Here is a 144,179-nt window from a genome sequence, read left to right as displayed (position 1 = left end):
TGTTGGGGAGGACTAGAGGCAAAGCAATGAAGCACGTTCTGGGCTGACAAGAGTATGCCTGGGGGCTGGGGTGGGGATGGGGGCATCTGCCATACTCAGGAGGGCTATGCCTATGTTTTGGCTCTCTGGAGACTTTCAAAATTAACCCTTTAGACACAAGTGGGTCCTATGGTGAGCTCCAGGGAGAAAAAATGACATTTTCCCTCCAAGTGAGATGGAGGATGCAGGGCATTTAATTTAACTTGAGAGAGTGAATATATAAATGGACAATGGCCAGACCATACATAAAAATAGGACTCCTTCATAATCTGCAGCAACCTGCACAGGAAGCCAACTGATTATCTATAGTAACCAGCCCAGGAAGCCAACTGATTATCCATAGTAACCAGCCCAGAAAACCAGCCGATTATCTACACTAACCAGCCCAGAAAACCAACTGATTATCTGTAGTAACCAGCCCAAGAAACCAACTGTCTACAGTAACCAGCCCAGGAAGCCAACTGGTTATCTACAGTAACCAGTCCAGGAAACCAACTGATAGTAACCAGCCCAGGAAACCAACTGATAGTAACCAGCCCAGGAAACCAATGGATTATCTATAGTAACCAGCCCCAGGAAGCCAGCCTGCTACGTCAGACTTATAGGAAGTCAGACTACTATCTCTAGCAATAATCCAGGAAGCCAAACAGTAACCCCAAAGTAGACTTGATTAAAACTGACAGCTTCCCTAATTTTTGTCCTCACCCCAACTTAGGACCAACTACAGAAACCCAAATATACACACCTAACCAACCTCCTAGTGAGAGGTGACAGAGTGCTGGCAGTCCTCATAGCCCTTGCTCACTGTCGGCACCTCCTCTGCCTGGGCTCCCAATTTGGTGGCACTTGAGGAGCCCTTCAGCCCGCCGCTGCATTGTGGGAGCCCCTTTCTGGGCTGGCCAAGGCCAGAGCCGGCTCCCTCAGCTTGCAGGGAGGTGTGGAGGGAGAGGCGCCAGCGGGAACCAGGGCTGCACACCGCACTTGCAGGCTAGCTGGAGTTCCGGGTGGGCATAGGCTTGGCGGCCCCGCACTCGGAGCAGCCAGCCAGCCCTGCCAGCCCTGGGCAATGAGGGGCTTAGCATCCGGACCAGCAGCTGCAGAGGGTGTACTGGGTCCCCCAGCAGTGCCAGCCCACTGGCGCTGCGCTCGATTTCTCACTGGGCCTTAGCTGCCTTCCCGTGGGGCAGGGCTTGGGACCTGCAGACCACCATGCCTGAGCCTCCCACCCCCTCCATGGGCTCCTGTGTGGCCCGAGCCTCCCCGACGAGCACCACCCCCTGCTCCAGGGCGCCCAGTCCCATCGACCACCCAAGGGCTGAGGAGTGCGGGTGCACGGCACTGGGACTGGCAAGCAGCTCCACCTGCAGCCCTGGTGCGGGATCCACTGGGTGAAGCCAGCTGGGCTCCTGAGTCTTGTGGGGACGTTGAGAATCTTTATATCTAGCTCAGGGATTGTAAATACACCAATCGGCACTCTGTATCTAGCTCAAGGTTTGTAAACAAACCAATCAGCACCCTGTGTCTAGCTCAGGGTTTGTGAATGCACCAATGGACACTCTGTATCTAGCTACTCTGGTGGGGCCTTGGAGAACCTTTATGTCTAGCTCAGGGATTGTAAATACACCAATTGGCACTCTGTATCTAGCTCAAGGTTTGTAAACACACCAATCAGCACTCTGTGTCTAGCTCAGGGTTTGTGAATGCACCAATCCCACACTCTGTATCTAGCTGCTCTGGTGGGGCCTTGGAGAACCTTTGTGTCCATACTCTGTATCTAACTAATCTGATGGGGCCTTGGAGAACCCATATGTCTAGCTCAGGGATTGTAAACTCACCAATCAGCGCCCTGTCAAAACAGACCACTGGGCTTTACCAATCAGCAGGACATGGGTGGGCCCAGATAAGAGAATAAAAGCAGGCTGCCCGAGCTAGCAGTGGCAACCCGCTTGGGTCCCCTTCCACACTCTGGAAGCTTTGTTCTTTCGCTCTTTGCAATAAATCTTGCTACTGCTCACTCTTTGGGTCCACGCTGCTTTTATGAGCTGTAACACTCACCACGAAGGTCTGCAGCTTCACTCCTGAGTCAGCGAGACCACGAACCCACCAGAAGGAAGAAACTCTGAACACATCTGAACATCAGAAGGAACAAACTCCGGACACGCCGCCTTTAAGAACTCTAACATTCACGCGAGGGTCCGCGGCTTCATTCTTGAAGTAAGTGAGACCAAGAACCCACCAATTCCGGACACACTAGGATGCCCTGCTTCTAATTAGCTCAACTGCAGCTTCCCGATGCCAACAGCCTCTGATCAGGGGACACCTGAAGCCTTCTCTTTCTTCCATGATAAAGTTTTTCCATTCAGAGCTGCGCAGCGCAAGCGTCCTGGGCCCATAAAGTTTTCCCACTCCTCTGCCTGCCTTTGATTTTCTGCCAAATACGAGTCATGGTGGCTGACTGTCTTGCAATTGCAAATTTTGAATAAGTAGTTTTTGCTCATTTTCATTTGATTGGTCTCTTTTTATTCTCACAGAATGTTGAAAGTAATGTAACCTAATCTTGAACTCCAAGCAAGTAAAGCATGCTAGAGCAATACCCATGGAGGGGCATGCATGTAGCATGGTCCCACCCCGTCCATACATGTGCACCCAGTTTCTTCAGTCTGGAATGGCCTTGTCCCCTCTCTTCCCCCTGGAGGAATCCTACCCATCCTCCCAGGCTTGGCGTGAACATTTCTGCTTCTGAGGACCCTTCCCTGCCTGTCATCAGCAAAATCCCTGGAGTTCCCTTATTCCTCCATGTTAGAGTGATGACAGCAGCTCAGCATAAAATGTCAACAGGAAAGAAAGACACATTTCCTGAGTCATTATCTATTTCCTGAAGGCTTTTTACATGTGACATTTCACTAAATCCTCCCTTAACTTTGTGAAGTAGGAACTCCTTCCTCCATTTCCCAAATGGTGAAAGCAAGACTGTAACTCATTTTACAAAATTGAAGATGTATTTCTCTTTCCCAGTTCCCTTTTGAGCTTCTTATTAAGATTATTTCTGATGCATCTTACTTCTTTAATGCAGAGCAAATTCTGGACAAATGAAAGCTGTTTCATCCAGGCTTGGGGACTGAATGAATAAATAAATGAATGGGTTATCATGGGGCAGAAAAAATGAATTTGTTTACAAGCTTAGTCTGGCTTAAATGACTCATTACTCAAAAGCATAGACCATATGGTTCCCTTAGGTAAAGGGATCTAACTCAAACTTTTTCATCCACCCAGACCCCGTTTCTATGGACAGGAGATGAGTCATAAAATTCCAGGTGGAGGCGTCAAGTGTTTCCAACTCTGGCTGTGTTGGTTTGGAGGCTTTGATGCCTGTGGGTCACGTTCTGAAGACTTACCAGGGAGCAGCAAGTGAGAAGACAAATGTCAGCAGGTGATATATAATCTGTGCTTAAGCAACAGGGGAAGAAAACACTTGGTAAGCAGTGTATGAGAGAATGCATCATTTTGCCCAGCCTTAGGGAGTCCGCATCTTTGGTACTTTTAATTATTTTAAACATTTTTATGGAAAAGTTGTCATAGCAACAACATCAACAAATATTTTGAAGTGAAAAATTCTATTTCCAGCACCTTCAAGTAATAATTTTCATTTTTTGCTCATTTTCCACCCATGTCTAACCACACATAAGCATTTTATATACTTGTGACCACAAAGCAATGTCTATTTTGTGTCCTGCTTTTTTGCGTAACATCATGCCAAAAATATTTTCTATGTTTCTGAAGGCTTCATATTTAAAATGTTCCTCTGCCTAATATTTCATATGTTACTAAACTATTCCCACATTGTTAGGTAATTTGTTCACTTCTCAAATTTTTACCATTTTTTAGGACATGTTGCCAAAAGCATCTTCTTGCATATAACTATTTATTCTCATTATTGCCTTAGAATGAATGCAAAGGAATAGTGTTTCTGACATCTTTGTGGCTTCTGCTACATTAATACCATGTTGCTTTGCAGAAGCACTCTGCTAATTTAGAAAACCAGCAGTTTGAGGAGGATGCCTTGTTATGAAGCCTGTGCAGACTTATCCTTATGGTGGAGGGCTAGACAGTCAATGGATGCAGCAACTCCTTAAAAAGAATTAAAAGGCATTTGCTGAGGTAGCCATGTGGGCTGCACACGTGGGAAAAATTAACTCCAAGGCTGCCTTGATTAGAATTTTTCTGAAGCAAAACAATTTTGCTCTGGATATGTGAACTCTTATAATGGTAATAGAGGGTTTTCCTTTTCTCTCTTCTGAGTTTTGCATCTCTTAGGCCTAGGTGTGACTACAAAACCAGAGACTGGCTTTTACAAGCACACTGGAGTTCTTACCTGCAAACAGGAGCCCATCTTTCAAAGATCTTTCCATAGGAACCTCTCATATAATTGCTTAAACATGAAAACTTTCTTAGGGAATTGCATTCATGGCCAGTTTTTAAACTACAAAAGGAAACTTAGACTCATTTTATTATTTATTTATTATTTTTGTTTGTTTGTTTGTTTTTTTGAGACAGAGTTTCGCTCTTGTTGCCCAGGCTGGAGTGCAATGGTGTGATCTCGGCTCACTGCAACCTCCGCCTCCCAGGTTCAAGAGATTCTCCTGCCTTAGCCTCCCGAGTAGCTAGGATGACAGGCATGCACCACCACGCCTGGCTAATTTTGTATTTTTAGTAGAGATGGGGTTTCTCCATGCTGGTCAGGCTGGTCTCGAACTCCTGATCTCAGGTGATCCACCTGCCTCAGCCTCCCAAAGTGGTGGGATTACAGGCATGAGCCACCACACCCAGCCCAATTTATCTTTTTATTTCCACAAGAGATACTCACCAGTTTGGTGAGCAAGCAGTGAAAAGTAAGCCAGGCTGGTATGTCAAGTTCATAATGATAATTATAGTTGCCATCCTAGGAGCACTCACTGTGTGACAGGTTCAGTGCTGAGTCTCATCTGGATCATTCCACTGGCCTTCTCCCTGTGGCCCTGCTTTCACTCTGACCCCTACTATCTAATCCCCACACATCAACCAGAGTGATCATCTCAGAACACAAGTCAGATAGATCACTCCTCTACTCAAAATCCTTCAGTGGTTTCCATCTCACTTGGAGTGCAAACCCAAGTCCTCACAGGAGCCTGCCCCTCACCCTTCTTATCTCCCACTGCACCCCCTCACTGCCTGTATTAGTCAGTTCTCATGCTGCTAGTAAAGACATACCCAAGACAGGGTAATTTATAAAGGAAAGAGGCTTAAGGGACTCACAGTTCCACATGGCTAGGGAGGCCTTACAATCATGGCAGAAGACAAAGAAAGAGCAAAGGGATCTCTTACATGGCATGAGGCAAGAGAGAGCATGGGCAGGGGAACTCCCATTTATAAAACCATCAGATCTTGTGAGACTTATTCACTACTGTGAGAATAGTATGGGGAAACCACCCCAAGTTTCAATTATCTCCACCTGGCCCCACCCTTGACATGTGGGAATTGTTACATTTCAAGGTGAGATTTGGGTGGAGACACAGCCAAACCATATCACTCTCTTCCAGCCATGTTGAACCCCTGGCTGTTCCTTAAACATTCCAAACATGCTCTGACTTCAAGGTCAATGGAATGTGAGCTGTATATTGCATGTGCCTAGACATAAAGTATTCCCCACTACTAAGTGATGGAGCCCAAACAATTGTCCTGAATGCTGACTGCAGACCACCTTTGGTTGTCTCCATTCTGTGAGTTTAAATGCAGATAGAACACATTGCAATAAAACTATGGGCTTTGATTAGCAGTGAGTGATATGTGATCTGAAGATTTTGGGGGGTGGCAAATGCTTATATTTTGTCTATTAATTTAATATCCCCCAATAAAATTGACTGCAAGTGTTGGCTAAAGGATTGAGCCATGACCTTGTCTGTTTGACACTGCAGGTATTTCCAGGCAAGCAGAGGGTATATCCACATGATATTCTGCAATTTGTGATTTAGGGCAGGGATTGGTAAAATTTTCCTATACAGAGAGAGAGATTAAGTATTTTAAGCATTGCAGGTCATTGTAGCATGAACAAAACTTTATTTACAAAAGAAGGAAGTGGTCAGGTTTTCCAGTCCCTGATCTAGGGGCACATGTGGGAGCTCAAGCCAATATTTGGGAGCACAGGTCTGACATGAGAGTTCCTCATTGGAAAATAAATCACATTCTTTTTTTTCTTATACTTTCAGTGTCTGGCACCTCACCTGGCACATAGGAGACATTCAGTAAAAACCTTTCAAAATAAATGACTGAATGAATGAATGTATAGAGTTTGGAGTGCATAGATCTTTTTCTATATGTACAGAGAGATCTTGTTCATTCACAAATTTATTAGACAAAACATTTATTAAGTGTCCCCTATGTGCCAGACACTGGGGCTCAGTAAAAAAGATGGGATTTGCATCAGACCTCACAGAACACAGGGTCAATATGGGGAGACAGATGTTCAAGGGGGACTATCAGCAAAATGTGAAAATTGTTAACACAGAGGAAGTTCAGGGGGTTTTAGAAGCACTTTGGTTTGGAGGGCACTCTATGTTATGGTCCAGGAGAGTCCACTAGTCTCTGCGCTTGTCAATCAAGAAGCAGCAATGGCACAAACCCACAAATGCAGGGAACAGAGCTTATGTAAGTGAAGGACGTGGTCATCTTTGTAAACATGAATAAATTGTTTAGTTGTAAGCACTGTATTCAATAAGGGAGGTTCAAACTGCTTGCATAAGAGGGCTTTCTAGCTATTAATCAAGTGGAAAGCACTGTTGTGAAGGCTGTATTGGGAATTTTGAACACCATTTGATTTCTCTTCAAGCCTCTTTGAGGGAGTATTATGTTCAGAGCCAGCCTTTTAACAATGCACTATATTTAATCTTTTTACCACTTTTGACCTTTTTCTCTAAAAATTATTTCCATTATTCCAAATTTCATTTTGCCTTTGCTATACCTCTTTTGTAAATTTTTCTTTAGGAGATAAAGAACCCATTAAATGCTGTGAAGTCCCTGCCTGCCTTTAATATGGGAGGGATATGGGAGCTCTAATAGAAGGTCACTGGATTGTGAGAAAAATAGATTCACAGTGGGCACAGATTTCTTTTTGTATATATGCTGGCAGCAGTGCCTGGCTGTAACTATAAGAAAAATGGTAAACTCCATCCTTGCACTTTATTAGAATGACGTTTCTTACATTAAAACTGGTCAAACTATAACAAAAGGCCTAACATTCACGTCATCAGAGTTCTGAAGAGAGATGAAAAAGATGGGGCTGAAAAATTACTTGAAGAAATAGTGGCTGAACACTTCCTAAATTTGACAAAATATATAATTTAACAGTTGCAAGAAGCTCAGTGAACCCCAAACAGGGTAAGTTAAAAAAAAAAATCACACCAAGACACATCATATCAAACTTCTAAAAATTAAAGACAAAGAAGGATACCTTGAAAGTAGTGAGAGGGAAACAAAACCTTACCTGAGGGGAAAACAAATCAAATGACGATGTATTTCTCATCAGAAACCATGGAGGCTAGAAGAAAGTGGCACAACGTTTTCCAAATGCTGAAAGAAAAAAACTGTCGACCGAGACTCATAGTCCCAGCAAAAATATCCTCAGGAATGAAACAGAAATCAAAACATTCTCAAAGTAAAATGAAGATAATTTGTCATTAGCATACCTGCCCTAAAAGGATAGCAAACTGAACTTCTCTGAGCAGAAAGGGAACCATAAAAGAAGAAACCCTGAATCATCAAGAAGGAAGAAAAAAACACAGTAAGCATGATACTGTGATACAATAAAGCATACAGTAGTTCTCCCTTATCTTTGGGTGATATTCTCTGAGACCCCTGGTGGAGGCCTAAAACTGTGGACAGTACTGAACCCTATATATATATACTGTGTATATACTGTGTTTTTTTCATATACAAACATACAGGCTGGGTGCAGTGGCTCACACCTGTAATCCTAGCACTTAGGGAGGCCGAGGCAGGAGGATCACATGAGCCCAGGAGTTTGAGACCAGCCTGGGCAACATACAGAGATCTCTCTATAAAAAATGCTAAACAAATTTTTAAAAATTTAAAAAAGAAAACATTTAATAAATATGTATAATAAAGTTTAAGTTATAAATTAAGCATAGTAAGAGATCAACAATAACTTATGATAAAATGAAACAATTATAACATATACTGTGTAAAAGTCATGTGAATGTGGTCTCTCTCTCTCTAAATATCTTATCATATGTAGCATTTTCAGACTGCGGTCGACCACTGGTAACTGAAACCTTGGAAAGTGAAACTGCAGATAAGGGGGACTACTGTATATAATTTGGTTTTTATTTACAGTTCCTGGCTCAGAGCTCCTAAAACATTTGTAAAATCCTGAGTAACTGAAGCAATAGGAGTATTCTTGTTAAAGTATTTGGCCTTTTGTCACTTGTTCCTGAAACAACTCCCAAGCAGGTAAAAGATGTATTTTTTGTTATTCATAACAAACTCCTTTCAACCACACCTGAATTTATGTTAACAAGGTGATTTTTGGAAAGCCTGCAGAAAACAGAAAATGTGGGGCTCACTGCTGGGAAAACTAGTCATGAGATTGGAGGGTTGGAACTTTTAGCCCCACCCCCCAACCTCCAGGGAAGGGAGAGGAGGGGTTGAAGGTTGACTTGGTAACCAAAGGCCAATGATGTAATCAATCATATCTATGTAATAAAGTCTCCATGTACATACGAAAGGACAGGCCGGGTGCGGTGGCTCAGCCTGTAATCCCAGCACTTTGGGAGGCCGAGGCCTGCGGATCACGAGGTCAGGAGATCGAGACCATCCTGGCTAACAAGGTGAAACCCCGTCTCTACTAAAAATACAAAAAATTAGCCAGGCGTGGTGACATGCGCCTGTAGTCCTAGCCACTCGGGAGCCTGAGGCAGGAGAATCTCTTGAACCCAAGAGGCAGAGGTTGCAGTGAGCAGAGATTGTGCCAATGCACTACAGCCTGGGCGACAGAGCAAGACTCCATCTCAAAAAAAAAAAAAAAAAAAAAAAAGGAAGAAAATACAAAAGGACAGTTGGAGGCGGTGGCTCAGCCTGTAATCTCAGTCTCAGCACTTTGTGAGGCTGAGGCCTGCGGATCACGAGGTCAGGAGATTGAGACCATCCTGGCTAACACAGTGAAACCCCGTCTCTACTAAAAATACAAAAAATTAGCCGGGCGTGGTGGCTCACACCTGTAATCTCAGCACTTTGGAAGGCTAAGGCCTGCGGATCACGAGGTCAAGAGATCGAGACCAACCTGGCCAACATGGTGAAACCCCGTCTCTATTAAAAATGCAGAAATTAGCTGGGCATAGTGGCACATAATCCCAGCTACTCGGGAGGCTGAGGCAGGAGAATCACTTGAGATAGCGCCACTGCACTCCAGACTGGAGATAGAGCTTCTTCTCTTCTTCTTCTTCCCTTGAGCTTTCTAAAATATATTTGGTGGTGAAAGCAAAAGCATAATGTTGTCTACTGTGGTTTTAAATGTAGAGGAAATTGTTACAATAATTATACTATAAAGGAGGAAGGATAAAGGAATATAAAGAGAAGTAAGTTTCTATACCTCATTCGGACTGATAAAACGACAACACCTGTAGAATGTCTTCTGTATATATATTACCTATTATTCTACCTATTAATATAAGGTAATACATAGAGCAACCACTAAAAAAGCAATATTTAGATAAAAGTAAAAAATTCTATAGGCACATCAAATTTGAATTCTAAAATATGTTTAACTCACACGAAAGCAGGAAAGAGAAAGAGACATGAAAAATAGACATCACAGGCTGGGTGTGGCGGCTCATGCCTGTAATACCAGCACTTTGGGAGGCCGAGGTGGGCAGATCGTCTGAGGTCAAGACCAGCCTGGGCAACATGGTGAAACCCCGTCTCTACTAAAAATACAAAAATTAGCCAGGGATGGTGGCGGGTGCCTGTAATCCCAGTTACTTGGGAGGCTGAGGCAGGAGAATGGCTTGGGCCCAGGAGGCAGAGGCTGCAGTGAGCCAAGATTGCGCCACTGCACTCCAGCCTGGGCGACTGAGCAGGACTCTGCCTCAAAAAAAAAAAAAAAAAAAAGGAAAAGAAAAGTGACATCACAATTACCTAATACCTGTGGGACTTAAAACCTAGATGACAGGTTGATGGGTGCAGCAAACCACCATGGCGCATGTATACCTATGTAACAAACCTGCATGTTCAGCACATGTATCCCAGAACTTAAAGTAAAATAAAAAAGAAAGAAAAATAGACATCAAACAAAACAAAAGTTAAAATGGCACACTTATGCATAAACATTAATTACCTTAAACGTAAATGGTCCTAATAGACCAAATAAAAGAGAGATCGGTGGAGTGAATTAAATAAGGCTCAGCTACAGATGGTCCCAACTTATAATGGTTCGACTTATAATTTTTTCACTCTACAATGGTGTGAAGCAGTAGTAATTCAGTGGAAACCATACTTTGAGTACCTATACAATCATTCTGTTTTTCACTTTCAGTACAGATTACATGACCTATTGAGCACTTTATTATAAATAGACTTCGTGTTAGATGATTTTGCCCAACTGTGGGCAAATGTAAGTGTTCTGAGCATGTTTAAGGTAGGCTAGGATAAGCTATGATGTTCAGTAGGTTACATTTATTAAAGTATTTTTGACCTGGAATATTTTCAACTTATGATGGGTTTATCAGAACATAATAAGCTGAGGAGCATCAACATATGCCAAGAAGCTAAAAGAAACTCACTTTAAATATAAAGATATAGGCCAGTGGAAAGCAAAAAGATGGAAACAGTTATATCATGTACACACTAATTAAAGGAAAGCAGAAGTGGCTATTTTAACATCATATAAAGTGGACTTCAGAGCAAAGAAAATTATTGGAGACATAAAGGAACATTATATAATGACAAAAGGGCCAATCCACGCACAATTCATAGCCTAAATGTGTATGCAACAGAGTTATAAAACATGTGAAGAGAAAGGTGAAATAGATAAGTCCATAGTTATGGTTGGTGACTTCAACACTCTCAACAATTTATATAACAACTAGACATAAAATTAGCAAGGATATTGAAGAACTCAACACCAGCATCAACTAACAACATCTATTGAGTGTTTATAATACATTCCACCTATCTATAGCAGAATGCCTCTTGTTTTAAAGTGCTCATGGGATATATACCAAGATCAACAATATCCTGGGCCATAAAACAAACCTCAAAAAATTTAAGCAAATTGTAATTATACAGTGTGTTCTATGACCACAAAAGAATCACACTAGAAAAGATAAAAAAATCTCCAAACACTTGGAAACAACACACTTCTAAATAATTCGTGGATCAAAAAAGAAGTCTCAAGGGAAATAAAATACATTGAACTGAATGAAAATAGAAACAACACACCAGAATTTATAGGACACAGTTAAGCAGTGCTGGGGGGGAAACTTATAGCACTAAATGCATATATTAGAAAATAACAAACGTGTTAAATAAATAATATAAGCTATCATCTCAAGAACCTAGGTAAAGAAGAGAAAACTAAATCCAAAGCAAGGAGAGGGAAAGAAATAATAAAAAGAAGAGCAGAAATTGATGAAATTGAAAACAGAAAAAAATGTAGAAAACCAATGAAAGAAATTGCTGGGCCTTAGCAAAGGTCAAGCATGTTTACAAACTGCTAGCAAGACTGACAACGAAAAAAAGAAGATACAAATTACCAACATCAGGAATGAAACAAAATATCACTACAGACCTTACGGACCTGAAAAGAATAATAAGAGAATACTTGGAGCATCTCTACAAACATAAACTTGATGTTGGTTGGTGGCAGATTTGACATTATGTTGATATAACTTGGTAAATTTAGATAAAATGGACCAACTCCTCAAAAAACACCAACTACCATAAGTCATCCAATATGAAATAGATAATTTGAACAGCTCTATAACTATTAAGGAAATTGAATTTGTAATTTAAAATTTTCCCCAAAGAAATCTCTAGGCCTAGCAGGGCTCAGTGGCTTATGCCAATAATCCCAGCACTTTGGGAGGCCAAGGTGGGTGGATCACAAGGTCAAGAGATAGAGACCATTCTGGCCAACGTGATGAAACCCCATCTCTACTAAAAATACAAAAATTAGCTGGGTGTGGTGGCACGCACCTGCAGTCCCAGCTACTTGGGAGGCTGAGGCAGGAGAATCGCTTGAACCTGGGAGGTGGAGGTTGCAGTGAGCCAAGATCACGTCACTGCACTCCAGCCTCACAGCAGAGTGAGACTCTGACTCAAAAAAAAAAAAAAAAAAAAAAAAAAGAAATCTCTAGGCCCAGATTGTTTCACTGGAGAATTCTACCAAACTTTAAAGGAAAATCAATACCAATTCTGTAAAATCTCTCCACACAATAGAAGAGGAAGGATTACTTCCCAGTTCATTTTATGAAGCTGGTGTTATCTTGATATCCAAAGCAGAAAAATATCATACATGAAAAGAAAACTACAGACTAATATTCCTCATTGATATACAGTTGCAAAACTTATTTAATAAAGGAAGTCCACTCTCACTACTCTAATAAAACTTAATGTTGGAGGTTGTAGCCAGTGCAATAAAGCAAGGAAAGGAAACAGACATACAGACCATAGGGAAGGAATAAAACTGTTCTTATTTGCAAATGATATGTCTGTCTACATAGAAATGCCAAGATATTTACCAAAAAAAACTTCCAAAAATAACAGGTGAATTCATCAATGTCACAAAACTTAAGATAATATGCAAAACATATTAAAGAACATAAAAATGTTCAAAATGTAATATTCAAAAATGTAATACCATTTAAAATCAAAGAGAAAGGCAGAGGAACTTTTAGGTATAAATATAACAAAATGTATACAGGGCTTGTATGCTGAAAACTATAGAACTCTGAAAGAAATCTAAGAAGATCTAAATAAACAAGAGTTGTGACATGTTTATGGACTATAAGACTCAACATAGCAAAGATGTCAATTCTCCCCAAATTGATACACAGATTTAATGCAATTCCTATGAAAATATCAGCAAGATTTTTAATAGACATAGACAACATTATTCTAAAATTCATGTGGAAAGGCAAAAGAAATACAATAGCTAAAACCATTTCTAAAAAATAAGAGCACAATGGGAGGAGGTATAATAGCCATACTTGATTTCAAGACTTATTATATAGCTACAGTAATCAAGACTGTGTGGTATTGTGGAGGGATAGACACACAGATGGCGGGAACAGAATAGCGCAGTGGTTTCCCAGCCTTTTTGGTACCAGGGATGGGTTTTGTGGAAGACAGTTTTTCTATGGACCATGGGGGTGAGGTACAGGGATGGTTTTGGGGTGATTCAAGCACATTACATTTATTGTGCACTTTATTTCTATTATTATTACATTGTAATAGATAATGAAGTAATTATACAACTCACCATAATGTAGAATCAGCGGGAGACCTAAGCTTGTTTCCCTGCAGCTAGACGTTCCTATCTGAGTGTGATGGGAGACAATGACAGACCATCAGGCATTAGATTCTCATAAGGAGCATGCAACCTAGATCCCTCACATGCACAGTTCACAATAGGGTTCGTGCTCCTTTGAGAATCTAATGCCTTGGCTGATCTGATAGGAGGTGGAGCTCAGGTGGTAATGCAAGCAAGCGATGGGGAGTGGCTGTAAATACAGATGAAGCTTCACTTGTTGGCCTGCTGCTCACCTCCTGCTGTGTGGCTGGGTTCCTAATGGGCTGTGGGGCGGGGAACCTTGGAATAGAGAACCCAGAAGTAGACCCCCCCCAAAAAATATTCGGTTGATATTTACAAAGGTCTAAAAGAAATTCAATGCAGGAAAGAGCTTTCTCAGCAAATGGTGCTAGAGCAATTGGACATCCATAAGCAAAAAAAGTGAATCTTGACCTAAGTCTCACACCTTATAAAAAAATTATGTCAAAATGGATCATGGGCTTAAATGTAAAACTATAAAAATTATAGAAAAAAAGAATATAGGAGAAAACCTCCAGGATCTAGAGCTACAAAGAGTTCTTAGATGGAAGACCAAAAGCATAATTCATAAAAGGAGAATTGATAAATTGGACTTTATCAATAAAAACTTTTGCTCTGTGGAAGACCCTATCAAGTAGAGGAGATGAGCTAAAAACGTTTGCAAACCACATATTCAAGAAAAGGCTAGTATTTCAAATATACAAGGAACTCTGATAATTCAACAGTAAAAAAAAAAAACAAAAAAAAACCCAAACAGTTTAATTAGAAAATAAGAAAAAGACATAAATATTTCATCCAAGTGGATATACAGACAGAAAATAAACACATGGAAAGATGCTGAACAACATTAGCTTTTAGAGAAATGCAAGTTAAAACCGCAATGAGCTATCACCACACACTTATCAGAATAACTAAAATTAAAAATAGTGAAAATATAACATGCTGGACAGGATGCAGAGAAAATGAAGCATTTATACATTGCTGGTAGGAATGTAAAGTGGTATGCCACTCTGGAAAACAATTTGAGTTTCCAAAAAGAATTAAACACAGAATTACTATTCAACGAAGTAATTGTAGTTTTGGGCGTTTTATCCAAGATAAATGAAGACTTACATTTATACAGACACATGTACACAAATATTTATAGCACCTTTATTTGAAATAGCCCAAACTGGAACACAGCTTACACATGAAATCGGTAAGTCCAAGAGATATCTGCACTCCCATGTTCCCTGCAGCGCTATTTACAGTAGTCACAAATGGAATTAACCTAATGTTCATGGATGGATGGATGAATATATTTTTTACAAAATGTTATTCAGTCTTAAAAAAGAAAACCCTGCCATTTGTGACTACGTGGATAAACCTAGAGGACCTGTCCTTCAGTGGCTGAATGGTTAAACAGACAGATGTTATCATTGGGAGAAACTGTAATGGGCACATTGGGTTCCTCTGTGTTATTATTTTTTTTTACAACTGCAAGTGAATCTAAAATTATCTCAAAATAATAAATCTATTCATTATTCTCCAGCTTTAATAAGGTATAATTGACAAAAAACTATATATTTATGGTGTCCAATGTGATGTTTTGATATATGTATACATTGTGAAATGGTTGGCGAATTAACATATCTATCACCTCACATATTTGTCATACTTCGTGGTGAGTACATTTAAGATTTACTCTTTCAGCAATTTTCAAGTACATTATTAACTTTAGTTACTATGCTGTGTATTAGATTTCCAGAACTACCTATTGATCTTAACTGAACTTTGTACCCTTTGACCACTATCTCTCCATCTTCTCCCCTCCTGCCATTCCACAGCCCCTGGCATCCACTATTCTACTCTCTGCTTCTATGAGTTTGACTTTTTTTTTTTTTGAGACGGAGTCTCACTCTGTCTCCCCCAAGCTGGAGTGCAGTAGCGCGATCTTGGCTCACTGCAAGCTCCGCCTCCCGGGTTCAAGCTATTCTCCTGCCTCAGCCTGCCGAGTAGCTGGGACTACAGGCACCTGCCACCATGCCTGGCTAATTTTTTGTATTTTTAGTAGAGACGTGGTTTCCCCGTGTTAGCTCCTGACCTCGTGATCCGCCCGACTCCGCCTCCCAAAGTGCTGGGATTGCAGGCGTGAGACACCGCTCCCGGCCATGAGTTTGACTTTTTAAAATTTAATTTGATTTGATTTTATTATTATTATACTTTAACTTTTAGGGTACATGTGCACAATATGCAGGTTAGTAACATATGTACACATGTGCCATGCTGGTGTGCTGCACCCATTAACTCGTCGTTTAGCATTAGGTATATCTCCTAATGCTATCCCTCTCCCCTCCCCCTACCCCACAACAGTCCCCAAAGTGTGATGTTCCCCTTCCTGTGTCCATGTGTTCTCATTGTTCAATTCCCACCTATGAGTGAGAATATGTGGTGTTTGGTTTTTTGTTCTTGTGATAGTTTACTGAGAATGATGATTTCCAATTTCATCCATGTCCCTACAAAGGACATGAACTCATCATTTTTTATGGCTGCATAGTATTCCATGGTGTATATGTGCCACATTTTATTAATCCAGTCTATCATTGTTGGACATTCAGGTTGGTTCCAAGTCTTTGCTATTGTGAATAGTGCCACAATAAACATACGTGTGCATGTATCTTTATAGCAGCATGATTTATAGTCCTTTGGGTATATACCCAGTAATGGGATGGCTGGGTCAAATGGTATTTCTAGTTCTAGATCCCTGAGGAATCACCACACTGACTTCCACAATGGTTGAACTAGTTTACGGTCCCACCAACAGTGTAAAAGTGTTCCTATTTCTCTACATCCTCTCCAGCACCTGTTGTCTCCTGACTTTTTAATGATTTCCATTCTAACTGGTGTGAGATGGTATCTCATTGTGGTTTTGATTTTCATTTCTCTGATAGCCAGTAATGGTGAGCATTTTTTCATGTGTTCTTTGGCTGCATAAATGTCTTCTTTTGAGAAGTGTCTGTTCATGTCCTTCACCCACTTTTTGATGGGGTTGTTTGTTTTTTTCTTGTAAACTTGTTTGAGTTCATTGTAGATTCTGGATATTAGCCCTTTGTCAGATGAGTAGGTTGTGAAAATTTTCTCCCATTTTGTAGGTTGCCTGATTCACTCTGATGGTAGTTTCTTTTGCTGTGCAGAAGCTCTTTAGTTTAATGAGATCCCATTTGTCAATTTTGGCTTTTGTTGCCATTGCTTTTGGTGTTTTAGACATGAAGTCCTTGCCCATGCCTATGTCCTGGAAGAGTTTGACTTTTTAAGATTCCACATATAAGTGAGATCATGCAATATTTGTCTTTCTGTGCCTGGGTTATTTCACTTAGATAGTGTCCTCCAGGTTTATCCACGTTGTTAAAAATGGCAAGGAAATCTGAATGCCAATGGAAGACTGAATAGTACTTTAAAAAATTATTCATCCATCCATCCATAAACATTAGGTTAATTCCATTTGTGACTGTTGTATATAGTGCTGCAATGAACATGGGAGTGTGAGTGTCTCTTAGACATACTGATTTCACTTCCTTTGGTTATATATCCAGAAGTGGGATTGCTGAATCATATGGTAGTTGTATTTTTAATATTTTGAGGACCCTCCATACTATTTTCCATAATGGCTATACTAGTTTATATTCCTGCCAATATTACACAAGAGTTCCTTTTCTCCATATCTTTGCCAATACTTATTTTATGTCTTTTTGATAATAGCCATTGCAACAAGCATGAGTTGATATTTCATTGTGGTTTTAATTTACATTTCCCCAATTAGTGATGTTGAGCACTTTTTCATCTGTTGGCCATTTGTATGTCATCTTTTGAGAAATGTCTTTTCATCTCCTTTGCCCATTCTTACAATTTTAATTGGGTTATTTGTCTTCTTGCTGTTGAGTTGTTTGAGTTCTCTAAATATTTTGGATATTAACCTCTTATCAGGTGTGTAATTTGCAGATATTTTCTCTCATTCCATAATTTGTCTCTACTCTGTTGGTTGTTTTCTTTACTATGCAGAAGCTTTTCAGTTTGATGCAATCCCATCTATTTTTGGTTTTATTACCTGGGCTCCAAAATTGTAAGTTTAATTTTTAAAATCTAGTAATGAGAAGCTTAAAAAAATCAGAATCAGGAAGTATTTATTGAGCCCTTACTTTGGCCAGAGACCATTTTAGGAGCTGAGGATACATCAAGGAATGCAAGAATCTAAATCCCTGTCCTCACAGGGCATCTATTTTAGAGCAATAGAGAGAATTAACAAAGACGAAAATTCATAATATAATGTTGAGTATTAGGAAATACTGTTACCAAAAATAAAACAACCTAAGGAGATAGAGAATGTTTGGGGGAAAGGGTAGAAGGCTTTTATAGATAAATTGTTCAAGGGAAGCGTTTTAGGAGAAGATCACATCAAAATTGCTCAAGGGAAGTCTCAGGAGAAGATGGCATCTCTGTGGAGATTTAAGATGATTAGTTTGATTTGGGACATGTTTCACTGAGACACTACCTGGGTATAGATAGCCAGGTAAAGCTGTCCCGAAGGTAGGAATAGAGACAGAGTTTGGAGTAATTTTCATGAGGATGAATGTTTAATGGACATAGGGCTAAATGAGATAAGTAAGAGTGGGAGCATGCAGAGAGGATAGGAAAAACCAAGGACACAATCTTTAGGAGTCAGTAGGAATGTTCTACTCCTCCCAGTGAAGGCTGCTTTGAATGAGACTGAGCCAGACTTCCTTAGTTTTCTTTGTGAGTTGCTCCTTTTCTTCTCACCATCCTAATACTGGAGCTTATCAGTCTATAGCCTTGAGGCTCTTTTCTTCTTTATCTCTACCACTCCCTTGGAGCTCTCATCCAGCCTGAACCCTTCTCCTGAGCTCTAGACTCTTATATCCAACTGCCTATCTTCACTTCATTTGGGTATCTACCTAATTTTCTTGAATTAAATTTGGGAATATAGGTATTGATAGAGTAAAAATGCAGTTTTTAAATATATATTATATATATATTATATATATATTTATATACATGCATACAGAGAGAGAGAGAGAGATTGAGAGAGAGAAAGAGATGGGATCTTGCCATGTTGCCCAGGCTTGTCTTAAGCTCTTGAGCTCAAGCAATCCATCTGCTTTGGCCTCCTAAAGTGCTGGGAATTACAGGCATGAACCACTGTGCCCAGCCTTAGAAATGCAGGGAGTTTCTAACAGATCCTAAAATTTATGAATGTATTTTGATTTCATAGGATTTGGTGCATCCTGGCCCCAAATTTTAACAAGGCCCTTTCTTTTAAGTTTCCTTCAAATACTTTCTATTTTATTGACATACATCTTTTTGTATACTTTATTTATAGTCCATGTTTTGCAGCTACTAAAGAGGAAAAAATATAATACTGGGTGAAAATGAAGAAAGCAGAAATGGAATGGATGAAATGACCTTATTACCTCTTTTTCTGATTTTTTAAAATGGTGGTTCCATCAATATAAATGAGTTTTGCAGAGGGAGATATCATATTGTGAAATAATTCCTATTTCAAGCTCCAAACATATTTTATTCTGAGATGTATGCATATTCTCTAGTCCATAGCGAACCATTTCCAAGCAGTCAGAAATATCTCATGTAATTAAAAGTCATTCCAAATCACCTTAAAGTTTGGTCAGTTTTGTTAATCCTATGTATTTAAGATAAAAAGGGAAGACACATCCTTACTTATGTTATCACCACATTTAGAACAGAGGTGCAATGAGGCCATTTGCCAATTCCTGTGGAAATTGTTTTCATGTCTTGAGACAACAGCACATTCTGCCTCTGCTCTCAATATATAATATTATATATAATATATTAATATCATATTACATATATAATATATAATATAACTTCAGTGCCAGTAAAGATGTATTAGTTATCTATCTCTGTGTTACAAATTAGCCCACAACTTGGTGGCATAAAACAACAACATGGATTATCTCTGTTTCCATGGGTCAGAAATCTTAACTGGTCTTCTGACTCAAGAGCTATCACAAGCAGGATGAAGATATCAGCCTTAAGCATTCCATTTGAAAACTGGCACAAGACAAGGATGCCCTTTCTCACCACTCCTATTCAACATAGTATTGGAAATTCTGGCCAGGGCAATCAGGCAAGAGAAAGAAATAAAGCGTATTCAAATAGAAAGAGAAGAAGTCAAATTGTCTCTGTTTGCAGGTGACATGATTGTATATTTAGAAAACCCCATTGTCTCAGCCTAGAATCTCCTTAAGCTGATAAGCAGCTTCAGCAATGTCTCAGTATCGGGGGAAATTCAGCCAGATATCAGGTGAAATTCACCCCTGATATTTCATGTAGGTTTTTTTCTATTTTCTCTAAGTGTTGGCTGGTCTGAGAAATAAAGGGACAGAGTACAAAAGAGAGAAATTTTAAAGCTGGGTGTCCAGGGGAGACATCACATGTTGGCAGGTTCTGTGATGCCCCCTGAGCTGTAAAACCAGCAAGTTTTTATTAGTGATTTTCAAAAGGGGAGGGAGTGTACGAATAGGGTGTGAGTCACAGAGATCACATGCTTCACAAGGTAATAAGATATCACAAGGTAAATGGAGGCAGGGTGAGATCACAGGACCACAGGACCACGGTGAAATTAAAATTGCTAATGAAGTTTAGGGCATGCATTGCCATTGATAACATCTCATCAGGAGACAGAGTTTGAGAGCAGACAAGCGGTCTGACCAAAATTTATTAGGTGGGAATTTCCTCATCCTAATAAGTCTGGGAGCACTATGGGAGACTGGAATTTATTTCATCCCTACAGCTGCAACCATAGAAGATAGACTTTCCCAAAGCAGCCATTTCATTTCCCAAAGAGGCCTACCATCAGGGATGCATTCTCTTTCTCAGGGACGTTCCTTGCTGAGAAAAAGAATTCAGTGATATTTCTCCCATTTGCTTTTGAAAGAAGAGAAATATGGCTCTGTTCTGCCCAGCTCACCGGCAGTCAGAGTTTAAGGTTATCTCTCTTGTTCCCTGAATATTGCTGTTATCCTGTTCTTTTTTCAAGGTGCCCAAATTTCATATTGTTCAAACACACATGCTCTACAAACAATTTGTGCAGTTAACACAATCATCACAGGGTCCTGAGGCGACATACATCCTCCTCAGCTTACGAAGATGATGGTACTAAGAGATTAAAATAAAGACAGGCATAGGATATCACAAGGGTATTGATTGGGGAAGTGATAAGTGTCCATGAAATCTTCACAATTTATGTTCAGAGATTGCGGTAAAGACAGGCATAAGAAATTATAAAAGTATTAATTTGGGGAACTAATAAGTGTCCATGAAATCTTCACAATTTATGTTTTTCTGCCATGGCTTCAGCCAGTCCCTCTGTTCGGGGTCCCTGATTTCCCCCAACATCTCAGGATACAAAATCAACGTGCAAAAATCAAAAGCATCCCTGTACACCAACAACAGACAAACAGAGAGCCAAATCATGAGTGAACTCCCATTCACAATTGCTACAAAGAGACTAAAATACCTAGGAATACCACTTACAAGGGGTGTGACGTACCTCTTCAAGGAGAACTCCAAACCACTGCTCAAGGAAATAAGAGAGGACACAAACAAATGGAAAAACATTCCATGCTTGTGGACAGGAAGAATCAATATTGTGAAAATGGCCATACTGCCCAAAGTAATTTATAGATTCACTGCTGTTTCCATTAAATTACCATTGACATTCTTCACAGAATTAGAAAAACCTACTTTAAAATTAATATGAAACTAAAAAAGAGCCTGCATAGCCAAGACAACCCTAAGCAAAGAGAATAAAGCTGGAGGCATCAGGCTACCTGACTTGAAACTATACTACAAAGCTACAGTAACCAAAACAGCATGGTACTGGTATCAAAACAGGTATACAGACTAATGGAACAGAACAGAGGCCTCAGAAGTAATGTCACACATCTACAACCATCTGATTTTTGACAAACCTGACAAAAAAAAGCAATGGGGAAAGGATTCCCTATTTAATAAATGGTCTTGGGAAAACTGGCTAGCCATATGCAGGAAACTGAAACTGGACTCCTTCCTTACACCTTATACAAAAATTAACTCAAGATGGATTAAAGACTTAAACATAACACCTGAAACCATAAAAACCCTAGAAGAAAACCTAGGCAATACCATTCAGGTCATAGGCGTGGGCAAAGACTTCATGAAAAAAACACCAAAAGCAATGGCAACAAAAGCCAAAATTGACTAATGGGATCTAACTAAATTAAAGAGCTTCTGCACAGCAAAAGAAACGATCATTAGAGTGAACAGGCAACCTACAGAATGGGAGAAAATTTTTGCAATCTATCCATCTGACAAAGGGCTAATATCCAGAATCTATAAATAACTTATACAAATTTACAAGAAAAAAAAACCCCATCAAAAAGTGGGCAAAAGATATGAACAGACACTTTTCATAAGAAGACATTTATGTGGCCAACAAACATATGAAAAAAAGCTCATCATTACTGGTCATTAGAGAAATGCAAATCAAAACCACAATGAGATACCATCTCATGCCAGTTAGAATGGTGATCATTAAAAAGTCAGGAGACAACAGATGCTGGAGAGGATGTGGAGAAATAGGAATGCTTTTATGCTATTGGTGGGAGTGTAAATTGGTTCAACCATTGTGGAAGACAGTATGGCGATTCCTAAAGGATCTAGAACCAAAAATACCACTTGACCCAGCAATCCCTTTACTGGGTATATACCGAAAGGATTATAAATCATTCTACTATAAAGACACATGCATACCATATGTTTATTGCAGCACTGTTCACAATAGCAAAGATTTGGAACCAAGCCAAATGCCCATCAATGATAGACTGGATAAAGAAAATGTGGCACATATACACCATATGCAGCCATAAAAAGGGATGAGTTCATGTCTTTTGCAGGGACGTGGATGAAGCTGGAAAGCATCATTCTCAGCAAACTAACACAAGAACAGAAAACCAAACACTGCATGTTCTCACTCATAAGTGGGAGGTGAACAATGAGAACACATGGACGCAGGGGGAGGGGTACATCACACACTGGAGACTGTCGAGGGGTGGGGTGGGGGGCTAGGGGAGGGATAGCATTAGGAGAAATACCTAATATAGGTGACGGGTTCATGGGACCAGCAAATCACCATGGCACGTGTATACTTATGTAACAAACCTGCACATTCTGCACATGTATCCCAGAACTTAAAGTATGGGAAAAAAAAAAAAAAACAAAACCAGGAAAACCGTTTTTTTTTAAAAAAGATACCAGCTTGGGCTGCAGTGAACTCAAGGCTAGACTGGGGTAGGAGAGTCTTCCAAGCTCACTGACTGGATCGGCAGGATTCTGTCTCTTTTCTCATGAGCCTTTCCATAGGGCAGCCCACAACGTGACTACTTACTGCATCAGAGAAAGCAAGCAAGAAGATACAGAGAAAGACAGACAGAGAGAGAGAGAGAGAGAGAGAGAGAATGCGAACAGTAGAGAAGTTAGTCTTTTATAAGCTACCAATCTTGTAAGTGACATGCCATCACTTTAGCTGCACTCTTGTTGCCAAAAGCAAGTCACTAGGCCCAGCCTACACTCAAGTGTAGGAGAATATATAAGTACCAGGAGGCAGAGATGGTTGGGGGACATTTTAGAGGCAGTCCTGCCACTTGATGCATGGATATTTGTTGAATGAATGAATAATTGCATAAATGAGGTTATATAGTTTGATGCTAATCATAATGAAGGATCAAACTATGGCATCCCAGACAAAGTCAATATGTATCATTGTATACTTACAGGTGAAAGTACATTTCAGTGGAGGTCCACTTTCAAAAGGATCTGGCTGCTACAGTCAGATATTTTTGTAGCTTTGTTGAGTCAGTGGGACAAGAAGGGCACTTCCTTAAAATGTTTATTTGTGTCTGGTTGGGTTCTGCCAACCTGGATGTGGAAGGCAAATATTACCAGTGAACTGTCACTGGCTCACTCAAGAAGATTCAGGCTTACAAAATTCTTAGGCATATACAAAATCTTTCCTTGATTAAACAAAAAAAGGTTATTAGCACCCTCCCAATGTGCTTTTTGAAGTAATACATTTATCCAATAGACATAAAATAAAGACTTCTGGCTGCTAAATGAATGAATGCCAATGGCAAATATGAAATAACTTTTGCAGTTATCTACCTCAATGTAGACACTGCATTCAGAAAGTATGCTGTGAAACCATGCTAAGTATCATGCCTGAGCCAGCCTCAAAGTGAGAGTCACTGAAACAAATGTTCCTATAAAAAGCCTGCATCAGGAAGTCCTAGCCAGGGCAACTAGGCAAGAGAACAAAAAAAGGCATCCAAATTGGAAAAGAAGATGAACTATCTTTCTTTACTGATGATATGATTCTATATATAGAAAAACCTAAGGACTCTGCCAAAAGTCTCCTGGAACTGATACGAATTCAATAAAGTTTCAGGATACAAAATCAATGTACAAAAATAAGTCGCATTTCTATACACTAATAATGTTCTAGCTGAAAACCAAATCAAGAACACAACAACATTTACAATAGCCACACAAAAAAGAAATATCTAGGAATTCATCTAACAGGAAGATGAAAGATCTGTACAAGGACAGCCACAAAACACTGCTGAAAGAAATAGACAACACAAATAAATGGAAAGCTATTCCATGCTCATGGATTGGAAGAATCAATACTGTTAAAATGGCCATATTGCCCAAAGCAATTGCAGATTCAATGCTATCCCTATGAAAATACCAATATCATTTTTCACAGAATTAGAAAAAAATCTGTTCTAAAATTCATTTGAAACCAAAAAAGAGCCCTAGCCTGAATAGTAAAAGCAATCCTAAGCAAAAAGAACAAAGTTGGAGACATCACATTACCTGACTTCAAAATCTACTACAGGGATACAGTAACCAAAACAGCATGGTACTGGCACAAAAACAAACACATAGACTCATGGAACAAAATAGAGAACCCAGAAATAAAACTGCACACCTACAACCATCTGTTCTTTGACAAAATTGACAAAAATAAGCAATGGGAAAAGGACTTCTTATTCAATGAATGGTGCTGGGATAACCGGGTAGCTATATGCAGAATGATACTAGATCCCTATCTCTTATCTTACAAAAATTAACTCAAGATGGATTAAAGGTTTAAATGTAAGACTTCAAATGATAAAAATATTAGAAAAAAACCTAGGAAATGCACTTCTTGATATTAACTTTGGAAAATAATTTATGGCTAAGTCCCCAAAAGCAATTGCAACAAAAACAAATATTAACAAATAGGACCTAATTAAACTAAAGAGCTTCTGCACAGCAAATTACTAATGGAGTAAACAGACAGCCTACAGAATGGGAGAAAATATTTGCAAACTATGTGTCTGACAAAGATCTAATATCCAGAAGCTACAAGGAACTTAAATCAACAAGCAAAAACCAAATAATCCAATTTAAAAATGGGCAAAGGACATGAAGAGACACTTCTCAAAAGAAGCCATACAAGTGATGAACAAAAATTGAGAAAGTGCTCACCAGATAAATGCAAATCAAAACCACAATGAGAAGCCATCTCACACCAGTCAGAATGATGATTATTTAGAAGTAAAACATAACAGATGCTGGCAAGGTTGAGAAGAAAAGGGAATGGTTGTACACTGTTGAGGGGAATGCAAACTAACTCAGCCTATGTGGAAAACGGTTTGGAGATCTTTCAAAGAAATTAAAATAGAACTGCCATCTGACCTAGAAATCTCATTATTGGGTGTATATCCAAAAGAAAACAAATCATTCTACCAAAAAAACCACATGCACTCATGTGTTCACTATGTCATTATTTACAATAGCAAAGACATGGAATCAACCTAAGTGCCCATCAGCGGTGGATTGGAGAAAGAAGATGTGGTACATATACACCACGGAATACTATGCAGCCATAAAAAAGAATGAAATCATGTCCTTTGCAGCAACATGGATGCAGCTGGAGGCCATTATCCTAAGCAAATTAACTCAAGAATAGAAAATCAAATACTGAATGTTGTCACTTATAAGTAGGGGCTAAACATTGAATACAGATAGACATAAAGATGGGAACAGAAGACACTGGGGACTACTGGATGGGGGAGAGAGGGGAGTGTGAGCTGAAAAAACACCTATTGGGTACTATGCCCACTATCTTGGTGATGGGATCATTTGGAACCCAAACCTCAGTGTCACACAATATACCCATGTAGCAAACCTGCACATGTACCCTTTAATCTATAATAAAAGCTGAAATTATATATATATAAATCAAGTTGGAAAAAAACTTTAAAAGAAGTTTTTTAATTAAAAAATTCTGCAGCACAGCTCTCTCAATGTCCCATCTTCTTCCCAGGATTTGTGGTTGTTGATTATGCCAGATTTCCAAAACAATCCTTGCTACAGCCAGCACTGGCCCTACCAGTAGTGAGGTTAGGTGTGTGAAAGGAAAACAAATCTCGAGACCCCAAACTCACTAAGCCAAAGGGAAAAGTCAAGCTGAGAACTGCATCAGGGAAACCTACCTCCCATTTTAGTCCTAAATAAGATAGCTACAAAGATAAAAATGCTACATTCCTCCCTCACGGTGGTCACCACTGGATGTCATCTGAGGGCTGAGGAATCACTGTCTTGCTCAAAAGCATCCCCTTTCTGTCATTGGTCTTGAGTTGGGGAAATGTGTGGAATGCCCCGTGAGGGCTGGGTAGGTCCCTTGGGGCTGTGAACAGGCAAAGAGCCTCCTCCACCACAGCTCAGCTGGCTTTTCCACTGGACCACTGTTGTACATCAACTGCATTAAGCATATAATCTCAGATTCATCTCCCAATCCCATTAGGGGTGATGCTGCCTACCATTTCACAGACGAGAAAGCCAAGGCTTAGGGAGACCAAGTAACAGGATTTGAGTGCAGCATCATCTAGCTTGATTGCCACAACATGATTCCTGTTCAGGGTCTGTTCTGTCCTGGGTTGAATAGTGACCCCTCACCCCCAAATTCACATCTATCTGGAACCTCAGAATGTTTCTTGAATTGGAAACAGGGTATTTGCAGATGTAAATAGTTAAAATGAGGGCATACTGGATTATGGTGGGCCCTCAATCCAGGGACTGATATCTTTATCAGAGAAAGGAGATGGAGATTTAGACACAGATGCATACACAGGGAAAAAGCCATGCCAAGAGGGAGGCAGTGACTGGAGTGATGAGTCTGCTACCCAAGAAGGCCATGGACTGCTGGGATCCACCAGGTGCTGGGAAGAGAAAAGGAAGGTGATATGTTTTTGTTCTGTGTCCCACCCAAATCTCATGTTGAATTGTAACCCCCACGTGTCAGGGGAGGAACCTGGTGGGAGGTGATTGGGTCATGGGGAGGACTTCCCTCATGCTATTCTTGTGATAGTGAGTGAGTTCTCATGAGATCTGATGGTATAAAAGTGTGTGGCACTTCCCCCTTTGCTCTCTCTCTCTTGCTCCACATGGTAAGACATGCTTTCTTCCCCTTCACCTTCGCCGTGATTGTAAGTTTCCTGAGACCTCCTAGACATGCTTCCTTTACAGCCTGGGGAACTATGAGTCAATTAAACCTCTTTTCTTCTCAAATTACCCAGTCTCAGATAGTTCTTTTTTTTTTTTTTAAGAAGTTCCAGGATACATGTGCAGAACATGTGCAGGTTTGTTACATAGGTATATGTGTGCCATGGTGGCTTGCTGCACCTACTGACCTGTCCTCTAAGTTCCCTCCCCTCACTCCCCATCCTCCAACAGGCCCTGGTCTGTTTTATCCTCTTCCCTGTGTCCATGTGTTCTCATTGTTCAACTCCAACTTATGAGTGAGAACATGTGGTGTTTGGTTGTCTGTTCCTGTGTTAGTTTGCTGAGGATGATGGCTTCCAGCTTCATCCATGTCCCTGAAAAGGACATGATCTCATTCCTTTATATGGCTTTGTAGTATTTCATGGTGTATATGTGCCACATTTTTTTTATCCAATCTATCACTGATGGACATTTGAGCTGGTTCCATGACTTTGCTATTGTAAGCAATGCTTCAATAAAAATACGTGTGCATGTGTCTTTATAGTAGAATAATTTATAATCCACTGGGTACATACCCTGTGATGGGATTGCTGGGTCAAATGATATTTCTGGTTCTAGATCCTTGAGGAATTGCCATACTGTCTTCCACAATGGTTGAACTAATTTACACTCCCACCAACAGTGTAAAAGCGTTCCTGTTTCTCCACAGCCTTGACAGCATCTATTGTTTCTTGAATTTTAATAACTGTCATTCTGACTGGCATGAGATGGTATCTCATTGTGGTTTTGATTTGCATTTCTCTAATGATTAGTGAGGTTGAGCTTCTTTAATAGGTTTGTTGGCCACACAAATGTCTTCTTTTGAGAAGTGTCTGTTCATATCTTTTGCCCACTTTTTGATGGGGTTGTTTGCTTTTTTCTTGTAAATTTGTTTAAATTCCCTGTAAATTCTGGATACTATACCTTTGTCAGATGGGTGTAGATTGCAAAAATTTTCTCCCATTCTGTAGGTTGCCTGTTCACTGTGATGATAGTTTCTTTTGCTGTGCAGAAAGTCTTTAGTTTAATTAGATCCCATTCATCAATTTTGGCTTTTGTTGCAATTGCTTTTGGTGTTTTTGTCATGAAGTCTTTGCCCATACCTATGTTTTGAATGGTGTTGCCTAGGTTTTCTTCTAGGGTTTTTATGGTTTCAGGTGTTACGTTTAAGTCTTTAATCCATCTTGAGTTAATTTTTGTATAAGGTGGAAGGGAGGGTTCCAGTTTCTGTTTTCTGTTTGAAAGTAATATCTGCTCTGTTTGCTCAGAAGTGCCTCTTTTTTGTATAAGGTGTAAGGAAGGGGTCCAGTTTTAGTTTTAGGCATATTGCTAGCCAGTTTTCACAGCACAATTTATTGAATAGGAGATCCTTTCCCCATTTCTAGTTTTTGGTTGTACATGTGTGATGTTATTTCTGAGGTCCCTGTTCAGTTCCATTGGTCTATATGTCTGTTTTCGTACAAGTACCATGCTGTCGTGGTTACTGTAGCCTTGTAGAATAGTTTCAAGTCAGGTAGCATGATGCCTCCAGTTTTGTTTTTTTTTGCTTAGGATTGTCTTTGGTTATATGGGGTCTTCTTTGATTCCATATGAAATTTAAAGTAGTTTTTTTCTAATTATTTGAAGAATATCAGTTGTAGTTTGATGGGAATAGCATTGAATCTATAAATTACTTTGGACAGTATGACCATTTTCATGATATTGATTCTTCCTATCCATGATGATGGGATTTTTTCCATTAGTTTGTGTCCTTCTTATTTCTTGGAGCAGTGGTTTGTAGTTCTCCTTGAAGAGGTCCTTCACATCTCTTGTTAGCTGTATTCCTAGTATTTTATTCTCTTTGTAGTCATTGTGAATGGGAATTCATTCATGATTTGGCTCTCTGCTTGTCTATTGTTGGTGTAAAGTAATGCTTGTGATTTTTGCACACTGATTTTGTATCCTGAAACTTTGCTGAAGTTGCTTATCAGTTTAAGGAGTTTTTGAGCTGAGATTATGTTTTTTTTTTTTAAATATACAATCATGTCATCTGCAAACAGAGACAATTTGATTTCCTCTCTTCCTATTTGAATATCCTTTATTTCTTTCTCTTGCCTGATTTCCCTGGCCAGATCTTCCAATACTATGTTGAATAGGAGAGGTGAGAGTGGGCTTCCTTGTCTTGCACCAGTTTTCAAAGGGAATGCTTCCAGCTTTTGCCCATTCAATATATTGGCTATGGGTTTGTCATAAATGGCTCTTATTATTTTGAGATAAGTTCCATCAATATCTAGTTTACTGAGCGTTTTTAACATGAAACAATGTTGAATTTTATCAAAGACCTTTTATGCATCTATTGAGATAATCATGTGGTTTTTGTCTTTGGTTCTGTTTATGTGATGGATTATGTTTATTGATTTGTGTACATTGAACCAGCTTTGCATCAAGGAAAGAAGCCCACTTGTTCATGGTGGATAAGTTTTTTGAGGTGCTGCTGGATTCAGTTTGCCAGTGTTTTATTGAAGATTTTTGCATCAATGTTCATCAGGGATATTGGTCCGAAGTTTTCTTTTTTAGTTGTGTCACTTCCAGGCTTTGGTATCAGGATGATACTGGCTTCATAGAATTTGTTAGGGAGGAGTCTCTCCTTTTCAATTGTTTGGAATACTTTCAGAAGGAATGGTACCAGCTCCTCTTTTTACTTCTGGTAGAATTCAGCTGTGAATCCATTTAATCCTGGGCTTTTTTTTTTTTTGGTTGGTAGAGTATTAATTACTGCCTCAATTTCAGAACTTGTTATTGGTCTAGTCAGGGATTTGACTTCTTCCTGGTTTAGTCTTGGGAGGGTGTATGTGTCCAGGAATTTATCAGTTTCTTCTAGATTTCCTAGTTTATTTGCGTGGAGGTGTTTGTAGTCTTCTCTGATGGTAGTTTGTATTTCTGCGGTGTTGGTGGTGATATCCCCTTTATCATTTTTATTGTGTCTATTTGATTATTCTCTCTTTTCTTCTTTATTCATCTATCTAGCATTCTATCTATTTTGTTAATTTTAAAAAAAACAACTCCTGAATTCATTGATTTTTTTGGAGCGGGGTTTATGTCTCTATCTCCTTCAGTTCTTCTCTGATCTTAGTTATTTTCTGTCTTCTGCTGGCTTTTGGATTAGTTTGCTCTTGCTCCTCTAGCTCTTTTACTTGTAATATTAGGGTGTTGATTTGAGATCTTTCTAGCTTTCTGATGTAGGTATTTAGTGATATAAATTTCCCTCTTAACACTGCTTTAGCTGTGTCCCAGAGATTCTGGTATGTTGTCTCTTCATTGTCACTGGTTTCAAAGAACTTATTGATTTCTGTCTTATTTTCATCATTTACCCAGGAGTCATTGAGGAATAGGTTGTTCAATTTCCATGTAATTGTGTGGTTGAGTGAGTTTCTTAATCCTGAGTTCTAATTTGATTGCACTGTAGTCTGAGAGACTGTTATGATTTCAGTTCTTTTGCATTTGCTGAGGAGTGTTTTACTTACAACTATGTGGTCGGTTTTATAATAAGTGCCATGTGGCACTTAGAAGAATGTATATTCTTTTGATTTGGGGTGTAGTGTTCTGTAGATGTCTATTAGGTCTACTTGAGCCAGAGCTGAGTTCAAGTCCTGAATATCCCTCTTAATATTCTGTCTTGTTGATATGTCTAATATTGACAGTGGGGTGTTAAAGTCTCCCAATATTATTGTGTGGGAGTCTAAGAACTTGTTTTATGAATCTAGGTGGTCCTGTATTGGGTGCATATATATTTAGAATAGTTAGTTCTTCTTGTTGAATTGTTCCCTTTACCATTATGTAATGCCCTTCTTTGTCTTTTTTGATCTTTGTCATTTTAAAGTCTGTTTTGTCAGAGACTAGGATTGCAACCCCTGTTTTTTTTTTTTTTTTTTGCTTTCCATTTGCTTGGTAAATTTTCCTCCATCCCTTTATTTTGAGCCTATGTGTGTCTTTGCACATGAGTTGGGTCTCCTGAATACAGCACACCAATGGGTCCTGAATCTTTATCCAATTTGCCACTCTGTGTCTTTTTATTGGGGCATTTAGCCCATTTACATTTAAGGTCAGTATTTTTATGTGTGAATTTGATTCTGTTATCATGATGCTATCTGGTTATTTTGCACACTAGTTGATGCAGTTTCTTCATAGTGTCATTGGTCTTCATATTTTTGTGTGTTTTTGCAGTGGTTGGTACCAGTTTTTCCTTTCCAGATTAAGTGCTTCTTTGAGGAGCTCTTACAAGGCAGGCCTGGTGGTAACAAAATTCCACAGTATTTGCTTGTCTGGAGAGGATTTTATTTATCCTTCACTTATGAAGCTTAGTTTGTCTAGATATGAAATTCTGAGTTGAAAATTCTTTTATCTAAGAATGCTGAATATTGGCCCCCATTGTCCTCTGGCTGTAAAGTTTCTGCTGAAAGGTCTTCTGTTAGTCTGATGGGCTTCCCTTTGTAGGTAAAGCATAGTGACCTGGCCTTTCTCTCTGGCTGCCCTTAATATTTTTTCCTTCATTTCAACCTTGGAGAATCTGATGATTATGTGTCTTGAAGTTGACCTTCTCATGAAGTATCTTAGTCGTGTTCTCTGTATTTCCCGAATTTGAATTTTGGCCTCTCTTGCTAGGTTTAGGAAGTTCTCTTGGATAATATCCAGAAGTGTGTTTTCCAGCTTGTTTCTGTTCTCCCCATCTCTTTCAGGTACTCCAGTCAATTGTAGATTTGGTTTTTTTTATAAAGTCCCATATTTCTTGGAGGCTTTTTTCATTCCTTTTCATTCTCTTTTCTCTGGTCTTGTCTGCATGCCTTATTTCAGCAAGATGGTGTTCAAACTCTGATATCCTTTCTTCTGCTCGGTTGATACTTGCGTATGCTTCACGAAGTTCTTGTGCCATGTTTTTCAGCTCCATCAGGTCGTTTATGTTCCTCTCTTAACTGATTATTCTGGTTAGCAATTCCTCTTTTTATCAAGGTTCTTAGCTGCTTTGCATTGGGTTAGAACGTGCTCCTTTATCTCAGCGTAGTTTTTTATTACCCATCTTCTGAAGCCTACTTCTGTCAATTTGTCCATCTCATCCTCTGTCCAGTTCTGTGCCCTTGCTGGAGAGACATTGCAATCATTTGGAGGAGAAGAGGCACTCTTGCCTTTTGGGTTTTCAGCGTTTTTTTTGTTGATTCTTTTGCATCTTCATGAGTTTGTCTAGTTTTGATCTTTGAGGCTGCTGATCCTTGGATGGGGTTTTTATGGGTTTTTTTTTTTTGTTATTGTTGTTGATGCTGCTGTTGTTGCTTTCTGTTTGTTTCTTTTTCTTTCAATGGTCAGGTCCCTCTTCTGTACGGCTGCTGTTGTTTGCTGGGGGTTCACTTCAGGCCCTATTGGTCTGGTTCACTTCCACACCTAGAGATGTCACTCAAGAGGCTGGAGAACAGCAAAGATGCATGTCTGCTCCTTCTGCTGGCATCTCTGACCTTGAAGGGCACTGACCTGATGCCAATAGGATCGCTCCTGTATAGGGTGTCTGACATCCCTTTTTTAGAATGTCACCAGTTGGGTTGCATGGGGAACAAGACCCATTTAATGAAGCACTTTGACTATCCCTTGGTGGAAGGGGTGTGCTTCGCTGGGGGGAAACCCATTCATCTGGGCTGCCTGGATCCTTCAGAACTACCAGGAGGAAAGGCTAAGTCTGCTGGTCCACAGAGACTGCAGCCACCCCTTCCGCTAGGGGCTCAGGCCCAGGGAGATCTAGGTTCTGTCCCTGAGTCTTTGGCTGGAGTTATTGGAGTTCCTGCAGGGAACCCCCACCCAGTGAGGAAGGATGAGTCAGGGTCAGGCCTGAAGAAACCTCTGGCCACAGTCTGCCACAGCTGATGTGTTGGGCTGTGGGGGATACATCTTGGGACCAAGCTGTCCAGCCTCCCTGGCTCCAGCAGGAGAAAAGCACAGCCTGGAGCTATAGAGATGGAGGCTGTCCTTCCCCAGCGCAGGAAGGTTAGCGTGTTAGGCTGTTGTGAGTCCCAGTGCTGGCTGCTGCCCCTCCCCCGAGGAGCTCAAAGGGCTTAGACAGCAGGTAGCCACAGCTGTGGTGCTGGTCACTCCTCCGCACCACCACCCCCCGACCGCCGAGCTCCAAACTCCGTAGGCTTAAGCAGATTCCAGCTGAGAGGCTGATGAGAATCTGCGAGGGTCTGAGGTGGGGATGCTAGGCCCTAGTGGTGTGGGTTCCCAAGTGGGATCTTCCGATCCATGAGTTGGGCAGTTCCATGGAAAAATCACTGTTTCCCCAGCCGGGTAGCAGCTCACTCACTGCCTCCCTTGGCTGGCGGGGGTGGGCACTCCCCGGCCCTGGGAGGCTCTTAAGTGGGCCACCACACAACACTGCTCTTCCTTCCTCTCCGTGGATCACTCCAGCCGCCTAGTCAGTTCTGATGAGAGAACCTGGATACCCTGGTTGCCAGTGAAGCACTCACACACTTATTATATTTCTTTTTGATGGAACCTCCGATCAGGGCTGTTTCTAGTCACCCACCCATCCTGGCCCCGCGCCCTCAGGTAGTACTTTATATCAGTTTGAAAACAGACTAATACAGAATAATTTTTCTTTAGGGGCTTTGGAGGAACGTGGTCTGCCAACACACTGGTTTTGGACTTCTCTCCTCCAGAACGTGAGAGAATAATTTTTTGTTGTCACATGCCACCCTGTTGGTAGTACTTTTGTTATGGCAGCCCTAGGAAACTAATACAGAGTCCCTGTAATAGGCACAAGCTCACGTGTCCTGAAGGCTACAGGACTTTTAATTCCACCATTTCAGCCAAGGACCCCAAATAAACATTTCCCATGAGGAAGCCTCCCACGACCACAATTTCCTTCTCTGTGTCCTCTTACTCTCTTCCTTAGGGTCCACGTTTCTTTGTATCAGGGTTGACATTTTAATACACATTAAGGATTCATCAGGAAGTAAGAGATTCCATCCAGGACCACAAGGCCCACCCATCTTTCTTCCCAGAGTCTTCCACTTCTCCTCACCTGGTCAGGTGGGTCCTGAGATGCCCAGGGCTGGATGCCAGACACCCCAGCTGCCCAGGTACTCCTGCCCCGTAGTGAGACCCACATTTTCAATTCACGGTGGGGTGAATTTTCAAAGGGAACCACTTTCTTTCATCTTTATCTATAGGATATTTCCCAAATAACATGTATGTTACTGAGTTCGTGGACATCGTCAAAGACAGCCAGATTCTCTTTAAATATCTGCTGGGCGGCCTTCTTCCATAGAATTCAAGAAAAAAAAAAATGACTGTCTGGCTATCGTCCTCTGTAAATCTTGTTCTAGCAAGTTCTGCATCCACTTAACTTTATGAATTTGGATTCTGTGGTTTGGATTCCATCCCCACTCCTCCACCATCCTTTTCCCAATTTAAACCATTCTAATCTAGAATTTCAGGCAAAGTTGGGGGCTGGGGAAGCTAAATCGATTGTTTTATTTTTGTCTCTTGCTGCCCCCTGCTGGTCAAATTATTGCTTTCTTTTTCTTTTTCTTTTTCTTTTTTCTTTTTCCTGTTTAACTCAGGAGATCAATGGACAAGTTTCTAGGGATGGGTGGGTGAGGGAGAAGCAAGTGTCCTAGATGACAAGACAATGTCAGACAAGTTTCACTACTTGAGGTTCTCGGTTTTTTTTTTAATGAAGAAATGGCAATTGTGATATTTAAAACATGTTTAGCTTATTGGTCTTTTTTTTTATTTTTTAATTTTTAACACTTTTTAAGGGACAGGGTCTTGCCCTGTTGCCCAGGCTGGAATGCAGTTGTGTGATCATAGCTCACTGCAGCCTCCACCTACTGGGCTCAAGCCATCCTCCCACTCAGCCTCCTGAGTACCTGGGACCACAGGCATGCAACACCACGTCCAGCTTAATTGGTCTTTTTAACACACACAAATACAATATACTATAATGGTGCTTCCCCAGATCATTTGATTTCTGAAATTATCAACATGCACTGCTGGTGGTATGGACTAGTGATGGGTCACAATCTTCCTTCAATCTCCTTAGCATGTCAGGGTCTGCGACTGCATCCAGCACTGCACTTAGCACTGAATTTGGGGTGACAGCGAGGCACTTTGCAACCCTCTGATGGGTTTCCTACCATAGAGCTAGGGTGTGGCCTGGACTGGTCCTCAGAGAGCCTCCAGGGATGAGGTGGTGGAGGGAAGATAGAAGGGGGTGGGAGGTGGGGAGGGCCAAGTCTCTGGGGATCAGTCTTCACAATCGCACCCGATTCAAGGTGAAAGCCTGTGTGCCCTTTTCCCCTGGAAGCCATCTGTGTTAAAAAAACATCTTTTGGGGGTAGACAGGCCTGTGAAGTGCCTCTGTTCAGAGCTTCTCCGGGGTGGTGCGTTTTCCAGGGCGGAAGGCCATTAAAAGCCAACCCCTGAACCCAAGAACTTGGCTGCAAGAGCAGAAGGAAGACCACTGAGACCAACTCCACGGAGCAGGCTGCCCAACACGAGAAAGTCAGGGCCTGCTGCTGCTTCCTGGGCTACTGCAGCTACTGGAACAAGGATTTCTGCTCAGGGTTTCAGACCAAGGACCTCACCCTGGAGAGTCAGGGCCTTTTGGGAAAATGCAGTTTCCTACCAGCAAGAGCGAGTCCATCACGCTGTGTATCCCAGGAACCATGCAGCTTCGAGATCTGTTCCTCCCTCCTCCCTTCCCTGTCACATTCTCAGTAGGCACTCCAACGTAATTCAGTTAGCAACAGTATTTGCTTTTCACTGTGAGTCAATTCCAATGAACTTTACCATCTACACAAGTTGATCTAAGATGTAGGACAGTGAATCAGAATCATATTTAAGTTGAAGGAACTGAAATGACAATGTGTGTTGCACTTCCCACCTGTTCATGGATTAAAATTCAAGCCCACATACTCACCTGCTCAGATATCTCTTGTATTCCACCAGCTGCCCATCTTGTCAATATCTCCAATGCTGTGCCTTCCTCCAGATCCGCTTCTATCTCAGGGAGAAGCATCACAGTCCACCCTGATTAAGAGTAACTGAGGCCAGGCATGTTGGCTCACTCCTGCAAGCCTAGCATTTTGGGAGGCTGAGGCGGGCGGATCACTTGAGCTCGGGAGTTTGAGACCAGCCTGGTCAACATAGCGAAACTCCATCTCTACTAAAAATACAAAAAAATTAGTCGGGCATGGTTGTGCATGCCTGTAGTCCCAGCTACTCGGGAGGCTGAGGCAGGAGAATCGCTTGAACCCGGGATGTGGAGGTTGCAGTGAGCCAGGATTGCGCCACTGCACTCCAGCCTTGGTGACAGACCAAGACTGTGTCTCAAAACAAACAAACAAAACAACAAAACAAACAAACATACAGAAAGTAATTGAGAGTAGAGCTCTAGAAACTTTTATTGCAAACATCTACACACAGAATCAATGAACGTGTCTCCCAGAATAAAGAAAGTCCAGTTCATGTGTTGTCAGACTTGAGTGGTGGGTCCCATGTTGTGTGAGGGTGCACTAATCACACCCATTAGGATCACATATGGGTCTGGGATGAGCTAGGGAAATCTAATCCTTCCCTATACTGTAGATAGCCTGAGAAGCACAGGAGGGAGGACCTCCACCTCTTACCTGAACAATTTCCATAGCCTCTGTGTTTGTGGCAACTTGCTTGTTTTCCTTCCACCCTTAGAATGTGAGTTCCAGGAGAGCATGCTTCAAGCTGCCTAGTTTACCACAGAGTGCAACGCTAGAACAATGATGGGCATATAGTAATTCTCAACACTTATTTGTTCATGGTCTCTCTGCCTCTGATCAGCAACTACCAAACCCAGCACATTTTCCAGGCTGCAGCCAGAACAATCTTTCTAAAACTCAAATCTGATCAAGACCCTTCCTTATTTAAAATTATTTAATGACTCCTCAGTTGCCATGGTAACGTCAAAACCCTTGGTCTGCATTTTAGCCACACTGAACACTTAAGTCTTACTAAAGGGCCATACTTGCAGGCCTCCAGGCATCCATGCTGGCTGTTCCCTCTGCCTGGAATTCCCTTCTGCCCCCTCTTGATCAGTGGTAACTCCTTCAGGTCTCAGCTCAGCTGTCGCTCCCATTGAGACATCCCCAGGATGACACTAATTGCAATATGCTGCAATTATTTTTCTGTATTTCCATTTGAAGTTGAGCCTGCACCTACACCATCATATCCACCCCCAAACATGGCAATGGACATGATGGTGTCTTTATAGCAGAGGCAAGAAGGACTCCAGCGGTTCTAATTATAGGGGTCACCCCTCACTGCTCGGCACGTTAAGAGTGGTAACTCCACAGCCAGGAAAACTCAGGTTCAAATTTCCACATTCACTTTGTTTATTTAGCCATCCGGTGCTCGGTTTCCATCTGAAACATGGGGCTCATGATTATATATGGATAAAACTAGGTGGAGTCCTTTGGGTGGCTGGCAAATTGTAAGTGCCTAGTTAATGAATGTTAGTTGTGATTATTAACCATCACTTCTGAGACCCCTGCATTTTGCTTTCTCTACTTATAAGCTCTTGCAACCTCCTCTCTCCCTTTAGGCTTCCACTAGTGTGTTGGCTGTTACTCATCATGTTACTTTAAAAAATGAGCATATCACAAAGAAAAGAGACATAACATTCTTAAAGCAATTACTCTCTTCTACGATTTCCTGAAGCCCAGGTGCTCTACTTTATTTTGGAGCCTGGAGAGGAGACAGTTGTGCTTAAAATTTATCAGACCTCTCCTCTCTTTCGGGCTTTCTTGAAGCCTCCCTTTATCAGGACTGGATAGAAAAATCAGTTTGATGAGGTCATCCTTCTCTGTGCTTACAAGTCTCAAGAGGGCGACTGTATTTAGAAGAACTCCAGGTGGCCACTGCCATGATGATGAGAATAGCAATAATAAAGTTAGCAACCATAAAACCATTTATTGATAGCACTTGTTACTACAGGATCAAAATGATTATTCTTATTTTGCTGCTGGTAGGTGTCAGAAGCTGGCTTTGAAGACAGGTCTGTCTAATCTTCTCTTACACAAAAAAGGTCACAGGATAATCCTTCCTCACCTGGGACTGTATGATTTTTGTGCCAAGCAATACAGTATTGCATATTAGGTCTCTCCTGGTCAACCACCAATTTCTTCCTGTCCCTGAGATCCACAAGTGCTGCTAGGGACAGCCAATACTCACTTCATGGAATTGTGTGTGAGAGAGAGAGAGTATGTGCATGTGTGTGGGAATGTGCATGCAGGCACAAGTGTGTGTTTTTGTATTTCATTGCTATAATTCAAGTCAAGTGTGTGTTTATGTGTTTCATTGCTATAATTCAAGTCAAGTGTGTGTTTATGTGTTTCATTGCTGTAATTCAAGTCTCTGGTTAAGGCTAATCATCCCATCTTTTTTTTCAGTTCAACTTTTCAAAATGAAGCCACACAGTCTGGTTGAATAAACATCATGAAATAGATATTTTAGACTTTTCTAAAAAATGGATTCACTCTGATCTTGAGTTGGGGAGTGGGGGCACGGATAAAGTTGGTTTGCAGTCTGTATCCACCCTGGAACACATGAAAAATTCTCTCTACGTAGAAATTTGCATCATGACATATTAATTGCAAGAATAAAAGTGTTCTTAAGCAAATGGCCAGAAAGAGTACATTCTATAACTGCCTAAATTTCAGCCTGGGAGTGATTTAGTCCAGTGGTTCTCAGACTTGAGCATGCAGCAGAGTCACGTGGAGGGCGATTATGAAAACCCAGATTGCTGCTTGTGGGGTAGTGAACTCTCCCTGGAGTTTCTGATTCAGTAGGTCTGGGGTGGGGCCTGAGATTTGAATTTCTGTTTTTTCGTTTTGTTTGTTTGTTTGAGATGGAGTTTCCTCTTGTTGCCCAAGCTGGAGTGCAATGGCTTGATATCAGCTCGCTGAAACCTCTGCCTCCCAGGTTCAAGCGATTCTTTCACCTCAGCCTCCTGAGTAGCTGGAATTACAGGCACACGCCACCACACCTGCCTAATTTTTGTATTTTTAGTAGAGATGGGGTTTCACCATGCTGGCCAGGCTGGTCTTGAACTCAAGTGATCCACCCACCTCAGCCTCCCAAAGTGCTAGGATTATAACCTTGAGCCACCATGCCGGGCCTAAGATTTGCATTTCTGACAAGCTCCCTGGAAGTGCTGGTCTGGGGAGCACAGTTTGAATACCACTGGTTAGACCACTGGTTCTGAGACTTGGCAGCATATCGGGATCTCCTGGGGAGCTTAAAAGTTAATGATGCCTGGAGTCCACCCCAGTGACTCTGGTTTTATTTGTATGGAGTACGACCTGGGCATTAGTGTTTTTTAAAAGCTCCCCAGTTGATTGTCATATAGCAGACTTTGAAAGCCACTGATACGGGGGAGGGGGTAAACCTATCATGTTAAGAACAATGAGGGCTTTGGAGACCCAGAGCGCAGGGAGTGGTAGAAGGGCCACTTCACGTGATGGGTTTCCTGGATGGGGATAAGCAGATGGGCAGAGCAGTCCTGTGCTCAGTCTCCACGTGCGAGACTAGCTAGCAACAACGTTGCCCAGCCATGGTTCTCAGGCTCCTGGAAGGCTAAAAATATTCCTTTACAGTAGGTATTTGTAATTTTTAGGGTTCTTAGTTATACATAAGAAACTTGCCACTAACTAAGCAGGAAATGATTTTGGTAAAGAATATTGGGAGACTTGAGGCTAGGCTTTCAGGAGGGATGAACAAACCAACTCTAGAATGCTTTGAGAAGGACAATGCCACTGCTTCCCTGCCTAACACTGGAAAAACCACTGCGGCCACTGTCCTACCAATACCGCGGCCCCGCCAGGAACTTGACATTGTGACTCTCTGGCACTTCTGGAAGCCAGATACCTCTAGTGCTGCCCTCACTAGTAAAATAGGAGCTCCAGGGAGCCTCCTTCTAACTGGAAGTGAAACTGTCCCCACAGGGTTAACAAGAATTACATACTGAGCTCTGGGCAGATGTACAGTTATAATTAAGCATTCATCAGGCCACACTCTGGCCCACCTTCTTATAATAGAAAGTCACGTAACTGTAGACACTGATCATTTGCATCCCTTGTTCCTATAGATAGGATCACACATTGGAATCACAAGGCTTTTTCTTTAAACATTGCTTAAGATATTTTTCAGATGCTGAATTCCAGTGGAACAGCTGTTGTCACACAATTTGAAGACCCCCATAGAGGAACTAAATCAGCATGAGAATGCAGTTTCTTCATCTCCCCATCCCATGACTTCACCCTGCATTCTCAGACCAATCAACGATCCCTACACCTTGACCTACTCCAAACCCCTTAAAGTCCCTATCCCCAAACTCCCCAGGGAGGCGGATTTGAGGTTTCTTCCCATCCCCTCATTTGGCAGCCTTACGATTAAAACGTTCTCTGCTGCAGCCCCAGGTGTCGGTGTATTGACTTACTGCGCATTGGGCTATGGACCTGTTAGAGTCACATAAGTCTCAGCTGAGTGGCTCTGAGTAGAGAAGTCCCTGTCACATGCTTTTCCCTGGCTGGGAAACCCAGGGATACTGGTTCTTACTGAATCTGGCCATGTATGGCTGGGAATTTCTCCAAATATATTAAAGCAAAGGTCTTCTGCAGCCAGGGAAGGTGACAAGGTGTAATCATCATTATTATTGTTCCACAGACCATTGGCTCCTGTTTTCTTCTCTTCTGAGCTGCCATGGCCTCTGTCAGTGTTCTCTATCCCACAAGCAGCAGGGAAACCAGTCTTCCCAGCTATTTCCATTCTCTGTTTCATGGATGGGTTTCATTGTCAATCACTGTTCTTTCGAAAAGTCAATATGCATAGAGACAGCATGAAAGAACTACTGTACCTGTCTTATGTGAAAAATGCTTCCTCTTTGGCCAGATCAAAGGAGATGAATAGACTCAACATTCCAGTATGTTGTTTAGACACTGATTCTCATGCTAGGAATGCCAAGGGTGAAGCCATTTGTAGTGCTGCTGCCTGGGGCTGTTCTGAACTTCTGATATAAAACAGAAAAGAGGATTTGACAACCCAAATGGAGTTGGAGCACATCTCACTGTTTGAGCTGTGGCCACATGGTGGCCTGGCCTTTCTTGTTAGAAATGAGAGCCGATGGCAGGTCTTCAAGGTGGAAATTTCATTTTCATCTCCAGAAGCCACATGTATGTGGCTCTGGACCTGCCACACTCTATGAAGGCATGGTGTGTCTTTCATTGTCATCTTCTCCAGGTCTAGTGATAGCAGTATTTTTATTAACCTCAATTTGCAGATAAGGAAGCCCAAAGTAGGGAGGATAAGAAACATGCCCAAGCTCAGATCAAAGTGTTTTAAACCCAAGCTGACTCCAGAGCCATCACTATTTCACAATAAAAATGATTTAATATATTTATTCTGATTGTATCAATTGTTTATTGCTCTTGTAAACATTCAAACAACATAGGAAAATGCAAGGGGAAATAGTCAATTCATCAGAAATCTCATCAGTCTGAGATAACAAACATTCATATTTTGGTAACTATTCTTTTTTGCATTGGTTTATGTATGCATGCACGTGCACACACAATGTAGCATAAATAGAATTCTTACATGAATGATGGCTCCTGAAGCTCTTGTTTGCTGGTCAGTGTAGCTCAAACAATCCTCTGTTTCCTTGTTTAAGTGGGTGAAGACGAAAATTTGCTCTAAGCAAATAGAGAGTCCTTTGTGGCCTGCCAGCCTCTTTACTGTAAATGGACTGGGCTGTGGCACTGTGGAGACGGGAGCGAGTGTGTCGAGTTTAAGAGCAGAGGTACTAGAGTCAGACTGTGGATACCAAGAGCTCGGCACTCTTACTGAATAGCTGTGCAGACTTACAGGAGTTACTCAACCTCTCTGTATCTCAGTTTCCTCAGATATGAAGTAGGGGTGATACCTACATCATAGGGTTGTTGTGAGGATTAAATAAGAAGACACAGTAGTCCCCCTTATCTGTAGTTTTGCTCTCCAAGATTTCAGTTACCCACTGGTACAGTTCAACAAAATATTTTGAGAGAGAGACCCCATTCACATAACTTTTATTACAGTATATTATTATAATTGTTCTATTTTTAGTTTTTGTTGTTAATCTCCTACTGTGCCTAATTTATAACTTAAACTTTATCATAGGTATGTATGTATAGGAAAAAGCATAGTATATATAGGGTTGGCTAGCATTCACAGTTTCAGGTGTCCACTGTGGGTCTGGAATGTATCACCTGTGGATAAGGAGGGACTACTGTATATTAAAACTTAGAATATTTTTCCAGCCAAAGTAAAGGCTTCATGTTAACTGATATTATCAAAATACCCATAGTGTATGTAAATCCAGTAGGTACTCAGGTGAATTATTCATTACCATGGAGGTACATATACTTTATATTAAAAACATGGTTTTTTCCATAATACTAGCAACGGTACTGCTTGTTCACTCCAAAGTATAAGATCTGTGGGCTGCAAGGAGTTTTTGTAAATTGCTGTATTTTTTTCAGGGCATGAAAAACAAGAGGATGTAATGTTGGAGAGATATGACAAGGCCATGAAGTGGATGGTTTATTAATTCATTTGTTCATTTATTTCTTCATTCATTTATCCACTGATTGATAGTGCCAGGCACATAGTAAATATTTGTTGATTAAAAGGATAAATAAAAATAACTGAATTAAACATTTTGTTTAAACAAGATTATGCCTCAACGAGCTTACAATCCAATGACTCACTATGTTTATTTATTGGAAACACACATGCACACGCATGCGTGAACACACACACACACACCCCCCCTTTAAGAGAGCAATTTTCTGACAGCAAAATAGAGTCTTCTGGTTTAATTGCTTTTTAATTTAAGCCGCAAGGTACATATGGATGAAAATTGCCCAGAGACATCTAAATTAACTACACTTGTTTATTTTGTTAGGTTTACAAAGAGTAACAGAAAATGAATTTCAAAATTGAGTCCAAATGTTGACCACCCAATTAGATGGAGTGTAAGCTTTTCTTCAGAGTTATAAATCACACAGGTCCCATGGGGGAAAGACGCTGCCCTTATGAAAGTGCACTGAGGCAGGGCTGTCCCCACAGGAAGGAGGAAGAGCCATCACAACTAGGCAGAGCTAATTCTATTTTGCACGTGTGCCTTTGGAAAACCAGTTGAGTGCTCCCTTATGACAAAGAAGAAAATGCTTGATGGTGTAGTGAATGCTTCATTCTTGGCCAAACCCAATCCCTTTCTGGCATGTTTATCTTGGTGGAGCAAGGATGAGGTTCACCAAGGTATGTGCACAGGTTCCTAGTGGATAATAAAACAGATGCTGAGGGTAAATGTCCTCCAGCATTCAAGTAATTCACTTGGATATGCAAACTGCTTTAAGTACACAAAGAGCATTTTAATGAATTTTTCCTGCTCCTAATCCCACAGTGTCATTATTTGCCTTATATTAATTACTTACTACAGCAGATTCAGCAATAATTTTTCTCCTGTTGTTAGAAACATCATTGAATTTTATTGCTAGCCTTGTGTGTTTGTTAATAACTACCTTGGGGAAAAACAGCAACACTGGACTAAGGTGTTTTCTTCCAGATTTTATGACTTACAGTCAGAAAGCTTTATGTCAATTGTAAGAAATATTTCTCCATTTTATTAAACTTGGGATTCCTTCAAGAAAATGTCACTGACCAGAATAAAATCCATTGTTGGTGCTAGGGCTGCTACTATTGTATGGGAAAAGATCAACATAGCAATGTCAGCTATTAAAGAAGGTAAAACCCATTCCATTTACTTTTCCATTATTTGCTAAGTGAATTCAGTTGTAACCGAAAGAGGTGATGGAAAAACAGTATGTTATTTCTCTCACTTGTGCAATGCTTGGCACTGGGGATTCATGGAGGCTTTAATGAGACCTTGAGGAAGGCGCTCAATGACTGTCTGAGCTGCAAGCCCTGTCACACTGGCTGCTGCACATTCTACGTCTTGCCTTGTTCCATCTGGCTGTGGACCCAATCTAACGCCTTGTAAAATAGATCTTTCCAGGAACACATGTTTCTTCTTTATGTTAAATATACAAGAAAGAGAATCAATTAAAGGAAGAAATGTTACTAAAACTGATTGTCTTTGAAGATGCTACATTTCAGAGAGGTTGTGTTCACCGATTAAGTAAAATAAAACAGTTGTCTTTGGGAGAGTCTATAAGGTTCTAAGGACACCATTAAGAGACTCTTTCTTGATATATGAAATACTTAATGGGTATGATTCTCATTTCACAAACTCCAGCATAAAAGAAAGAAAACGTTGCGCATTTTCTGTGATTCAACTTCATTTCGGATTCTGAACTATCATTCTGTTGGACTTACGTCAGGAAGGGTGGGATCTGGTTACTGAGGAAGGTTTTTGTGGGGAATGTTTTCCTACTCTTTTTTTCCAGCTTCATTGAAGTAGACTTGACACACAAAAATTGTGTATATTTAAAGTGTACAAGGTGATGATATAAATTGTGAAATGATTACCACAACTAAGCTAATTAACATATCCATCACTTTCCAAAGTTATGACTTTGTGTGTGTGGGGGTCGGGGGAAGAAGACTCAAGATCAACTTTTTAAAGGAATTTTCAAGTATATAATACATTGTTATTAACTATAATCACCATGCTGTACATTACAGCTCCAAAACCCATTCTTCCCACATAACTGAACCTTTGCACTCTCTGGCCACCATCTCTCATTTTTCACCCCTCTCCCTATTCCTTGGCAACTGCCATTCTACTCTCTGCTTATATGAGTTCAACTTCTTTAGATTCCAGATATAAGTGAGGTCATATAGTATTTGTCTTTCTGTGCCTGGCTTATTTCACTTAGCATATAACGTCCTCTAGATTCAACCATGTTGTCGCAAATGGCAAGATTTCCTTCTTTTTTAAGGCTGAATGATAGTCCATTGTGTGTGTGTGTGTGTGTGTGTGTGTGTGTATCACATTTTCTTTACCCATTCACCCATCAATGGACACTTAGATTGTTTCCATATTTTGGTTATTGTAGTAATGTTGCAATTGAACATGGGGTACAGATATCTTTTCAAGATACTGATTGTATATTCTAGTTTTAATAGCCCATATCTGAAGCATGGATTTTGATATTAAGTGTTGCAATTTAAGGACAACCATTGAAAAATCTCAAGGTAATTTTGGTACAAATATGATGCTATTTCAATTGATGAAAGTTTTGAAATTATAGACCTTTCTTCATTTCAGACAAAAATCTAAAAATAGGTATCTTGAGCTCAATAAAATTGCTTTAAAATCCTTTCTTCTATTCCTATCAACATGCCTCTGTGAGATTGGTTTTTTATTTATTTGTTTTTTTTTTGAGACGGAGTCTTGCTCTGTTGCACATGCTGGAGCACAGTGGCACGATCTCAGGTCACTGCAACCTCTGCCTCTCGGATTCAAGCGACTCTCCTGCCTCAGCCTCCCAAGTAGCTGGGATTACAGGTGCCCATCATCCTGCCTGGCTACTTTTTGTATTTTTAGCAGAGACAGCGTTTTGCCATGTTGGCCAAGCTAGTCTTGAACTCCTGACCTCAGGTGATCTGCCCACCTCAGCCTCGCAAAGTGTTGGGATTATAGGAATGAGCCACCATGCCTACGCTCGGCCTTGGTGTTTCTGAGTGCTGTGAAGTCAAATTTATATATATATATATATATATATATATCTTTTTTTTTTTTTTTTTTTTTTTTTTTTTTTTGTGAGACAGAGTCTCGCTCTGTCACCCAGACTGGAGTGTACTGGTGCAATCTTGGCTCACTGCAAGCTCCACCTCCCAGGTTCACGCCATTCTCCTGCCTCAGCCTCCTGAGTAGCTGGGACTACAGGCACCTGCCACCACGCCCGGCTAATTTTTTGTATCTTTAGTAGAGACGGGGTTTCACCATGTAAGCCAGGATGGTATCGATTTCCTGACCTCGTGATTCACCCGCCTCGGCCTCCCAAAGTGCCGGGATTACAGGCGTGAGCCACTGTGCCCAGCCTATTTTCTTTTATTCCTATCAACATACCTCTGTGAGATTAGTTTCTCTAATACGAGCGCCATGAAGTCAAAATATATAAACTATTTAGCTATATATTACCCTCTGTGAGGATTTTTTAATCAATCTTACATAGATGACATAAATTATTCTGCAAGAAGCAAATCCATTTGGTCATAAAAACTGGTGTACATGGGGTGTAAGTGCACATATAGGATGCTTAATGTGGGTTATTTCAATCATGAATTCTTTTATTATGATTGTTGAAACAGAAAGTTACAAGAGTAATTGCAGTTCTGTTTTAATCACCTATACTCACTTTCGATGAACAGCATTCACAGTTTTTGTGAGTTTCTTTCTGTTTCCCTGGGTGATAACCCAAGTCTCTTGGCTGCTGCTTCCTCGTCACCTCTCTTATATCTTCTCTACTGCCTTTCAATGTCTGTGCCTTAAGAAAGTATATAGTTTTAGTTGGGAATTAGATGATCTGGGCCCCAGTTCATGAAGCAGTTGTGTACCTTGGCTAAATCACCTTTCTGGCTTTCAATTTCTCAAATCCAAAATAGGACAGTAGGAGAAAATATTTTCTGGCACTTTTTGATGGAAATAAACTTTTTGCAAGATTAATATAATAGTGCGCAAAATGGTTTGAGAGGAGAAAGAGCCTACAGAGACACTGAAAACTCATCTGGTTACAAGGTTTATGCCAAATATCTATAATTTAATATACAACTCCAATAGCTTTCTCATTATTACTATTTTTAGAAGCAATTATGCTTTGATTTAATTTAATCTTCAGGTATTGGGTCTTCCTTCCTATGCAGTGGTTTCATATATAAAGTGCTTTCTTCTTTAGTGAGCTTATATGCCTGCTATCAAGATTAATAGTTCATCTTTTCAACTTTTTGTCTGTTCTAACTTTTACCTACTTTCTGGGCTCCACCTTGATGCCAAATTTCCAAACGTCTACTTCTGTTTGTCTACAACACAAAGCAAGTCTTTGCTATGCTACTGGAGCAAAGCATAGATCAAGAGAGGCAGCCAACTAAATGCTGGACTACACAGACTTACTTTTGCCCCAAAGTCAGGCAAACCAAAGTCCTTGAGGATCTCAAAGAATTTGAAACCATATATAAAATAAATAAATGCAAATGGCACATTTCCCAGTTATATAGGGTCTCCATGGACTTCTTTAGATCCAAATTTTTCCCTTTTTCTTTTCTCCATTGATGTCAGGGGAAATAGGGCCAGAGTTTGATCTTTTGCTGAAAGGTTATATACAAGGAGGGAAGAATAAAAGAATAATAGGGAGTTGGGGCCTATGGGGAAATAAAAGTAAAAGTAAACATCCCCCTGGAAAATAAACCTTGGGTATTACAAACCCCATGATGCTACCTTTTCACGAATGAGCTGTTCCAAGTTGTGGTGTCATACTTGAGCAAACCTCTTTGAAGATAATTGGCCAAAATTAAATGAGCCATCTTGGGTTGTAAAAATTATTTTCATGTTTTAATCAGTGATGCATCTATTTATCTACTCTTCCTCATAGTTTTAAGATCCTAAAATGTAAATTTTAATATAGACCCCCAAAGGCTTATAATACAATGCTATCTCTCTCTCTCTCTCTCTCAAGTTTATGATTGTTTCAGTTTATCTATTGCATAACAAACCACTCCAACTTAGTGGCATAAGAGGTAACCATTTTGTTAGATTTATAGGTTCGATGATAGGGAATTTAGGCAAGACACAATAGGGGATGTTTTGCTCTATGACATCTGAGGTCTCAGCTCTGAAGACTCAGACAGCCTGAAGTGACATGAAAGTTTGGGTGTTGGTACCTATGGAAGCTTCCGCACACAAATGCCTTGTATCTCTAAGTTGAAGGCTAGCTCAGCTGACTGTTGACCAGAGCATCTACATGTTGTCTTTCCATGTGGCTGGGTTTCCTCCCTTCAGGGCCTCTCAGGGTCAATGGATTTCTCACATGGCGTGGCATGGCTATAAGAGTAGGTATTCTAGTAAACAATCTTAGAGATTAAAAAGCTGCATGACCTTCTGTAACTTACCCTTGAAAATTATATAGCATTACTTCCACCACACTTTATAGGTCAAAGCAGACATAACCTTACACAGATTAAAGAGTAAATATAGACCCTCACCCACTTCTTGACGAGAAGAGCATTGAAGAATTTGTGCCTGTATTTTAAAACCAATCAATCTTGACTTTTATTTTGCATGCATGTCTCAAGATTTTGAAACTCCTGAGAGGCATGAATCAATGTATTCTCAGGAAATAGGAGGTAGGTTGGTAATTTAACATACAGGGTAGGCCCCTGCCTTTCAGGCCCAGGGTGTGTGTCTCTGACTGTCCTCTGAAGAGAGGAACATGAAGGGAATAAACCTTTAAAGTACCACCTCACCTGAATACAAGAATAGAATATCTACTGAACTCTGGCATGAATATCTGCATGTGGATGGATTTAGGTAATTGCTTCAAAGTTATACAGAGCTAGAAGTGGAAGACAAGGTTTCAGGCATGGGATCCTGATCTCCTCATTCTCCTGAATGCACAGAGGACAAAATTCATCCCTCTGAGGGCAAGGCCTGGGCGACAGGAGGTGTTTCCCTCTTCCAGCCCAGACAGGTTGCATATTAGCTGTCATTACCCCTGACAACAAATTGGTCTGACTCTGAATTGCATCTTTCCAATCTCCAAGACTTTTTCCAGGTCACAGGAGGGAGAAGAGAAGTCTCAGTTCACCTGGGAAGAGCACTGCTGGTTTTATTATACTTCACAGAAGCTGAAAGGAAGCAGTTAATATGGTTTCAGGCAATGTCAGCTGTAAAGATGTACATCAAGTCTGCTGATGGGGGAAACTGAGGCTGGTGAGGTGACCAGTGGACAGGAAGTCACGAGATGACTTTCTCCTTTTTCCCTCCTTTTAAAATATATATTTATAGCATAAAACATCACGTTTTGAAACAGAGATGCTATATTAGGCCATTCTTGCATTGCTATAAAGAAATATGTGAGACTGAGTAATTAATAAAGAAAAGAGGTTTAATTGGCTCTCCGTTCCACAGGCTGTATAGGAAGCACGGTGCTTGGCATCTGCTTGGCTTCTGGGTAGGCCTCAGGAAGCTTTTACTCATGGCAGAAGGCAAAGGGGGAGCCAGCATCTCACATGGCAGAGGAGAAGCAAGAGAGAGTTGGGGGATGGGGAGGTGCCACACTTTACAAAAACGAGATCTCAGGAAAACTCACTCACTATCATGAGGATAGCACCAAGCCATGAGGGATCTGGCCCCATGACCTAAACGTCTCTCATCAGGCCCCACCTCCAACATTGGGGATTACAATTCAACATGAGATTTGGCAGGCTCATATAGCCAAACCATATCAGATACATTGTGGAATGGTTAAATCAAACTAATTGACATATGTGTTACATTATACACTTATTTATTTGTGGCGAGAACAATTAAAATCTACTTTCTTAGCAATTTTCAAGTATATGATATATTGTTATTAACTGTAGTCACCACATTGTGCAATGGATCTCTAGAACTCATTCTGCTTGTCTAACTCAAATTTTGTATCCCTTGACCAACATCTACATCTTCCTAGCCACTGCCACCCCCAGTCTCTGGTAACCACCATTCTGCTCTCTGTTTCAGTGAGTTCAACTTTTTTACGCTGCATATATAAGTGAGATCATGTGGTTTTGTCTGTCTGTGCCTAACAGAGATGACTTTCTGTGTCATGATTTTTCCTAGGCTCAGCCATGCTTCTGGTCCAGGTCTTTTCCACAAATACCATACTTCCCCACCACCACCACACCTTAAAAACTTTAACAAGGCCACCTGTTTTACAAAGAGACAGCTCCAGGCCAGCTCTGTCATGAACTCCTGAGTGGATGGTGGGCAAGTTATTGACCATCTTAAGTCCCTTGCAGTTCTAGCTCACCGTGATTCAGAAGAGAGAAAGGGAACTTGGTTTCTGAAAAATGTTGGCCATGTATTCAAAGGTAGATCAGAGAGGCAGGTTACCTTAATGTAGAGTTGCCAAACATTACATGGGATACGCTTATACTGAAAAAAACTCTTCATTGTTTATCTGCAGTTTAAATCTAGCTGATCATCTCATATTTTAATTTACTAAATCTGGCAACCCTACCTTAATAGTTATAAGTGTAGTTAGACTGTAGATCGGGAGTCAGCAAAGGTTTAGTGTAAAAAGACCAGATAACAAATATTTTCAAATTTGCCATTTTAATGCAAAAGCAGCCAGATGATACATAAATGATTGGGAATAACCTTGGTTCAATAAAGCTTTATTTACAAAGCCAGGTGGCAGGCCCTCATTTGCTGACCCCTTCTCTAGAGCTAAACTACCTAGGTTTAAGTCAACTCTGTCATTTATGAGATACAGGAAATTAAGCATGTCACTTAATCTCTTTGTGCCTCAGTCTCCTCATCTATAATATGGGTCATATTCATAATGTACCTGCCTTCTAGGGCATAAAATGGTGTCTTATATATGAAGTGTTCAAAGCATGCAGTAAGTGCTATGAAAAAACAATGCATGCCATTTTGTGTTGTAGGATTCAAGTATCTCAACAGAGTGGCCAGAATAATCATAGTTAACATTCATATAGCACTTACCCTCTGCCTAGGCACTTTACGTATGTTAACTCATTTAATCCTCAGGATACCCTAGGCTATAGGTAAGATATCACCATCAACATCATCATCATCCCCATTTACAAATGAGCCAACTGTGGCCCAGAGAGTTAAGTGGTTTGCCCAAGGTCACCTGACTGGTGAGTAGCCCTGTTGGGGTCTGAACCCTTGTAGTCTAGCACCAGAGACTATTCATTCACCCCTACCCTAGAGGGAAGAGATATGAGGGCAACAGGAAGATTAGAAAATGTCATGTTAAGTGTTTGCAGTGATACTTGTCAATAAGTTGAATATAATCTATTTTCGAGGAACACATAGTCTTCATTTTGAGGGTTTGTTTCCTGTTGTTCTTCTTCAGTTCTGAGGACAACGATCCCCATCTGTGGTGCCCCACTGAATTCATACTGATCCACGTGCAGACCCTCCAATCCTGGAAACATGTTGGTATCTTAAATTTCTGGGGTATGAACTCTTTTCCTTTCTTTCCTCTTCCCCTGGGTTTTTCTCCTGTTTCTTCCACCTTCCTGCTCCTCCCCACCTTCTTCTTCCCAAACTTCTTTCCTCTCGTCCTTCTCTACAACTTATTCAGGCCTGAAAAGAAGCCAGGGAAAAGATATTTGCTTTGGGCGAAGAAAAGAAAAATAAAAGATGAACTAGCCAAGTCAAAGAATAACTCCGATTTTCTACAAAGGGCTACTTAATGGAAAGGCTGTGACTTAACAGTGCTTTATACTCTCTGTGCTCTTTAGGAAAAACAAAGTTGATATAAACAGCTGGAGACTGTAACTTGAAAAACCAAGAAAGTAAGATGAATAAAACTTCCTGTTTTCCTCTCCTACCCTGGCCTACAGGGGGTTGGCCTATAAGGCTTCCTTCCAAACCAGATGTTCCATTCCCAAAGCTCCCTTCAGAATCTCTGCCTATCAGTTATTCTTTACACAACACCACCAGACCTTAGATTTAATTACCATGAGCATGCTTCAGCCAAGCGCCTGCTGGGACACAGGCCCTCTTAGGAGAAGGAAGTGAAATATGGTCAGCATATGACATGAGCTCAAGGAGGTAAACACTCTACTATCATTGTCTAAATTAAGGCAACATTAACAGAGCTCCTCTTACAGGCCATGTACTGTGGTAAGACTCTCATCTGATCTGCACCATTAGGTAGATACTATTACTGTCCCTATTTTATAGCTGGAAATCTGGCCTTGGAGAGCTGAATTAATAAATTCGTGACCCTGAAAAGGCCCCCTCAGCTCACCCAGTAAGACACCTCCACCTCTTCTCTCAATCCTGCCTTGTTTAGAAAACATGAATGTATGGAAAAGAAACACAATGATAGAGAAGCCGTGTTCTCTAGGAAGGAGATATTGCCTGCATCACCTCGACTCCTGCCTGGGTTGCTGGGCGGGCTGCTTTTCTCCTTGGCCGCTCATCCTCTTTGGAGACATGCTGTCATCGATTTTAAAGGTCTGTCTGCATCCTCCGTGGTCACGCCCAGCTGATGGACCCCAGGACACACTGCCAGTAATAATGCAGACTTTCTCCAGCCCCTGCTCAGCCTCTTCCCAGCGTCTCTGGCTAAGCTCTTCTTGAATATGTAGCCTAGTGCAGGGGGTACATATCATCCTCATTGTAAAATGCTTAAGTGCTCGAACAGATCTTAAACATTAGTTTCAAGCATGAAACTCGTCTATATTTCGCCTTTTCATGCTGAGGGAAAATCTGCCAATAGGATTCGTGATGGGGCTGTTATTAACAGTCTCTTCCCTGCACAACAGGGCACGCTGTACTTTAGGGTGAAGCAGATTTTTGCCCGTTGGGTAATTATTAACAGCTAACAATACCTATTAATTGAAAATGTGTTTGCTTGTTTGTTTTGTGAGATCATCAAAATTTTACATAATTTTCTTTTTTTTTTCTTTTTCTTTTTTCTTTTTTTTTTCTTTGAGACAGAGTCTTGCTTTGTCGCCCAGGCTGGAGTGCAGTGGCATGATCTCGGCCCACTACAACCTCTGCCTCCCAGGTTCAAGCAGTTCTCCCACCTCAGCCTCCTGAATAGCTGGGATTACAGGCGCGCACCACTACGCCTGGCTAATTTTCGTATTTTTAGTAGATATGGGGTTTCGCTATGTTGGCCAGGCTGGTCTTGAACTCCTGACCTCCGGTGATCTGCCCTCCTCAGCCTCCCAAAGTGCTGGGATTAGAGACGTGAGCCACCTGGCCTGGCCCATAATTTTCTAATTGTAAAGAATAACAGGGTTAGCTTTCCAACCAGTTAATGAGTACCCAGCAGTGGACTTCAGGGCTTTATTGGTTGGCCCCATGTCAGGTGCAGCTTTGAGCCCTCCCTCTCTACAGGTTACCACATGTCCCAGTAGTGAGAAGAATATGGTCACTTTGTAGCTGCCCCTCCAACTTCTGCATCATGTTTTTCGAGGAAAAGAAATTAAAAGCCTTTCTCACAAAGTTTAGGAACCCCAAGTGTAGCTTCATTTCTTCTTTTTAGGCAAAAGTACTGTAGGCCCGTGTCTCATGTTCAAAACCTGGGAAATAGTGATGTAAATGAAAAGACAAAGATAAACAAAACAGATTTCTTAACTGTCGAAATTCTCTGTGTTATTAATATCCTGTTGTCACTCTGAATCTTCAAGAAGGAAATGAAATGTATAGAGTTTCCTAAACTTTCTTGACCTCAGAATACCTGGGAACCTCTTGTGGTATTATTGTTCCATAGACACTGCTTTAGTCTGTTCATGCTGCTATAATAAAATACCACAGACTGGGTAATTTATAAACAAAAGAAACTTATTTCTCATAGTCCTGGAATCTGAGCAGTCCAAGATCAAGGTGGTGGCTGGTGAGGGCCCTGTCTCTCTGCTTCCAAGATGGCATCTTGTGGCTGGATCCTCAGGAGGGAAGGGATGCCGTGTCCTCACATGGCAGAGGGGTGGAAGGAAAAGAGAGGGAAGACGGTCTCTGAAGCCTCTTTTATAAGTGCTTTAATTCATTCCACAAAGGCCCTGTCTCTTAATACCACCTGATAAGGTTTGACTGTGTCTCCACGCAAATCTCTTCTTTAACTGTAGTTCCCATAATTCCCACGTGTCATGGGAGGGACCCAGTGGGAGGTAAGTGAATCATTGGACGGGCCTTTCCTGTGCTGTCCTCATGATATTGAATAAGTCTCATGAGATCTGATGGTTTTATAAAGGAGAGTTTCCCTACACAAGCTCTCTTTCCTGTCACCACATAAGATGTTCCTTTACTCTTCCTTCGTCTTCTGCCATGATTGTGAGGCCTCCCCAGCCATCTGGAAGAGTGAGTCCATTAAACCTCTTTCTTTTATAAATTACCCAATCTTGGGTATGTCTTTATTAGCAGTATAAGGACAGACTAATACACCACCACAGTGGGGATTAAGTTACAACAGGAATTTCGGAGAGAATATACATTTAAAACTGTAGCAGACACATTTTGGGAAATCAGAAAGTAGCCATAGTGGCCACCATGAATTAAGAACATATGAATCTAGGTCCAATGCTGGGTGTTCTGCATACATATTCTGATTTAATATTAACCACATCCTAAAAGACAGGTCTTATGATCACAAGGCTTAGAGAACTTCAATAACTTGCTCAGGGACACATAGACTGACATGGTAATGCAAGGGCTGGTACCAAATGTTCTGATCAAATGTTTTGAATCTTCTGTTCTTCTTTTTCCTTTAGAACCTTTTTTTAAAGATACATTTTAAACATAGAAGGGAATAAAGACCCACATGACAAACATTCATCTTTCTACCATGCAAAATTAGTAAGTTTTAAGTTTAGTCAGATTTGGTTCTAGTCTTTCTTTCTTTTTTAAAATAAATAAAATATTACAGATAAGTCATATTTGCTTCTTGTCAAGCTGCTTCCCTGTTATAAATGAACCCCAATTCGAGGGGTGGAGGAAGGGAGCAAAGTTGTAAAGTGCAACAGCCCAGGCTCTTTTTCGGCTTCTCTTTTGCCAAATGCAAACAAATATTTTCTCCTATTTCTTGTTTCCTCACTGCTGTCTTGAGTTCCCTTCTAAATTTGAGGCACAAAGAGAAATATTTTAAAACAATGCAATACACAAACCTGAGGTGAGTCATCAACACATTGGTCTACAATTAAGAAAGAAGACAGCACTGGGGTTCTCAAAGCAGCAAGTAGAACACAGTGGGATATTCTCAGGTGTGACTGATACCATATGTGCTAAAGATACTGAAAATGGTCAGCACTCAGGATTTTTGCTAGCGACATCCTGTGGTTTAGCCAAAGACATAGTCTACGGTGTGTGGACATAGTGGTACCATGCTAAAGTGTGTTAACACATGCAGTTGCTCCAGCCCACCCAGGCTAATGTAAAACTCTGTCATTCTTATTCCCCTTATTTGATTTATTTTTCTTACATAGCACTCCTCACCATCTGACGTTGCGTTTTTGTTTATCATTTCTTGTCTGTCTTTCCTACTAGAATCTAAGCTCTATGAGGGCAGGGTCTTGCCTGTTTGTCACTATTGTACCCTTTTACCTGCCTTTCTTTGCTCTAGTTCATGAAGTATTTCTGGAGAGCATGAGATAAGTTATCCAAGCAGGAAACAGAAAAAAATTAGTATGCCAAGAAATCAGAGGAGAATCAAATTTGATATCAAGGATTGAATATGAGTGTATGATACTGGAGGGGAAGAGAAGAAGACACTACTGCTGGTGTTATTCACAAGAGCCTATTTCCACAGGAGGCAAAACTGGCCACTCAGAAGAACTAAGCTCCCATGCTCTGTGGAACATTTTCCCTGTGAAGAATCTTGATGCCCATTAAGGGAGGGAGGGACAAGAAATAGAGCTCTGCACCTCCCAACTTCAAAGGATTGAGGTGGGTGTGTGATGACAGATGGTGCTAAATCAAAAGGCACATTGATTCTCTCTGCCGTGGTAACAAATGATGCCCAATGCTCTGTGGTTTGCAGCAACAAAGCTTCGCTTCTGTTGGATGTGACTTTGCTTGGGATACAGGGTGAAGGAACCCCTGTTTACAACGTGCTACTCTTATGGCAAAGGGCTTCTGTTTAAATGTGGCATAAGTTATATCTATTTCCACTTTATTGGCCAAAGCAAGTTACATGGCCAAGCCCTATGTCAATAGGACTGGGCTGTATATTCTTTTTCTCATAAGAGACACTGAATATTCATGGAAACAGGCAGGACATACACTTCTTTTGTACAAAGGGAGAATAAAGAGTTGAGAGCAATAACACAATCTACCCCCAAAGTTTTTCTATGGCCTTGCAGCCTAAAAACCATCAAACCCATTTCTCCTGCCTCCCTAGTTGTAGGAGAAGGAAGGATTAAGAAAGGAAAAATATAAAATGCTGTTGTGATCACTTAAATCAGGGGTAGAAAAATCAGGGACGTGGAAAATCAGGGGCACAGATGGATCAAACATCTCCCTCTCCATTTGTCACTTTGGGAGTTAAGAAGGTGTGTTGTTGAGCCAGCAAAATCGCAGCTGTCAAAGAATGTGGTTTTACGCACCACAGCTTTGGCACTAGATTGATAATGTGGTAGACTGCATTATTATTTCCCACTTTTCACTGCCCCTCTATGTGAGTGGGTTATGCTTCTCTACCCTAGGGATATCAAGATTGGCCATGTGACTTGCTTTGTCCAATGAAATGTGAGCAGAAGTTCTGTAGGTATCTTGGAAGCTATTGCGTTGTTCTGCTATATCTATATATTTTTTACCTCTTCCACAAGAACACCAGTGTCTCAAACAGCCTGATCATGGGAAGAAGGAGCTATTTGAAACAGAGCTGTAGCTCTCATGCAAGGTGAGCAAGGAGATAAGCTTTTTTGTTGTAAGTCACTGAGATTTGGGAACTGTTTGTTACTGTAGCACAATCTAATAAAAAATGAAAGCCAGTTGAAACAAATAATAATAAAAAATTTGAAATTTATTGATAGCCTACTTTTGCCAGATATTGTTCTTGGTCTTGTGCATGTATAGACAGAATGTTTGTTTCCCCCAAAATTCATGCTAATTCTTAATGTCTAATGTGATAGCATTTGGAGGTGGGATTCTTGGAGGTGATTATGTCATGGTGGTAAAGCCCTCATGAATGGGATTAGTGCCCTTAGGAAAGAGACCTCAGAGAGCTTACTCAGCTCTTCCAGCATGTGAAAATGCAGTGAGATGATTGTCGTTTGTGATCCAGAAAGCCAGTCTTTACCAGATACTGAATCTGCTGGTGTCTTAATCTTGGACTTACAGCCTACAGATCTATGAGAAATAAATTTCTACTGTTTATAAGCCACCCAGTTGATATTATTTTGTTATACCTGAACAGACTAAGATTCTCATCTAATCTCCCAACAACCTGAGAAGGAAGAAACTATTTTAATCTCCATTTTACAAATGAGAAACATGAGACACAGAGAGGTTGACTAACATTGTCAAGGTCACATATAGAAAGTAAAAGGACACCTGAGACACAAACTCAAGCAGTCTGGCTGCAGAGCACCCAGTATGAGACAAAGTGAATCTTATATTTAGTAGAAAGAGTGTGCTTCACTAGGAATCTATTCATCTTATTAAGAAGGTCTTCAAATAGAACCAGTGGTGTGCAGAGTGGGAAGAAGAGACTGAAACTCATTGTGTTGGTTAGAATACAGATCATACTGATTAAAAAGAAAATCCAAAATGCAGTGTTTCAAACAAGAGAGAAGTTGGCATTTCTCCAGGGAACAGTTAGGTATGAGCATTCCAGAGCTGGGGTGGCTCTAGAATGCAGGCTCATTCAGGAAGTCAGTTCCTTTGACTGGGTTGCTCTGCCATCCCTTTAGATACTGTATTTGTTCATACAAGGTCAGAGCTTGCTGGTCAGCAACACATCTGTATTCCAGCCTAAGGAAAAAAGGAAGAAAGGTGTAAGCAGGCCTTTTTCTGAACTCAGGAGACCAGGACAGAGATACAATTATAGGCCCACATGCTATTTGTCTAAATATTTCCAAATTATTAAACAAGCAAAAACACTGCCAACGAACCTACTGTTTTGACAGGTATACCTTCTTAACTGCCTGGAAATCCAGGGGCAAATTTAGGATTCTCAGACCTCTTGGAATTCTGAGCTGGACAGGACAGTATAGGGAGAATTCACACCTGACCCTGAGCCTATGGCTGACCACTTGTTCTCCCCCACTGCAGCTCCATCCTGCACAGCCAGCATCCTTGTGTACAAGGTATAGACACTCTTGTCTGTATACCTCCCCACTATACAGCTGTTCCTCAGTGAGCCTTCATCCTAGGAGTGAACGAACTGGTGGCATGGTTTACACTCAGGAGGATAGATCCACAGAAGAGCTCATGCAGGCTCTGGAAGCAGGTTCAGAGACATTTGGGCAAGGAATTCTAAGGTTCCATGGACTTAAAGCTTGGTCTAGAAGAACCATATGGAGGTGAGCAGGTCCCTTTGGTCCTGCAGAATTCTCACCCTATAGGGAGGGACACATCCAGAATAGGGCCTTGAAAAGTACAGGCCTCATGGAAGGCAATCCTGTTGCCTGGGTCTAAAAGTGGTACCAAATGCAAATAATTACTTTTTTTGGAATTTGGCATGGAAGTTGGTAACATAACTTCTGCTCACATGTAATTGGCCAGTACCCAGTCACATGACCACACCTAGCTGCATGGGAGGCTGGGAAATGTCCAGCTGAGCAGCCATGTGCCCAGCTGAAATCTTGGAGGACATTATATTACTAACATTGAAAAGAGGGTAATGGATAATGAAGGTAGGGGTAATCAGTGGCATACAAGAAGAACAAGTGAAAAAGGAGGAAATTCTCATAATTTTCAGGTGAAACTAATAAGGAAGTAGGTCAAAAATAATATTCATGGTTTTGCATACCAAGGCACAGAGCAGTTCTTCAGTGATACATCAATATATCTTAATTTATCATGAGGTAAGTTATATTTTGTTACTAATAATACTGTAATGCCCAATAGGTTCACCTTGCCCACTGCCTAGACAAAGCTGATTTATCAAAACAGGGGAATTGCAATAGAGAAAGAGTAATTCACACAGAGCCAGTTGTGTGGGAGATCGGAGTTCTATTATTACTCAAATCAGTCTCCACGAGTATTCAGGGAGCACAGTTTTTAAGGACAACTTGGTGGATAGGGGGAAGCCTGTAAGCCAGGAGTGCTGATTGGTCAGGGATGAAATCATAGGGAGTTTAAGCTGTCTTCTGGCACTGAGTCAGTTCCTGGGTGGGGTCACAAGATCAAATGAGCCAATCTGGGTGGTGCCAGCTGATCCGTCAAGTGCAGGGTCTGCAAAATATCTTAAGCACTGATCTTAGGAGCAGTTTAGGGAGGGTCAGAATCTTGTAGCCTCCAACTGCCTGCCTCCTAAACCATAAATTCTAATCTTGTGGCTAGTGTTAGTCCTACAAAGGCAATCTAGTCCCCAGGCAAGAAGGAGGTCTGCTTTGAGAAAGGTCTGTTACCGTCTTTGTTTAAACTGTAAACTAAGTTTCTCCCAAAGTTAGTTCAGCATACACCCAGGAATGAACAAGGACAACTTGGAGATTAGAAGAAAAATGGAGTTGATTAACTTAGATCTTTTTCACTGTCTCAGTCATAATTTTGCAAATGTGGTTTCAATACAATACAAATTTTGTGAGTTTTTTTTAAGTTACGTTAGTTTCAAGTTATCCATATCAAGTCAATTAAGTCATTTCTGTGAGGCATATAGAGATAGAGTTCAAGCTATTTTATAAAGCCTAGGGCTGATATTATCTATACTAGGGCCAGTTATGAGCTTCTATGTCTGAAATGTATTGCTAATAGTTATGTCAGAGATGTTCAAACCAGAGCAACTCCATTTTGAGTGAGGGCAAGGAAAGTGAGGCTGAGACTTGCTGGGCTGCATTCTCAGAAAGAAAGGTATTCCCAGCCTCTAGATGTTTACTGTTAAGGGAACAGATTAATAATGTTTACTAAACAGACCCAGACTTGGGAGTGTCCTAATATCCCAATATCTGGAGAACAAAGGCATTCCTAATTTTGCTTTGAAGATAATAACATCAATTCTTGCAAAATATAGTAATTACGAAAATTAATTTTTTATCACAAACCCTTGTAGCAGAGCACATCTCCTCATATATACAAGTATCGTACCCAGGGTGGATGCGTTCCTTCTCCTACTTTCAGGAATGTCCTACTCTGTCTATGGAGTAGCTGTCGTTTCACCACTGTACTTTCTTAATAAACTTGCTTTTGCTTTGCACACTGGACTCTCCCTGAATTATTTCTTGCATGACATCTAAGAACTCTCTCTTGGGGTCTGGACTGGGACCCCTTTTCTGTAACATATTTCTGGAGACCACAGAAGAGACGATACTGAAGAAACCCCTCCAACCCAAAGGAAATAGACTGCAGCAATGATTGGACGACTTTGGATAAGTGCGGGGGTACCTGGGTAAAGAATAGGATGGGGTTAGGGGAGGTAGAGTCTCTCCAAAGACAGAATGGGTTAGACGCCTCTCTTAATAAAAAAAGGCAAGGACGCTTGACTGACCTTGGATTAGAGGCCCAACTTAGGAGGGTTAGAGTCCCTTCTAAGATTTAGGGGGTTACAGGCTCCTCTCAGTAAAGTCCTTCTTGGCTGAAAATGGGTTTGGCACCACAGGCTATGCTCTTCATATTAATCTGCCTTGTCCTCCTTGCTGCATACATCAATTTCTTGGTTGTTGTCTGTGTTTCACTGTCATTTTCAGGAGACTTTATTTAACTAGTCTTAGGAATTTTACCTTACTCATTTCCTATGCGCCTCCCGATTTCTGTCCACTCGCTTGTGAAACATTGGGAACAAAAATCATTGAAGGCTCCATCTCTAAAATTGCTGATTGAGATCGATATTTAACAGCTATGAGCAATAAGATTAGATAGATGTAGCTATGTTTTGTTGCTGCTATGCAGACTACATGTGATCGAGAAGCACTAGGATGGAAATCAGGGAACTTTTCTCTTTGCTGTTTTGTCTCATTTTGCACATGAAAAAACTTCTTTCCTTTCCTGGATTCGGGCAAACTGGCTTTACTTGTCCAATCCACACTGCCACTATTGGCCAGAAGCTGCTTGCTCTGGTCATTCCCATCTAAATCCTCTTCATTTCCTTTGCCTTATTCAACCTTTTTTTCAAAGACCTTGTGATTTATTTAAGATTCATGTCTCAGCTCACTAATATTATATGGGCAATGTGAATCATGTTTGATGAGAGGAAAAGAAGAAAAAGATCTAGACATACTAGATGATCCTTTAATGCAACGCCATCCCCTGCCCACCTCCCACCCCCTGCCCCGGAATTGGCAGGCAGTTTCGGGTGGAGCAACACTTCCTTCTGTCAACTCTGAAGGTTCAGATGTGTTGGTCCTTTCTCCCTCTAGTCCACCTGAAAGTTGTATTGAGAACAATTCGCCCCCTCCTTCTTACCCACGTAGTCCCACTCTACACCCACCACTCCCTAAGGAGCTTAGCCCAGTGAGTACTACTCATAGTGGAGCCTCCTATCAACCTCCAAAGCGAAACCTTTGTCCACTTAGAGGTGGCAAATGGGGAAGAAGGCACTGTGAGGGTACATGTTCTCTTTTCCATGTCTGATTTGGCTCTATGCAAAGAGAAGTTTGGTCATTTATTTGAAGATCCAAGAAAATTCATATATAAGTTTGAAAAATTAACTCTGACCTATAGTTTAATTTGGCAGGATCTGAATGTTTTGTTGTCTCTGTGTTGTACAGTGGAAGGGAAACAATGCATTTTGGGGACAGCTAGGACCCACATAGTTGAGGTATTGGCTTGCAACCCAAACTATACAATATATTAAGCAGGAGGTACAGGAGTTCTAGATCAAGATCCAGAGTGGAACTCTTAACGGAGCAGTGAGGACTTGGAGAGGAGAAATCATAGGGTCACTTGTTTGTTGGAAGAGATGAAGAAATGTATGAAAAAGCCTGTTATCTATTAAAAGGTTAAGGAAGTTTCTCAGGGCAAAGATGAGAATCCAGCTTTGTTTCAAGGGTGTTTAGTTGAGGCCATCAGGAAATATACTAACACTGATCTTGCCTCAAGGGAAGGACAGACCCTTTTGGGAGCACATTTTAGAACCTAGTCTGCCCCTGATATTCATAGGAAACTACAAAAAGCAGCTATGGGTCCCCAAACTCCTATAGGACAGCTTTTGGACATGGAATTTTTAGTTTTTAATGACAGGGACAAAGCAGAGGAAGCCGAAAGAGAAAGAAGGACTTCCCACAAGGTGCAGCTCTTGGCTGCAGCCTTAAGCTCACTTCCTACATGGGGTTACCCTCCTGGCTCTTGGCTTGAACAAGGGGAGCTGAAAGGTGGGAAGCCCAAAGCTGGGCATCTAAGTCACTGCACCTTGAGCATAAATCAGTGTACACACTGTAAAAAAACTGGCCACTGGAAGAGGGGTTGCCCAGATTCTGAAGGGAGCCATCGGCACCCAAACCAATCATGGCCAAAATAGCCAGGCAAGCCCAAGAGTAACAAGAGTAACAAGGTCTTGTGAAGCAAGACCTTCCATCACAGCTCCTGTTGGACAACATATATCCAGAGGAGCCTTGGTAACGCTTGACATGGCAGGTAAGAACATTAACTTCCTTCTGGACTGCTTACTTTGTTTTGACCCATTATAATGGGCTTCTGTCACCCCAAAACTGTGTGGTCAAGGGGATAGATGGACAAGCCCATAGACTTCACTTTACCTATCCTCTAAGCTGATCTTCAGGGAGTTTGGTTTTCTCCTGAATGCCCCATTCCCTTGTTGTTGACTCAAATGCAAACAGTGGTATCTTTTGGAAATCAGGAGGCAGACAAGAAATTCCTCCTTCTCCTTTCCTGTGAATAAATATCAGGCTTTATTGCTAGACACTCCTGATATAAGACTTAAAGTATGTCAAACTTTGAATCCAGCTACCTATTTGCCTGAACCCACAGGCACCCTAGATCATTCTTGTTTACAAGTTATGGAGAAAGTTTACTCCAGCCATCCAGATTTAAAGGATGAGACTCTAGATAATCCTGAGGTAGAATGGTTTACAGATGGAAGTAGCTTTGTGCACCAGGGAAACAGGAAAGCTAGGTATGCTGTTGTCAGTCAATAACAGGTAACTGAATCTCAGGCCTTACCAGCTTCTACCTCAGCTCAAAAGGCAGAATTAATAGCTGTTATTAGAGCCCTGCAATTGGGAAAGGACTTAAGAATTAACATTTACACTGATTCTGAGTATGCCTTTCTGGTACTTCATGCTCATGCTGCTATCTGGAAGGAACAGGGACTCCTAACTGCTAAGGGTTCTCCTATAAAACATCACTTAGAAATTCTAAATCTATTGGGTGCTGTTTTGCTGCCCAAGGAAGAAGTTGTAATCGGTTGCAGAGGACATCAAAAAGGAGACTCTAGTGTGGCTAAGGGAAATTCTTTTGCAGATGCAGCTGCTAAGGCAGCAGCGTTAAAGGAGCTAGTTGGACTTGTCCGCATGCTAATGTCCTAAGCCAGGATAATGACAGAACCTAGGTATACTAAAGAGGAACAAGAATGGGCTAAAGGCCAGGGTTTAATGCAAGATCCTTCTGGCTGGCTTATCCATGACAACAAACAGTTAATACCAGGTGCTCGTCAGTGAAAAATAGTTAACATTTTCATGACTGTACTCATTTGGGAAGAGATTCCCTGTTTCAATTAATGTCCCAGCTTTTTATAAGAAAAGGCTTACTTAAAACAGTAAAGTGGGTAACTCGGGCCTGTGAACTGTGTGCCCAGAATAACCTAAATAATCAGTCTTTACCTCCTCCTCTAGTAAGGCCTGTTCTGCATAGGGGAACATACCCTGATGAAGATTGGTAAACAGACTATACTCAGATGTCCCCATGTAAAGGGTTTAAATATTTATTAATATTCATTGACACCTTTATGGGTTGGATCAAAGCTTTTCCCACCCGGTCTGAAAAGGCAAATGAGGTTTCTAAACTCCTACTAAAGGAAATAATTCCTAGATTTGGGCTGCCTAGGAGCTTACTGAGTGATAATGACCTATCTTTCACAGTGACAATTATCCAAAACATATCTTCAGCCCTAGGAATTCAGTACCGCTTTCACTCACCATGGAGGCCACAGTCTTTGGGAAAAGGAAAAAGAGCTAATCAAACTCTAAAAAGGACTTTTGCTAAACTACGCCAAGAGACATCAGAAACCAGGCTGTCTTTATTACCTGTAGCCTTATTATAGGTTCAAGTGGCCCGTAAGGGAAATCTGCAGCTCAGCCCTTTCGAAATAATGTATGGAAGGCCTTTCTTAACTACAGACCTCTTAATAGACATAGATAATTTCAAGCTACAGAATTATGTGATCAACTCAAGACAAGTGAAAAACGCACTCCTTGAATATGGAAATCAAAGACTCCCTTCCCCACTAAGGAAGAACTAAGGTGGTGGTTACAATCCAGCTGGGAGACTGTGTCCTATTAAAAACTTGGAAGGAAGGATGCCAGCAGATCAGCTTTCCCCAAAATGTGAGTGACCCCAGCAAGTTCTCCTTAGCATCCCAACTGCAGTTAAACTTCTGGGAATAAACAGCTGGGTCCACTTATCTCAAATTAAACCTGTCTCTTATGAAGTCCCACAGGCCAACGGAACACAAGAGACTGATTCTGTTTATTCCTATGAGCCAATCAGTGATCTCCGACTCCCGTTCAGAAAAAATGAAAGGGATGGGTAACATAAAGATATGGATTGGCATTCCACCTTTGGATATAACTTGGAATCATGCAGACAGTAACTTATTTACTGATGGGCATAGACTTTAGCCTCTCTACATAATCAGACAAACTGTTGGGTATGTGGATATTTTAACAGTGGCCCAAGGGGGAACTTGTTCCTTGATCAAAACTGAATGTTGTGTGTATGCTCCAAACTATTCACATAATATTACCCAGGCTATGAAAGCTGTAGACACTCATATCTCTGCCACTGATGCACTATCAGTTGACCCTGTATATGCTTGGTTCCAACAACTGCCCAGTTCTTGGAAAGCCTTTCTGTTTAGTTTACTTGGAATGATTTTATTTATTTTGCTTTGCTGTTGTGGAATATATTGCAGTTGTATTCTTTGTGTAGGAATGCAAGACACACTCACTCAATGCTTTCTTAAATTGGACACTTATTAATCTTTCAGATATCACCTTTTGTCAGAACTTGGCGTTATGAATGACCTTCACCATACCAACACTCTCTGACTGAGCTTCTCTCTACCCTGAATGCAAGAGAACCTAATAGTTAGGCAGGAATATCATCGCCCCCATTCAGCCTGAAGAAGTTACAGAAGATGGATCTTCATCCCTCTGCAACCCTTAGGATTAAGGATCCTCTTGTAAAGGGAGGGGGAGATATGTCAGAGGCATTCAAACCAGAGTGACTCCATTTTGAGTGAGGGCTAGGAAAATGAGGCTGAGGCTTCCTGGGCTGCATTCTCAGAAAAAAAGGTATTCCTAGCCTCTAGATATTTAAGGTTAAGGGAGCAGATTAATAATGTTTACTAAACAGACCCGGACTTGGGAGTGTCCTAATATCCCAATATCTTCAGAATGAAGGCATACCTAATTTTGCTTTAAAGATAATAATATCAATTCTTGCAAAATATAGTAATTAAGAAAACTAATTTTTTTTTATCACAAACCCTTGTAGCAGAGCACATCTCCCCATATATACAAGCATTGTACCTAGGGTGGATTTGTTCTTCCTTTTATTTTCAGGTACGTCCTACTCTGTCTATGAAGTAGCTGTCCTTTCACCACTGTACTTTCTTCATAAACTTGCTTTTGCTTTGCACTGCGGACTTGCCCTGAATTCTTTCTCACGCAAGATCCAAGAACTCTTTCTTGGGGTCTGGATTGGGACCCCTTTCTTTTAAGAGTTACAACAATTATAAATTGTTACAAGCCTCTACTTCTCCCACAAAAGTGAGGTGTTGGGTCAGAATCTCAATATGCTCCTGTTTGTGTGTATTATAAATGAGTATCATGTGCTATGTGTATCATTATATAAAACAAATTGGAAATAAGTGGCATAACATGACAAAATGACATTAAAATCTTAACACAAGGAAATAATTATGATCTGTATTAAGGACCAAAACAGTAACTATAATATGACTGTCACTTGAAGAATGAGGTTTATACATTTGGAAAAAAGAACTTTATTTCTCAATAAGGGTTTGAGCCTACAGGGTGGCCATTCTGACAGGCTGGGTGGTGTAGCCTCTGGCCAGAAGCCAGAAAGAGACACCTCAAGGGTAAGAAGAATAAGACAGAGATTTATGCCGAATCAGGTGAGCAAATATACCTATTCAATTAGTTACATGATGAATCATGAATATTTATGAAAGGAGAAAAGCGTGCATTTACAACTGAGCTGAAGCCTCTCCTTGGGACCCGTGTTAAAAAAAGAAAATGGCAATTGTAGCATGATCCAAGGGAGGCATTTTCAGCCCTCTGACATCAAAGCTTGAAGCAGAGGACACAAAAACCCTCATTGCACATCCTCCATTAACCAGCCAGAAGCACTCCTGGTCATTGGCCTCCTATCAGGAAGGAATGCTGGTCAGTTGTTTTGTTGAAACTGCAAAAGGGAGAGGTAGCATTAGACAGTTGGTTGATATCAGAGATGCAGCAAGTCTTTCCAAAGGGCTGGTTTCTTTCATTTTAACTCTTAGGGAAGACCCAAGGAGAAAATATAATGAGGTATGTCTGACCTCCCATCCCATCATGGCTGGGAACTCAGTTTTCAAGGTTTCTCTGGGGTCCCTTTGGCCAACATGGTGTTCATTCAATTTGTTGGGGGCCTTAGGATTTCATTTTCCTACCATGGGTAGGACATTTCATTGTCCATTTTGAAAAATGACTGGGTATTCTTCAAAAGAAATATGTATAGTAGGAGAACAGAGGTCAGCATTGCATGCCAATAAGATGTACATCTGGATGTAAATCCATGAATATGAAATTGTAAGTTCAGTGGTCATTATTTGAAAGAGGCTATGAGGGGAGAGCAAGCCCAATGGCTCAATTGTGGAAGTTTACTGCTGATATCCAACTAAATAGCAGAATGAATGAGATATTATAATGCAAATTAAGCACATACACATGAACAAACACAATTAGCAAGAAGGAGTGGTGATGGGGGCCCTCAGCTATGCAGATCCCTGCAGGAAGTCTTGGTCTGCTCGAAGATTATTAGGCAAATTCTTGATTACCATGTTGAAAATGTGAACTCTCTCAGAAGTCAGGAATAATCAGGGAAATGGTAACTGTTTACTTGGTGCCAATCAAAAATTTAAAATTGACCACGGAAGTAAAAGTGAGTCTGGAAAGAAAATTCTCCTTCCACCATGATTATAAGTTTCCCGAGGCCTCTTAACAGGCTTCCTGTTAAGCCTGCAGAATTTTGAGTCAATTAAACCTCTATTCTTCATAAATTATCCAGTCTCATGTAGTTCTTTATAGCAGTGTGAAAATAGACTAATACAAAAAATGGGTACCAGGAAAGTGGGACATTGTTATAAAGATAACTGAAAATGAGGAAACGGCTTTAGAACTGGGTAATGGGCAGAGGTTGGAACAGTTTGGAGCACTCAGAAGCCGGAAGATGTGGGAAAGTTTGGAACTTTCTAGAGACTTGCTGAATGGTTGTGACCAAAATGATAACACTCATGTGGACAGTGAAATCCAGGGTGAAGTGGTCTCATATGGAGATAAGGAACTTATTGAGAACTGTAGTAAAGGTCACTCTTGCTTTGCTTTAGCAAAGAGACTGGTGGCATTTTGCCCCTACCCTAGAGATCTGTGGAACTTTGTACTTGAGAGAGATGATTTAGGATATCTGGCAAGAGAAATTTCTAGGCAGCAAGGCATTGAAGATGTGGCCTGACTGCCCCTATCAGTGTAAGTTGTGAAAGGAAGGTAAATCTTGGGGCCCCAAAATTACTAAGTTAAAAAGTGAAAAGTCAAGCTGGGAACTACTTAGGGCAAACCTGACTCCCATTCTATTTAAAGTTATCTCTCTGCTCACTGAGGTAAATGCATACCTGATTGCCACCTTTGGAAAGGCTAATCAGAAACAAAAAAATACAACGGTTTGTCTCTCATCTACCTGTGACCTGGAAGCACCCTCCCTACTTGAGTTGTTCTGCCTTTCTGGACTGAACCAATGTACATTTTACATATATTGATTGATGTCTCATGTCTCCATAAAATGTATATAACCAAGCTGTGTCCCGACCACCTTGGGCACATGTCATCAGGACCTCCTGAGGCTGTGTCATGGGTGAGTGTTCTCAATCTTGGCAAAATAAACTTTCTAAATTAACTGAGACCTATCTCAGTTACTCAGGGTTCACATAGTCATACGTATTTACAAAGAGATGGTCTGAAATTAGAACTTATGTTTAAAAGGAAAGCAGAGCATAACAGTTTGGAAAATTTGCAGCCTGACGGCTGCAGAAATTTGCATAACTAAAGAGAAGCTGAATGTTAATAGCCAAGACAATAGGGAAAATGTCTCCAGGATATTTCAGAGATCTCTGCTGAGCTCCTCCCATCACAAGCCCTGAGGCTTGGGGAAAAAATTACCTTCATGGTCCAGTCCCAGAGCCCAGTCGCTCTGTGAAGCCTCAGGATATGATACCCTGTATCCCAGCTGCTCCAGCTCCCACTGTAGACTAAAAGGGGCCAAGGTACAACTTAGTTCATTGATTCAGGGGATGCAAGCCCCAAGACTTGGTGGCTTCCACGTGCTGTTGGGTCTCTCTCTCTCTCTCTCTCTCTGTGTGTGTGTATGTGTGTGTGTGCAGAAAGCTAGTGTTGAGGTTGGGGAATCTCCACCTAGATTTCACAGGATGTATGGAAATACCTGGATGTCCATGCAGAAGTCTGTTGCAGGGGCAGAGCCCTCATGAAAAACCTCCAGTAGGGCAGTGTGGAGGGGAAATGTGGGGTTGGATCCCTCAAACAGAGTCCCCACTGGAGCACTGCCTAGTGGAGCTGTGGGAAGAGGGCCACTGCCCTCCAGGTCCCAGAATGGTAGATCAACTGACAGCTTGCACCATGTGCCTGCAGGCAATCAATGTCAGCCCATACAAACAGCTGCAGGGACTGTACCCTGAAGAGCCATAGGGGCAGAGCAGCCTAAGGCCTTGGAGCCCACCCCTTACATGAGTGGAGCCTGGATGTGAAACATGGAGTCAAAGGAGATTATTTCAGAGCTTTAAGATTTAATGACTGCCCTGCTGGCTTTCACACCTGCATGGGGCCTGTAGCCCCTTTGTTTTGGCTAATTTCTCCCATTTGGAATGGGAGCATTTATTCAATGCCTGTGCCCCCATTGTATCTTGGAAGTCACTAACTTGTTTTTATTTTATTTTATTTTATTTTATTTTATTTTATTTTATTTTATTTTACAGGCTCATAGAAGAAGAGACTTGCCTTGTCTCAGATGAAACTTTGGACTTGAGATTTTGGGTTAACTCTGGAATGAGTTAAGACTTTGGGGGACTGTTGGGAAGGCATGATTGTGTTTTGAAATGTGAGAAGGACATGAGATTTGGGAGGGGCTGGGGCAGAATGATATGGTTTGTCTTTGTGTCCCCACTCAAGTCTCATCTCTAATTATAATCCCCACATGTCAGGGCAGGGACCTGGTGAGAGGGATTGAATCACTGGGGCAGACTTCCCCCTTGCTTTTCTCATGATAGTGAGTCCTCATGAGATCTGGTTGTTGGAAAGTGTGTGGAACTTCCCCACTTTGTGCTATCTTTGTATCTTTCCTGCTCTTCCATGGTAAGATGTGCTTGTGCCATGGTTAGATGTGCTTGCTTTCCCTTCTTCTTCCACCATGATTGTAAGTTTCCTGATGCCTCCCAGTCATATTTCCTGTTAAACCTGCAGAACTGTGAGTCAATTAAACCTCTTTTCTTCATAAATTACCCAGTCTCAGGTAGTTCTTTATAGCACTGTGAAAATGGACTAATTCAGACACCTTCCCTATCAAAAGATGGCCACGAAGAATCTTGATGAAGAGGACATCAAGACTGAGGATGTAGCAGGAGCAAAGTAAAGAAAGCCTTTCTGGCTCTATGAGGAAGTCTCCAAATTTAACTTTTAAATAAATGTGTAACAGAAGATATGTGGGTCATGAAAGCTTGGACAAATACAAAAAGTGGGGCATGTTTCTATCAAAATATTGTTGAGAGGGCTAACTTCTGAAATGTGGCAAGTTTTGTTTAAAATAATTTAATTAGCAGAAGGACAAGTGACAGCAAAGATAAGGAGTGAAGGAGAGAATAGCTGGGATCAGGTACAAGGAGGGATTTTTAAATAATGGTGGAAATTAACATGATTCTAGGCAAAAGAAACATCAGTGAGAAGGTGAAAAACATATTAGTTCAGAGTATGTCTTTGTCTGTTCAGCCTTCTATAAAAAAATACCATAGACTGGGTGGCTTAAACAACAAACACTTATTTTGCACAGTTTTGGAGGCTTAAGAAGTCCAAGATCAAGTTGCCATCAGATCAGATGTCCAGTGAGGGCTCCCCTTCCTGGTTTGCAGATGGTCACTCTCTTATTGTGACCACACATGGTGAAGAGGAGAGGGGGAAAAAGCAATCTCTCTCTGACTTTTCTTATGTGGTCACTAATCCCATCAAGAGGGCTCCATACTTCTAATTTTTCCTGTCTTAACATGTTTTGTGCTGCTATAACAGAATACCATAGAATGGGTGATTTATAAATAATACAAATTTATTTTTCATAGTTTTTGAGGCTGAGAAGTCCAAGATCAAGATGCAGCATTCTCACATGGCAGAAGACAAAAGAGCAAGAGAGAACCAACTCCCTCCATCAAGCTCCTTTATAAGGGAACCTAATCCCATTCACAACAGAGGAGCCCTCATGGCCTAATCACCTCTTAAAGTACCACTTCTTAATACTATCACACTGGCAAAACCTGAATTTTGGAGAAGATTCATTTAAGTCATAGCATTCTATCCCTGACACCCCAAAATTCATGTTCTTCTCATATACAAAATACATTCATTTAATCCCAATAGCTCCCAAAATTCTTAATTCATTCCAGCATCAACTTTAAAGCCTAGTTCAAAGTTTCATCTAAACATCATATGGGTGAGACTGAAGGTGTAATTCATCCTTATATGGTGATGGAAAATTTGGAAATTTGGAGGCAAATTTCCCTCCAACTGTAAGCCTGTGCAATCAAACAAGTTATGTGTTTCCAAAATACTGTGATGGGACAGTCATAGGAAAGACGTTTCCATTCCAAAATTGAGAATAGAAAAGAAGAAAGGAGTAACACATCCCAAGTAAGTCCAAAACACAACAGAGCAGGCAACATTAAATCTTAAAGCTTAGAATAATCTTCTTAGGCTTCATATCCTACCTTCTAGACACTCTGGGGCAGGGGTTGGGCCCCAAGTCCCCAGGATAGCCCCACCCCATCCTCATAGCTTTGCTGAGTACAGCTAATGCTTCAGATCTCATGCATTGAAATTTCATGCCTACAGCTTTTCCAGGTTGTTGCTGCATGCTGGTATCTCTACAGGTCTGGGGTACAGGGACAACCCTGCTTGCAACTCTACTAGGCATTACCCTAATGGGGACTTTCTGTGGCAGCTCTGCCACGGTGCTATGTCTCAGCCTGGGCCCCGAAACTGTCCAAGGTATCTTTTGAAATCTAAGTGGAGGAAGCCATGACTCCACAGCTGTTTTGCTCTTTGGGGCTGCAGAATTTGCACCACGTAGATGCTTCCAAGGTACACCACTTGCACATTCCAGAGAAGTGACCCGAGCAGCATCTAGGTCTGCTTGAGCCACAGGTGGTGCAGCTGAGGAGCACTGCACAAGAATTCAGGGAACAGACAGTGAGGTGGCCCTGGGCAGTGAGCCCTGAGGCCCCAGTTGTTCCTGGGCCCCTCCCTTTAAGCCATTCTTCCCTCAAGGACCTAGCACTCTGGCCTGTGATGGGAGCAGCAGTCTTGAAGCTCTCTAAAATGCCTTAAGGGTCATTCTCCCATTGACTTGATGAATAGCATGTGGCTTCCATATATCTATACTGCTTTCTTTACAAAATGGTCACTTGGGCCACATCCTTGGCCCAAACACGTTTTTTATTCTTTACATGGCCAGGATAATTTTCCAAAGGTTTACATTCTGCTTCCCTTTTGGTTATACATTTTGTCTTTAAATTGTTTCTTTCTTCTCGCATTTCACTATAAGTGGTTAAGAGAAGACACACAGCATCCTGAACACTTGATTGCTTAATGTTTTCTTTTGCAAATATCCTAGTTTATTGCTAAGTTTTGCCTTCCATAAAGTCCTAGGACATAGACAAATTCAGCCATTTTCTTAGCCACTTTATGACAAGAATGAGCTTTCTTGCAGCTTCCAATACCTTGTTCCTCATTTCTGAGACCTCATCAGAATGGCCTTTACTGTCCATATTTCTACCAACATTGTGTTTATAATAATTTAACTCATCTCTAAAAAGAATGAGGCTTTCCTTAGAGCTTTCTTCTTCTGAGCCCTCACCAGAATCACCCTTAATGCTGTGTTCACAGCAAGACAGCTTTTCCTCATGTTCACTTCAAAATTGTTCCTGCTTCTAGTTATTACCCAATTCCAAAGCTGCTAACACAGTTTTAGGTATGTGTTACAGCAACACCCTATGTACCAATTTCTGCCTTAATCTGTTTTGTGCTACTATAACAGGATACCACAGATTGGGTGATTTACAATTAACAGAAATTTATTTCTTATAGTTCTTGAGGCTAAGTCCAAGACCAAGATGCCAACATCTTCACATGGCCGCTGACTAAAGAGCAAGAGAGGGCCAACTCCCTCCGTCAAGCTCCTTTGTAAGGGAACCTAATCCCACTCACAAGGGAGAAACCCTCATGGCCTAATGACTTTTCACTTAATACTGCCACATTGGCACTACCTAAATTTTGGAGGGGACACATTCAAACCATTGCACCTCCCAAAGTCCACATCTCTAAATACCATCACATTGGGGATTAGGGTTTCACATATGAATTTTGGAGGAACACATTCAGTCTGTAGCAAAGTGGTAATGGAGCTTTTATACCTTTTCTTGAAATTATAAGATTCTTATATGCATACATACATATATAGTTACAAACACACATACAGTTATATGTGTAAAGAAAACTAGACTATATCACTAAATGCTAAGTCTCTGTGCAGTGGTTTATGGACATTTTAATTTTTTTAATAATTTTCTACACTTTAAATAATAAATATATGTATTTACTTAAAAATTATACAATATAGAATACATAAAAATTTGTAAAATATCAAACAATAAATGAATAGACAGGCTCCCTTCACCAAAACCTGAGATCTTAGTTTTTTCCTCAGAGCTAATATTCCTTATCAGTTTGGCATGAATCTTTCCAGTTCCTTGTTTAAGCCATTTATCTACACATGGGTTAATTGTGGTCATTTGTATATATAGTACCACACTGAACACTATTCTGCACTTCATTTTTTTCAGTAATGATATTTCTTAGCAGCCTTTCCATTTCACTATATATAGAATTACTTTTTAATGTAATCATTCATTCATTCAACAAATGTTAAGCACTTTGATGACAGGTTTCAATGTTTGCTGTATATTTTGTAACTTTAGGCCTTTGATTGCTACATTAAAAAAAGTTTTAACTGCTGTAAAGAATTGCAAAGTATGAAATTGCATCAGATTATGTTTACCCTTTCTCTACTGATGAACATTTTGATAAAAAATTTTTCTTTATTACAAACAAAAATTCTTAAACATATATTTTCAAGCAACTGTGTGACTATAACTCTAGACAAGTAGAATCGCTGCTTGGAAGGGAATACAGTAAGTCCTCAGTGTCATTGATAGGTTCTTGGAAACTTCAATTTTAAGGGAAACAACATATAACAAAACCAATTTTTTTTCTCATCAGTGTTATAATGTAACATCACCGAAGGAAATCTTATTCAACGACTTGCTATACGTTGTTTCACTTAAAGTCACCATTTCCAGAAATTTGTCCATGATGTTAAGTGAGGGTTTACTATATACTATTAACTAGTATAATAAAAGAGTCTCTCAAATCATAGCCAAAAATACTTCACAAATTCATATTCTTAACCAGCAATGTATGTGATTTTTCTATGCCTTGGATAACAATGATATTTTAAAAGTATTTATTGAGCACTTACTATGTCTCAGGCACTAAGTGCTCTGCATATATCAACTTACTTATTCATCAAAACACTGCTGTGTGGTAGGTACTATTTTTATCTTCTGTTTACAGGTGAGGAAATAGATGCCAGGGAAATTAAGCAAATGCTCAAAGTAACACAGTTGGGAAATGGTGAAGCTGGAATACTAACTCAGGCAACATGACCCTAGAGCTTACATTCTGCCAGTTAAACGGAAGAAAAATGAAATGTTGTTTTTATTTGAATTCTCTGGACAATCTGAGCTCCTCTACTGTGTTTTAAGTTTGCTGGGCTTTCATTTCCCTCTTCTAAGAATCTCCCATTTGTAACCATTGCTTATTGTGGCAGGCTACCTCCTAAAATAGAACTTAGTGATCCTTTCCTCCCAGTATCCACACCCTAGTCTAATCACCTGCCCTTGAATCTGGGATGAACCTAAGGATTTACCTCTAACAAACAGAATATTTACAAAATGATGGGATTTCATTTCTGAGATTAGATTACAAAAAATGTGACATCTTGCTGGACCTCTCTCTGGCTGTCTCTCATTTGCTCACTATGATGAGGCCTGCTGCCATGCTGTGAGCTGCCTTTTGGAAAGGCCCAAGTAGCAAAGACAGCTAATAAGGAAATGAGGACCTCATCCCAGCAGTCCACAGGAAGCCACATCCTGCTACAAACGATGTGTGTGATCTTGAATGTGGGTTTTTCTCCAATTGATCCCTGAGGTGACTGAGGCTACACTTTGATACCTTGATTGTTTAATTATCTGTAATTTACTTCCGTAAGTGGGATAGACTAAGGACCTACTTTCCCTTTTCTCCAAGAGGATAGCCAATTGTTGCAACACCATATGATGAAGAGTCTAATTTTTGGTCATTGATTAGGTATATCACTTTCATGTATATGCAAATCTGTTTTTCTTACTTTTTGTCTGGCCAATAATCTATTTGTGTATTTGTGTCTTAATTTTGTCTTGAATTTGATGTGCTGATAGTGTATTTTGATATCTGGTAGTCCAGGTTTTCTCATTACTGTTTTCCAAAACTCTATTATGAAATTGAGAATTAGCTTATAACTTCTGTTAAAAAAATCCTGTTAATATTTTCAATGGAAGTGCATTCAATTTGTAAATTAATTCAGAGTATTGACATATTTATAATATTGTATGTTCCATTCTAGAAACATGATATATTACTTCACTTATCAAATTTTCATTGAAGTTAAGTGAAGTTAATGGTTTCCTTCATGTACATCTTGCACTTGTATTGTTGTTGCTGTTATTATTGGGATCATTTTCCTTCTAACTGGTTACTGCTGCTACATAGGAAAATCATTGATTTGTATATTTCATATTTCGTCATGGGACTTTCTGCCGTTTTTCAGTGGTTGCTGCTGCTCTTAGTTTGTGCTTTGTTGTGTGTGTGTGTTAGTTTAAAACGAGGAATGAGTGCTGAATTTTAGTAAATACTTTTTAGCAGCGATTAAGATAATCATATGGCCTTTATTCTTTATTATCACAATTGGTAGTTTTTTTAACATTTTGAACCATATTTTTGCAGTTTTAGACTAAATTCTATGTAGTTATGATGTAATATTCGGTCAGAACACTACTGAATTTGATTTGCTAACACTTTATTTATGATAGGGATTTGCTGACATTTTATTTAGAACTTCCGCATCTGTATTTAAAGTAAGATTAACTTGCTATTTTCTTTTTTTTGAGACTGAGTCTTGCCCTGTCGCCCAGGCTGGAGTGCAGTGGCGCGATCTGGGCTCACTGCAAGCTCCGCCTCCCAAGTTCACGTCATCCTCCTGCCTCAGCCTCCTGAGTAGCTGCGACTACAGGCACCCACCACCACGCCCGGCTAATTTTTTGTATTTTTAGTAGAGACAGGGTTTCACCGTGTTAGCCAGGATGGTCTTGATCTCCTGACCTCGCGATCCACCTGCCTTGGCCTCCCAAGCTATTTTCTTTCTTTGTACCAACTGAGTCTGGTTTTTAAATAAGTGTTAAGCTAGTTTTAACACTGTGCTAATATGTTTTATTTCTTTTTAATATTCTGATAAGTTTTTGTAACAGAGGACTTACACATTCTTTGAACTTTTTAAAAAATGTCACCTGTAGAGCCATCTGGTTCTGGTGACTTTTAAGGATGTATTGTCTTACTTTTACAATTAAAAATGTTTTCCAAACATGAGACTAAAACAGTTTGGTTTATTTTGATTCCATTTACTACATTTCTAAACTTATTTTTCTCTCAAAAACTTTCTAATAGGCTTATTGTTTTTATTTGGATTAATTTAGTTGCTTAGAAACTTTATTTATTATTTATTTTTATTTTTTTAGACGGAGTTTCACTCTTGTTGCCCAGGCTGGAGTGCAATGGCACGATCTTGGCTCATTGCAACCTCCACCTACCAGATTCAAGCGATTCTCCTGCCTCAGCCTCCCGCGTAGCTGGGATTATAGGCATGTGCCACCACGTCTGGCTAATTTTGTATTTTTGGTAGGGATGGGGTTTCTCCGTGTTGGTTAGGCTGGTCTTGAACCCCCAACCTCAGGTGATCTGCCTGCCTCAGACTCCCAACGTGCTGGGATTACAGGCGTGAGCCACCATGTTTGGCCTATTTTTTTTTATTATAAACTCTTTTGCAAAGTTATTGGCTTTGTATGACACTGTAATATTTCATATTTGGGCTGAATCCATTCACTATTGAAGAAAGACTACTTAAGGTTGATATTTTTGGCTTTAGTTTTCTAAATTAACATAATAATTAATCCTGGAAAATCTGCATACATATTTTAGTATTAAAATTCTATATAAAGTAGAGAAGTGGCCAGGCGCTGTGGCTCATGCCTGTAATCCTAGCACTTTGGAAGGCCAAGGCGGGCAGATCACCTGAGGTCAGGAGTTCAGGAGCAGCCCGGCCAACATGGCAAAACCCTGTCTCTACTAAAAATACAAAATTAGCCAGGTGTGGTGGCAGGCACCTGTAATCCCAGCTACTTGGGAGGCTGAGGCAGGAGAATCACTCGAACCCAGGAGGCAGAGGTTGCAATGAGCCGAGGTCGTGCCACTGTACTCCATCCTGGGTGACAGAGCAAGACTCTGTTTCTCAAACAGATGTGTTCTTGATTCATATGATAATATAGTTGGGGAAAAACATCAGATTAAAACAAAGTGTGTATACACACACACACACACACGAAATATTCATTAAGATTTAAAACCATTGGAAACAGAAAGTATGTGTTACTTTCAATTACAAAACACAAGACTCATAGCAAGGCTTCCCTTCCCTGGGAGACTGAGGAAAGTTGATTTGGGGCCTGCTGATCTGTAATATGGATCATAGATTATTTTCTTCAATGCTTAGGTTCTTTCAGAGGGTGCAATGATTTTGCACTTTACCTGATGAAATTTCACACACTCTGAGCCAGTAACAGGACTTGAGCCTCACACAAAGAAAAACAGATGAGGCAGCAAACCTAAGATGAGGGAAAAGGCAATGGTAGTGTTCCATCAGATATTAACTTAACACATGAAAATCACTTCCATTTACTTTTCTTTTTTTAAATTTATTTTTGTTTTTATTTTGAGACAAAGTCTCACTCTGTTACTCAGGCTGGAGTGCAGTAGAATGAGCTCGGCTCACTGCAACCTCTGCATCCCAGGTTCAAGTGATTCTCCTGCCTCAGCCTTCCAAGTAGCTGGGATTACAAGCATGCACCACCATGCCTGGCTAATTTTTGTATTTTTAGTATAGACGGGGTTTTGCCCCATTGGCCAGGCTGGTCTTGAACTCCTGACCTCAAGTGATCCACCTGCTTCAGCCTCCTAAAGTGCTTGGATTACAAGTGTGAGCCACTGCACCTGGCCCACATCTACTTTTTAAAAAGAATAAATACTAGTTTAAACCATTTTTATTTATTTATTTATTTATTTTTTTACAATAGTGGCATTTATGGTGATAAAACCTTATAGAATGCATTAGAAGTGGTTTGAAGGCTTTGGTGACTTTTTCCCTTTGTGTTTTAGTCTCACCTGTGCTTCCAATCCCTAACTCCCCAGCGTTGCTCACGCAATTCTCCTGAGCATCTTTGAACTACAATTTCATCCTCTTTCAGAGTCTGACAGTCCCTATGAAAGCCAGCATCAAGAACTACTACTACATAGTGTTGAAATTAATCTTACTGTCTTTAGCTTTGTTTGCCTTCTAAATTCAATTATTCTGAACTGTTTTAGTCTGATTATATTGGTCTTACTATTCCAGAACTTGCCTATGATCTGGCTTCTGCCTTGATTTGCTAATAGTACACAAGTTTCCCACACTGGAGCTAAAATTTTTCCCTGGGGACTAACCTTAGTGCAGTCCATTTGGCTGTATCTCTGACCTCTTGCCTGCTTCTCTCAGATCTCTTTCTTACCTCACATCCTCATTACTAGAGATGTGGGTCCTATGTGCAGAAGTTGTATACTTGTTTTCATACACCTGATTTACCAGAACACAGTCATATGGCCTAGCTTCGAAAGGCCTGTGAATTGTAGTCTTTAGATGGGTAGACATATGCTCTCTTAAAACTTGGGTTGGGCTATAGTGACATTGGCAAGATGACAGAATAGAATATAACGTGCTCATATCCCCCAACAACAACAAGAATTCTACACCCATCTACAGAAAAAAGTCTCTCTGTGAGAGCCTTAGAATTTAAGTAGGAGGTTTTGAGATCCTGGTGGAGCCTAAAACCGAGGAAGGCTGATTTGAGAGTGCAGACCAATAACCAGGTAGCAGGGCTGCCAATTGTGCTCCTAGGTTCAAACCCATTCCCCACTGGGCTTGGCTATGGCCCCGTTTGGCCTTGATCTTGTCACCAAAACCATCTGCCAAAGGTTTAGAAGGAATCATGCACACTACTGCCTCAGCAGAAAAGCTTTTCTGCCTGCCATCACTCTCAAGACTGGATCTGACAGTTACCCTATAACTTGGCTCAGCTTCCTCAGCATGGTTCCTACTTATTACTGCACATACAAGGACCCAGAGCAAGACTCACTCATATTTCACATCCATCTAAGCCTCCATAATGTACCTTCTGGTCTCCATCCAAAAGTAGAGACTGAGGGGGCCAGTCTCAGCTTGCTGCACTCAGGGAGCTCGCCCAACTTTGTGGGGAACTGCTGGGGAATGCACACTTGGCTGGGCTACTGGAGAAGCCTCACAGTTGTCTGTCCCACAGCAGATCCTAAGGGGCCAGTTTCCACTCTCTTTCCACAATCAAGGAGACCTTGCCTGAGCAGAAGAATGCTCACAAGCATACACGTCAGGGCCACTAGGCTAAGCCCACTGATTCCCATCCCACAGTTTATCATGAGGGTACAGTCAAAGAACTGTCCCACCTGTTCAGAGACCTGCCATGAAATGCATGCCTGTCTGGGCCAATAGTACAGGCTTTCACACTTGGACCCCTGGGCGTTTTCCTACACAGCCTGGGTACACCCTTTGCATCTTCCCCAGGTCCATCTAGGCCAAGGTGCTGCATCAATCTTAGAGCCCTTGCAAGACTCACAGCAAACATGGGTTCAGGATACCCACTAGTGCTGAAATGGCTTCAGCGATTATGGGCTCTCATAACAGTCAGTCTGCTTAGATTTCTGGACAGGCCCACTGAAGAAAGAGCAACACAAAGGCAAACTTCAAAACTGGAATAAATACCCAACTCTTCAGTGCAAAGACATTGACATATGTCACATAAAATAAGCCCACAAAAATAAGAACATATGTCCGCAAAGATGAGAACAATCAGGGAATTAGGATTTCACTAAATGAACAAAACAAGGTGCCAGCGACAGACCCTAAAGAGATGGAGACAAAAAATTCAAAATAGCTACATTAAGAAAATTCACTGAATCTCAAGAAAACAGAGAAAAGATTCAGAACTTTATTTTAAAAATTTAACAGAGAGATTAAAATGTTAAAAAATGAAACAAAAATTTGGGAGCTGAAAAATACAATGAATGAAATTCAAAAATGCAATAGAGAGCATCAAAAGCAGACTTAATCAAGCAGAAGAATCAGTGAGCTTGAAGATAGACTATTTGAAAATACACAGTGAGATGAAAAAAAAGAAAAAATAATGAAAAGGAACAAAGAAAGCTTACAGGATCTATGGTATTGCATTAACAGAGCAAATATTTGGGTCACTGGATTTCAAGTGGGAGCAGGAAAAGACAAAAGGGTAGAAGTCTTACTCAAAGAAATAACAGAAAACTTTACAAACCTAAAAAAATGTATAAATATCCAGGTAGAGAAGGTTAAAGTTCACTAATCAGTGTCATTCCAAATAAAACTACCCCAATACATATTATAATCAAAATTGTAAAGGTCAAAGACCAAGAAAGGATGCTCAAATCAGTGAAAGAAAAGAAGCAAATAACATATAAGGAAATTCCAATGTGTCTGGCAACAGACTTCCCAGCAGAAACCTTGCAGGCCAGGAGGAAATTGGAATAATAGAATTAGAGTACTAAAAAAACACAAACTGGCAACCAAGAATACTGTACTCAGCAAAGCTGTCATTCAGAAATGAAGGTGAGGCAAAGACTTTCCCAAACAAAAGCTATGCTGAAGCTAGCTTATAAGATATGCTGAAGCTAGTTCTTCATACTGAATGAAAAAGATACTAATGTGTAACAAGAAAACATTTGAAAGCATAAAACTCATTGGTAAAAGTGTATATACAGAAAAATTCAGAATACTCTAACACCATAATTTTTGGTGTGTAAATCACTTATATCTTTAGTATGAAGATTACAATACAAAATTGTTAAAAATAATAATAGCTAAGACAATTTGTTAAGAGATAGGCAAAACTAAGATGCAAGCTGTGATGCCAAACACTCAAAATGTGGAAGGAGAATGAAGGCAAACTGTACAGGGTTTTATGTTTCTTTTTTCTGTTACCAAAGTTAAGTTCTAGTCAGTTTAAAATAACTTGTTATAACTATAAGATGTTCTTGGTAAGCCGGTGGTAACCACAAAACAAAAATCTATAATTAAAATAATCATAAATAATTATATGTAAAATAATTTAATTAAAAATAAAAAGAATCAAAACACACTATTAGAGAAAATCACTTAACTAACAAAGAAAAAGAGTTAGAAAAGAAGAAAGGAAGAAAGAATCTATAAGACAACTGGAAAACAAGTAACAAAATGGCAGTAGGAAGCCCTTGCCTAACAATACTTACCTTCAATGTAAATGGATTAAATTCTCCAATTAAAAGACATAGGTGACTAAATGGATTTTTTTCCAAAGGCCCCAATTATATGCTGCCTATAAGAGACTCACTTCATCTGTAAGGATACTCACAGACTGAAAGTGAAGGGATGGAAAAAGATATTCCATACAAATGGAAACCAAAAAAAGAGCAGGTGCCACTGTATTTACATAAGATAAAATATACTTTAAGCCAAAACTGTAAAAAGAGACAAAGAAGAATGCCATATAATGATACAGGGGTGAATACGGCAAGAGCATTCAACAATTATAAATATATATGCACCCAACATTGGAGTGACTAAATGTAAAAGCAAATTTTAGTAGACCTAAAGGGAGAGAGATACTGCAATACAATTATAGTAGGGGACTTCACCATCCCACTTTCAGCAATGAACAGGTTATCCAGACAGAAAATTAACAAAGAAACATCAGAAATAAACCAGACTCTAGACCAAACGGACCAAAGACATTTACAGAACATTCCATCCAACAGCGTAGAATACACGTTCTTCTCAACAGCACATGAGACATTCTCCAGGATAGAGCACATGTTAGGTGACAAAACAATACTCAACAATTTTTTTAAAATCAAAATAATATCAAATGTCTTTCATGATCACAGTACAATAAACCTAGAAGTCAATAACAGGAGAAACTTTCAAAACTGTACAAATAAATGAAATGAAACAATATTCTCCTGAATAACCAATGGGTCAATAAAGAAATTAAGAAGGAAATTTTTAAAATTCTTGAAACAATTGAAAATGGAAACATGACAAACCTAGAGAATACAGCAAAAGCAGTTGTAAGAGGGAAGTTTAAAGCAGTAAATGCCAACATCAAAAAAGTAGAAAGATCTCAACTAAATAACCTAAAGTAGTACCTCAAAGAGCTAGAAAAACAAGGAAAAACAGTCAAAAAGTAGTAGTCAGAAAGAAATGCTAAAGATCAGAGCAGACATAAACAATATAGAGACTAAAAAAAATACAAAAAATAAACAAATAAAAAGTTGGATTTTTGAAAAGGTAAACAAAATTAACAAATCTTTAGCTAGACTAAAAATAAGAGAGATAATTAAAATGAGATAAAAAAGGAGACATTACAATGGATACCACAGAAATACAAAAGATCATAAAAGACTATTATGAAAAACTATATACTGACAAATTAGAAAATCTAGAGGAAATGGATAATAAATTTCTGGACAAATACAACCTACCAAGATTGAAGTATGAAGAAATAGAAAATCTGAATAGATCAATAATGTGTAACAAGATTGAATCAGTAATAAAAAGTCTCCCATCAAAGAAGAGTCCAGGACCTGACAGCTTTACTGCTGAATTCTACCTAACATTTAAAGAAGAACTAACACAAATTCGTCTCAAACTATTCAACAAAATTGAAGGGGAAAAAATTCTTCAAAACTCATTGTTTGAGGCCAGCATTGCCCTGATGACAAAACCAGATAAAGACACAACAAAAAAAGTAAACCAGAAGCCAATACCCTTGATGACTATAAATGCAAAAATCTTCAACAAAATACTAGCAAACCAAATTCAATGGCACATTAAAAAGAGCATTCACCACATCCAAATGGGATTCATCCCAGGGAGGCAAGGATAGCTCAACATGCATGCATCAATAAACATGATACATTACATTAACAGAATGAAGGAAAACACCATAAGATCATTTTATTAGAGGCAGAAAAGGCATTTGATAATTCAACACCCTTTAATAATTAAGAAACCCTCAATAAACTAGGTATAGAAGAAACGTACTTCTTAACAATAGTCTATATATGACAAACCCACAGCTAACATCATACTGAATAGATAAAAGCTGAAAGGTTTCTGTAAGATATAAATCTAGAAAAGGATGCCAACTTTTACTACCTAGTCAACATTGTACTGACACTCTTAGCCAGAGCCATTAGGCAAGAAAAAAACAATAAGGAACAACCAAATTGGATAGCAGGAAGTCAAATTAGCCCTGTTTTTGGACAACATGATCTTATATATAAAAAACCCTAGAGACTTTACCAAAAAAACTAATGGAACTAATAAATTCAGTAAACTTGCAGGATACAAAATCTACATGCAAAAATCAGTAGCATTTCTGTATGCTAACAGTGAACTATCTAAAAAGGCAATCAAGAAAATAAACCCATTCACATTCACAATAGCTACCAAAACAAGTAGGAATAAATTTAATTAAGGAGGTGAAAAATTTCTACAATGAAAACTATAAAATATTGATGAAAGAAATTGACAAGGACACAAATGGAAAGGTATTTTACGTTCATGAATTGGAAGAATATTGCTAAAACGTATATATTAATACTAACCAAAGTGATCTACCAAATCAGTGCAATCCCTATCGAAATACTAATGGCATTCTTCACAGAAATAGATAAAGGTATTCTAAAATTTGTATGAAACAACGAAATTACCCAAATAGCCAAAACAATCTTGAGCAAAAATGACAAAGCTATAGGCATCACACTAGCTGACTTCAAAATATACTACAAAGCTATAGTAACCAAAAGAGATAGTCCTGGCACAAAAACAGACACACAGATGAATGGAAGAGATAGAGAACCCAGAAATAAATCCAGGTATTTACAGCCAACTTATTTTTGAGAAAGGCAGCAAAACATTGGGGAAAGGACAGTCTCTTCAATAAAGGGTGCTAGAAAAACTGGGTATCAACATGCAGAAGAATAAGACTAGACCCCTGTTTCTCACCATGTACAAAATCAACTCAAAATAGATTAAAGACAAATTTAAAACCCCCAAACTATGAAACTACTGAAAAAAAAAAAAAAAAAAAACAGAGGAAACATCACTTTATGACACTGGTCTGAGTGAGGAATTTTTCGATAGCACCTCAAAAGCACAGGCAAGAAAAGGAAATATTGACAAATGGGATTACATCATATGAAAAATCTTCTGCACAGCAAAGGAAACAGTCAATGGAATAGATAACCTGTAGAACAGGAGAAAATATTTGCAAACTGTGCATCCGATGAGAGGTTAATATCCAGAATGTATAAGAAACTCAAGTCAATAGCAACAAAGAAATAATCCAGTTTAAAAAACAGGCAGAAAACCTAAATAGACAGCTCTCAAAAGAGGACATACAAATGGCCAACAGATATAATGGAAAAATGCTGAACATCACTAATCATCAGGGAATTGCAAACCAAAACCAAAATGAGATATCATCTCACCCCAGTTAGAATGGGTATTATCAGAAAGGCAAAAACATTAAAAATGCTGGGAAGGATGTAGAGAAAGGGGAACTCTTATACACCATCAGTAAGAATGTAAATTAGTACAGCCATTATGTCAACAGTATGCACGTTCCTCAAAAAATTAAAAATAGAACTACTATATGAGCCAACAATTCCATTACTTAGTGTATATCCAAGGGAAAGGAAATCAATATGTTGAAGAGATATCTGGCCTCCCATGTTTATTGAAGCACTATTCACAATAGCCAAGATATGGAATCAACCTAAGTGCCCATTGGTGGATAAATAATAAACAAAATGGGAGGAGCCAAGATGGCCGAATAGGAACAGCTCTGGTCTACAGCTCCCAGCGTGAGCAACACAGAAGATGGGTGATTTCTGCATTTCCATCTGAGGTACTGGGTTCATCTCACTAGGGAGTGCCAGACAGTGGGCGCAGGTCAGTGGGTGCGCGCACCATGTGCGAGCAGAAGCAGGGCGAGGCATTGCCTCGCTCAGGAAGTGCAAGGGGTCAGGGAGTTCCTTTTCCTAGTCAAAGAAAGGGGTGACAGACGGCACCTGGAAAATTGGGTCACTCCCACCCGAATACTGCGCTTTTCCGATGGACTTAAAAAACGCCGCACCAGGAGATTATATCCCACACCTGGCTTGGAAGGTCCTACGCCCACAGAGTCTCGCTGATTGCTAGCACAGCAGTCTGAGATCAAACTGCAAGGCAGCATCGAGGCTGGGGAAGGGGCGCCCGCCATTGCCCAGGCTTGCTTAGGTAAACAAAGCAGCCCAGAAGCTCGAACTGGGTGGAGCCCACCGCAACTGAAGGAGGCCTGCCTGCCTTTGTAGGCTCCACCTCTGGAGGCAGGGCACAGACAAAGAAAAAGACAGCAGTAACCTCTGCAGACTTAAATGTCCCTGTCTGACAGCTTTGAAGAGAGCAGCGGTTCTCCCAGCACGCAGCTGGAGATCTGAGAATGGGCAGACTGCCTCCTTAAGTGGGTCCCTGACCCCTGACCCCTGAGCAGCCTAACTGGGAGGCACCCCCCAAGCAGGGGCAGACTGACACCTCATAGGGCCGGGTACTCCAACAGACCTGCAGCTGAGGGTCCTGTCTGATAGAAGGAAAACTAACAAACAGAAAGGACATCCACACCAAAAACTCATCTGTACATCACCATCATCAAAGACCAAAATTAGATAAAACCACAAAGATGGGGAAAAAACAGAGCAGAAAAACTGGAAACTCTAAAAAGCAGAGTGCCTCTCCTCCTCCAAAGGAACGCAGTTCCTCACCAACAACGGAACAAAGCTGGACGGAGAATGACTTTGACGAGGTTAGAGAAGAAGGCTTCAGACGATCAAATTACTCTGAGCTACAGGAGGAAATTCAAACCAAAGGGAAAGAAGTTGAAAACTTTGAAAAAAGTTTAGAATAATGTATAACTAGAATAACCAATACAGAGAAGTGCTTAAAGGAGCTGATGGAGCTGAAAACCAAGGCTCGAGAACTACGTGAAGAATGCAGAAGCCTCAGGAGCCAATGCAATCAACTTGAAGAAAAGGTATCAGCGATAGAAGATGAAGTGAATGAAATGAAGAGAGAAGTGAAGTTTAGAGAAAAAAGAATAAAAAGAACTGAGCAAAGCATCCAAGAAATATGGGACTATGTGAAAAGACCAAATCTACGTCTGATTGGTGTACCTGAAAGTGACGGGGAGAATGGAACCAAGTTGGAAAACACTCTGCAGGATATCATCCAGGAGAACTTCCCCAATCTAGCAAGGCAGGCCAACATTCAGATTCAGGAAATACAGAGAATGCCACAAAGATACTCCTCGAGAAGAGCAACTCCAAGACACATAATTGTCAGATTCACCAAAGTTGAAATGAAGGAAAAAATGTTAAGGGCAGCCAGAGAGAAAGGTTGGGTTACCCACAAAGGGAAGCCCATCAGAATAACAGCGGATCTCTCAGCAGAAACTCTACAAGCCAGAAGAGAGTGGGGGCCAGTATTCAACATTCTTAAAGAAAAGAATTTTCAACCCAGAATTTCATATCCAGCCAAACTAAGCTTCATAAGCAAAGGAGAAATAAAATCCTTTACAGACAAGCAAATGCTGAGAGATTTTGTCACCACCAGGCCTGCCCTAAAAGAGCTCCTGAAGGAAGCACTAAACATGGAAAGGAACAACCGATACCAGCCACTGCAAAATCATGCCAAAATGTGAAGACCATTGAGACTAGGAAGAAACTGCATTAACTAATGAGCAAAATAACCAGCTAACATCATAATGACAGGATCAAATTCACACATAACAATATTAACTTTAAATGTAAATGGAATAAATGCTCCAATTAAAAGACACAGGCTGGCAAATTGGATAAAGAGTCAAGACCCATCAGTGTGCTGTATTCAGGAAACCATCTCACATGCAGAGACACACATAGGCTCAAAATAAAAGGATGGAGGAAGAGCTACCAAGAAAATGGAAAACAAAAAAAGGCAGGGGTTGCAATCCTAGTCTCTGATAAAACAGACTTTAAACCAACGAAGATCAAAAGAGACAAAGAAGGCCATTACTTAATGGTAAAGGGATCAATTCAACAAGAAGAGCTAACTATCCTAAATATATATGCACCCAATACAGGAGCACCCAGCTTCATAAAGCAAGTCCTTAGAGACCTACTAAGAGACTTAGACTCCCGCACATTAATAATGGGAGATATTAACACCCCATTGTCAACATTACACAGATCAATGAGTCAGAAAGTCAACAAGGATACCAGGAATTGAACTCGGCTCTGCACCAAGTGGACCTAATAGACATCTACAGAACTCTTCATCCCAAATCAACAAAATATACATTTTTTTCAGCACCACACCACACCTATTCCAAAACTGACCACATACTTGGAAGTAAAGCTCTCCTCAGCAAATGTAAAAGAACAGAAATTATAACAAACTATCTCTCAGACCACAGTGCAATCAAACTAGAACTCAGTATTAAGAATCTCAATCAAAACTGCTCAACTACATGGAAACTGAATAACCTGCTCCTGAATGACTACTGGGTACATAACGAAATGAAGGCAGAAATAAAGATGTTCTTTGAAACCAATGAGAACAAAGACAAAACATACCAGAATCTCTGGGACACATTCAAAGCAGTGTGTAGAGGGAAATTTATAGCACTAAATGCACACATGAGAAAGCAGGAAAGATCCAAAATTGACACCCTAACATCACAATTAAAAGAACTAGAAAAGCAAGAGCAAACACATTCAAAAGCTAGCAGAAGGCAAGAAATAACTAAAATCAGAGCAGAACTGAAGGAAATAGAGGCACAATAAACCCTTCAAAAAAATAATGAATCCAGGAGCTGGTTTTTTGAAAGGATCAACAACATTGATAGACTGCTAGCAAGACTAATAAAGAAAAAAAGAGAGAAGAATCAAATAGATGCAATAAAAAATGATAAAGGGGATATCACCACCGATCCCACAGAAGTACAAACTACCATCAGAGAATACTACAAACACCTCTATGCAAATAGACTAGAAAATCTAGAAGAAATGGATAAATTCCTCGACACATACACTCTCCCAAGACTAAACCAGGAAGAAGTTGAATCTCTGAATAGACCAATAACAGGATCTGAAATTGTGGCAATAATCAATAACTTACCAACCAAAAAGAGTCCAGGACCAGATGGATTCACAGCCGAATTCTACCAGAGGTACAAGGAGGAATTGGTACCATTCCTTCTGAAACTATTCCAATCAATAGAAAAAGAGGCAATCCTCCCTAACTCATTTTATGAGGCCAGCATCATACTGATACCAAAGCCAGGCAGAGACACAACCAAAAAAGAGAATTTTAGACCAATATCCTTGATGAACATTGATGCAAAAATCCTCAATAAAATACTGGCAAACCGAATCCAGCAGCACATCAAAAAGCTTATCCACCATGATCAAGTGGGCTTCATCCCTGGGATGCAAGGCTTGTTCAATATACAGAAATCAATAAATGTAATCCAGCATATAAACAGAACCAATGACAAAAACCACATTATTATCTCAATAGATGCAGAAAAGTCCTCTGACAAAATTCAACAATGCTTCATGCTTAAAACTCTCAATAAATTAGGTATCGATGGGACATATCTCAAAATAATAAGAGCTATTTATGACAAACCCACAGCCAATATCATACTGAATGGGCAAAAACTGGAAGCATTCCCTTTGAAAAGGGGCACAAGACAGGGATGCCCTCTCTCACCACTCCTATTCAACATAGTGTTGGAAGTTCTAGCAAGGGCAATTAGGCAGGAGAAGGAAATAAAGGGTATTCAATTAGGAAAAGAGGAAGTCAAATTGTCCCTGTTTGCACACGACATGATTGTATATCTAGAAAACCCCATTGTCTCAGCCCAAAATCTCCTTAAGCTGATAAGCAATTTCAGCAAAGTCTCAGGATACAAAATCAATGTACAAAAATCACAGGCATTCTTACACACCAACAACAGACAAACAGAGAGCCAAATCATGAGTGAACTCCCATTCACAATTGCTTCAAAGAGAATAAAGTACCTAGGAATCCAACTTACAAGGGATGTGAAGCTCCTCTTCAAGGAGAACTACAAACCACTGCTCAGGGAAATAAAAGAGGATACAAACAAATGGAAGAACATTCCATGCTCATGGGTAGGAAGAATCAATATCGTGAAAATGGCCATACTGCCCAAGATAATTTACAGATTCAATGCCATCCCCATCAAGCTATCAATGACTTTCTTCACAGAATTGGAAAAAACTACTTTAAAATTCATATGGAACCAAAAAAGAGCCCGCATCGCCAAGTCAACCCTAAGCCAAAAGAACAAAGCTGGAGGCATCACACTACCTGACTTCAAACTATACTACAAGGCTACAGTAACCAAAACAGCATGGTACTGGTACCAAAACAGAGATATAGATCAACGGAATAGAACAGAGCCCTCAGAAATAACACTGCATATCTACAACTATCTGATCTTTGACAAACCTGAGAAAAACAAGCAATGGGGAAAGGATTCCCTATTTAATAAATGGTGCTGGGAAAACTGGCTAGCCATATGTAGAAAGCTGAAACTGGATCCCTTCCTTACACCTTATACAAAAATCAATTCAAGATGGATTAAAGACTTAAACATTAGACCTAAAACCATAAAAACCCTAGAAGAAAACCGAGGCATTACCATTCAGGACATAGCCATGGGCAAGGACTTCATGTCTAAAACACCAAAAGCAATGGCAACCGAAGCCAAAATTGACAAATGGATCTAATTAAACTAAAGAGCTTCTGCACAGCAAAAGAAACTATCATCAGAGTGAACAGGCAACCTCCAAAATGGGAGAAAATTTTCACAACCTACTCATCTGACAAAGGGTTAATATCCAGAATCTACAATGAACTCAAACAAATTTACAAGAAAAAAACAAACAACCCCATCGAAAATTGGGTGAAGGACATGAACAGACACTTCTCAAAAGAAGACATTTATGCAGCCAAAAAACACATGAAAAAAGGCTCACCATCACTGGCCATCAGAGAAATGCGAATCAAAACCACAATGAGATACCATCTCACACCAGTTAGAATGGCGATCATTAAAAAGTCAGGAAACAACAGGTGCTGGAGAGGATTTGGAGAAATAGGAACACTTTTACACTGTTGGTGAGACTGTAATCTAGTTCAAACATTGTGGAAGTCAGTGTGGCGATTCCTCAGGGATCTAGAACTAGAAATACCATTTGACCCAGCCATCCCATTACTGGGTGTTTACCCAAAGGACTATAAATCATGCTGCTATAAAGACACATGCACATGTATGTTTATTGTGGCACTATTCACAAAAGCAAAGACTTGGAACCAACCCAAATGTCCAACAATGATAGACTGGATTAAGAAAATGTGGCACATATACACCATGGAATACTATGGAGCCATAAAAAATGATGAGTTCACGTCCTTTGCAGGGACAAGGATGAAAGTGGAAATCATCATTCTCAGTAAACTATCGCAAGACGAAAAAACCAAACACTGCATATTCTCACTCATAGGTGGGAATTGAACAATGAGAACACATGGACACAGGAAGGGGAACATCACACTCTGGAGACTGTTGTGGGGTGGTGGGAGGCGAGAGGCTTAGCATTGGGAGATATACCTAATGCTAGATGACGAGTTAGTGGGTGCAGCGCACCAGCATGGCACATGTATACATATGTAGCTAACCTGCACATTGTGCACATGTACCCTAAAACTTAAAGTATAATAATAATAAATTTTAAAAAAAAGAAAAAAAAAGAAAATGTGGTATATATACACAATGAAATACTATTCAGCCATAAAAAGGAACAAAATCCAGCCATTTGCAAAAACATGGATGAACCTATAGGACATTATGTTAAGTGAAATAAGCAAGCACAGAATGACAAATATCACATGATTTCACTTATAAGTGGAATCTGGAAAAATTGATCTCATAGAAGTAGAGAGTAGAATGGTGGTTACCACAGACTGGAGAAGGGAGGAAGGAGTAGGGATAGGAAGAGCTGGTCAATAAGTACAAAATTACAGCTTGGAGGAATGAGTTCTGGTGTTCTACTGCATAATGGGATGTCTATAGTTAAAAATAATGTATTGTATTTTTCAACATAGTGAAAAGAGGATTTTGAATGCTCTCACCACAAATAAATGATAAATGTTTGAGGTGATGAATATTCTAATTACTCTGCTTTGATCATTACACAATGTATTCTTGTATTGAAACATCACACTTTACCCCATAAAAATGTACATTTATTATTTGGCAATTTAAAACAAAATAAAACAATAAAAATATGAAAAATACTTGAGTTGAAGATTCTATTACTAAAAGAAAGAAGGAAAGAATAGATACTGAGGGCTAATTACTCATCTCAGCCACAAAAAGAATGCAAAAAATTAGGTAAAATTAGAGAATACTTAATTTCAACCATCCGAGCCAGTTCTAGTAGCTTAATGGGGGCATCAACAGCTTTTGGCAGCAGTTTTCTAGGGTGCATCAGCTGCTTCCAATTCCAAGGCAGGATTACAATGACAGCAAATTTGATCTTTAGCACTCTCTCCTGATCCTTTCTGAATCCCACACCCACCTCTTGCCTCTTTCTCATATGCTAGTATAATATGTTATGTTGTGGCACCCCAAAAAATATGCCCACCTGGAATCTATGAAGTAGTCCCTATTTTCCAAAGAATTGTTGTGTTCTCTATCTTAAAGTAGGGGAGTGGGGGAGTTGAGCTTTTCTACCCATCTTATTTGCTAAGTTTATTCATCAGCTAAGCTGCATTCGCATTTTTCATGAAAAGGTCTGGTAAGTAAAATGTTGGTAATGTGTGAGAGATGTCAATAAAAGCCAACTTGAGGTAGGACAAGCAAGGTTAGGAGGCTACACTGACTTGTCCCTTTGTGTGAAGCCTTGCAGTCTCCTCTCCCATCCTCACACCCTTCTGCCTCAACACCTAACTCTTTTGCAAGATAAGCAATCCTACAGGATGTCAACTGACTGACTGCCAGATAGTTTCAAGCTCCTGACACCCAAAATGACCGGGGAAATAAAGCAAGAGCCCCTTATTCATGATGTGGCTCCCCTAATTTCCAGCCAATCAGCACCAAAATCCCAAGAAGCTATTAGCTACAAATTCCAGCCTTGGGGAGGCTAGGGACATTTCTGGGTCTCATCTGTGCAGCTAAGCTCAAGATTTAGCTTATAGTGACCTTTTCTTCATTTTAATAGAAAAAACACACCCCTAGGTAGAGATTTTAGATGCTAATGATGCATGTGATGCATGTTAGAGCTTGTAGATTCTGAGTGCATGAATCAGCTTCAGGTCCACCTTTGCATGCTTGACCTCACCAGTATTTTATGAATATGTATGTACAGTTCACATAAAGGGAATTTCCCTTAAGGCACTAGGGGCTGTTTCACCCTTTGAGCAGCCTGGTCTGCCTTTCCAGGTGTACTTTTGCTTTGCAATAAACTTCTTGTCCTACTCTTACTTTGGACTCACTCTCAAATTGTTTTGCACAACAAACTCAAGAACCTGAACTGCCTCACCAACAACAAATGTAAAAGTGGCCACAATAATATGGTCCAGGATCTTTAATGGTCTGGCTTCCTCCAAATAAAATAATTCAAAGCAACTAAAAGAAAGATTTCTGAGACAGTGTTTTATGAATATAATCCGTAGTAACTGAGTGTTATGGGTTGAATTGTGTCCTTACAAAAAATATATGTTGGAATCCTAACATCCACCATGTCAGAATGTGACCTTATTTAGAGCTAGAATCTTTCCAAAGGTAATCATGTTAAAATGAAGTCATTAAGGTGAGCTCTAACTCAATATGACTCATATCCTTATAAAAGGGAAAAATGTGGACACTTTCACAGACGTGTTCAAAGGGAAGACAACGTGAAGACACCAGGAGAAGATGACCATCTATAAGCCAAGAAGAGAGGTAATCAACAGATCACTCCTTCTTAGCCCTCAGAAGGAAACAACCCTACCAACATCTTGGTCTCAGACTTCTAGCCTCCATAACTATGAGGCAATACATTTCTGTGGTTTAAGCCACCCAGTTGTGGTACTTTCTTATAGCAGCCCTAGCAAATGAATACTTCCAGCATTTAGGAGCTGCCTTGGGAGCAACTCTTTCTGAATTGAAGAGGAAGAATTGTGGAGTACACACACACACGCACACACACACACACACACGATGTTTATGGTTGGCTAAAAGCCTAAATGGTTCTGGTATGGCCTTTTAAGTGGGGGTTGAACACCTTAAGTTAGACAACTTTCTTAGAATTTGGCATAGCACTCCACTTAGAATGAGAAAGTTTCATGTAATGGGTGAAGAAAGAATGAACGTAGACTACAAGTAAATGTACTGCTTTTAACATTATTTAAGCAGTAATTTAGATCAATCCAGTAGAGGGTGAGTTACATTTCACATTCTAGGCCATCTAGTCAGAGAAAACTATCTGAAAGCTCACATATCAAATTCATAGCTGCAATTATTTCTGGGGAAGAGAGTGAAATTGCAGGATTAGTGAAAAACAGCTTTCACTGTTGCTTTACATACTTTTTAATTGTTTGACTTTTAGAGAAGAATCAATTTGTATACCATTGACATAAGTAAAAATTTTGAACTATGTTTATATACATATATGAACATATGTATATGTATGTGTATGTATGTGTCTATCTATATAATTGTTTTCTTTCATGTATTGCATTATTGCATTGTATAATTGTATCATATACCAGACACTAGGAAAATAACAATGAACAAAACAGATAACTTGGGTCTTCATAAAACTTAGTCTCCCCTTCTCCAAAACTTGATGAATTCCCACTACTGACTTTCTAAGTATTCATTCTTTAGAATTTTCCTCCCTTATCTACTCTTTTTCACCATTTGAGTGAAAAATAATCCTTTTATTCTAACACCCCCCATCTCCCAAAGCCATCATCCCTTTCCACTTCTTGTTTAAAGTCTAGCTAAATTCTGTAGTCATCAAAGTTTAGTTCCACTCTTAGTATTGTGAACTGGAGATGGTCCCATTCTGATGTGAAGGTGGATGTGAAGTTTCTCTCTGGGAACCAATCTCCCCATGAACCAAGCTTAGTCAACACTGTCAAGCACATAGACATGGAAACTGAGGCTCTGTGAAAGCTAAACTGTGTTTCAGGGCAGCATAAGCTAAGTACAATGAAGCCATCTTTACTTTCCTTCAGTCCCACATTGGATCCTTCCTGATGTCTGCTTTGACTGTGCTTTGAGAGGAAAGCTTGATTGAACTGAGCTCTGGCATGTTTGTAGGAGATGTGATACTTTATATGCACACACTGGTGATTTCTAAAGTTCTTATTTTTTATCTGTAGAAATAATTTGAGACCAGAGCTACAGGTGATTTTATAGATAACAACAACAACAAAAAAGGACCTGCTTTCCAAACAGAAGAGTGAGATTTTCACCTTCTCTCTGAAACCTCCCTTCAGCCTGGAATATCCAAATCCTACCCATTCCCCACAATTCAAGACAAATCCCAACTTTTCCAAAAAGTCTTCTTGGGTGTCCTCTCCCTGCTAAAATTAATGTCTTTCCATTTCACTTTATGTGTATCTCACAGTCTGCCTGGCAGAGGAGCTGCTTCTGAAGAAGTCCTAAGAAAGTCACCCCAAAATATAGCAACCAGGTATGCTGACAATTTAAAATTAAAGGCACATGGGGATCAGTAGATGCTGCATGAGGCTGTTCTCTGGAGTTCTCTTATCAACCTAAAGATCAAATCTGCTAAAAAGGAACAGAATTACCTTCAACCTTCTAACTGCAATTTCATTAACCAGGGAAGATTAAATACAAATCGTGGAAGAAGAGACTAAAAACCAAACACTATACCCAGAGCCCAGATAAACTTTGTCTGAGGCCACTCTCTGTTTTGTGGGCCCATTATCTACCCTAAAAATCATTTATTACACCTCTAACATTGATTATTGCCTACATCTCCCACTTCCCTCTCTCCTATGAAGAAGGTTCTCTAAGCTTCTGAACTTCATTGGGTTACTGGGTGCTCACCTCCTTGTGATGTCCTCATGCTTGGTAATAAATTTGTATGCTTTTCCTCCTGCTTTTTCAGCAGACTTAAAGACTCAGGTCTGCTAGGGGTGAAGGGAAATCCCCTTTGCCCCTATGCTTGCTATGCACATTTAATTTTTATTTGTGGGATATATGGTTGCAAAGAGAAACTAACAGTGTTTACAACTCAAGCAGAAAAGGAACTTATGGGAAAGTAGCTCATTTTATGAATAAGAAGGCTAGAGACCAAACTCTGAAATGTGAAATGAAATAAATTCCAGTGATGGACTGAATCCACCCTCCTTTGTGTCTATACAGCTTGCCATGAGATTTTACAGTTCCAATCACTAAAGATGTAGAACTTATCTCCCCATCACTTGATTTTGGTCTTTGTCAGGTGACTTCCTTTAGTCATAGCCAGTGTGAGGTAAGCAAAGTCTCTTTTTTTTTTTTTTTTTTGAGACGGAGTCTTGCTCTGTTGCCCAGGCTGGAGTGCAGTGGCATGATCCTGGCTCACTGCAACCTCCGCCTTCCGGGTCCAAGCGATTCTCCTGCCTCAGCCTCCTGAGTAGCTGGGATTACAGGTGCCCACCATCAGGCCTGGCTAATTTTTGTATTTTTGGTAGAGAGAGGGTTTCACCAGGCTGGTCTCAAACTCCTGACCTCATGATCCGCCTGCCTCAGCCTCCCAAAGTGCTGGGATTACAGGCCTAAGCCACTGCACCCAACCAAGCAAAGTCTTAAAAGGTGCTTGAGTGAAAGGTCTTGGGGTTTTGTTGACTTTTTTTTATTTTTATTTTTTGACAGGGTTTCACTCTGTTGCCCAAGCTGGAGTGCAGTAGCATGATCTCGGCTCACTGCGACCTCCTCCTCCTGGGTTCAAGCAATCCTCATGCCTCAGCCTCCTGAGTTGATTTCAGGCAACTGCCACCAAGCCCAGCTAATTTTGCATCTTTAGTAGAGATGGGGTTAGCCAGGCTGGTCTGGAACTCCTGACCTCAAGTGATCCTCCCACCCTAGCCTCTCAAAGTGCTGGGATTATAGGAATGAGCCACCGTGCCCGGCCAGGCTTGGGATTTTGAGCTTCTGTAATTGCCATGGAAAAAAACATGCCCAGGATAGCTCAATAGTATTACAGGGAGAATGGGGAAACAGTGGAGCAAAGCTGAACTGGCACAGCCAAGCCCAGGCAAGATTGTTATATTAAGCCACTGAGTTTTGGGGTCGTTTCTGATGCAGAAAAACCAAGCAGATGCACTATATGATTTTACACTCCAACCTCCATTCCCAGCTAGGTCTTCAATAATTATCTCATTGGTAGGCAAGTTTGAATGTTCACACAAAGCATATGCCCTTTGTTTATGCTCCTTACATTTTAACTCCAGTAGTTCTTAAAATTTTAAAGGACACAAGAATTATTGCACAGACTTATATTTATGACCCATATATGTAACACTTTATGGACAGGTTAATGAAACTTTCAAGGGTAATTTTGAATAAATGAGATTTTCTATTTATTCTCTGATTTTAGAACCTAACCCCAGTTAGAGTGGTACTCTGTTATGTTTATCAATGCTTAGGTTGTAAACTTCTGTTTTTGCATTTTGTTTATTTGGTTGTGTGTTTTACCTTCCAGATCCACCTCTCAGGATAGGTTGTAATCTTCCAGAGGGTGGGGACTGTATTATATTTATCTCTTTGTCCACCTACCTCCCAAATCTGCTCCCAGGCTAATTCAGTGTTTGTTCAATTGAATGGTTTTGTAGTTATTAAGCATCTGTTGCATAAGGCAGCATTTCTAGAGAGCTCTGAGAACAGTTTGTTGCTGCCAAAGGCTTGCATGCTAAGGTGTGTAGAACTCATTCAAAACATATATTTTTTAATTGAAAAATAAATATTTATTTAATATATTATGTTAATATATTAATACTATGATAATTTTATATATATATATGTATATATATATATTCTTTCTGGGGTTTCCTTCTTTGCAAGGAAACCCCAGCAAGTGCCTTGGGTGCACATTTTCCTTGCCAATTAAATCAGCACAATTTTCTCTGACTGCCAGTCAGGCACAAATTGGAAACTGGGTATTTTAGAAAAATTTTCCCTCCCTCATATTTTATCACACAGCTGCTCTCAGTTCATAGACACTGACAATTGCAAAATGCCCCACAAATTGTTGCACTTCAAGGAGCCATGCTGAACATTTCGGCCAACTGGGAATCTTCCTAGGGAGATCAGACCAAGTTCTCACTCTGGCTTCAGGAGGCTACAGCCCATTTCTCTTCCTAAACGTGCCCCCTGTGTGATTTAGGTCAGTGCAGCCAACCTTCTGTGTTTGTCTAGCTGGACATTAGGGATAATGATACCTAACTGCCTCACCGGGGTGTTGAGGAGTTCAACAATTAATCACTTTGTGGCCCTTAGTTGAAAAATGTCATGAACCTCAGTCAGGACAAAGAACACCCCTTGGCAGAAAAGGCAGAGCAGTATGATGGGAAAAGCCCTCTGGCAAACCAGATATTCTCCTCCCACCCTGCGGATTCCTCAGTCATTAGTCAGAAACCAGTCCACCTTGTCCCCCAACTGTAGGGGACCAATATTAACCTACCTTAGAGTCACTCTGTATTGATTTTCAGTAAAAAAGGAAGATTCCCTTTCCATTCCCATAAAAGAGGGTGGGACACACAGCCCACCAGCTATTCTCTTGGACACTCTTTCTCACACCTCCAAATCTTTCCTCAGCCTCAAAGGCTGAGGATTGGCAATCAGCTATGGGAAAATTCCAGTTTCCCACAACCTTCTATTGCAAGTCCTGACTGATGGTTTCAGGTCTCACTTTAAAATGTGGTATCCACATCTTGAAACCTCAAACTGGAAACAAGAAAAGTTTAAACACCCTATTATTTTTCTGGTAAACTCCTAGATTCATAGTAGGCACTTGATAAATTGTGTTGAATGAATGAATATTGCTGTCTCTTTCTTCAAAGGTTGTTTTGTTTTGTTACTGTGTTTTAACTCTGACTAAATTTTAAGATTCTCCAGGATAGATTATGCCTTGCACAGAACAGAAACACAATGTGTCCAAGCTTCTGAAAGTGTGGTCCTAGTTCTACCAGCAAAAAGAAAAAATATGGATACTTGTTTAAAATGCAGAATCTGGGATCTATACCATATTAACAGCATTGAAGCAAGAATGTGCATTGTAAATAAGTTCTTCCAGGGATGTGTGTTGACACTAGGGACAATCCTGGGCACAGGAGATGAAAATATTTGGAGATTAGGGAAGGAGCCAATAAGGACTAGGGGACACAGCCTTGTCAGAAGTTGTAATGCTAGTTATTTTCACAATGTGTTTCAAAGGAAGTTTCATTGTGAGTTGTCATAGCAAAGTACAACTAGTTTCCTTGCGTTTTTATTCTATTTCCAAGAACAATTTGTATTTTTCATGTTGTTGAAGAAACAAATAAAACAAGTTCTTATGTATCACAGCATTCATAGATTTAATATACTTTTAACAGTTCTAGGATGCTTCCATGGATTACAAACTTTTTCCTTTTTTGTAGTTGGAGAGAAGCACATCTTGAATCCATCCTCCAGTACACCATCTCCCCAAAACACTACATTTATTGTTGAAGTGTTTGATTTATTTAAAGTTTCTTTCTTATTGTGCCTAATCCAATATCCCATATGCATACAGTAAATGCTGAATAAATGTTCCAGTCTCCTGACAAAATTTCAGAGTTTTAATTAACAATTCAGGAATCAGAGTACGAGAGCAAGCCAAAAGCTGTAGGTGCAAGTATGATAGCATTTTGTCATAAAAATTCTTATGAACTCTGCAGAGAGACAGTCTGTGAATGGGTAAGATAATTAAAAACACATGTTATGCAAAAAAGTGTGACCATGCTAATATTTTTTCAAGGATAATCACAGTTTCAGTTATTTTCTCAGCACCACAGATTTTGTGTATTGGCTCCTACTGTTAAAATATGCACCTGGTAATCTTAAATTAAAACTTTGTCTCATGTTAAATTTATCTTAAGTGGTGGATGGGACTACATTTTTATTAGGAGGAGCTTTATAGCCATTGTCTGGAGAAATTATTACTTTGAAGTGAACAAGGATTCCCACTGGAAATATTTAACTGTTACAAACTGGGAGCATTCAGGATGCATGGAATGAAGTTAGGAATGGAAATTCATTTCTCCCATTGACTTCTAAAAAATCTTTTTTGACCTCTGAGCAGATCAAAACAAATTCTTTAGATTTCACCTCATATACAAGCTGTGAGGAGTAACCATAATAGATTGATTGCTAATTCTCTAGTGCTATATACATTGTGATGTTGTATATCTGGATCTCTCTTGAAGGGCAAAGTTTGGAGTCTCTGAGCTTCTCCCAATGAGAACACAAAAACAATAGAAAAAAACTAACAAAACAAAAGTTAGCTTTTTGAAAAGGTCTACAAAATTGAAAAACTTTAGCTAGATTGGCAAGAACAAAAGGGTGAAGACTCAAATTACTAAAGTCAGGAATGAAAGAGAGAACGTTAATAGTGACCTTACAGAAATAAAGAGGATTACAAAGAAATATTGTGAATAACTGATTATCTATAGATTATCTATACAAACTGGAGAAATTTCTATAAAATACAAACTACCTAAACTGACTGAATAACAATTAGAACATGTATTAATACATAGACTTATAACAAGAAAAAAAGATTGACTTAGTAATTTTGAAACCTTACATAAAAAGAAACCTCAGGCCCAGATGAGATGTCCCATCAAATTCTAGCCATTTTAAAAAGATTAATTCCAACACTTCATAAGTTCTTCCAAAGAGTAGAAGAGAAGGAAATACTCTCTAACATATTCTATAAGGCCAATATTATCCTGTGACCAAAGCCACACAGAGAAATCACAAAAAACTATGGATCAATCTCCCTATAAACATACATGCAACAATCCTCAAGAAAACTCTAGTCAAGTGAATTCAAGAACATATTTAAACAAGGATTACACAACTTGACCACGTAGGATTTAACAAACAAAAAACCCACAAGTTTGTTTTTTTAACATCAGAAAAATAAATTAATGTAATATACCATATTAATAAGATAAAGGACAATAATCACATGATCATCTCAAAACATGAAGAAAAAGTATCTGATGAAATCCAGCACCCTTTCATAATAAACACATGTATCGAACTAGAAATAGAAGGGGACTTCCTCAAACTGATAAGGCATTTACAAAAAATTGACAGCTAACATCATACTCAATGGTAAAAAAAAGAATGATATTCTGCTAAGATCAGGAACAAGGCAAGGATGTCTGCTCTCACCACTAATTCAACATAATGTTGAAAGTGCTAGCTATTCTCAGACAGCATTATCTTATATGTAGAAAATTCTAATAAACCCACAAAAGAACTTATGAGCTCAGCAAGGTTGCAGGATATAAGACTGACATACAAAGATAAATTTTATTCCTATGCACTAACAATGAAAAGTCCAAAAATAAAATTAAGAAAACAATTCCATTTATAATGCCATCAAAAATTTAAAAAATAATTAGAAATAAGCTTAATAAAACAAATATGAGACTTTTAACATGAAAACTACAAAATATTGTGGAAATCAACTAAAGAAGACCTGAGTAATTAGAAAACATCTTAATCTAATGTTCATGGATTAGATCACTAAATATTGTTAAGATAAAAATATTACCCAAATCAATGTAAGAGTCAAGGTTAATATTAATATGTGAGATTTTGTTTCTGTCATAGTGTTGTTAGCTGGTTGCCTTGGAGTCTCAATTGTATAATTGTTTTTTAGGATCTGTGAGCTTTCTACTCATGTGTGCTTTTGTGTTGGTGAGTATTGTCCTTTTGTTTCCATGTTTAGAATAACTTTGAGCATTTCTTGTAGGGCTGGTCTCATGATGATGAATTCTCTTAATATTTTCCGGCCTTGCAAAGACTTTACTTCTCCTTCATTTCTAAAGCTTGTTTTGGCAGAACATAAAATTCTTTCCTGGTTGGCTTTTTTTTTTTTTTTTTTGGTAGAGACAGGGGTCTTACTTTGTTGCCCAGGCTGGTCTTGAACTCCTGAGCTCAAGCCATACTCCTGTCTCAGCCTTGCAAAGTGCTGTGATTATACTTGTGAGCCACTGCACCCAGCCCATTTCTTTTCCTTAAGGAGGCTAAACATAGGCCTTCCTTGGAGCCATCTTGAAGGCTGGCTACTACAAAAAGCCATTAGGTTTATAAGCAAGAGAGTGACATGAGTCTTTAAAAGTTCACCTTCTGCTGTGGGGATAATTGATTGTAGAGGGGCAAGAGTAGAAGGCAGAAGACTAGACAATAAACCAGTACACAAGCAAAAAAAGGACATGACCAAAAAAAAAAAAAATACAGGCAAACACCCCGATGAACATAGATGCAAAAATTCACATCAAAATGCTAGCAAACCAAATCCAACAGTGCATCAAAAAGATAATACATCACAATAAACTGCAGTTAATTCTAAGGGTGCAAGGATGGTTCAACATATGCAAATCAATAAATGTGTTTCACCATATAAACAGAATAAAGACAAAAACCATATGATCATCTCAATACATGCAGAAAAAGCATTCTGTAAAATCGAACATCCTTTTATGATAAAAACCCTCACCAAACTAGGCATTCAAGGAACATACCTCAAAATGATAAGAGCCATATATGACAATCTTATAGCCAACATCATACTGAATGAGGAAAAGTTGAAAGCATTTCTCCTATGAGTTGGAATGATACAAGGATGTCCACTCTCACCACTTCTATTCAATATAGTAATGAAAGTGCTAGCCAGAACAATCAGGCAAGAGAAAGAAATAAAATGCTTCCATATGGGAAAGGAAGAAGTCAAATCATCTCTGTTTACTGATGATGTAATTTAATACCTAGAAAACCCTAAAGATTCTTTCAAAAGACTCCTAGACTTCATAGACAACCTCAGTCAAGTTTCAGGATAAGAAATCAATGTATAAAAATCAATAGCATTTCTATATACTAATAACTTTCAAGCTGAGAACCAAATCAAAAACTCAATTCTGCTGGGCACGGTGACTCTTGTCTGTAATCTCAACATTTTGGGAGGCTAAGGTGGAGGATTGCTTGAACCCAGGAGTTTGAGACTTGCCTGGGCAAGTCTCTTGTAGAGACTTCCATCTCTACAAGAAGAAAATTAGTTTGGTGTGGTGGTGAGTGCCTGTAGGCCCAGCTACTCAGGGGGCTGAGGTAGGAAGATCACTTGTCCCTGGGAGGTTGAGGCTACAGTGAGCCATTATTGCACCACTGCACTCTAGCCTGGGTCACAGAGTGAAACTGTGCTTAAAAAAAACCCCAAAAACCAAAAACCTCAATCACATTTACAGTACAAACACACACACACACACACACACACACACACACACACACCCCTAGGAATGCATTTAACTAAGGAGATAAAAGATCTCTCCAAGGAGAACTACAAAATACTGATGAAGGAAATTATGGATGACACAAACGAATGGAAAAACATTCCATGCTCATGGATTGGAAGAATTGATACTGTTAAAATGATCATACTGCACAAAGAAATCTACAGATTCAATATAATTCCTATCCAATTGCCAATGTCATTCTTCACAGAGTTAGAAAAACAATCCCAAAGTTCATATGGAACCAAAAAAAGAACCTGAATAGCCAAAGCAATCCTAAGCAAAAAGAATGAAGCTGGAGGCATCACATTCTCTAACTTCAAATTATAATACAAGGCTATAGTAACTAAAACAGCATGGTACTGGTACAAAGACAAACACATAGATCAATGGAATAGAATAGAGAACCTCATAAAAAAGCCACATTCCTAGAACCAGCTGGTCTTCAACAAAGTCAACAAAAACATGCACCCATGTTTTTCAATACACGGTGCTGGGAAAATTGACTACCCATATGCAGAAACTGAACTCATATTTCTCAACATATACAAAAATTAACTCAAGAAGGATTAGAGATTTAAATAAGACCTGAAACTATAGAAGTCCTAGAAAAAAAACCTAGAAAAAAACTCTTCTGGACATTGGTTCAGGCAAAGCATTTATGACTGATATCCCAAAGCAAATGCAACAAAAACAAAAATAGACAAATGGGACTTAAACTAAAAAGCTTCTGCACAGCAAAATAAATAGTCAACAGAGTGAACAGACAACCTGCAGAATGGGAGAAAATATTTATAAATTATGCCTCTGACAAGAGACTAATATCCAGAATCTACAAGGAACTCAAAAATTCAACAAGAAAGAAACAAATAGCCTCATTAAAAGGTAGGCTAAGGACATAAACATTTCTCAAAAGAAAATCTGTAAGTTACCAACAAACATATGAAAACAATGCTCAACATCACTAATCATTAGAGAAATACAAATTAAAACCACAGTGAGATATCATCTTACATCAAGCAGAATGGATTATTGAAGAGTAAAAAAAAATAACAGATGTTCGCATGGATGCAGGAAAAGAAAATGCATATACACTGTTGATGGGAGTGTAAATTAGTACAATGTCTATGGAAAACGGTGTGAAGATTTCTCAAAGGATTAAAAATAGAACTATCATTCAACCCAGAAATCCCACTACTGGGTATATGCCAAAGGAAAAGAAACCATTTTTTAAAGAGGATACCTGCACTTGTATGTTTACCACAGCAATATTCATAATAGTAAAGTGATGAAATCAACCTAAGGTGTCTATCAACCGTTTATTGGATAAAGAAAATGTGGGATATATAAACCATGGAATGCTATGCAGCCATAAAAAGAATGAAATCATGTAATTTGCAGCAACATGGATGGAGTTGGAGCCCATTATCTTAAGTGAAATAACTCGGAAACAGAAAATCAAATACTGCATGTTCTCACTTACTAGGCAGAAGTTAAACAATGGGTACACATGGGCATAAAGATGGAAATAATAGGCACAGGGGACTTCAAAAGGGAACAGAATGGAAGTGGGGTGATGGTTGGAAAATTATCTATTGGGAACAATGTTTACTATTTGAGTGATGGGTACACTAGAAACCCAAACCTCACCATTATGCAATATATTCATGTAACACACCTCCATACGAACCCCCTGAATCTTAAAAAAAAGATGATCCCAATATCTGCCTCCTTGTATTCATGCCCTTGTGTATTCCCATCCTGCCCTCAATGGGTTGGAACTGTACAAACACTAGGATATCATAGAACTCATTATGTGAAAATTTCAGTGCTCAAACATTAAAGACATTGTGACTTTAGTCTTGGTCTTCCTATGTCACACACTCTGAAAGAAGCTAGCTGTCAGGTCATGACACTCAAGCAGCCCTATGGAGAGGGCTGCATGACAACCAATCATGGTGAACCAGCAACACAGACTTGCCAGCTATTTACATGAAACATCTTGGAATTGGATACTTTAGTTTCAGTCAAGCTTTCAGATGACTACCACCCTACTAGCTAACACCTCGATTAAAACTTCATGAGTTACTCAAGGTAACACCACCCAGCTAAACTATTCCCAGGATCCTGACTCTCAGAAATTAAAAATAATTGTTGCTTTATGCCTCTAAGTTTTGGGACAATTTGTTACATGGCAATATAGATGTTAGTACCTGAACACTGGGTGCTACCATAACAAAAACTTAAACTGTGGGAGTAGCTTTGGAATCCAGCAGTGGGTGGAAGTAGAAAGAACTTTTAAGAAAGTGTGTTAGTGAAAGCGTAAGGTGTTTTGACTGTTAGCAGAAGCCCAATGGCTTTCAAAGAGGTACTGGTGAAGACTCAACAAGAAAATGGTATGGGAAGTTAGAGGACAGAGGATCATCTTTGCATATAGGGACAGAAAGTTTAGCAACACTAAACTGTGCTAATGTATCTGTCACCCAGGCTGGAGTACAGTGGTGGAATCATAGCTCACCGTAACCTCGAACTCCTAAGCTCAAGTGACCTTCCCGCCTTGGCCTCCCAAAGTGCTACGACTATAGGTGTGAGCCATCATGCCTGGCTGATAATGTAGAAAGCAGAAAATGTGCCTAATGGGCTAGGTTTCCTAGTTAAGACAGATTTGCAAGCAGAGTGTTGAAAGTGACTCCCGATTTCTTCTTCCTGCTTACATTAAAAAGCAAGAGGAAAGAGATAAGATTAAAGAAGGACTTTTAAACAAAAGGAGCCTGGACTTGGAGGTTCTGAAAATTCTCAGCTTCTTCTAATGGCAAAGGATGATAAGATTAAGAAATGGCTTTGTGACAAACATCAAATCTTTTGCAGCAATCTTTAATTTGTTACACAATGTAAACTTTCCATGACATTCAGAATAAAGCCTCTAATGGTTTTATTTTTTAAATTAATTAATTTCTTTTATCATAGTCTTTCAAATTCTCCTTTATCTACCTATCCAGCCAGCCAACTCCAGCACCACACTCTTCTCTCCTTATCAGGCTCCAGCCAGGCAGAATTTTTCTTTCATTCTTGAACACACCAAGCTCTCCTCCATTGAAGTAGCTTTGTAGATTTAATTCTCTCCATTTCAAATGCTCTTCCCCTAACATTTTCATGGCTTGCTTTTTCTTGTCATTCAATCCTTCTATTTGTATTGAGTCAAATGTAGTTAGATTAAATACAAAGGGAAGGATTGAATGGACAAGGAGTTCTTCTAAGGGGGTGACATTTTAGCTGTGATCTGGATGCCAGAAAGAGCTATTAGTATTATTCAATAGCAGGCATTATTTTTGATTTATTGAATTTTCAATATTTTAATTGTCTCTCTTTCCTATTGGAAATGTCAACTCCATGAGAGTAAGGAGCTTGTCTTTCTTGAAAGACTGTATCATCAGTACTCAGTATATCCTCAGTACTCAGTACTCACTGAGGATACTCAAAATAGTCCTCAGCACACAGTAGGAACCAATCAATATCTGTTGAATGAACAAATAAATGAATAAATGAATGCCTAGTTTAGGTAACTGGGGCTAAGACAGGTTAAATAACTTACTTAAGGCCACATAATCTTATTTTTTCTGAAATATATATACTTCAAACTTGATCTGCATATCTCTGAGGGAATTTGTCATATATCCAAATGATAATAATAAAATAAGCATAACTTCCTTATTTTTAATAGGTATTAAGAAATTTAAAATGCAATTTATAATATTTTCTATCAATGGGATCAGATTTCTCATCTCCTGAAATGACATACTATAGCTTTTCTGCCTTAACAAATATTTTGTTAGAATTCCCCGAGTACTTTGATAAATATATAGGGCAATTCAAAGTTTAGGTCATATTTTAAGACGTTTAAAATGTAGGCATGCATTGTGGATTCTTGATATGTATAGCCTTACTATAATTATTAGTTATATATATATATATAGTTTTACTACAATTATTGACTGGATAATTGTCAAACATTTTATACTTAACACACACAGGAACAATAATATTTTATTTTGTTTTATTTTATTTTTATTTTTTTTTTTTGAGACAGAGTCTTGCTCTGTTGCCAGGCTGGAGTGCAGTGGCATGATCTCGGCTCACTACAACCTCTGCCTCATGGCTGGGTTCAAGTGATTTTCCTGCCTCAGCCTCCTGAGTAACTGGGACTACAGGCACACGCCACCATGCCCAGCTAATTTTTGTATTTTTAGTAGATATGGGGTTTCACCATGCTGGCCAGGATGATCTTGATCTCTTGACCTCATGATCCACCTGCCTCAGCTTCCCAAAGTGCTAAGATTACAGGCATGAGCCACCATGCCCAGCCAACAACATTTTAAAGACAGGCTGTGAGACATTTTAAAAGGAGAAGTTGCCACATAATTATAGTAACAGAAACTATTAGTGAATTTGGGAAGTTATTGTCCAGCAACGTCTCTAGGCAGGTGCACTCTTAAACCATCATTAGATGATATAAATCCATCTGTAGTTGGAAGGATGAAGAACAAGCTTCAGCTTCCATAATTATCTCAGTCAGGAGTACTTATGAAATACACCTTTCATCAGGCCTCTGGACACTAATGGGGTCATGTTAAAACGGTTTCTTAAATTTTGTTATTTCAGAGCCCTATCTACAAACCTTCAGAACTTCAACACCACCCTTAAAGTTGTCCCAAATATTTCAGGTAATGCAGGGCTGTGTCCCATGTACCCAACTGTGGCCTGTGAGCCCTCCGGAACGTGCCACTGTGGTTCTACCCTCCATGGGAGCATCACTTTCCCACTTTAGAGTGTAACTTCCACTGCTCACCAAACAGTAAATCCTGCCCCCCACCCCATTACAATCCTCCTCCAGGCTCTGGCGCTTCCTGAGCTGGGGCCTTACGGAATTCCTCAAAGCAATGGCAGCATGCCCCTTCCCTCATTTCCCATTCAGCTATTATATGTGGATCCCAAAATGGCCCAGAAATTACTCCAGAGAAATATCTTCTAGATTTTTTTGTCTTCTCTGTTCCCAGGGTATAGGCCTGGGGCACACATACTAAGCTGGCTTCTCACCCCAGGTACCCACAGAAACTGCACACAGGGTGAATGTTGGAAGGGTGAGCGTTTAGAGTCCCCATGTACTCTGGCTCAGCTTAGGACTACTGGTCATCAGAGAAATGTAAATGAAAACCACAATGAGATACCATCTCACAACAGTTAGAATGGCAATCATTAAAAAGTCAGGAAACAACAGGTGCTGGAAAGGATGTGGAGAAATAAGAATGGTTTTACACTGTTGGTGGGAGTGTAAACTAGTTCAACCATTGTGGAAGACAGTGTGGCGGTTCCTCAAGGATCTAGAGCTAGAAATACCATTTGACCCAGCGATCCCATTACTGGGTATATACCCAAAGGATTATAAATCATGCTACTATAAAGACACATGCACACATATGTTTATTGTGGCACTATTCACCATAGCAAATACTTGGAACCAACCCAAATGTCCATCAGTGATAGACTGGATTAAGAAAATGTGGCACATATACACCATGGAATACTATGCAGCCATAAAAAAGATTAATTCATGTCCTTTTTAGCGACATGGATGAAGCTGGAAACCGTTATTCTGAGCGAACTATTGCAATGACAGAAAACTAAACACCGCATGTTCTCACTCATAGGTGGCAATTGCAAATTTACAAGAAAAAAACAAACAACCCCATCAACAAGTGGGCAAAGGACATGAACAGACACTTCTCAAAAGAAGACATTTATGCAGCCAAAAAACACATGAGAAAATGCTCATCATCACTGGCCATCAGAGAAATGCAAATCAAAACCACAATGAGATACCATCTCACACCAGTTAGAATGGCAATCATTAAAAAGTCAGGAAACAACAGGTGCTGGAGAGGATGTGGAGAAATAGGAACACTTTTACACTGTTGGTGTTACTGTAAACTAGTTCAACCATTGTGGAAGTCAGTGTGGCGATTCCTCAGGGATCTAGAACTTGAAATACCATTTGACCCAGCCATCCCATTACTGGGTATATACCCAAAGGACTATAAACCATGCTGCTATAAAGACACATGCACATGTATGTTTATTGCGGCACTATTCACAATAGCAAAGACTTGGAACCAACCCAAATGTCCAACAATGATAGACTGGATTAAGAAAATGTGGCACATATCCACCATGGAATACTATGCAGCCATAAAAAATGATGAGTTCTTGTCCTTTGTAGGGACATGGATGAAATTAGAAATCATCATTCTCAGTAAACTATTGCAAGAACAAAAAACCAAACACCGCATATTCTCACTCATAGGTGGGAACGGAACAATGAGATCACATGGACACAGGAAGGGGAACATCACACTCTGGGGACTGTTGTGGGGTGGGGGGAGGGGGGAGGGATAGCATTGGGAGATATACCTAATGCTAGATGACAAGTTAGTGGGTGCAGCACACCAGCATGGCACATGTATACATATGTAACTAACCTGCACATTGTGCACATGTACCCTAAAACTTAAAGTATAATAATAAAAGAAAAAAAAAAACTTAAAAAAAAAAAAGAAAAGAAAAATCAGAACACTGGGACACAGGGCGGGGAACATAACACATTGGGGCCTGTTGTAGGGTGAGGAGATAGGGGAGGGACAGCATTAGGAGAAATATCTAATGTAAATGACGAGTTAATGGGTGCAGCAAACCAACAAGGCACATGTATACATATGTAACAAACATGTACGTTGTGCACATGTACCCTAGAACTTAAAGTATAATTTAAAAAAATAAAAAAATAAATTTTGCTGAAAATAGTGGGTAGTAATAATAATAGCTAACATTTATTGATACTTGCCAATGGCATAGGGAGAGGCAATGTTTTAGGAGCTTTCAGGTATTAAATATATTTAATTCTCATGAAAACTCTATTAGGTAGTCAATATTATTTTCATTTTACAGAAAAGAAAACTGTTTCTAAGAGAGTCTAAATAGCTTGTTCAGAAACACATAGGGGGCTAAGTTTTGAAGCTATGCAGCCTGGTTCCAGATCACATCCTCCTACTCATGTACCTATAATATACCTGTACTATTACAACATTAGATAATAAACACTTTGTCTTGTTTTAAGACTATAAATTTAAAGGATAATTGGAAAAGTTTCTCTTGCCTAGAGAAAAAGACAATTTTTTAAGATAATGTTGCATAACTATGTGTATTACGTTTACTGAAATAGTTATATTTGTGCTTCCCTGAATCAATGTATATTAAATATGCTTCAAAATAGATCTGAAGAAATATGTCTCCCTAGACATCAAATGGTAGTCAATAAGTGGATGTATATCTGATGGAAGTATTTTCCCTCATATTCGATTAATATTTTAAATTATGTGCTATGGTTAATTATAACACATCAAAAATGATTGAAAAGTTTTCTTATATTGTACAATTAATAAAATATTAGACTTGTAAAAAAAGAAAGAAACAATTTGTTAATTTTTTCACAGTATTATTTTAATGTAAACCTTTATGTTTTTAATTCTTATTAATTTTAAGATGCTTTATTTTTTATTAAATAGAAGCATATATTTGCATTTGGAAGCAAATCAAAGAATACGGAAGAGACTATGATAAAAAGTAATAGTCGTGCATACAACACTCACTCATCCCTGCCCCACTCCCCAGAATCAACCTTTAACATTGCTGTCCTTTGCTTTTCTGGTAGTTTGCACTAAATTTAGTTAATATTTATATAATTTCCATTTTTAAACCTATCACCTACAAATGACATTTTGTTAATTTTTCAATAAAAAAATGAGGATTAAGTTCTCACACACTATACCTCTTCCTCCTGCCCTCCTAAAGCTTGATGTTTATACTAACAATTTTAGTTTCTAATAGTTACCTTTATAACTCTACATCCCTACTTTTTTTCACCAACTTTTGATAACATGCTTTAGTTTTCCCTTTACATATAGAATTTTCATAAAACTCAACAAGACTATCATTTTTATGGCTAGTTTAAAGATGAGAAAAATGAAGTGGAGCTGTTAAGTAATTTGCCCAAGCTTCCACAGCTAGAAAGTAACAAACAGATAACCCAATACCCATGCTTTTAACTTTCTATTCAATTATTTGAATATTTTTTATGAAATTGATATTATTAATTACCCCAAATCTCTATACATGTTGACACAACCATCTTCAAAAGTATTAACGGAAACACACAATATACCCAGAACAAAATAGAGTCATAAAATTTTAGTTCAAGAAGTTCTTATTTTATTGAAGATGTGGTCAAAGACTGAAAAGGTGCTACAGTTTCATTTGGTCTTTCTTTCCATATATTTTCCATAGAATTTCCTTTTCTTCAGACAGACTCGGGTAAGTAAGGGTTTTGTGTTTCATTATTATTCCCTTTCTTCCTCTTAATAAATTTCACAGCAAGAAATAAGACCAAAGAAAATCCCACTGCAGGGAATAGAACATCGAGAGGCCATATGGAGCTAGTGGGAGCCATTAGAGTAACTTCATCTTGTTTGGATGGTGAAATCACTCGGGCATGTGCAGTCATGACATGAATTCATTGCCACATGGCAGTGAGCATTCTGGCTGGGCGATTATTTTTGTAACTCCATCTGCCTGGCATCACCAGAGCCTCCAACAGCATGCTGGAACGTTGTGACGATCTCACACTGAGAGGGAGGGTGGGATTGGCGGAATCCAAGCTTTCATTATTAGTTTACTTTAAGGCTTATTTAGGGGGTTCTTTCCAGCCAAGAACTCTGTTTTGATCTCACTGAGTGAAGTCCGTTGCCCTCTCTGGGATAGCCCTGCTGGCTCACTCAGCAACCCTCAACCATGTTAACTTCATATTGAAAGGTTTTTTTGAGCCTAAGAGGCAGAAGACATAAATGACAACCAGCTTTGAAAACCGGACAAATTGTGTTGCATTTATTAGTCTTCTCACTAGTAAGACCCTGATAATGGTCACACACACACACACACACCCCCTTACTAGGGATGCTTTCAAATTAGCATAAAAACATAAAGGCTATGGGTTGTTTCCCATACTTACATTTTACTGGGCTATCTTCTTAATTTCCTGGGTTTGTTCTTGTCTGTAGTTTCTTGACATGTTGTATGCTCAAACTCAAGGGGATATTGCTTTCTCTTTAGGACAGTAAACAAGGAAATTAGAAAGGCAGGGAGGCTAAATTAAAGTAATAGGAAAAATATTTCATGTGGATACATGTTGCCCCTGGGGGTTTGTCTTTGCCCAACCACTCATTCCAACAAACCAGAGTCACACACTGCAGTGCAAGCTGGTAGATACGATGGGAGGTGGCAATATACTGTGTACATGTGGAGATGCCTTAACCCTGAATTTCTAGCATTTATTGAACTCTCTATGTGGCTTGATGTTTCACTATGAGCTTTGGCTTCAACTCCTCTCTGGAATAAATTCAGGGTGAGAGTGAGAGAGAGAGAGAGAGAGAGAGATTGTTACATAGGTGGTGACTTAGGCCTGGATGTTATCCACTGAAAATATTATTTGACATATTAGAAAGGGTAGAGGTAACTTGGATAAATCTGAGACAAGGTGTCCCTGCTCTGCTTATGGCTACAGGGCCTAGACTAGCCATCAGAAGAATCTCATTGGCTTGATCAGGTACATTTCCGAGGGAACTTTAGGTTTACCTGATCCTATATACCAAGAAGTCTCCATGGCTATCAACTTGTCCTTAGGAGGAGCTTTAGAACTAAGCCACAGGCTGGGCATGGTGGCTCACACCTGTAATCCCAACACTTTGGGAGGCCGAGGTGGGCAGATCACCTGAGGTCAGGAGTTCGAGACCAGCCTGGCCAACATGGTGAAACCCCGTCTCTAGTAAAAATACAACAATTAGCAGGGCATGGTGGTGGGTGCCTGTAATCCCAGCTACTCAGGAGGCTGAGGCAGGAGAATCACTTGAACCCAGGAGACAGAGGTTGCAGTGAACCAGGATCTCACCACTGTGCTCCAGCCTGGACTACAGAGTGAGACTCTGTCTCAAAACAACAACAACAACAACAACTAACCCGTAATGCATAGATTTCATTGGCCCTGGTTGGGATTTTCAAAGCCCACCATCTGTACAAACAAATGTTTTCATGTCTTTTCTGACTTTTTGACCATCAAAAATTATGAAAATCTGTTACCTGGTGCTATTTATGAAATGTTTATAGAATGAATGCAGATTGCATCATGTGATGGACAAATCATCAGCCTAGAAATTAGAAGGCATGTATTCTGGTCATTTTCCGAGATTTATTATCTGTGTAAACTTGGGCAAATCTGAAACCTCTTTGAGACTTTCTGAGTTTTAGAGAGACAACAGAGCGCCTGGCTAGCTCACTCAGTCAGCAAACCATGAGATTCTTAAAATGGGGAAGATGGTAATATTTGTTGTACCAATCACACAGGTCAGGAATCAGAAGAACTTGAGTAAGTGAAATAGCCCTAAAAATGTGTGCGCCAAAGGAAAGGCATCATTATGATTTATGTCAACTTACAGTTTGCTCTAGGGGACTGCATAGAGCCCAGCTGGAGAAATCTTGAATGCTCTCCCCTAGAAGCCACTCATGCTGCAGAAGCATGTTCTCATACATATTAGTGGTTTTCATATATCTTAGTGGTTCTCAACTGGAGGCAATTTTGCTCCCCCCTCTCCCCAAGTGACATTTGGCAATGTCTAGAGACAGTTTTGATTGTCACAGCTGGCCATGGGTAGAGGGACAGGATACTACTGGCATCTAGAGGGTAGAGGCCAGAGATGCTTCTAAACATTCTACAGTGCACAGGACACCGCTCACGTGAAAGAATTATCTGGTCCAAAATGAGAACCCCTGGTGTGTACAGAAGCTTATACGCCGTGTCTTAAAGCCAGTGATCAGTTGTTGGATGACTTGATATGCTGCTTATCCTTTGATGCCAACCTTGAAAGCTTCTCCTTGATAGCTGAGCCAGGTAGAGGGTGTGGAATCCCTAGCAGTAATCATGTGGAGAAGACAGAGAAGCCTCTAAAACCAGTAGGTTCCAAGATGTGGTCCTCAGACCAGCATCTTCAGCATCCTCTGGGAGCATGTTAAACATGCAGAGTCTGAAATCCCACCCTAGACCTGCTGAAGTCATGGGGCACAGCAATCGGCATCATAAGAAGCCCTTCCAGGGACTCTAGTGCATGCTGTTGTTTGACAACCATTGCCAATGATAGCCACAACTCAGATTTTGCTGTTCTGCACTTGGAAAAAGCATTAGTTTGGGTCCAGCTGTGGGAACTCCTGGCAAGATTTTTATCCCAGGGCTCTCCCTGTTAGCTCTGCCATGCTTCAAGGAGCTTAGGCAACTCCTAGCTGCAGAAAGCAAATGTCATTATGACTTAGACCTCCTATTACAAGACTCCTTACTGAGAACCACCTGGAGGGAGCAATGCTGCCGGCTGGCACACACTCAGTTTTGATTAGGCTTTTTGGCTGATGAGCTTCTCATAGCAGAGAAGACTGTGGGCTTCACTATCTCCGAGTGAGAGGCTGGCTCCATGTTCCCCTTATTCTGATAGCAGCACCTGATCCAGTGTTGGGTAACCAGGCCTCTTCCCATTGGACCCAGTCTTGGTGGAAATGTCAATTAAGCCACCCATCTCCTCCCTGGACAAGGGGGTGGGCCCATGAGCCATGCTTATTATGTCCCTGGAATCACATTTTTGAACTATTGAAGCAGTGGCTGAAAAACATTTGAATCCCACTTATCCTAAGGGGGAAAATCTGAAAAGCCCACTGATGTGTTTTCGCTTCCTGGATCCAAGAGCTGCTTTCAGAGAAATGTTTTTTCAGCTTTTCCTTCTGTTCTGGGGACTGATATGTTTCCAGTAAATGCCTTCCTGCTGACCCAGAGTTTTTTCTGTTGCACACAACCAGGGAACTCTGTCTAATGTGGGGATTGTGAGGATCAAATGGGCAGAGGTAGATTGACTGTGAAGCTCTCTGAGCTTGGTATTGAGACCTTTACGTGCATAAGTCCCTTACACGACCCTGGGAGGAGTTCAGGCAATGTGTTCACATGGTCATATCTTTAAATTACATTGCAAAAGTAAGATTTTAACAGCTATTGTTTAAGACTGCTGCTTCTTTCCAGTTTGTATTTCCCTTTATTGTATTTCCCCTTGTGTTGGTTGTTAATGGACTGGACAAAGGCATTTTGAGAATCCAGCTTAGAGAAAGCTGAGTTGGAGATACATTTAGTTTGGGTGTAATGGAATCATTAGATTTGTCAGTCATTTTCAGATACGGTAAAGTTATTGCAAGTTGTTCCAGTTTAAAAAAGGCTTCCAAGGATCATCCTACTACCCCATAGTAGTCACTGTGTTGACTCATGTGGTGTTGTGACCCAAAGGTGTGGGACAGAAGCCACACTGTGATATGAGGCCTGCTACAGCCCCGACACTGGAAATATGTGGGTAGAAGAGGAAAAACAAGGTTTGGACTATTTGCAGCCAGAAGGTGGTTTGTGGAAAATTCTAATCACTGCTGTATGATGTTGTGATTGGGTAATTCAGTTCATCAACACCTAGTTAAGAAAGATTCTGCTAGGATTATACTTGATAATGGAGAATACACAAATACACATTATCCACACATATTTTTAGGGCAGTTACAAGAAATATAATTTTTAAGATTTCTGTGTTTGTAGAACACACACTAGTAGAAATACTACAAATAGCAAGTGTGTAAAAAACTACAGATTTTAAGGGAAACAAAATGTGATGAACTATGTTAGAGAAATAACTAAATGTCATTATTTCTCTACTGAAAATTTTGTTATCAATAACATAATAAAATCATTAATACATAAAGAGGTGATAAAATAGTATTTCCTCCCTTTCCAAAAAAAAAAAGCTAAAAAGTACTATAGAGGCATATCAGGCAATTAATTAGTAAAGGTAGTAAGTGGTTTTTGTAATGTAGCATTTGTCATTTTTTCAGTTTGTAATTTGTTGTGATTTTTTTCATTTTAAATAAATATTAATGTTCACTTCTAATTTTGTATTTCTTTTTTAAGGAGGCTCCTCAGATTGGCTAAGGGTTGGATTCCACAAAACCTGATCCACCCCTGCAGATAAGATTATATATAAGCAAGCCCTTTGGAGATTATGACTTGCTGTATCAATGGAAAGGCTGATGTGTTCATTCAGCAAACATTTTGTTTGGATCTGACTACATGCCAGGCACTGGTGGGTACCACGGATACAAAGAGGAAAAATCCACTGGTTTCCAAACCTGGCTATGCAGCAGAATCTCTGAAGTACTTTTTTAAAAAATATGGATTTCTGGGTCCAAATGAGACCCACTGAACCAGACTATCTGGAGGTGGAGCCTACGAATCGATATCATTAACAAATTCCCCAAGTGATTGTTACGCAGCCAAGCCATCATTGGCTCTCCAGCAATAAGAAAGCAATGAGTGAGATGCTGCCCTTGCTGCCTTCAAACTACTGAAATTCCTATGGGGGAGACAGAGAAATAAGTTAGTAATTATAGTACTGCTATGGTCTGAATGTTGTGTCCCCCTAAAATGTGTATGTTGAAATCCTAACCCCCAAGACAATGGTATTAGGTAGTGAGGCCTTTGGAGAGGTAATTAGATCATAAGGGCAGAGCCCTCATGAATGGAATTAGCAACCTTATAAAAGAGGCCCCAGAGAGGCACCTCTCTCCTTCCACCTTGTGAGGACACAGTGAGAAGGCTCCACCTATGAGCCAGGAAATGGGCTGCCACCAGACACCAAATCTGCCAGCATCTTGATCTTGGACATCTCAGCCCCCAGAACTGTAAGAAGCAAATATATGTGGTTTATAAGTCACTTGGTCTATAGTAATCTGTTACAGCAGCCCAAATGGACTAAGACTGGTAATTTGTGATAAAGGCTATGCTGGAGATATACACATCTGAGAATAGGGGATGCATCCACAGTCATGCACATAATTATGTTTCAGTGAATGACGGACTGCATATACAATAGTGGTCCCATAAGGTTATAACGAGGCTGAAAAATTCTTATCAACCAGTGCTATCATAGCTGTCACATTACAGCACAACACATTACTCATGTGTCTGTGGTGATGCTGGTGTAAAAAAACCTACCGCTTTACCAGTTACATAATGTTTCATAATGATAACAAATGACTATCTTACTGGTTTATATATTTACTAGACTATGCTTTTTGTCATTATTTTGGATGATACTACTTTTACTTATTTTTTTTAAGTTAACTGTAAAACAGCCTTAGGCAGGTGTCCCTCAGAAGAAGGCATTGTTGTCCTAGGAGATGACAGCTCCATGAGTGTTATTGTCCCTGAAGACCTTCCAGTGAGACCTGATGTGGAAGGGGAAGACAGTGATACTGATGATCCTGCCCCTATGTAGGCCTAGACTAATGTGTTTTAGTTTTAACAAAAAAGTTTTAAAAGTAAAAAAAGATTTAAAAATGGAAAAAAGCTTATAGAATAAGGATATCAAAATACTTTTGGACAGCTATACAATGTGTTTGTGTTTTATGCTAAGCGTTATTACAAAAGTCAAAAAGTTTTTAAAAGTTGAAAAATTTATAAAGTAAAAAATTTACAGTAAGCTAAGTTTAATTTATTATTGAAGAAAGAAAAAAATCTTCTTATAAATTTAGTGTTGCCTAAGTGTACAGTGTTTATAAGGTCTGCACTAGTGTGCGGTACTGTCCTAGCCTTCACATTCACTCACCACTCACTCACTGCCTGACCCAGAGCAACTTCCAGTGTTGCAAGCTCCATTCACGGTAAGTGCCCTACACAGTTCTATCCTATTTTATCTTTTATATCATATTTTTACTTTGTCTTTTCTATGTTTAAACATGTTTAGATGCACAAATACTTACTGAGTTACAATTGCCTATAGTATTTAGTACACTCACATGCTGTGCAGGTTTATTGCCTCGGAGCAAAACTATTAGCTTAGATGTGTAGTAGGCTATACCATCCAGGTTTGGTAAGTACATCCTATGATATTTGCACAACGACAAAATTGCTTAATGACACATTTATCAGAACATATCCCCACCATTAAACAATGCATGGCTGTACATCTACTTCAAACTAGACATTTAGGGAAGGCTTCCTTCAGGAAGTGATTAAGCTAGACACATTTCTGTTTAAATCAAGAAAATGTAATTCCTTCCTTTCCTCAATGTCTGAATTTAGGCTGAATTGAATGTCGTAAAGCTAAAATGTCTGAGATTTGCTGACCATTTCTTATGTGCTAGCACCACCCAATGTGGTAGCCCTACTATTACCTCCATTTTAATAGAAAAGGAGGCTGAGGCCTAGAGAGGTTGAGTAGCTTGCCCAGCTCACAGCTAGCACATGGTGGACTGAAGCTTATGCCCTGGTGGTGTGAGTACAAGTTCACATTCTTCCCACCATGACATCTACTGCCTCCATTGGATCAAATGTGCACAGCTCTGGAGAGCATCAGTATCCAGCACCTCACTATTCAAAGTGGGGTTCAAGGACCAGCAGGAGCAGAGTCACTAGGGAGCTTATTAGAAGGGCATGATTGGAGAGGAATGAGGAGGGGAGACTCTAGATCTATTGAATCAGCACCAGAGGATCTGTGTGCACAGAGAGTGGGTATAGCAATGCTCTGGAGTAGAGGGAGCAGGTAAAGAAGGAAGCTTTCCTGGTACAGATACAGGTGAGCCTCATCCCAGAGGAAGTGTTCTTCAGCAGCACTCATCAGACAGAAGGAAATTCCCAAAAATGTGAAACAGCATGTGATTTCCATGGAAATTTCTCACTCAGAGGTTCTCTTTATGCCACTCACTTTGTTTTTGAGCCTCTAAACCTGCATAGTCCCATATTGTAGCCACTGGTCACATGTGGCAATTGAGCCCTTGAAATGGGACCAGTTCAAATTGAGATGTGCTGTAAATACAAAATGCACAGTAGGCTTTGAAGATTTACTATAAAAAGATAATTTAATTTTTTATTAATAATTTTTATATTGATTACATGTTGAAATGATAGAATGGGGATATATTGGGTTAAATAAAATTTATTATTACAATTCTTGTTTTAAATGTGGCTACTAACATATCTTAAATTGCATATGTCTGAAGATGGCAAGCATTTGTGGCTTGTATTATATTTCTGTTGGACAGCATGAACCTTACTCTTGAGCTCAGCAGGGAAGGAGGAATAAAATTTCTCTGCTTTTCCATCAAGTGGTAAAAAGCGACAGCAGATTCTCACTCTAAGCAAATTCATGATATTGGCATTTGGCTAGCAGGGTGCCTTTCACATGGGCTGAGCCAGGAGAGAAACTGCCTTGTTTCTGTGGGGTCTGATGCGGTCACAGAGCTGACCTCTTATGCATAAAAGCTTTGGCTTTGGGGCCGAAGGAGAAGTCTGTGTGCAGCTTTCTAGGGAAGCAGAATGGAGAGCTGGGGAATGAAGGTGGACTTGGTGTTTCTAAGGCCTCTAGAGTGCACAGAGAGATAGATGTTATGGACTGAATGTGTCCTCCCCAAATTCATATGTCAAAATCCTAACCCTCAAGGTGATGATATAGGAAGTGCGGCCTTGAGAGGAAATTGCATCATGGCAGTGGAGCCCTCATGAATGGGATTAGTGCCCTTATCCAAGAGACTCCAGAGAGCTCACTAGCCCTCTTTCTGCCATGTGAGGACACAGGAACAAGTCAGCTGTCTGCAGCCCAGAAGGGAGACCCCTCACCACAACCCAACCATGCTCCACCCTTATCTCAGACTGCCAGCCTTTCGAACTGTGAGAAATACATGTCTATTGTTAATAAGCTGCCTAGTCTATAGTAGTTTGTTATAGCAGCCCAAACTGACTAAGATGGTATACATATTTTTCACACCTTAGCCCCTTGAGGGTAACAACTTCATTTGCTTCCTTGAGTCCTTCTTGGTTCAAGTCATGTTTAATTGTCTTACAACTTAGATGAACAGAGAATACATACATGGAAGAAATATTAAATTACAGTTCAGTGGATTATTCACTTAAAAGTTAATAGGGAAAAAAACTCAGAGTGAGGCATCTTTTCTGTATAACTGCCTTTCAAACACACATGCTGGGATTATAAACAATGCAAACCAAGGGGAGAGAATGATCTGGGGGCTTCCTGGAGGCCAGAGTTGCAACCATATGGAGTGTCGGAGGCCAGCCAAGGCCGGCTTCATGGTGAAATAACTTTCAGCTGCTCCTCTGAATGGCTGCTTTCAGCCGGGTTCTGCAGCTTAATTTCTCAGCTCTAGCAGAAGGGAGATCCCTCCAGGCTGCATTTTAAAAATCCCGAACAAAACCTTATTAAATGTGTCCCAGCTTTTCCTGTCTTGATACAGACAGCTGTTTTGTGGAGTTCATGGAAGCCAGTGCTATAGAATGTTTCAAATAGGAAGGGGGTTCCCATGATTTCTCGGTAAATGAGAAGGGGGCTTGTTTCGTTGGGGGCTGATGAATTACAAAGCATTGATTTTACAGAAGAAATATATGATGTTTGTCATTAAGTGATAGGAGTTGCAAGCAGGGGACAAAGTGATAGTGTCAATGGATGAACCCCAGACATGGTCTTTGTTTTGTGAGTTGCAGCGTAATTATACCCAAGCAATGTGAGAAACAGTCCCTTAAAATAGAGAGTGAGGGAGACCCTGTGTTCTGGGGAAAGAAACAGAAATAAAGCTGTGACCAAGCTCATTAGATGATGTGACTTTGCCGCATAATTTAGTACCGCTTTGTAAAAAAATCCTTTAAGAATTGAAGAAGGCTTTTAAGATTTTGTATTGTTTTTTAGAAGGCAGTATTATCTTGTAGAGGGTAGAAGCGTAATACTAATAGCTACTTTTGTGGGGAACACACTGCAAACCAGACCCTTCCCCAGACACTCATACATACTTATTCTGATTTTTGCAGTAAGCCTGCCAGATAGTTGTTACCCAGGTCTGTTTTGTGTCCATTCTATTTCCAAAGACAAGCTTAAGGGTTAAGCTGTGGTAAAGGGTAGAGGGAATGCCAAAAGCAGAGAGAAAATGTAGTAAGATGTGCTTGTAATGTGTTTGCATGATTATTAGGGTGTTGTAGGAAATTACATCGATGCTGTATATTACAAGGCAAGCTATCCCAGAGGTCATGGAACAGAAGGTCTCACAGATAAAACTAAAATGTTTGAACCAATTTAAAACATACAGCAAGAAGTTAGGGGAAAGGGATGGGACAGAATAACACATAAAGGATGGGTGCAAGCAGGGTGGAAGGACCACGCTACCGCCGGAGTCTTGGGTTAAGCCAAGTGCACATGCTCTGTTTCTCTCTCTGCCACCTCAGCCTTTCACATGGATGGTATGGTTAAAAGACCAGAGTTGAGATTTGACTAAGGCCCCCTCAAAGTGGAAGATACCTGGAACCCTGACCATATACCTGCTGTATGGAAGATGCAGGAACAAGTACCTTTGGCCAACTAGCATGATGAGCACCTTTGGGTTTTACTTGTGTTTCTTGGGCAGAGGACACATGGGGCCAGAGTCTCACCAAGGGTGGCTAAATTAACACTGTATATTAAATGCCTCAGATGCCTCATGTATATTTAGCGTTTCACAAATATTTGGTGCCTCAGGAATATCAGATTTCTCTTGATGTGCTCTACTTACTTATATTTACTTATCTTATGAATCCTGACTGTCTCACAAGATGCTTGCTTACTCGTAATCTACAGTTAGCACATTGCATGAGTTTCACATCTACTGTAATAGAGTAGAACATTCTCAAATAACACTGGAAATGCACATCAGAATTGGATCAATTCTGACCATTCCCACTGGGTTAGAGGCTCCCTGAAGTTAGACTTTACCTGTCCTGGTAATTGCTCCGTCTTTATTGTCTAGTGTATTCTGGGTGCTCTTTAAGTTGCTGGATGAGCAAATGAACAGCTCCTAAATAGGCACAGAAGGAGAGAATGATTAGGCTAAAGAAAGGAAAGAAGTTCATGAATCAAATGTTTCCTCTGCTAAGAGCCTTAGGTCCACAGCCACAGGGACCCTCCTTTCCCTGGTTTTAAACAGGCCTTTGATTCTGCCTGAGCAGTGGCTCTCAAAGAGTGGCCCCCAGACCAGCAACATCAGCATTATTTGGGAACTTGGCAGAAAGCAAATTTTCATCTCCCCAGCCAGTTGGCTGTATTTCCATATACAGAATCAGAATCTCTGAGGGTAGGACCCAGTTGGATGTTTTCACAAGCCCTCCACTTTATTCTAACCCACACTCAAGAGTTTGAGAACCACTGTGCTAGAATGATGTGTTATCCCGGTTTATTTCAAGACATTTTCCTTTCGGGATACTGTGTTCCTCCCCTTTGGAAACAAGAGTCCAGCTTCATTTGATGGCATTACACAAGTGTCTGCAGCCTCCAAGGATGATGTTTTCTCATTGACAAATGCTACATTGAGCAAGAACTGCCCGGGTGCTCACAGGCTGGGCACGACTTGCATGCCAGCTCTTTCTAGAGTAAAAATCCAACAAGGGAACAGGGAAGAAAGGTGGAAAAGAGAAGCATCAGGACAAAGCCAAACATGCAAGGGTATTTCTGTCCAAGGTTCATCCTGGCAGCTCAGACATTTGTGGAGAGCATTCTGTATTATCTTCTTCCCAGAGTTTACCAGTGGGCTCAGAACCTTTGGGTGAAAACAGTGCAACCAACACGCAACTTGTGGTAGCTCTTCCAGACAGAGAAAGAAGGGTCTGGAAAGAAACTCAGCATCAGATAGCTAAAATAGCCAAGCATTGTGTTTATCTTCCCATAAATATTTTTTAAATTACAAATAAATTTAAAATAATACTCTACTTAATTCTAATTATAAAAGTTGTATGTTCATTGCTGAGAATGTGAAAAACAGAAAAGTATAAATAAGAAAATTTAAATCATCCATTTCTCCACTGCTCAACAATGGTCACTTGTAATATTTTGAGCATTGTATTTGAGATAGAAAAATAGTAGTTATTATATATATTACAGAGTAGGAAAGCCTGTTTTCATATTTTTAAATTTAATACTATATAACTCCCTATAAGCATCATTTTAATGGTTCCAAAATATTCTATCACATGGATTTTATTTAGCCATGTTCCCATTATTAGAAATCTAGAGCCTTTCCAGTTTAATGCTAATGTAAACAACATCTTTGGATTTTTCTTTGTGTCTGCAATCATTTCTTTAGGATTGGTACCTAGGAGTGAATTACTGAATCAATTTCCATTTTGTGAATCTTCTGTGAGGTGGGAGAGCTGCATCTAGCCGTGAAAGAGGACAGAACTGGCAGTCAGGAGGCCTGATGAGATTTGCCAGAGATTTGCTGTGTGATCCTGAAAAAGTCACTTTCTCTCTGTGGATGTTAGTTTTCCCACTGTTAAATGGAGGAGTTGGAATAGGCTTTGCATCTCCAACAGAAGTACTGTGCCAATCAACCAATACATGTAAAATATTATTTTTATGTTAAACTCAGGAATATTATGGAACAATTATATAACTGATTTTTTTCTTTTGGAATAAAATATAAAACTTCAATGAAACTCCCTGTTGGTATTTGGCCAGCTAGACTTCTCCTATAGACCTCTCTCAAAGTATGTGTTCACTATCTTTGGCCAATAGAGATATGTCAATGCAAATGTTTGAGAAGAATTGGACCAGGTGATCTTAAATGTTGCATGTTGTCTGAATGTTCTGTGCATACGTGGTTCATGGCATGTAAGCTGTGCTGTCCTTAGCTAATCTTCCAGGCCTATAATTTTGCCTTCATCCTGAAATTGGGACATTTTCATGTATTTTTCTATTGACCAGCTTCTTGTGGACTCAGTTTAAACAATTGCTAAGTGTATTTTTAAAACCTGATCAATCTGTCCTTAGCCTACAGCTATCTAACCACATATCACTGTGGGCTTCATAGAAGCTCACTTTCTGGTACTTCTTTATTCACACAAAAGCACTTACTTTGTTTAACACTATTATGTGTCAGACAACATTACAATATGGCAAGTACAAAGAGGAATAAGATATAATCTCTGCTCCTGTCTTCTAGGAGATAATAATTGATTTTCTTTTTTTAAAAAAAAATTATTTATTTATTTATTTTTTGACAGAGTCTTACGCTATCACATGGGCTGGAGTGCAATGGCATGATCTCGGCTCACTGCAACCTCTGCCTCCTGGGTTCAAGCGATTCTCCTGGATCAGCCTCCCAAGCAGCTGGGATTACAGGCACCTGCCATCATGCCCAGCTAATTTTTGTATTTTTAGTAGAGGTTTCACCATGTTGGCCAGACTATTCTTGAATTTCTGACTTCAGGTGATCTGCCAGCCTCAGCCTCCCAAAGCGCTGAGATTACAGGCGTGAGCCGCCATGTCCGGTCAATAATTGATTTTCTACAAAGTATTCCAGAAGGCAGCCGAAGTCAATAGGTTTTCTTTTTTCTTTTTAAAGAGTGCTCTATATCAAATTTGTTTGGGAAGTGCTGAGTTAAAGTAAGTTAAGCAGGTTTATTTACAGCAGGATTTTTCAGAGCCTTTAATATGCTTATATGCATTGTAAATTCTAAACAGGCACAGAAAGCTTGAAGTGTTCCTAAAGTTATTTCTTTAGGAAACTCTTCATTTGTGGAGCATCTCCCGGAAGCTAGAGCCCGATGATACATAATTTGAGAAATGCTGTCCCACTGAAATCTAATCTGAGCATTCACACAACAAAAAGGTAGTTTATAGGTAAGCAACAAAATATCGAAGAATTTGAAGACACATTTTTTCCTATTGAAGAGCTTTCAATCTAATAAGGAGTCCATCCTGAAACATACATAGGGAATATCCACAAATATTGAAAACCAATGTGAAAGTACGTATAGAGGTGTGGAATCAGCAGAAAATTGAAAAGAGATGGATGATATTAAACAAGGATAATTTCATGGAAGAAGTAGGGTTTTGGGACAGAATTTCTCTCATGAACTAAAATTTCCAAATTATTTTTTATGAAAACAATGAATACTCATCAAAGAAAACTTGAAAAAAAAAGTACAATAAAGAAACTCACACACATACCTACATATATAATGTGTATATATGTGTATGTATATATTTTTTCTTTTCATGAGGGAGGGTTTTCTACCAGTATTTTTTTTATTGTGGTAAAAAATACAACATACAATTTACTATCTTAAACTTTTATATACAATACAGTAGTGTTAATTATATGCACATTATTGTGCAACAGATCTCTACATATTTTTCATCTTGCAAGACTGAAATTCTATATTAATTGAAAAACAACTTTCCTTTTCCCATCTCCTCCCAGCCCCTGACAACCACCACTTCATGTTTCTAAGAGTTTGACTATGTTAGATAACTTATAAAAGTGGAATCACACGATACAGCTGACCCTTGAGCAATGTAGGGGTGCCAATTCCCTGCACAAAAGTCTGTGTATAACTTAGTTCCCCAAAAATGTAACCACTAATAGCCTACTGTTGACCAGAAGCCTTACCAATAACATAAACAGTTGATTAACATGTATTTTATACGAAATATTCTTACAATAAAGTAGACTAAAAAAAAGAAAATGTTATTAGGAAAATCAATTCATATGGAAACCAAAAAAGAGCCCACATAGCCAAAGCAATATCAAGCAAAAAGAACAAATCGGGAGGCATAACATTATCTGACTTCAAATTATACTACAAGGCTATAGTTACCAAAAGAGCATGGTACTGGTATAAAAATAGAAACATAGACCAGTGGAAAAGAATAGAGAACCCAGGAGTTGAGCCAAATACATAAAGCCAACTTATCTTCAACAAAGCATACCAAAACGTAAAGTGGGGAAAGAACGCCCTATTCAATAAATGGTGCTGGGAAAACTAGAAAGCCACATGTAGATGAAACTGGATCCTCATCTCTCACCTTATACAGAAATCAAGTCAAGATGGATCAAAGACTTAACTCTAATACCTGAAACCATAAGAATTCTAGAACATAACATCAGAAAAACTGTTCTAGAGATTGGCTTAGGGAAAGAACTCATGACTAAGAACTCAAAAGCAAATGCAACAAAATAAAAAATAAATAAATGGGACCTAATTAAATGAAAAGACTTCTGCACAGCAAAAGAAATAATCAGCAGAGTAAACAGACAACCCACAGACTGGGAGAAAATATTGCAAACTGTACATCTGACAAAGAACTAATCTCTGGAATCTGCAAGAAACTCAAACAAATATGCAAGACAAAAAGTAAATAATCCCATCAAAAAGTGGGCAAAGGACATGAATAGACAATTCTCAAAAGAAGATATACAAACAGCCAACAAACATATGAAAAAATGCTCAACATTACTAATTATCAGGGAAATACAAATTAAAACCACAGTGAGATACCATCTTACTCCTGCAAGAATGACCATAATTTAAAAACAAAAAAAAATAGATGTTGGCGTGGATGTGGTGAAAACGTAACACTTTTATACTGCTGATGAGAATGAAAACTAGTAAAACCACTATGGAAAATGGTGTGGAGATTCCTTAAAGAGCTAAAAGTAGAACTACCATTTGATCCAGCAATTCCACTACTGCATATCTACCCAAAGGAAAAGAAGTCATTATAAGAAAAAGACACATGCACATACATTTATAGCAGCCAAATTCATAATTGCCAAAATGTGGAACCAACCTAAATACCCATCAGGCAACAAATGGATAAAGGAATTGTGGTATGTATACACCATGGAATACTACTCAGCCACAAAATGAAATGAAATAATGACTTTTGCAGCAACTTGGATGGAGCTGGAGGCCATTATTCTAAGTTAACTCAGGAATGGAAAACATCATATGTTCTCACTTATTAGTGGGAGCCAAGCCATGAGGATGCAAAGGCATAAGGATGATATAATATAATGGACTTTGCGGACTTGGGAAGAAGGGTGGGAGGAGGGTGAAGGATAAAAGACTATATATTGGGTACAGTGTACACTGCTTGGGTGACAGGTGCACCAAAATCTCAGAAATCACCACTAAAGAACTTATCCATGTAATCAAAAACAACCCATAACCCAAAAACTATTAAAATACATTTTTTTAAATGGGAAAAGGGCAATAACAGACACCTGTCAAAAGAAGACACACACATAACCAACAGCAGATTTTAAAAATGCTCAATATCACTAATTTTTAGGGAAATGCAAATCAAAACCACAGTGAGATACCACCTCACACCAGTCAGAATCGCTATTACTAAAAAGTCGAAAACAGATGCTGGAGAGCTTGTGGACAAAAGGGAACACTTATACACTGCTGGTGGGAATGTTAATTACTTTAGCCACTGTGGAAAGCAGTCTGGAGATTTCTCAGAGAACTTAAAATAGAACTGCCATTTGACCTGGTGATCCCATTACTGGGTATATACCCACTGAAATATAAATCATTCTAGACACATGCACACGTATGTTATGTTCATCTCAGCACTATTCACGATAGCAAAGACTTGGAATCAAACTAGATGTCCATCACTGGTGGACTGGATAAAGAAAATATGGTACGTATACACCATGGATTACAACACAGCTATTAAAAAAAAAGAGAGATTATGGCCTTCACAGCTACGTGGATGGAACTGGAGGCCATACTCCTAAGTGAAGTAACAGAGGAACAGAAAACCAAATACTACATTTTCTCACTTGTAAGTGGGAGCTAAACATTGAGTACACATGGACACAATAGGGAACAATAGACACTGGGCCCTATTTGAGGGTGGAGGGTGAGGACTGAAAACTGCCCATTGGGTATTATGCCAATTACCTAGGTGATAAAACCAAACCCCTGTGACATATAATTTACCCATGTAACAAATCTGCACATGTACCTCTTGAATGTAAAATAAAAGTTGGAAAGAGAATAAATAAATATTTTTAAAAAACAACAAAAAAATCATAAGGAAGAGAAAATATATTTATAATTTATTAAGTAGAAAAGGATCATCATAAAAGTCTTTATCTTCATTGTCTTCACATTGAAAAAGCTGAGGAGGAGGAATGGGAGGGGCTGATCTTGCTTTCTCAGAGAGGCAGAAGAAGTAAAGGAAGTGGGAGAGACAGGAGAGGCAGGCATACTTAGTGTAAATTTTATTGAAAAAAAATTCAAGTATAAATAGACCTATGCAGTTCAAACTTGTGTTGTTTAAAGGTCAACTGTTTTTGTGACTTATTTCACTTAACATGACATTAAGTTTTCCCCTCGATGTGGCATATAATAGGAGTTTCCTCTATTTAAAGGCTGAATAATATTCCATTGTATGCATATCTAGTTAATCCAATCATCTGGTGATGGACATTTAGGTTTATTTTACCTCTTGGCTATTGTGAATAAAGCTACAATGAACATAGGTGTGTAAATATCTCTTTGAGTCCCTGTTTTCAATTGTTTTGGATAATTACTCAGAAGTGTGATTGCTGGATCATGTAATAATTATTTTATTTTATTTTTTAACTTATTTTAGGTTTGGGGTACATGTGAAGGTTTGTTCTATAGGTAAACTTGTGTCATGGGGGTTTGTTATACAGGTTATTTCATCACCCAGGTGTTAAGCCTAGTACCCAATAGTTATTTTTTTCTGATCCTATTGAGGGATCCTCCTCCCACCCTATACCCTCCAGTAGGCCCCAGTGTCCATTGTTCCCCACTGTGTGCCCATGTGTTCTCATAATTTAGCTCCCACTTATAAGTGAGAACATGTGGTATTTGGTTTTCTGTTCCTGAGGTAGTTTGCTAAGAACGACAGCCTTCAACTCCATCCGTGTTCCCACAAAAGACATAACCTCATTCTTTTTTATGGCTGCATAGTATTCCATGGTACATATGTACCACATTTGCCTTATCCAGTCTGTCATTGATGGGCATTTAGGTTGATTCCAGGTCTCTGTTATTGTGAAGTACTGCAATGAACATTCTCATGCATGTGTCTTTATGGTAGAATGACTTATTTTCCTCTGGGTATATAACCAGTAATGGGATTGCTGGGTCAAATGGTAGTTATGCTTTTACCTCTTTGATGAATTGCCTTACTGCTTTCCACAGTGGTTGAACTAATTTACACTTCCACCAACAGCATATAAGTGGTCCCTTTCTCCATAATCTCACCAGTATCTGTTATTTTTTGACTTTTTAGTAATAGCCATTCTGACTGGTGTGAGATGGTATCTCATGGTGGTTTTGACTTGCATTTCTCTAATGATCAATGATATTGAGCTTTTTTTCATATGGTTGTTTGCTGCATGTACATCTTCTTTTGAAAAGTGTCTGTTCACGTCCTTTGTCCACTATTTAACATAGTGTTTTTTTGTAAATTTGTTTAAATTCCTTATAGATGTGTGATATTAGATGTTTGTCAGATGTATGGTTTGCAAATATTTTCTTCCATTCTGTAGGTTGTCTGTTTACTCTGCTAATAGTTTATTTTGCTGTGCAGAAGCTCTAAAGTTGAATTAGATCCCATTTGTCAATTTTTGCTGTTGTTGCAATTGCTTTTGTGTCTGTCATGAAATGTTTGCCCATTCTTATGTCCAGGATGATATTGCCTATGTTGTCTTCCAGAGTTTTTATAGTTTTGGATTTTACATATAAGTCTTTAATCTATCTTGAGTTAATTTTTGTATATGATGTAAGGAAGTAGTACAGCTTCAATATTCTGCATATGGCTAGCCAGTTATTCCAGCACCATTTATTGAATAGGGAGTCTTTTCCCCATTGCTTGTTTTTGCCAGCTTTGTTGAAGATCAGATGGTCATAGGTGTGCAGTGTTATTTCTGGGTTCTCTTTTCCAGTTCATTGGTCTATGTACCTGTTTTTGTATCAGTACCATGCTGCTTTGGTTACTGTAGCCCTATAGTATAGTTGGAAGTCAGGTCATGGATGCCTCCAGCTTTATTCTTTTTGCTTAGGATTGCCTTGGTTATTCAGGCTCTTTTTTGGTTCCACATGAATTTTAAAATCATTTTTTCTAGTTCTGTGAAGAATGTCATTGATAGTTTGATAGGAATAGCATTGAATCTGTACATTGCTTTGGGCACTATGGTAATTTTAATGATATTAATTCTTCCTATCCATAAACATGAAATGTTTTTCCATTTGTTCGTATCTTTTCTGATCTCCTTGAGCAGTGTTTTGTAATCCTCATTGTAGAGATCTTTCACCTCTCTGGTTTGCTTTATTCCTATGTATTTTATTCTTTTTGTGGCAATTGTGAGTGGGATTGCATTCCAGATTTGGCTTTCAGCTTGACCGCTGTTGGTGTATAGGAATGCTGGTGATTTTTGTACATTGATTTTGTATCCTGAAACTGCTGAAGTTATCAGCTGAAGGAGATTCTAGCCTGAGATTATGGGGTTTTCTAGATATAGAATTATGTTTTCTGTAAACAGGGATAGTTTGGCTTCCTCTCTTCCTAGTTGGATGCCTTCTTTTTCTTATCTTATTGCTCTGGCTAGGACTTCCAACACTATGTTGAATAGGAGTGGTGCGAGAGGGCATTCCCTCTCTTGTGCCTTTCAAAGGGAGTGCTTCCAGCTTTTGCCCATTCAATATGATGTTGGCCGTGGGTTTGTCATAGATGGATCTTATTATTTTGAGCTATGTTCCTTCAATATGTAGTTTACTGAGAGGTTTTAACATGATGAGGTATGGAATTTTATCAAAAGCCTATTCTGCCTCGTCTATTGAGATGATTATGCATTTTTTGTCCTTAGTTCTGTTTATGTAATGAATTACACTTATTGACTTGCATACGTTGAACCAACCTTGCATGCTGGGGATGAAGCCTACTTGATCATGGTGGATTAGCTTTATGATGTGCTGCTGGATTCAGTTTGCCAGTATTTTGTTGAGGATTTTGTCATCAATGTTCATCAAGGATAACTGGCCTGAAATTTTCTTTATTTGCTGTGTCTCTGCCAGGTTTTGGTATCAGGATAATGTTGGCCTCATAGAATGATTTAGGGAGGAGTCACTCTCCCTCAATTTTTTGAAATAGTTTCAGTAGGAATGGTACCAGCTCTTCTTTGTACATCTGGAAGAATTTGGCTGTGAATCTATCAGGTCCTGTGCTTTTATTGGTTGATAGGCTATTTATTACTGATTCATATTCAGAATTCATTATTGGTCTATTCAGGGAATCAATTTCTTCCTGGTTCAGTCTTGGGAGGGTGTATGTATCCAGGAATTCATCAATCTCTTCTAGTTTTCTAGTTTGTTTGCATAGAGGTTTTCATAGTAGTTTCTCATGTTTATTTTTATCTCTGTGCCTTCAGTGGTAACATCTCCTTCATGATTTCTAATTGTGTTTATTTGGATCTTCTCTCTTTTCTTCTTTATTAGTCTTGCTAGCAGCCTATGCATCTTACTATTTTTTTCAAAAAATAAACTCCTGGACTCATTGATCTTTTGAATAGTTTTTCATGTCTCAATTTCCATCAGTTCAACTCTGATTTTGGTTATTTCTTGTCTTCTGCTAGTTTTGGAGTTGATTTGTTCTTGCTTCTTTAATTCTTTCAGTTGTGATGTTAGGTTCTTAATTAGAGCTTTTCCCTGCTTTTTGGCATGGGCATTTAGTGCTATGAATTTCCCTCTTAATGCTATCTTAGCTGTGTCCCAGAGATTCTGGTATGTTGTGTCTTTGTTCTCATCCATTTAAAAAAACTTCTTGATTTCTGCCTTAATTTCATTATTTACCCAAAAGTCATTCAGGATCAGCTTGTTTAATCTCCATGTAATTGCATGATTTTGAGCTATTTTCTCAGTCTTGACTTCTATTTTTATTGCACTGTGGTCTGAAAATGTGTCTGGTATGATTTCAGTTCTTTTGCATTTGCTGAGGTTTGTTTTATGTCCAATTATTTGGTCAATTTTAGAGTATGTGTCATGTGGCAATAAGAAGAATATACGTTGTGTTGTTTTGGGGTGAAGAGTTCTATAAAGGTCTATCAGATCCATTTGGCCCAATGTTGAGTTCAGGTCCTGAATATCTTTGTTAATTTTCTGCTTTGATGATTTAACACTGTCAGTGGATTGTTAAAATCTCTCATTATAATTGTGTGGGAGTCTTCATCTCTTTGTAGGTCTCTAAAAACTTGCTTTATCAATCTGGATGCTCCTGTGTTGGGTGCATATATATTTAGGATAGTTAGGCCTTGTTGAATTGAAATTGTTACCATTATGTAATGCCTTTCTTTGTCTTTTTTGATCTTTGTCTGTTTAAAGTCTGTTTTGTCTGAAATTAGGATTGCAACCCCTGGCCTTTTTTTTTCTTTCTGTTTTCATTTGCTTGGTAGATTTTCTTCCATCTCTTTATTTTGAGCCTATAGGTGTCATTATGTGTAAAATGGGTCTCTTAAAGACAGCATGCCATTGGGACTTGCTTTTTTATCCAGCTTTCCAGTCTGTGCCTTTTAAGTGGGGGCATTTAGCCCATTTACATTCAAGGTTAGTATTGCTATATGTGGATTTGATTCTGTCATTGTGTTGTTAGCTGGTTATTTTGCTGGCCTGTTTGTATGGTTGCTTTATAGTGTCATTGGTCTGTGTGTTTACTTGAGTTTTTGTATTAGCTGGTAGTTGTCTTTGTGCATTTAGTGCTCCTTTCAAGGATCTCTTGTAAGGCAGGTCTGATGGTAACAAACTCCGTCTATTATCTGCTTATCTGAAATGGATCTTATTCCTCCTTCACTTAAGAAGCTTAGCTTGGCTGGATGTGAAATTCTTGGCTGAAGACTTTTTTTCTTTAAGAATGTTGAATACAGGCCCCCAGTCTCTTCTGGCTTGCAGGGTTTCAGCTGGAAGGTCCTCTTTTAGCCTAATGGAGATCCCTTTGTAGGTAACCTGCCCTTTCTCTCTAGCTGACTTCAACATTCTTTCTTTCTTTTTCTTTTTTTATTATACTTTAAGTTTTAGGGTACATGTGCACAATGTGAAGGTTAGTTACATATGTATACATGTGACATGCTGGTGCGCTGCACCCATTAACTCGTTATCTAGCATTAGGTATATCTCCCAGTGCTATCCCTCCCCACTCCCACCTCCCCCCAACCCACAACAGTCCCCAGAGTGTGATGTTCCCCTTCCTGTGTCCATGTGTTCTCATTGTTCAATTCCCACCTATGAGTGAGAATATGCAGTGTTTGGTTTTTTGTTCTTGCAATAGTTTACTGAGAATGATGATTTCCAATTTCATCCATGTCCCTACAGAGGACACGAACTCATCATTTTTTATGGCTGCATAGCATTCCATGGTGTATATGTGCCACATTTTCTTAATCCAATCTATCATTGTTGGACATTTGGGTTGGTTCCAAGTCTTTGCTATTGTGAATAGTGCTGCAATAAACATACGGGTGCATGTGCCTTTATAACAGCATGATTTATAGTCCTTTGGGTATATACCCAGTAATGGGATGGCTGGGTCAAATGGTATTTCTAGTTCTAGATCCCTGAGGAGTCGCCACACTGACTTCCACAATGGTTGAACTAGTTTACAGTCTCACCAACAGTGTAAAAGTGTTCCTATTTCTCCACATCCTCTCCAGCACCTGTTGTTTCCTGACTTTTTAATGATTGCCATTCTAACTGGTGTGAGATGATATCTCATTGTGGTTGCACTCTCCCAAGACTAAACCAGGAAGAAGTTGAATCTCTGAATAGACCAATAACAGGATCTGAAATTGTGGTAATAATCAATAGCTTACCAACCAAAAAGAGTCCAGGACCAGATGGATTCACAGCCGAATTCTACCAGAGGTACAAGGAGGAACTGGTACCATTCCTTCTGAAACTATTCCAATCAATAGAAAAAGAGGCAATCCTCCCTAACTCATTTTATGAGGCCAGCATCATCCTGATACCAAAGCCGGGCAGAGACACAACCAAAAAAGAGAATTTTAGACCAATATCCTTGATGAACATTGATGCAAAAATCCTCAATAAAATACTGGCAAACTGAATCCAGCAGCACATCAAAAAGCTTATCCACCATGATCAAGTGGGCTTCATCCCTGGGATGCAAGGCTGGTTCAATATACACAAATCAATAAATGTAATCCAGCATATTAACAGAGCCAAAGACAAAAACCACATGATTATCTCAATAGATGCAGAAAAGGCCTGTGACAAAATTCAACAATGCTTCATGCAAAAAACTCTCAATAAATTAGGTATTGATGGGACGTATCTCAAAATAATAAGAGCTATCTATGACAAACCCACAGCCAATATCACACTGAATGGGCAAAAACTGGAAGCATTCCCTTTGAAAAGGGGCACAAGACAGGGATGCCCTCTCTCACCACTCCTATTCAACACAGTGTTGGAAGTTCTGGCCAGGGCAATCAGGCAGGAGAAGGAAATAAAGGGTATTCAATTAGGAAAAGAGGAAGTCAAACTGTCCCTGTTTGCACACGACATGATTGTATATCTAGAAAACCCCATTGTCTTGGCCCAAAATCTCCTTAAGCTGATAAGCAACTTCAGCAAAGTCTCAGGATACAAAATCATTGTACAAAAATCACAAGCATTCTTATACACCAATAACAGACAGAGAGCCAAATCATGAGTGAACTCCCATTCACAATTGCTTCAAAGAGAATAAAATACCTAGGAATCCAACTTACAAGGGATGTGAAGGACCTCTTCAAGGAGAACTACAAACCACTGCTCAATGAAATAAAAGAGGATACAAACAAATGGAAGAACATTCCATGCTCATGGGTAGGAAGAATCAATATCGTGAAAATGGCCATACTGCCCAAGGTAATTTATAGATTCAATGCCATCCCCATCAAGCTACCAATGACTTTCTTCACAGAATTGGAAAAAAACTACTTTAAAGTTCATACGGAACCAAAAAAGAGCCCGCACCACCAAGTCAATCCTAAGCCAAAAGAACAAAGCTGGAGGCATCACACTACCTGACTTCAAACTATACTACAAGGCTACAGTGACCAAAACAGCATGGTACTTGTACCAATACAGAGATATAGATCAATGGGACAGAACAGAGCCCTCAGAAATAACGCCGCATATCTACAACTATCTGATCTTTGACAAACCTGAGAAAAACAAGCAATGGGGAAAGGATTCCCTATTTAATAAATGGTGCTGGGAAAACTGGCTAGCCATATGTAGAAAGCTGAAACTGGATCCCTTCCTTACACCTTATACAAAAATCAATTCAAGATGGATTAAAGACTTAAACATTAGACCTAAAACCATAAAAACCCTAGAAGAAAATCTAGGCATTACCATTCAGGACATAGGCACGGGCAAGGACTTCATGTCTAAAACACCAAAAGCAATGGCAACAAAAGCCAAAATTGACAAATGGGATCTAATTAAACTAAAGAGCTTCTGCACAGCAAAAGAAACTACCATCAGAGTGAACGGGCAACCCACAAAATAGGAGAAAATTTTTGCAACCTACTCATCTGACAAAGGGCTAATATCCAGAATCTACAATGAACTCCAACAAATTTACAAGAAAAAAACAAACAATCCCATCAAAAAGTGGGCGAAGGACATGAACAGACACTTCTCAAAAGAAGACATTTATGCAGCCAAAAAACACATGAAAAAATGCTCGCCATCACTGGCCAACATTCTTTCTTTCATTTTGACCTTGGAAAATCTGAAGAAGATATGTCTTGGGGAATGATCTTCTTGTGTGGAATCTTGCAGGAGTTCTCTCTATTTCCTGAATTTGACTGTTGGCCTCTCTAGCAAGGTTGGGGAAGTTTTCATGGATGATATCCTGAAATATATTTTCCAAGTTGCTTGATTTCTCCTCCTCCCTTTCAGGGATGCCAGTGATTCATAGATTTGGCCCTTTATATAATCTCATACTTCTCAGAGGTTTTGTTCGTTCCTTTTTATCCTTTTTTCTTTATTTTTGTCTGACTCTTTCATTTAAGGGAACCAGTCTTCAGGTTCTGAGATTCTTTCCTCAGCTTGGTCTATTCTGCTGTTAATACTTGTGATTGCATTGTGAAATTCTTGTATTACATTTTTCAGCTCTGTCAGCTCATTAGGTTCTTTTATATACCAGATATTTTGTCCTCTAGCTCCTGTATCATTTTATCATGATTCTTAGTTTCCTTGGATTGGGTTTTGCCATTTTTCTGAATCTTGATGGTCTTCATTTCTATCCATATTGTGAATTCTCTTTCTATCATTTCAGCCAGCTTAGCTTGGTTAAGAACCCTTGCTGGAGACCTGGTGCAGTTGTTTGAAGGACACACGACATTCTGGCCATTTGAGTTGGTGGAATTCTTGCACTGATTCTTATATATATATATATATATATATATATATTTTTTTTTTTTTTTTTTTGAGATGGTGTTTCACTCTTGTCGCCCAGGGTGGAGTGCAATGGTGATTCTTTCTTATCTATGCATGTGGGTGTTCCTTTAACTGCAGGGTAGATTGAGTGCAATCAACAGACTTCTTTTCTGGATGTTTTCACAAAGCCAAGGCTTTGTGCAGGGTCTGTATTTGAAGCTGACTTCTTGTCTTTGATTTCAGAGTGGAGTATGTTAGGAAGGTATTTTTAGTGCTGAAGTTTTGGGGTGTGATCAAGTAGATGGCACTTAGGCTTATTGGTCAATTGCTAGATTCTTGCTCAATTGTGTGGCTCCCCTGTGTTTCCTCATAGTTGTAGCTGTGTTCCCTCTCAATGTTCTGAAGGTGTTGGCTCTTCTCCCCCTTGAGTGCTGGCTGTAGTTCACAGCTTGGCACTCCTGGGCTGCCCACTGCAGCTCTGAGGTGATATCAGTGTTTATGTTCCTTCCCCAACCTGGAGCAGAAGAAGGGACATTAGTAGTGGTTGTGGCCAAGGGTCTTTTGCTTGAGAGATGTAGGTTAGCAGTCATTCAGTGCAATCAGCCCAGGAGGGAGGGTCTGTTCTGTGGGCCCAAGCTGGGGGTTTTCTGTTTGGTGATGAGCAGTAGGGCATGGGTGGGACCCATGGAAGATGGACGTTGGTTTGACTGCAGCTTGTTGGAGGTGTGGATAAGGCACTTAGGAACTTTGCTCCTTCATTAGTCCAAGGGTAGCAAGGGCAGTTCCACTACAAAGGCTTGAGAAAAGAGGTTTCCAGTTGTGCCTGGGGGCTTTGTCTAGGAAGTTATAGAGCTTCTAATGGCTTGATAGCCCCAGCAAGGGGTGGCTGGAGGCCCAAGCCTGGAGGAACTGCCCAGCAAGGAGATAAAGGAATGGGCACCCACGTGACAGTCTGGCCAATTTTGCATAGGGCTACTGCAGTATGCTGGGGGTCTGCTCCAGTCCCTAGTCACCTCGGATTTTTCAGTACCACTTACCTGGGCAGGGGAGGTTCCTGTGGTTTCATGTTGCTCCTGAGTGGGCTGTCGTCTTGCCTTGCTTTTCTCCATTCTCCATGGGTCGAGTTGTTTCCTTGATTAGTTCCAGTGGGTGTACCTGCATGTTTCAGTTGAAGGTGCTGTATTTACTCACCCTTTCCATTCCTCTCTGTGAGAGTAATGCATACTAGCTGCTTCTATTTGGCCATCTTGGCCACACACACCCCACTCCCAGTAACTGTATTTTAATTTTTAAATTCTGAGGAAACTTCATACTATTTTCTATAGTGCTTGTACCATTTTACATCCCCACCAATAATACACAAGGGTTCCAATTTCTTCACATCCTTGTCAACACATTATTTTCTGTATTTTTGATAATGCCCATCTGGTGGGTGTGAGGTGATTATCTAAATGGGATTTTGATTTGCATTTCCCTGATGATTAGTGATGCTGAGCAGCTTTTCATGGCCTTTGGCCAACTGTATATCTTCTTTGAAGAAATGTCTGTTCAGGTATTTTGTTCATTTCCTAGTTGGATTATTTGTTTTGTTGTTGTTGAGTTGTAGGAGTTCTTTATAGGGGTTATTTTCTGGATATTATACCCTTATGAGATATATGATTGACAGATATTTTCTCCCATTCTGCAGGTTGTCTTTTCACTTGTTAACCTTTTTTCTGTTTAGAAAAGAAAGCGTAGCTCACTGCCAGCACTTATTTAATTTTATATAAACACACTCTTTGAGGCTGATACAAATCTGACTGATTTTCAATGTGAAAATAAAATATAAAAACTGTCTTTAGAGTTATTTATAAACAGAACTCACATAAGAATTGTCTGATCATCAGAATCATCCATTTCAGGAAAATCAGATTCATCAAATGAATCTTTGGCCTATAACTATTCAACAACAATGTTAACATTATTTGTAGGAATGCTACATTTTCTAGGATTTGACATTTTTGGCAGTAGAGAATTACTATGTTTTGTAAATAGAAATACCACTACTAACTATCTACGAATGCTTTAAATTGAATGATGTCTTTTGTTTCCAAAGTCGATAGCTAGAGTGATGAGAAAATAATAATAAAAGCAAGATAGTTCATGGCAACGTTATCTCAGGGTAAATGCTGCTGCTGCAAGCACCACCAGTGAGTATTCTCAGGACAAATGGGAAAAGGGGTTAAATTATTCCTTTGCTGCACCAAAGTTTTAAAGTTTTATGTAAACCCATTAGTCTATTTTTGCTTTTACTGCTGTGCTTTTGGTGTCATATCCAATAAATCACTGACAAATCCTATGTCATAAAGCTTTTCTCCATTGAAATAAACTCAATGTCATAAAGCTTTACTTCTTCCTTTTATATCTAGATGCCTTTTATTTATTTTTCTTGACCAATTGCTTTGGCTAAGACTTCTAGAACTATGCCGAGTAGGAGTGGTAGGACTGGGCATTCTTACCTTGTCCCTGACCTTGGAGAAAAGGCTTTTAATTTTCACCATTAAGTATGATTTTATTGTGGGCATTTCACATATGGGCTTTATTATGTTGAGGTAAATTCCTTCTATTCCTAGTGTTGAGCGTTTTTGTCATGAAAGGGTACTGATTTTTGTCAAATGCTTTTGCTCTATCAGTTGAGATGATTTATGTGTATTTGTCCTTCATTCTGTTAAGGTGGTATATTACATTGATCAAGGATATTGGCCTGTAGTTTAGTTATAGTATCTTTGATGTTGAATACAGGGTAAGTCTGACCTCATAGAATGAATTTGGAAGAGTTTTCTCCAGTTCAATTTTTCTTTTCTTTTTTTTTTTTTCCTTCATAGAGCCAGGATCTCTCTATGTTGCCTAGGCTAGCCTTGAACTCCTAGGCTCAAGCAATCTTCCTGCTTCGGCCTCTCTAAGTGCTGGGATTATAGGCATGAGCCTCTGCACCCAGCTTTACTCTTTAATTTTTATTTTTTGAGAGTTTGAGAAGGATTAGTGTTAATTCTTCTTAAATATTTGGTAGAATTCTCTAGTGAGGCCATCTGATCCTGAGCTTTTCTCTATTGGGAGGTTTTTGATCACTGATTCAATCGTATTAGTTATAGGTCTGTTCAGATTTTTAATTCCTTCATGATTCACATATGAAACATTAATAAATACTCATATATAGTATTTGGAACATGAATATATATAACATTATATATGCATTACATTAATAAATATAGCAAGGTGTAGACAACTTTATTCATCAGAATTCCCTTCAGAGAATACTATGTGTGTTTGGAAGAAATGTTTTCATGAGAAAATTGGTGTAGAGATGAGACATCATAATCATGCTCAAACAGAAAAAGATGGTCACTGACTGCAATATCCTAACCTCCTAAGACAACCATTGACAAATGGCAGACACACAGGAAATATTTGTTAAATATGTGAACTATGGAGTATTGGTTCTATTAACTGGAGAATCTGTTACTTTGCTGAATCTTTGCAATGAGTTTTCATAGGCAAATTTGAGGGCAGGAACAGAGAAAGCTAGTTTGATCTGCCTAATAATAAAGGGTAGAAACATTTGAAGTTCCTGAGGAAATCTGAGAGTGAGAGAGTAAAAAGATAGGTTAGGTAGGCATTTGCATAGGCAGTCAGTCCATGGAAGAGAAGCAGAGAGAGAGAGAAAAGGTCATTCAGAGTGGAGAGTAACGTTGAAACAGGACTTCAGAGAGCATACACAGCATAAAGAAATTTTAAAGTTGCTTGCTGTAGGATAGTAATTTAAACACTTTCCTTTGTCTCTCTTTCAAAGTGTTTAGCAAAGGCTGCCTTACTTATTTAAAGCTTTTGGGTGAGTGGATTCTTTTGGGGTAACTCAAAGAGGTACTGAGTTCTCTGTCCATATCTGTACAGGGGGAACCCAGGGACAGCAAGGGAGCACACATGACTGGAAAAGAGAAGTGATATGTATATATGTGAAAGAATTAGAGAGAAAGAGATCCCTCCCTTGTAAGACAATCCCCTCTACTGGTGAACAGGGTTTCCAGGGATGTCTTAAAGTATAGGTGGCTCAAAGCACTGGTATTGAGTGAGTGGCTGCAGTGTCCAGAGTCCTTGGGCAAGCATTTGTGCATTTTTAGCTTTATTGCACCTTTCCTGGTGTGCCTTATTGAAAGAGGATGTCTGTAATTTCACACACTGATTCTGAAATGTATAAAAATTGCAGAGCTTGCAAACTTTGAGTTGCAAGAATGTTTCTTTTAAACTTCATATCGAAAATGAATCCTGTCAGTTTTATAGTTCGTCTATCCCTTACTCCAATTTTGAATTCTGTTATGCAGTCAATCCAGTGTGGTTTTAGGCTCTTGTGGGGCTTTTAGAATTTCATTACTCCTGATATGTGCACCTGCAATATACATTAAAGCTAAGAGGAAACAGCACATTTCCATTGCTTGATGTCTACATTTATGGCAAATGAGCACTGGGGCTGATTGAATTACTTTCATATTTAAAGCTGGCCCCATATTTCTGTCTTCTATTTTTAGTAGCAGTAGAGGGTACACTAATTTTCACAGGACTTTGCATAACTCCCTTTTTAAAAATTTGAATGAAGCTCAAAGTGGTTAATGAACAAACTATTTTCAAATATGAAAACCAAGGCATAGTAATGTCAATGAAAAGAGTCAAACTCTGTAAAATATTTGAAGAGATGTATTCTGAGCCAAGAGCATGGACCACGACACAGCCCTCAGGAGGTCCTGAGACCATGTGCCCAAGGTGGTCATGGTGCAGCTTGGTTTTACACATTTTAGGGAGGCATGAGACATCAATCAAATACACTTAAGAAATACATTGTTTTAGCTCAGAAAGGTGGGACAACTCAAAGCAGGGGGTAGGGGGGAGCTTCCAGGCTATAGGTAAATTTAAATATTTTCTGGTTGACAATTGGTTGAGTTTGTCTAAAGACCTGGGATCAATAGAAAGGAAATGTTCAGGTTAAGATAAAAGATTATAGACAGCAAGTTTCTTTTGAAGTCTTATAGTGGCTGCCCTTAGAGACAATAGATGACAAATGTTTCCTATTCAGACCTTTAAAAGGTGCTAGACTCTTAGTTAATCTTTTCAGGACTTGGGGGGCCTGGAAGAAAAAGAGCTAGCTATGTTAATAGACATTCTTACAGACGCAGATTTTCCCCCACAAAGGACAGCTTTGCAGGACCATTTCAAAATATGGCAAAGAAGCATGTTTTGGGGTAAAATACTTCGACTTTCTTCTTTGTCACATAATGTTATGCCAGAGTCCGATTAGAAAGTAAGTCACGATATATAGGGTTAAATAAAATCCATCTGATGAGAACTTATGGATTGTAGGGCATGACTCCATAGATCTCTTAGATACGAATTAGGGCAAGATTTAAAAAAATCAGAGCTTAGTCCTCAGTAAAATAGCCAGGACAACAAAATTACTGGTGTTGACCTACTGAGTTGCCACCTCCCAATTTATTCTTCCCTCTCTGACTGGGAGCCATTAATACTCTTAATCTTTTAATAATATTTGAAATATTCATTCTGTTGATGAAAAGAATCAAACTCTGTGAAATATTTGAAGAGATTTATTCTGAGCCAAATATGAGTGACCATGTCTTGTGACACAGCCCCAGGAGATCCCAGGCTACAGCTTGGTTTTATACATTTTAGGGAGACATAAGACATCAATTGATACATGGAAGATGTACATTGGTTTCATCCAGAAAGGCAGGACAACTTGAGTCAGTGGGCTTCCAGGTTGTAGGTGGATTCAAATATTTTCAGATTGGCAGTTGGTTAAAAGAATTTATCCAAAGACTTGGAATCAATAGAAGTGAGGGTCTAGATCAAGATAAAGAGCTGTAGAAGCCAAGGTTATTATTATGTGGATGAAGCCTCAGATAGCATACTTCAGACAGAATAGAGTGTAAATGTTTCTTATCAGACTTAAAAGATGCCAAACTCTGTTAATTATCTTCTGGATCAAGAAAAACCTAGAAAGGGAAGGGAATTCTCTATAGAATGTAGATTTTCCCCACAAGACACAGCTTGGGGGGAATTGGGGCAAGATTAAAAAATCAGAGCTTAGTCCTCACACCTAACCTCCCTTTCCTGTATGGACTATATCCCATAATTAATGAGGAAAAGTTCTCTCTATAGGAGCAATTGAGCCAATCAATGCATAAGGATGCTAGATTTAGAATGCACTTTTTTTTTTATTAGTGGGTATAAAAGGCTAATCATCTAATGAAATAATGGATCTAGGAAGTAACCATTAATAACTGCTAGCATTGTTAGGTCCAAGGCAGATGTCTAGATCAAGCTGATAGCACCTGAACCCAGTGATCAATCTTGACCTCAGCACATTAGCCATGTGTCATAGCATGTGCCTGTAGTCCCTGGGCAACAGAGAGAGACTTGGTCTAAAAAAAAAGCAGCCAGCTGAAGTGATGGTCAAAGGGGTCCAGCAAGAGAAACTCCAGAGAGCCCACAAATACACTTCAAGAAAAAGGAAGAGATCTATACACTCATCAAGCTCAAAGAAACTCAGCTTTAAGCTTCTGCCAGGGCCTGAGAGAATCAACACCAGATTTCATGGGTACCAGGAACACACACGTCTCCTGTCCCTGGTTCTCCACCCAAAGAGAATCAGGGAGGAAAGGGAATCATGGGCAGGTGAAACCATCGTGCAGACCCAAGCTGGTAGGATTGGGGAGCCTTCATTTTAAAGGAAATTTGAAGTTTTTACTATTTCATGTGACTAGACAGTTTAATTACAGAAGTAAGACTATAACGAAAATAAGCAGGTACATTGGGAGACCTGAGGAAAGCATAATTCCACAGAACAAGTTTGAATGGTGAGTCAGGGGAGGGGGTAAAGAGAGAATAACTGATTGCTTGCTTTCTGCTCTTGACCTTATGAGCTCTACTTCTGCAACCAACAATGTTTAACAATTTAGTGCTTAGCAAAGAAAAACTGTTTTGTTTTGGTCATCAACAACATATTGAGGTAGAGGTAATATTATTCACTAGACATCCCTGCAGGGAGAGCTTTGCATTTATTTGAAATAAATACTTTGATAACTCATTGGAGATGGAGAGCAAGACTTCCAATGGCCTATTTAAGCAACAAGGATGACACTAAGCTTCTGGGGAAGGAGATGGGGACAAAGGAACAGAACAAGAGAGTGAGAGAGAGATTGTACATTGTGCAAAGAGACCTTCTGCCCAAGACCCCTCAAATCTGTAGTTTACAAGAAACTCACTTGTGTCTGGTGTGAGCAGATACTCCCTCCTAGGAGTCAGTGAGGGACTAAGGTCTGACCCTCAGCTAGTCTATGTGATATCTTTGTACAAATTAGAAAAGGCCCTCAGGTGAAATAAATTACAAATTGGTGTACCCTCTGGGTGGAGGAATCACCTAAAACACCCCTTTCTCTAAACTCTCCTTGGAATGCTGATCTGGAGCTGGATTTAGTTGTCACCTTGCCCAGAGTCTAACCTGGTTCTGTGTCCAGATGAACAGCTGT

The 144,179-nt window shown here is 39.6% G+C and overlaps 1 long non-coding RNA gene across 1 annotated transcript, besides 3 other annotated features; it reads right to left on the bottom strand.

The window, feature by feature from the left end:
* Positions 32,864-33,411: an enhancer, noted in NCBI's record as "H3K4me1 hESC enhancer chr4:53243865-53244412 (GRCh37/hg19 assembly coordinates)". NCBI's record gives its function as "activates a minimal SCP1, AML or CMV promoter by ChIP-STARR-seq in naive H9 embryonic stem cells {active_cell/tissue: H9 hESC(naive)}" and the evidence as "EXISTENCE:reporter gene assay evidence [ECO:0000049][PMID:30033119]".
* Positions 33,412-33,960: an enhancer, noted in NCBI's record as "H3K4me1 hESC enhancer chr4:53243316-53243864 (GRCh37/hg19 assembly coordinates)". NCBI's record gives its function as "activates a minimal SCP1, AML or CMV promoter by ChIP-STARR-seq in naive H9 embryonic stem cells {active_cell/tissue: H9 hESC(naive)}" and the evidence as "EXISTENCE:reporter gene assay evidence [ECO:0000049][PMID:30033119]".
* LOC107986279 (uncharacterized) lies at positions 57,043-112,439 on the bottom strand. Its single transcript, XR_001741689.1, has 2 exons — positions 112,246-112,439; positions 57,043-58,010 (listed from the first exon to the last, which is right to left on the bottom strand). It is a non-coding gene; the product is annotated as an uncharacterized LOC107986279 (long non-coding RNA).
* Positions 141,389-141,985: an enhancer, noted in NCBI's record as "NANOG hESC enhancer chr4:53135291-53135887 (GRCh37/hg19 assembly coordinates)". NCBI's record gives its function as "activates a minimal SCP1, AML or CMV promoter by ChIP-STARR-seq in naive H9 embryonic stem cells {active_cell/tissue: H9 hESC(naive)}" and the evidence as "EXISTENCE:reporter gene assay evidence [ECO:0000049][PMID:30033119]".

This window comes from Homo sapiens, chromosome 4 (genome assembly GCF_000001405.40).
Source record: "Homo sapiens chromosome 4, GRCh38.p14 Primary Assembly".
Taxonomy (NCBI): Eukaryota; Metazoa; Chordata; class Mammalia; order Primates; family Hominidae; genus Homo; species Homo sapiens.
Note: the sequence above shows the minus strand (reverse complement) of the source record. Positions and strands in the feature narration are given on the sequence as shown.